The 119,684-nt window shown below is 39.8% G+C and overlaps 1 protein-coding gene and 61 non-coding genes across 63 annotated transcripts; all 62 read left to right on the top strand.

The window, feature by feature from the left end:
• The first annotated feature begins 21,227 nt into the window (after window positions 1-21,227).
• On the top strand, window positions 21,228-21,299 carry trnag-ucc (transfer RNA glycine (anticodon UCC)). Its single transcript has one exon. It is a non-coding gene; the product is annotated as a tRNA-Gly (tRNA).
• Window positions 21,300-24,439: 3,140 nt separating this feature from the next.
• On the top strand, window positions 24,440-24,511 carry trnag-ucc (transfer RNA glycine (anticodon UCC)). The gene has a single exon. It is a non-coding gene; the product is annotated as a tRNA-Gly (tRNA).
• Window positions 24,512-30,197: 5,686 nt separating this feature from the next.
• On the top strand, window positions 30,198-30,269 carry trnag-ucc (transfer RNA glycine (anticodon UCC)). The gene has a single exon. It is a non-coding gene; the product is annotated as a tRNA-Gly (tRNA).
• Window positions 30,270-32,390: 2,121 nt separating this feature from the next.
• Window positions 32,391-32,462, top strand: trnae-uuc (transfer RNA glutamic acid (anticodon UUC)). Its single transcript has one exon. It is a non-coding gene; the product is annotated as a tRNA-Glu (tRNA).
• A 692-nt stretch (window positions 32,463-33,154) lies between these two features.
• On the top strand, window positions 33,155-33,226 carry trnaq-uug (transfer RNA glutamine (anticodon UUG)). Its single transcript has one exon. It is a non-coding gene; the product is annotated as a tRNA-Gln (tRNA).
• Window positions 33,227-43,501: 10,275 nt separating this feature from the next.
• On the top strand, window positions 43,502-43,573 carry trnag-ucc (transfer RNA glycine (anticodon UCC)). Its single transcript has one exon. It is a non-coding gene; the product is annotated as a tRNA-Gly (tRNA).
• Window positions 43,574-44,579: 1,006 nt separating this feature from the next.
• trnag-ucc (transfer RNA glycine (anticodon UCC)) lies at window positions 44,580-44,651 on the top strand. The gene has a single exon. It is a non-coding gene; the product is annotated as a tRNA-Gly (tRNA).
• A 1,005-nt stretch (window positions 44,652-45,656) lies between these two features.
• Window positions 45,657-45,728, top strand: trnag-ucc (transfer RNA glycine (anticodon UCC)). The gene has a single exon. It is a non-coding gene; the product is annotated as a tRNA-Gly (tRNA).
• Window positions 45,729-46,092: 364 nt separating this feature from the next.
• Window positions 46,093-46,164, top strand: trnag-ucc (transfer RNA glycine (anticodon UCC)). Its single transcript has one exon. It is a non-coding gene; the product is annotated as a tRNA-Gly (tRNA).
• Window positions 46,165-46,523: 359 nt separating this feature from the next.
• On the top strand, window positions 46,524-46,595 carry trnag-ucc (transfer RNA glycine (anticodon UCC)). Its single transcript has one exon. It is a non-coding gene; the product is annotated as a tRNA-Gly (tRNA).
• A 436-nt stretch (window positions 46,596-47,031) lies between these two features.
• On the top strand, window positions 47,032-51,106 carry LOC133552830 (uncharacterized protein K02A2.6-like). 2 transcript variants are annotated; one of them, XM_061900342.1, is made up of 2 exons: window positions 47,032-47,155; window positions 49,668-51,106. In XM_061900342.1, exon 2 carries the CDS (start codon window positions 49,799-49,801, stop codon window positions 50,993-50,995), a length of 1,197 nt encoding a protein of 398 aa, XP_061756326.1. In that variant the 5' UTR covers window positions 47,032-47,155; window positions 49,668-49,798; the 3' UTR covers window positions 50,996-51,106. The 2 variants fall into 2 exon arrangements, with proteins under 2 accessions (XP_061756326.1, XP_061756325.1); XM_061900341.1 differs by lacking the exon at window positions 47,032-47,155 and adding an exon at window positions 49,026-49,285.
• A 1,024-nt stretch (window positions 51,107-52,130) lies between these two features.
• trnag-ucc (transfer RNA glycine (anticodon UCC)) lies at window positions 52,131-52,202 on the top strand. Its single transcript has one exon. It is a non-coding gene; the product is annotated as a tRNA-Gly (tRNA).
• A 362-nt stretch (window positions 52,203-52,564) lies between these two features.
• Window positions 52,565-52,636, top strand: trnag-ucc (transfer RNA glycine (anticodon UCC)). The gene has a single exon. It is a non-coding gene; the product is annotated as a tRNA-Gly (tRNA).
• Window positions 52,637-53,429: 793 nt separating this feature from the next.
• Window positions 53,430-53,501, top strand: trnag-ucc (transfer RNA glycine (anticodon UCC)). The gene has a single exon. It is a non-coding gene; the product is annotated as a tRNA-Gly (tRNA).
• Window positions 53,502-53,860: 359 nt separating this feature from the next.
• trnag-ucc (transfer RNA glycine (anticodon UCC)) lies at window positions 53,861-53,932 on the top strand. Its single transcript has one exon. It is a non-coding gene; the product is annotated as a tRNA-Gly (tRNA).
• Window positions 53,933-54,938: 1,006 nt separating this feature from the next.
• On the top strand, window positions 54,939-55,010 carry trnag-ucc (transfer RNA glycine (anticodon UCC)). Its single transcript has one exon. It is a non-coding gene; the product is annotated as a tRNA-Gly (tRNA).
• Window positions 55,011-56,221: 1,211 nt separating this feature from the next.
• On the top strand, window positions 56,222-56,293 carry trnag-ucc (transfer RNA glycine (anticodon UCC)). The gene has a single exon. It is a non-coding gene; the product is annotated as a tRNA-Gly (tRNA).
• Window positions 56,294-56,657: 364 nt separating this feature from the next.
• On the top strand, window positions 56,658-56,729 carry trnag-ucc (transfer RNA glycine (anticodon UCC)). The gene has a single exon. It is a non-coding gene; the product is annotated as a tRNA-Gly (tRNA).
• Window positions 56,730-57,088: 359 nt separating this feature from the next.
• trnag-ucc (transfer RNA glycine (anticodon UCC)) lies at window positions 57,089-57,160 on the top strand. The gene has a single exon. It is a non-coding gene; the product is annotated as a tRNA-Gly (tRNA).
• A 360-nt stretch (window positions 57,161-57,520) lies between these two features.
• trnag-ucc (transfer RNA glycine (anticodon UCC)) lies at window positions 57,521-57,592 on the top strand. The gene has a single exon. It is a non-coding gene; the product is annotated as a tRNA-Gly (tRNA).
• Window positions 57,593-58,386: 794 nt separating this feature from the next.
• Window positions 58,387-58,458, top strand: trnag-ucc (transfer RNA glycine (anticodon UCC)). The gene has a single exon. It is a non-coding gene; the product is annotated as a tRNA-Gly (tRNA).
• A 1,006-nt stretch (window positions 58,459-59,464) lies between these two features.
• Window positions 59,465-59,536, top strand: trnag-ucc (transfer RNA glycine (anticodon UCC)). Its single transcript has one exon. It is a non-coding gene; the product is annotated as a tRNA-Gly (tRNA).
• Window positions 59,537-59,898: 362 nt separating this feature from the next.
• Window positions 59,899-59,970, top strand: trnag-ucc (transfer RNA glycine (anticodon UCC)). Its single transcript has one exon. It is a non-coding gene; the product is annotated as a tRNA-Gly (tRNA).
• A 789-nt stretch (window positions 59,971-60,759) lies between these two features.
• Window positions 60,760-60,831, top strand: trnag-ucc (transfer RNA glycine (anticodon UCC)). Its single transcript has one exon. It is a non-coding gene; the product is annotated as a tRNA-Gly (tRNA).
• A 795-nt stretch (window positions 60,832-61,626) lies between these two features.
• Window positions 61,627-61,698, top strand: trnag-ucc (transfer RNA glycine (anticodon UCC)). The gene has a single exon. It is a non-coding gene; the product is annotated as a tRNA-Gly (tRNA).
• Window positions 61,699-62,704: 1,006 nt separating this feature from the next.
• On the top strand, window positions 62,705-62,776 carry trnag-ucc (transfer RNA glycine (anticodon UCC)). Its single transcript has one exon. It is a non-coding gene; the product is annotated as a tRNA-Gly (tRNA).
• Window positions 62,777-63,735: 959 nt separating this feature from the next.
• trnag-ucc (transfer RNA glycine (anticodon UCC)) lies at window positions 63,736-63,807 on the top strand. Its single transcript has one exon. It is a non-coding gene; the product is annotated as a tRNA-Gly (tRNA).
• Window positions 63,808-64,167: 360 nt separating this feature from the next.
• trnag-ucc (transfer RNA glycine (anticodon UCC)) lies at window positions 64,168-64,239 on the top strand. Its single transcript has one exon. It is a non-coding gene; the product is annotated as a tRNA-Gly (tRNA).
• A 359-nt stretch (window positions 64,240-64,598) lies between these two features.
• On the top strand, window positions 64,599-64,670 carry trnag-ucc (transfer RNA glycine (anticodon UCC)). Its single transcript has one exon. It is a non-coding gene; the product is annotated as a tRNA-Gly (tRNA).
• A 1,006-nt stretch (window positions 64,671-65,676) lies between these two features.
• On the top strand, window positions 65,677-65,748 carry trnag-ucc (transfer RNA glycine (anticodon UCC)). The gene has a single exon. It is a non-coding gene; the product is annotated as a tRNA-Gly (tRNA).
• Window positions 65,749-66,110: 362 nt separating this feature from the next.
• Window positions 66,111-66,182, top strand: trnag-ucc (transfer RNA glycine (anticodon UCC)). The gene has a single exon. It is a non-coding gene; the product is annotated as a tRNA-Gly (tRNA).
• Window positions 66,183-66,971: 789 nt separating this feature from the next.
• Window positions 66,972-67,043, top strand: trnag-ucc (transfer RNA glycine (anticodon UCC)). Its single transcript has one exon. It is a non-coding gene; the product is annotated as a tRNA-Gly (tRNA).
• A 364-nt stretch (window positions 67,044-67,407) lies between these two features.
• On the top strand, window positions 67,408-67,479 carry trnag-ucc (transfer RNA glycine (anticodon UCC)). The gene has a single exon. It is a non-coding gene; the product is annotated as a tRNA-Gly (tRNA).
• A 359-nt stretch (window positions 67,480-67,838) lies between these two features.
• trnag-ucc (transfer RNA glycine (anticodon UCC)) lies at window positions 67,839-67,910 on the top strand. The gene has a single exon. It is a non-coding gene; the product is annotated as a tRNA-Gly (tRNA).
• Window positions 67,911-68,269: 359 nt separating this feature from the next.
• Window positions 68,270-68,341, top strand: trnag-ucc (transfer RNA glycine (anticodon UCC)). The gene has a single exon. It is a non-coding gene; the product is annotated as a tRNA-Gly (tRNA).
• A 792-nt stretch (window positions 68,342-69,133) lies between these two features.
• Window positions 69,134-69,205, top strand: trnag-ucc (transfer RNA glycine (anticodon UCC)). The gene has a single exon. It is a non-coding gene; the product is annotated as a tRNA-Gly (tRNA).
• Window positions 69,206-70,211: 1,006 nt separating this feature from the next.
• Window positions 70,212-70,283, top strand: trnag-ucc (transfer RNA glycine (anticodon UCC)). The gene has a single exon. It is a non-coding gene; the product is annotated as a tRNA-Gly (tRNA).
• A 362-nt stretch (window positions 70,284-70,645) lies between these two features.
• trnag-ucc (transfer RNA glycine (anticodon UCC)) lies at window positions 70,646-70,717 on the top strand. The gene has a single exon. It is a non-coding gene; the product is annotated as a tRNA-Gly (tRNA).
• Window positions 70,718-71,506: 789 nt separating this feature from the next.
• trnag-ucc (transfer RNA glycine (anticodon UCC)) lies at window positions 71,507-71,578 on the top strand. Its single transcript has one exon. It is a non-coding gene; the product is annotated as a tRNA-Gly (tRNA).
• A 364-nt stretch (window positions 71,579-71,942) lies between these two features.
• Window positions 71,943-72,014, top strand: trnag-ucc (transfer RNA glycine (anticodon UCC)). Its single transcript has one exon. It is a non-coding gene; the product is annotated as a tRNA-Gly (tRNA).
• A 359-nt stretch (window positions 72,015-72,373) lies between these two features.
• trnag-ucc (transfer RNA glycine (anticodon UCC)) lies at window positions 72,374-72,445 on the top strand. The gene has a single exon. It is a non-coding gene; the product is annotated as a tRNA-Gly (tRNA).
• Window positions 72,446-74,051: 1,606 nt separating this feature from the next.
• trnag-ucc (transfer RNA glycine (anticodon UCC)) lies at window positions 74,052-74,123 on the top strand. The gene has a single exon. It is a non-coding gene; the product is annotated as a tRNA-Gly (tRNA).
• A 360-nt stretch (window positions 74,124-74,483) lies between these two features.
• trnag-ucc (transfer RNA glycine (anticodon UCC)) lies at window positions 74,484-74,555 on the top strand. Its single transcript has one exon. It is a non-coding gene; the product is annotated as a tRNA-Gly (tRNA).
• A 1,005-nt stretch (window positions 74,556-75,560) lies between these two features.
• trnag-ucc (transfer RNA glycine (anticodon UCC)) lies at window positions 75,561-75,632 on the top strand. Its single transcript has one exon. It is a non-coding gene; the product is annotated as a tRNA-Gly (tRNA).
• A 2,092-nt stretch (window positions 75,633-77,724) lies between these two features.
• trnag-ucc (transfer RNA glycine (anticodon UCC)) lies at window positions 77,725-77,796 on the top strand. The gene has a single exon. It is a non-coding gene; the product is annotated as a tRNA-Gly (tRNA).
• A 1,006-nt stretch (window positions 77,797-78,802) lies between these two features.
• Window positions 78,803-78,874, top strand: trnag-ucc (transfer RNA glycine (anticodon UCC)). The gene has a single exon. It is a non-coding gene; the product is annotated as a tRNA-Gly (tRNA).
• Window positions 78,875-79,236: 362 nt separating this feature from the next.
• trnag-ucc (transfer RNA glycine (anticodon UCC)) lies at window positions 79,237-79,308 on the top strand. Its single transcript has one exon. It is a non-coding gene; the product is annotated as a tRNA-Gly (tRNA).
• Window positions 79,309-80,097: 789 nt separating this feature from the next.
• trnag-ucc (transfer RNA glycine (anticodon UCC)) lies at window positions 80,098-80,169 on the top strand. Its single transcript has one exon. It is a non-coding gene; the product is annotated as a tRNA-Gly (tRNA).
• A 364-nt stretch (window positions 80,170-80,533) lies between these two features.
• trnag-ucc (transfer RNA glycine (anticodon UCC)) lies at window positions 80,534-80,605 on the top strand. The gene has a single exon. It is a non-coding gene; the product is annotated as a tRNA-Gly (tRNA).
• Window positions 80,606-80,964: 359 nt separating this feature from the next.
• Window positions 80,965-81,036, top strand: trnag-ucc (transfer RNA glycine (anticodon UCC)). The gene has a single exon. It is a non-coding gene; the product is annotated as a tRNA-Gly (tRNA).
• A 1,870-nt stretch (window positions 81,037-82,906) lies between these two features.
• On the top strand, window positions 82,907-82,978 carry trnag-ucc (transfer RNA glycine (anticodon UCC)). Its single transcript has one exon. It is a non-coding gene; the product is annotated as a tRNA-Gly (tRNA).
• A 957-nt stretch (window positions 82,979-83,935) lies between these two features.
• On the top strand, window positions 83,936-84,007 carry trnag-ucc (transfer RNA glycine (anticodon UCC)). The gene has a single exon. It is a non-coding gene; the product is annotated as a tRNA-Gly (tRNA).
• Window positions 84,008-84,367: 360 nt separating this feature from the next.
• Window positions 84,368-84,439, top strand: trnag-ucc (transfer RNA glycine (anticodon UCC)). The gene has a single exon. It is a non-coding gene; the product is annotated as a tRNA-Gly (tRNA).
• A 1,659-nt stretch (window positions 84,440-86,098) lies between these two features.
• On the top strand, window positions 86,099-86,170 carry trnag-ucc (transfer RNA glycine (anticodon UCC)). Its single transcript has one exon. It is a non-coding gene; the product is annotated as a tRNA-Gly (tRNA).
• Window positions 86,171-87,176: 1,006 nt separating this feature from the next.
• Window positions 87,177-87,248, top strand: trnag-ucc (transfer RNA glycine (anticodon UCC)). The gene has a single exon. It is a non-coding gene; the product is annotated as a tRNA-Gly (tRNA).
• A 963-nt stretch (window positions 87,249-88,211) lies between these two features.
• trnag-ucc (transfer RNA glycine (anticodon UCC)) lies at window positions 88,212-88,283 on the top strand. The gene has a single exon. It is a non-coding gene; the product is annotated as a tRNA-Gly (tRNA).
• Window positions 88,284-89,288: 1,005 nt separating this feature from the next.
• trnag-ucc (transfer RNA glycine (anticodon UCC)) lies at window positions 89,289-89,360 on the top strand. The gene has a single exon. It is a non-coding gene; the product is annotated as a tRNA-Gly (tRNA).
• A 1,488-nt stretch (window positions 89,361-90,848) lies between these two features.
• trnag-ucc (transfer RNA glycine (anticodon UCC)) lies at window positions 90,849-90,920 on the top strand. The gene has a single exon. It is a non-coding gene; the product is annotated as a tRNA-Gly (tRNA).
• A 3,662-nt stretch (window positions 90,921-94,582) lies between these two features.
• trnag-ucc (transfer RNA glycine (anticodon UCC)) lies at window positions 94,583-94,654 on the top strand. The gene has a single exon. It is a non-coding gene; the product is annotated as a tRNA-Gly (tRNA).
• Window positions 94,655-98,723: 4,069 nt separating this feature from the next.
• On the top strand, window positions 98,724-98,795 carry trnag-ucc (transfer RNA glycine (anticodon UCC)). The gene has a single exon. It is a non-coding gene; the product is annotated as a tRNA-Gly (tRNA).
• Window positions 98,796-108,980: 10,185 nt separating this feature from the next.
• trnae-uuc (transfer RNA glutamic acid (anticodon UUC)) lies at window positions 108,981-109,057 on the top strand. Its single transcript has one exon. It is a non-coding gene; the product is annotated as a tRNA-Glu (tRNA).
• An 8,580-nt stretch (window positions 109,058-117,637) lies between these two features.
• On the top strand, window positions 117,638-117,709 carry trnag-ucc (transfer RNA glycine (anticodon UCC)). Its single transcript has one exon. It is a non-coding gene; the product is annotated as a tRNA-Gly (tRNA).
• The last annotated feature ends 1,975 nt before the right edge of the window (window positions 117,710-119,684 follow it).

The raw sequence follows: 119,684 nt of genomic DNA, 5'->3' as shown, positions 1-119,684 counted from the left end.
TGAGAGGAGGACAGACAGCGGAGAGGGAGCACGTGCGAGCGAGAGACTGGGAAAGAAAGAACGTAAATAAAGAGACTGTTGAGCTTTGAAAGTGACGGGTCATCCATTGCAACAAGCCACAGAGAACCCAAACACCAGACACCAGTCACAGCTGGTGCCCAACTGGCCAGTGGCTAAAAACAAAAAGATGTCTGAACAGAACCCCCTGACGGCGCTGGGACAAGTCCTGGTGGACATGGCAGCGGCAAGCCAACATCTGCAAGTTGCGCAGCAGAGCCAGATCTTGCAGGCGATGGTCGGTCGGGTGGGAGCGGAACCACTGCCAATACTAACAGCCTCCATGCAGTGCATGGCGGAGGCCGAAGACCGCCAGACGTTCCTCGATATTTTCGAGGCCACGACAGCGGCATGCGGATGGCCTGACGTTGCTGGCAGGGGAGGCCCAGCAGGCAGCACTTAGCCTACCGGCGGCCTGCCGGGTGCACTTCCCGGACCTGAGGAGGGCGGTACTGAGGTCCTCCGCTGGTTCCGGGCGCTGCGGCTGGGGCCAGGGGACCGCCCATTTTTAATCGGGCAGCAGCTCCTAGACGCAGCGACCCGATGACTGCAACCGAGGGAGAGCGACAACCCCGTGGTCGAGCTAGTCCTGCTGGAGCAGTTTTTGGAGGCCATCCCAGCGTGAATATCGGCGTGGATCAGGTCCCACAGCCCACGCAACCTGACAGCGGCGCACCGGGAGGCGTGGCGAGAAGAGGAGAAACCAAGGATGGCTGAGCACGCTTAAGCAGCCCCGTGCATACCGTATGCGCAGCAGGAGCAGGCGGCGCCACCAGTTCCACGACACCGCCCAACGGACTTGCCCTCTGTCCTCGCCCAGGTCCCGAAGCTTCCCGTGACAGCGCTGCGCAGGCCACGCATCCAGCGGCAGAAGGTTTCACCAACGGGGGAGGCCTGAGGCTCTAATATCTCCTCTGCTCTTCCTGTCTACCAGGGTCCGGCCGCTGCTGAGATGGGGCTTCCCCCGCAGACCGCACTTCGAGCACCAGGGCAAGTGTGCTGGAGGTGCAGACAGCCCGGTCACGTGTGGCGGGAGTGCCCGCTGATGGAGGTGGGACAGGTGATGCGGGTTGTCGGCCCTCCAGCGCCCTCCCCTGATCCGGGAGAGACGTACTGCGTCCCGGTAAGGGCACAATTGAGTACACACATACAATGGTAGATTCGGGATGTGGGCAGTCTATGATCCACCAAAACCTGGTTCGACCCAGGGCTTTGTGGCAGACAGCAGGGGTGAAAAATCAAATGTGTTCATGCACGAGTACCCTGTGGTGCCAGTGGAAATTTTGTATAATGGGCAAAAGCATAGTGTCAAGGTTGCTGTAAGTGCGCACCTTACGCACCCCATAATTCTGGGTACAAATTGGCTGGGGTTTAACCATTTTAGTGACACAATGTGTAGGGGTGAGTTCACGGCCCGTAGGAAAGGGGAATATCCGAACGGTTCTCAGCGGCGACGCGGGTTCATTCGACACTGCCGAAGGGGAACCGGCGGGGGCTTCGCTTGATGGTCAGCTGGTGCGCCCGGGAAAAGCGCGGGTATTTCCAAATTTTTCAATCATCAGGGATAGATTATACCGAGTGAGCCGTGACACTCAGAAAGGAGAGGACATCACCCAGTTGTTGGTGCCGAAATGCCGACCGACCCGTGCTATACATCAGCCGGAAGCTCTCGGACCGGTAGGCGAGGTACAGCACGGTAAAGAGGGAGTGCCTCGCCATCCGGTGGGTGGTCGGGGCCTCCGGTACTACCTGCTGGGGCGCTCTTTCAACCTCTGCTCTTACCACAGTCAGGCAATTTAGCTGCCAGTTTTTAATACCGTAAAAACTAATACACGTGTCTTTCCATTTACAGTAATACACCGTTAAAAACAAGATTTTACAGTAAAAATATGGCAGCTCAGTCAACAGAATTTTAACACAAAAAAATTGTAGCTTTTTTCTATTTACAGTAATAAGCTGTAAGGAACACTGTAAAATGTATTGTCATTTTCTATAATTTGATGGGTAGTTTGCTGCAAACATACTTAAATATCTGTCAAGCAGATATTTAAGTATGTATTTTTATGTAGACAAAAAATGTTTGGTAAGTGTGATAATAAATAGAGATGTCCGAAAATGGCTTTTTTGCGGATATCCGATATTCCGATTTCCAACTCTTAATTACCGATTCCGATGTCAACCGATACCGATATATACACTTGTGGAATTAACACATTGTTATGCTTAATTTTTTTGTGATTCCCGCTGGACCTATTAAACAATGTAACAGGGTTTTCCAAAATAAATCATCTCAAGTTATGTAAAAAAATGCCAACATGGCACTGCCATATTTATTATTGCGGTCACAAAGTGCATTTGTTTTTTTAACATGCCTCAAAACAGCAGCTTGGAATTTGGGACATGCTCTCCCTGAGAGAGCATGAGGAGGTTGAGGTGGGCAGGGTAGCAAGGGGTGTATATTGTAGCGTCCCGAGAGAGTTAGTGCTGCAAAGGGTTCTGGGTATTTGTTCTGTTGTGTTTATGTTGTGTTACAGTGTGGATGTTCTCCCGAAATGTGTTTGTCATTTTTTTTGGTGTGGGTTCACAGTGTGGCGCATATTTGTAACAGTGTTAAAGTTGTTTATACAGCCACCCTTAGTGTGACTTGTATGGCTGTTGACCAAGTATGCTTGCATTCACTTATGTGTGTGAAGAGCCGTAGATATTATGTGTTTGGGCCGGCACACAAAAGCAGTGCCTTTAAGGTTTATTGTCACTCTGTACTTCTCCCTACGTCCGTGTACCACTCGCTATAGCGGCGTTTTAAAAAGTCATGTATTTTACTTTTTGAAACCAATATCGATGATTTCCGATATTACATTTTAAATCATTTATCGGCTAATAATATCAGCAGTCCGATATCATTGGATGTCTTCAATAATATACTGTAATATTTGTTGCAATATTGGATAATATTGAAGTTTAAAAGGGATGCAATTCAAGCAGTACATATATTTTTTCTGTCAAAATGAAAACAATCAATTAAATTTAGTGAGACAATATGAAGTACTTTATTGACACATAATTTCCAGGTGTTTGCGGGCTAAATAAAATGATGTCGCTTGCTAGAACATTTTTTTAACTCAAGTACCCCCTAATCCAGGGGTCGGCAACCCGCAACTCTGGAGCCGCATGTGGCTCTTTAGCGCCGCCCTAGTGGCTCTTGGGAGCTTTTTCAAAATATATGAAAAATGGAAAAAGATGAGGGGAAACAAAACGTATTTTTCGTTTTAATTTGGTTTCTGTAGGAGGACAAACATGACACAAACCTCCCTAATTGTTATAAAGCACACTGTTTGTATTAAACATGCTTCACTGATTCAAGTATTTGGCGATCACCGTTTTGCCCTACTAATTTTGGCGGTCTTTGAACTCACCGTGGTTTGTTTACATGTACAACTTTCTCCGACTTTCTATGACGTGTTTTATTTTAAGCCACTTCTTTTTCTGTCTCATTTAGTCAACCAAACTTTTAATGTTGTGTGTGAATGCACAAAGGTGAGTTTTGTTGATGTTTTTGACTTGTGTGCAATGCTAATCGGGCATATTTGGTCACTGCATGACTGCAAGCTAATCGATGCTAACATGCTATTTAGGCTAGCTGTATGTACATATTGCATCATTATGCCTCATTTGTAGCTATATTTGAGATCATTCAGTTTCCTTTAAGTCCTCTTAATTCAATTTATATCTCATGACACACTATCTGTATGTAATATGGCTTTTAATTTTTTGCGCCTCCAGACAGATTTGTTTTTGTATTTTATGTCCAATATGGCTCTTTCAACATTTTGGGTTGCCGACCCCTGCCCTAATCAGAGCAAAGCATTTTTGGTTGTAAAAAAAGAGATACAAAAAAGTAAAATACAGCACTATATCATCAGTTTCTGATTTATTAAATTGTATAACAGTGCAAAATATTGCTCATTTGTAGTGATTTTTCTTGACATAGTTGAAAAAAAGATATAAAAATAACTAAAAAATTTGTTGAAAAATAAACAAGTGATTCAATTATAAATAAAGATTTCTACACATAGAAGTAATCATCAACTTAAAGTGCCCTCTTTGGGGATTGTAATAGAGATCCATCTGGATTCATCAACTTAATTCTAAACATTTCTTCACACACACACAAAAAATAACCTGTCCATAAAAAATCTAGCTGTCAACACTGAATATTACATTGTTGTATTTATTTTTCACAGTTTATGAACTTGCATTCATATTTTGTTGAAGTATTGTTCAATAAATATGTTTATAAAGGATTTTTGAATTGCTGCTATTTTTTTGAATATTTGAAAAAAATCTCACGTACCCCCAGTGGTACTCTAACCCCCATTTTAAAACCACTGCTCTAAAACATGTCATTGCGTCCGCTTTTGAATCACACAACCAGCGTGCCGGCTCAATAATATGTTGTATGAGGCGTATGCAGATCCACATAAGAGACTACAAGACATACTTAGTCAACAGCCATACAGGTCACACTGAGGGTGGCCGTATAAACAACTTTAACACTGTTAAAAATACGCGCCACACCGTGAACCCACACCAAACAAGAATGACATCCGCACCCTAACACAACTTAAACACAACAGAACAAATACCAAGAACCCCTTGCAGCCCTAACTCTCCTGGGATACAATATACACCACCTCAACCGACGCAAGTAGGGGGGTTAGGGTTTATTTTGCAATAAACCTTATTTTCTTGCACCTCTGCATTTCAGCACTCGCCTCTGGGGACAGTGGCGCCTTTTCGGTTTCTTTTCAGCTTTCCTCTCGCGTCTCCGTCTCACTCTTGCTCGGGTTCTCTCTCAATCATCAACTTTTCCAACTCCAACAACTCCACCTACTCCCACCAAGCAAGCCTTTCTCGACTGCTGCCCTTTTTATAGCGTGACAATTGGTTAGACGATCGGCACACCCCGCCTCGCTGCAGCCCCGCAGGCCACGCCTCCTCACAAATACTGTTTCACTATTGTTGCAAGTTAGTGCTGTGCATGCACCGGGGAAAAGGTGTGGGTTATTATGGGTTATACTTGTGTAGTGCTTTTCTACCTTCAAGGCACTCAAAGCGCTTTGACACTATTTCCACATTCACCCATTCACACACTGATGGCGGGAGCTGCCATGCATGGCGCTAACCATGACCGATCAGGAGCAAGGGTGAAGTGTCTTGCTCAAAGACACAACTAGTATTTCACGCTTTAGGCATAGCGCTTTTCTACCTTCACGGTATTCAAAGCGCTTTGACACTACATCCACATTTACCCGTTCACAAACACATTCACACACTGATGGAGGGAGCTGCCATGCAAGGCGCTAACCAGCACCCATCAGGAGCAAGGGTGAAATGTCTTGCTCAGGACACAACGGACGTGACGAGGTTGCGCATGGCCACTCTCTCACTGCGCCACCGCAAGTCACTGACTCGTAACTATGCAGTAAAAACAATTTGGGAAAAAACAAGCTCAAAATGTGCGTCACAGGATTTAATATAAGGACAATTACATAAATAAATGTACTCGCAAAAAAGGACCTATCGTGCACAATCCCAGAATGCAGTCTCTCCCCACAAATGCTGTTATTTGTATGAATCATCCGTCAAACCAGGCAGTCTTTGATCTGTACATTGTTTTAGGGCTGGGCAATATATCAAAATTCTCGTTATATCGCGGGTTTTTCTCTGTGCGATATACAAAATGACTATATCGTGATATTCAAGTATACGTTCCCACGCAGTTGCTTTTAGCTGCGTGCATTATTACACTACTGGCGCTTCCCACTCTTTCTTGTCTCTCCTACTCGCAGAGACTTAAAACAAGCGCACCTTCTTACATACGTCACGCGTGCAACATCACACGCCCTCCCCGAGCAGAGAGGTAGCAACATGGGTAACATTAGCAGTGGTGCTAACGGTGCGTTGCGAGTGGTAATACGAGAGCGAGAAGGTGCGAATCTGGTAACAAATGGAGGAATAATTAATTACTAAGAAAAACAGCACGGGGTGCATCGTCTGGCGGTGGTTTGGCTTCAAGCGGGAGGATGTTGAACAATTAGCGTTGCTACAAAAAGTAGCAGCACAGCTAATATAGCATCGTATGAAAAGTTACCTACTAGAGAATGAAGAGTGCTTGAAACTGCATGTCAACATCTCCGTTCGGTGCCACACACAAAATGCCGAAGCAAAAATTTCCAGACCAACACCGTATGAAAAAAAATCAACAACAGAAGGAGATAACGTCCGCAGGAACCTACTACAAAACGAAGGACATACACTGTTTGATGTCCTATTATGCAGCTCATTTTTATTTGACAGTTTTTGAAATATCTTGTGTGACATCATGCACAAAAGTGCACCGTGAACGGCTTCCTGACCATTGAGGAATGACATTTCTGTGCAGGTTTGACTCGCTTTTATTTTTCAATAACAGCTTTGCCTTTTGCTCGGATCGCTTTTCAGCTGCTCCGATCCTGCTCGCTCCTCTCTCGCCTTCAGTCGGCTGCGTCCTCGTCGCTCTCGTCGGCTCGCTCTCAGTTGTTGTCGCTCTTCAGGTCTTTCTCCTGGTTCTCCTACTTCTGCCCTGATTGTTCCTCCTTCTCCCCTTTTATGAGAGCAGGTGTGTAATATACGCACCTGACTCGGATTGCCGCAGCGTCACTCCAAGCGTGCCCCGGCTCTCCGCTGCGCCTCCTGGCCGCCATCTTTGGTAGGACCGCTGTATGTCCTATCCTGCTGTCGGCTCGTCGGCTCCGTCTCTCCACATGCACATTATCTGTTTTAAACTATTGTAGTGGCGTTCTGTACAAAAAGTGCACTTTAATTTAGTGTTGTTTTGATATGTCATCTTAGTGACATCATGCACAAAAGTGCACTAATAGCTTGTTTTAAAATGTCTCTGACAATCTTGCACTTTCACTTTTGGAAATGACATGAATGTTTGTGCCACTGCTTAATAACTGTTTAATAAATACAGTTTTGCTTAATTGACTTAGTTGTGATTTCCCTCTCTGCATGAAAGTTTAAAATGAGCATATATTAATTCAGTATGAACAAGGATGTTTTAGTGTAGACACATAGAATCATCATACTGCTGTGATTATATGCATCAAGTGTTCATTCAAGGCTAAGGCAAAATATCGGGATATATATGGTGTATCGTGACATGGCCTAAAAACATTGAGATATTAATAAAAGGCCATATCGCCCAGCCCTACATTGATTGAATGAAAATGTTTCCTATTTAATATATAGCAACGTGCAGCTGATACCTCCAACTAAATTAGAAAAACTGTTTGCAAAATGCTGCGATGAGGTGGCGACTTGTCCAGGGTGTACCCCGCCCTCCACCCGAATGCAGCTTGAAGCACTTGGTAGAGAGTATGCACCAACTGTGCTCAAGACGCCAAAAATACATAGTTCAAGAAGTGTTTTTCATATACAAAAAACAAAACCGGTGAAGTTGGCACGCTGTGTAAATCGTAAATAAAAAAACAGAATACAATGATTTGCAAATATTTTTCAACCTATGTTCAATTGAATGGACTGCAAACACAAGATAATTAACATTTGAACTAGAAAACTTTGTTATTTTTTGCAATAATAGCTCATTTGGAATTTGATGCCTGTAACATGTTTCGAAAAGGCTGGCACAAGTGGCAAAAAATACTGAGAAAGTTGAGGAACGCTCATCAAACACTTATTTGGAACATCCCACAGGTGAACGGTCTAATTGGTAACAGGTGGGTGCCATGATTGGATACAAAAGCAGCTACCATGAAATGCTCAGTCATTGCGATTGCTAGGAATTTAGGGATTTCACTATCTACAGTCCGTGATATCATCACAAGGTTCAGAGAATCTGGAGAACACACTGCACGTAAGCGGCATGCCCATGACCTTTGGTCCCTCAGGCGGTACTGCATCAAAAAGCAGCATCAGTGTGTAAAGGATATCACCACTTGGGCTCAGGAACACTTCACAAAACCACTGTCAGTAATTACAGTTGGTCGTTACATCTGTAAGTGCAAGTTAAAACTCTACTATGCAAAGCGAAACCCATGTATCAACAACACCCAGAAATGCCGCCGGCTTCGCTGGGCCAGAGCTCATCTAAGATGGACTGATGCAAAGTGGAAAGGTATTCTGTGGTCTGATGAGTCCACATTTCAAATTGTTTTAGGAACTATGGATGTCGTGTCCTTCGGACCAAAGAAGAAAAGGCTGTATAAAATTATAAGACGATACTCCTGCCTGTGTGCAATGTGTTGAACTAGCAGCACACATCTACATTGTAAATCTGTGACTTTTTGAATTGCAGTCTCGTAAACCAAAATATTTTTAACACACAATTCTGTGCACAAGGCTGTGTGAAATGCATCATAAAAGACATCTTTTTATATTGGAATGTAATACAATATATTTCCTAGATAAGAAAACAAACATTTAAAATAAACCGTCAACAGACATTAAAACACATTCATTGAATTTGCTTTATTCCAGCAGCTAGAATTTACAAAAGGAAATTGCTTAATAGACGATACGTCTATTTTTTTCCAAACTTGTTGTACACACAAACGATGGAGAATTCTCCCGTCAATCTCCGGTCTTTTCTCTTGGCCAGTTTGCGCGTGCTTTCAGACATGCTAAATAATAAATAGTGTAGAAATAGTGTTCGCAAAACGGTAATCAATGTTGATAAATCCCATTACGCGTGCTGTATAATATATTTGCATCTTCTCCTCCCGGTATTGCGAGCGTTTTGACAATCAGCATATATTCTGCATATTAATGAAGACAAGGACTTGAAATGGATTTGTGATAAAATTTGCATTCATGAACATCCGGAATTATGAGCAACAAATCTGTTTTATTTTTTAACACATTGTGTTACGTGTACAGGAGGAAAGAGACGGCACAGACAGGAGGGACGTGGTATAAGCTCTATTTATTTATATATGAATAATAAATGAAGCGTGTGTACTAATCCAAAATGTGTGTGAGGTGTGCGACTATGTGTGTGAATTACCTGGAGAGTGTTACCGGGAGTGTTGAGCGAGAGGTGCGGAAGTCCAAGGGGGCAAGACAAGCTCGGAGAGCCGTGAGACGGACTTGCGGTGGAGGGGAGGAGAGAGGCGAGAAAGTCCTGTCCAAGGTTCTCATAGTCATCATAGTCACCGATGTCCCACTGGGTGTGAGTTCTCTTCGCCCTTATGTGGGCCTACCGAGGATGTCGTAGTGGATTGTGTTGTGGTTTGTGCAGCCCTTTGAGACACTAGTGATTTAGGGCTATATAAGTAAACATTGATTGATTGATTGATAGGTCAGTCAAACTTTATTAATAGATTACAAACCAGCGTTCTGACAACTCCGTTCACTCCCAAAATGAATAAACAGCTGTTTTATTATTTCCCCCGATTCAATAAACACGTAAAAAACAGTCTGATACTGTTACGGTAAATCAAACGTTATTGCAATAGCAATATAGTAACACTCGAAGTAGTGCAAAGCAATAATATATAAATAACTCAACGTAGCTCAAACGATAATGTCACACAACACAACACATTACACAAAATAAACATGTAAAGCTCACTTTATTAAATTCTTATTCGTCAGTGTTCGAATCAAACAGTTGGGCGAGTACGGCATCCAACATGCAAGGCTCCGTCTCGTTCGAAGTCGTCATTGAACGAGTCAGTGTCGCTGCTGTTAATGTTAAATTCTCTCGCTGCTGCTCTATTCCCGTCTTCTACGGTCTAACTGATTGCAGAGTTTAAACTCTGCGTCGTAAGTGTGTCTTTTAATAGGAGCCATTTTGGGGTCTTTACATAAACACACAAAAACGGCATGCACTCCGCGCTTCTTCTTCTACCAAGGAAAAGGAAGTTGGCGGCTGCTTACCGTAGTTGCGAGATCTCCATACATCCTTCCATCCATTGTCTACCGCAGGGGTCACCAACCTTTTTGAAACCAAGAGCTACTTCTTGGGTACTGATTAAAGCGAAGGGCTACCAGTTGGATACACACTTAAATAAATTGCCAGAAATAGCCAATTTGCTCAATTTATCTTTAACTCTATGTTATTATTAATAATGAATGATATTTATCTTTGTGGAAACACTGATCATCTTAATGATTTCTCACAATAAATATATATTTTTGATGACATGTTTTAAATAGGTTGAAATCCAATCTGCACTTTGTTAGAATATATAACAAATTGGACCAAGCTATATTTTTTAACAAAGACAAATCATTATTTCTTCTAGATTTTGCAGAATTTTTTTTAAAAAAGAAATTCAAAAGATTTAAATTTGATTTTACAGATTTTCTAGATTTGCCAGAATATTTTTGGGGAATTTTAATCATAATTAGTTTGAAGAAATATTTCACATATATTCTTTGTCGAAAAAACCGAAGCTAAAATGAAGAATTAAATTTAAATTTATTTATTATTCTATACAAAAAAAAAATTTAAATTTACTTGAACATTGATTTAAATTGCCAGGAAAGAGGAGGACGGAGTTTAAAAGTTAAAAAGGTATACGTGTTTAAAAATCCTAAAATCATTTTTAAGGTTGTATTTTTCCTCTAAAATTGTCTTTCTGAAAGTTATAAGAAGAAAAGTAAAAAAATAAATGAATTTATTTAAACAATTGAAGACCAAGTCTTTAAAATATTTTCTTGGATTTTAAAATTCTATTTGAGTTTTGTCTCTCTTAGAATTAAAAATGTCGAGCAAAGCGATACCAGCTTGCTAGTAAATAAATAAAATTTAAAAAAATAGAGGCAGCTCACTGGTAAGTGCTGCTATTTGAGCTATTTTTAGAACAGGCCAGCGGGCGACTCATCTGGTCCTTACGGGCGACCTGGCGGGCACCATGTTGGTGACCCCTGGTCTACTGCTTATTGTGGCTCAATATTGGTCCATATATAAGGCGCACCGGATTATAAGGCGCACTGTCAGCTTTTGAGAAAATTTTAAGTTTTTAGGTGCGCCTTATAGTGCGGAAAATACGGTACCATTCGCTTCAACTTTAAAGTAACAAAATTCCATGAAAAAAAATTAACAAAAAAAACCCATTGTTTTTTTCTTTTGCTTTTTTTTTTACAAAAATAAGGCAGTGCGCCTTATAAGCCTACGGTCGGGAAAATACGGTACTTATTTTTCCTACTGAAAATGTCACATGTGGGTCAGTATTGTACATTGTGACCCAATACTTTCTGCTGACATCAACTCAACAGTCAATGAGCACGTGTGTGTGGGTTTAAGATGAACTTTCTAAAACATTCTAGAACAGGGGTCAGCAACCTTTTTGAAACCAAGAGCTACTTCTTGGGTACTGATTAATGCGGAGGGCTACCAGTTTGATACACACTTAAATAAATTGCCAGAAATAGCCAATTTTGCTCAATTTACCATTGCTAAATAAATCTATGTATATATATAAAAAATGGGTATTTCTGTCTGTCATTCCGTCGTACATTTTTTTTTCCCTTTTATGGAAGGTTTTTTGTAGAGAATAAATGATGAAAAAAACACTTAATTGAACGAATTAAAAGAGGAGAAAACATGATAAAAAATGAAAATAACATTTTTAAACATAGTTTATCTCCAATTTCAACTCTTTAAAATTAAAAATTCAACTTGAAAAAAGAAGAGAAAAACTAGCTAATTCGAATCTTTTTGAAAAAAATTCCAACATTTTTTTCATGGAACATCATTAGTAATTTTTCCTGATTAAGATTAATTTTAAAATTTTGATGACATGTTTTAAATAGGTTAAAATCCAATCTGCACTTTGTTATAAAATATAACAAATTGGATCAAGCTTTATTTCTAACAAAGACAAATCATTATTTATTCTAGATTTTCCAAAACAAAAATTTAAAAGAAATTCAAAAGACTTTGAAATAAGATTTACATTTGATTCTAAAGATTTTCTAGATTTGCCAGAATATTTTTTTTGAATGTTAAATCATAATAAGTTTGAAGAAATATTTCACAAATATTCTTCGTCGAAAAAATTTAGAATTAAAGTAAAGTTTATTTATTATTCTTCACAATAATACAAAAAAAATTACTTGAACATTGATTTAAATTGTCAGGAAAGGAGAGGAAGGAATTTAAAAGGTAAAAAGGTATATGTGTTTAAAAGTCCTAAAATCATTTTTAAGGTTGTATTTTTCTCTAAAATTGTCTTTCTGAAAGTTATAAGAAGCAAAGTAAAAAAATGAATGAATTTATTTAAACAATTGAAGACCAAGTCTTTAAAATATTTTCTTGGATTTTCAAATTCCATTTGAGTTTCGTCTCTCTTAGAATTAAAAATGTCGAGCAAAGCGAGACCAGCTTTCTAGTAAATAATAATAAAAAAAAAATAGAGGCAGCTCACTGGTAAGTGCTGCTATTTGAGCTATTTTTAGAGCAGTCCAGCGCGTTGGTGACCCCTGCTCTAGAACCATTACAAATACAGCATCCTCCTCCTCCTGTGGGAGAAACGGTGTACATTTCACATGCTGCCTTTAGTGGGCTAATTTGAACTTCCTGAAAAAAGAAGAGTGTTTGTCTGCACACTACACAGCCATCACTATGTTGATTCTTTCACTGCCACCACCCCCTCAAACCCTCACAGCCCACATCATCAATCCATGCACCCCACCCACGTCTCCTTCTTTTTTCTCACCCAACCTCAGTCAAAGCTTCAGGGGGTCACTGAGTGCAAGAATGCCAGGTGTGTGTGCATGAACATGTGTGTGTGTGTCTATGTGTGTGTGTGTGTGTGTTCTGGCAATGCTGACTTAATGGGGACATCGCTTTGATTACACAGTCACCTTTAGGAGACTTCAGACAATATGGGGACCATACTTGCCAACCCTATCGATTTTCCCAGGAGTCTCCCGAATTTCAGTGCTCCTCACGGGGCCTCCAATCTCCCAAATTTCTCCTGATTTCAACCCGGGCAACATCATCTGGGGCGTACCTTAAAGGCCTACTGAAATGAGATTTTCTTATTTAAACGGGGATAGCAGGTCCATTCTATGTGTCATACTTGATCATTTCGCGATATCGCCATATTTTTGCTGAAAGGATTTAGTAGAGAACATCCACGATAAAGTTTGCAACATTTGGTGGCTAATAAAAACGCCTTGCCTTTACCGCAGGGGTCACCAACGCGGTGCCCGCGGGCACCAGGTAGCCCGTAAGGACCAGATGAGTCGCCCGCTGGCCTGTTCTAAAAATAGCTCAAATAGCAGCATTTACCAGTGAGCTGCCTCTATTTTTTAAATTGTATTTATTTACTAGCAAGCTGGTCTCGCTTTGCTCGACATTTTTAATTCTAAGAGAGACAAAACTCAAATAGAATTTGAAAATCCAAGAAAATATTTTAAGGACTTGGTCTTCACTTGTTTAAATAAATTCATTATTTTTTTTACTTTGCTTCTTATAACTTTGAGAAGACAATTTTAAAGAAAAAAATACAACCTTACAAATTATTTTAGGATTTTTTTTTAACACATATACCTTTTTACCTTTTAAATTCCTTCCTCTTCTTTCCTGACAATTTAAATCAATGTTTAAGTATATATATTTGTTTTATTGTAAATAATAATAAATACATTTTAATTTAATTCTTCATTTTAGCTTCTGTTTTTTGGACAAAGAATATTTGTGAAATATTTCTTCAAACTTATTATGATTAAAATAAAAATAAAAATATTTTGGCAAATCTAGAAAATCTGTAGAATGAAATTTAAATCTTATTTCAAAGTCTTTAAAAAAAAAAAATTAAATTTTTGTTCTGGAAAATCTAGAAGAAATAATGATTTGTCTTTGTTAGAAATATAGCTTGGTCCAATTTGTTATTTATTCTAACAAAGTGCAGATTGGGTTTTAACCTATCTAAAACATGTCATCAAAAATATATATTTATTGTGAGAAATCATTAAGATGATCAGTGTATCCACAAAGATAAATATCATTAATTATTAATAATAACATAGAGTTAAAGGTAAATTGAGCAATTTGGCTATTTCTGGCAATTTATTTAAGTGTGTATCAAACTGGTAGCCCTTCGCATTAATCAGTACCCAAGAAGTAGCTCTTGGTTTCAAAAAGGTTGGTGACCCCTGCTTTACCGGAAGTCGCAGACGATGACGTCGCCGGTGTGAGGGCTCCTCACATCCTCACATTGTTTTTAATGGGAGCTTCCAACAAAAAGAGCTATTCGGACCGAGAAAACGACAATTTCCCCATTAATTTGAGCGAGGATGAAAGATTTGTGGCTGAGGATATTGATAGCGAGGACTAGAAAAAATAAATAAATAAATAAAGTAAAAAAAAAAAAAGGTGATTGCATTGTGAGCGATTCAGAGGTTTTTAGACACATTTACTAGGATAATTCTGGGAAATCCCTTATCTTTCTATTGTGTTGCTAGTGTTTTAGTGAGTTAAATAGTACCTGATAGTCGGAGGGGTGTGTCCACGGGTGTCTTGACGCCAGTCTCTGAGGGAATTAGTCACAGCAGCAGCAGCACGACAGAAGTTCCGCTGATCTCCGGTAAGAGGCGACTTTTTACCACAATTTTCTCACCGAAACCTGCCGGTTGACAAGTGGTCGGGAACCATGTTTGCTTGACCGCTCTGATCCATAGTAATACTTCACCTCCGGGAATTTAAAAAAAGGAATCACCATGTGTTTGTGTGGCTAAAGGCTAAAGCTTCCCAACTCCATCTTTCTACTTTGACTTCTCCATTATTAATTGAACAAATTGCAAAAGATTCAGCAACACAGATGTCCAGAATACCGTGTAATTGCGCGATGAAAAGAGACGACTTTTATCCGCTAGTGGTGCTGCGCTAATATGTCCCCTCCAACTCGAGACTTCACGCGCATGCGTCATCACTCCGCGTCGTTTTCAACAAGAAACTCTGCGGGAAATTTAAAATTATAATTTAGTAAACTAAACCGGACGTATTGGCATGTGTTGCAATGTTAATATTTCATCATTTATATATAAACTGTCAGACTGCGTGGTCGGTAGTAGTGGGTTTCAGTAGGCCTTTAAAGGCACTGCCTTTGGCGTCCAATTGTCTTTCATACGAACATCGTGCCGGCACTGACACATAAATTAAGCGGCTTATACACACACATGAGTGACTGCAAGGCCTACTTGATCAAAAGCCACACAGGTCACACTGAGGGTGGCCGTATGAACAACTTTAACACTGTTACCAATATGCGCCACATTGTGAACCCACACCAAACAAGAATGACAAACACATTTCGGGAGAACATCCACACCGTAACACAACAGAACAAATACCCAGAACCCCTTGCAGTACTAAATCTTCCAGGACGCTACTATATACACCCCACCGCTACCACCAATATGTGTGAAGTATGCAAAATGTTTCAAATTTGGTCCCCATGATACATAATAACTCTTTTTCCCCAGGGCCCCCAGTAAGAATGATCAGCACATTACTTCATCAATCCAGAGACGTGTATGAACTAACTGGGCAGTGGCCATTTTATCTCATTTTGTTTATGCCTCCTCAAACTGTAGAAGGGGTGGCCCCCACAAGTCATGATCAAAAACTTGGTCCCCCTTCCAAGTGATAACCAGAATGTTTGTGTGTGTGTGTGTGTGTGTGCGTGTGCGTGTGTAGACAGTCCACACTCCCATAATTGAATTCTCCTCATGCATTCAGCACATGGAGAGCAAGATGCTGCCTATGAAAGAATAAGTACTGAGACAAAGAGGTCAGAACTACGGACCTCCAGGCCTGATTTTGAACCATCACCATGAGATACGCTAAGGCAGGGGTCTCAAACTAAATTTACCTGGGGGCCACTGGATGCAGAAACTGGGCCGCAAGAAGAGATTTCTTAAAAAATCGAACATGCAACTAACCCCTACAATAGAGGGCGGGGTTGGGGAGCGCAAGGGTTTTTATATAAGAGCCCAGAAGAGTTAGGGCTGCAAGGGATTCTGGGTATTTGTTCTGTTGTGCTTATGTTGTGTTACGGTGTGGAGTTTCTCCTGAAATGTGTTTGTCATTCTTGTTGGGTGTGTGTTCAAATTGTGGCGCATATTTGTAACAGTGTTAAAGTTGTTTATACGGCCACCTCAGTGTGACCTGTGTGGCTGTTAATCAACTATGTCTTGCAGTCACTTACTGCGTCTGCGGAAGCCAAATACAACATGTGACTGGGATGGTACAGGTTGTAGAGGACACTAAAGACAGTGCCTCTACGGTGCCCCCTTAATATTGTTGTCTGGGTGAAATTCGGGTGAATGTTTACCCCAAGAGGGGCACTGAAAATTGGGAAGTTCCCGGAGAAATCAAGGGTATACAAGTATGACGCTGAGAAGCGTCACTCATGTAAAACTCGCGGGCCGCACCAACATTAAATTACATATTAAGGTGCGGGCCGCCAAAATAGCGTCTCGCGGGCCACTTGTTTGAGACCCCTGCGCTAAGGCCTTCTGCAAGAATGGTAAATGGGTTACACTTGTAAAGCGGTTTTCTACCTTCAAGTTACTTAAAGCACTATTTCCACATTCACCCATTCACACACTAATGGCGGGAGCTGCTATGCAAGGTCCTAAACACCATCAGGAGCAAGGGTGAAGTGTCTTGCTCGAGGACACAACGGACGTGAGTATGGACCATGCCAAATTTGAATGCCTTCAATAATCTGGAAGGTGAGCAAGCCAAATATCACAATTTGACACTTCTCTAATTGCACAATTTGCATAAATTTGGGTACAGTAAAAGAACAAAATGCCACCAAAATCCAGGATTTCTAAATTGATATGTAAAAAACTGAAAACTGCTGGACGGTAATCCTCCAAGAGAGACTATTTTCAAATAATTAAATACAAATAGTTTTTAATACAGAATAAATAACTATGTAAATATATATTATATTACATGTTATATTATATTATTTGAAGGAAAGTGCAAGGATGCAGAAAATTGCAACTTTGCATAAATTTGGGAACAGTAAAAGAGCAAAATGCCCCCAAAATCCTGGATTTCTCAATTGACGCACCTCAATGGAGTTTAAACTTCAGCAGGCTGACTCCTGAGCTGTGTGGCAAGGAATGAGAACCATGACAGACTATAAAGGCAGCCCCCCCATGGTAAATGCTGATGTCTCCCTGGCAAATGAGCTAAATACCTTTTATGCATGGTTTGAGGCTGCAGATTCAAACGGCAGCCTTAATGGCATCTTAAAAGAGGGTATGGCCACTGCCAATGGTGACTCTGCATTCAGAATAACAGAACATGACATGAGGAGAACCTTTAAGAGGGTGAATACCAGGAAAGCCACAGGGCCAGTCGGCATCCCCGGTTGTGTCCTAAAAGTCCGTGCTGACCAATTGGCACCGGTACTCACAGACATATTCAATCTGTCCCTTGAGCAGTCCGTCATCCCCACCTGTCTGAAAAAATCCACCATTGTCCCTGTTCCAAAGAAATCTGCCCCAGCCTGCCTCAACGACTACCGCCCCGTAGCCCTCACCCCCATAGCCATGAAGTGCTTTGAGAAGCTAATCAAAGACCACATATGCTTCTCCCTTCCCCCCACTATAGACCCCCTGCAATTTGCATACCGCCCAAACAGGTCTACTGACGATGCAATAGCACACGTATTGCATACCGCCACGACACACCTGGACAAAAGGCAGGGGAACTATGTGAGAATGCTGTTCATAGACTACAGTTCAGCATTCAACGCCATAGTCCCATCCGAACTTGTCATCAAGCTCAAGGACCTGGGTTTGAATTCAACCCTCTGTCAGTGGGTCCTGGACTTCCTGACAGGCAGACCACAAGTGGTGAGAGCAGGGAACTGCACCTCATCACCCATTATCCTCAATACCGTTGCCCCTGAGGGCTGTGTTCTGAGCCCCCTCCTCTATTCACTCTACACACATAACTGTGTGGCTAAAAACACCACCAACTCCATTGTGAAATTTGCTAACGACAAAGCTGTGGTGGGCCCGATCTCCAGAAACGATGAGACGGCCTACCTGAGTGAAGTGAAGAACCTGTGGTGTCAGGAGAACCACCTCGCCCTGAACGTCAGCAAGACCAAGGAGATCATTTTGGATTTTAGGGAGAAGGGAGGCAAGGAACTACAGTCCCCTTAGCATAGAAGGGACGCCGGTCGAGAGAGTGACCAACTTCAAATACCTTGGAGTGACAATAACAGAAGACCTGTCCTGGACTCTACACACAGACAAAGTGGTGAAAAAGGCACGACAGCGTCTGTATTTCCTCAGGAGACTGAGGAAGTTTAAGCTCAACCACAAGATCCTCAGAAACTTCTACTCAGGCACAACAGAGAGTGTTATGACTGGAAACATCTCCTCCTGGTATGGACATAGCACCGCACACGACCGCAACAGATCAGCCGAGCGCACCATCGGAGGTGTGCTCCCAACCATCTGCAACATCTACACCAGGCGGTGTAGATCCAAGGCCAAGAGGATTGTGAGGGACTCTAGCCAAGCAAGCAACTGCCTCTTCTCACTGCTGCAGTCAGGCAAGCACTACCGGAGTCTCAAGGCCAACACTGAGAGACTCAGGAGGAGCTTCTATCCCCAAGCCATCAGATTCCTCAACTGCACCCCTGATTAACACTCATCACAATTGCAAAAAAAACCGCACGCACAAGATCACTTTATTTACCACTGTAATTACCGGACTACAATAATCTTCATTCAATGACTGTAAATAATGTAAAAACAATGTAAAACAAGAGTATAAAGAAGTCATACTGTTCCGTTACTTTTGTTCATACTACTGTCACTACTAGAGATGCGCGGTTTGCGGGCTCATCCGCGGATAAACCGCGGGTCGGGCGGGTGACATGACGAAAACATTTATTTTAAATAGATTCGGGCGGGTGGCGGTTGAACTATTTGTAAATATTTGTTATACATGGTTCAGCGATCGGTAACCTTTATCGGTCAAAAAACCATTTTGGACCCGTGTCATAAAGCGAAGAAAACAATAAGAGACGTGAACATTCTCAAGAATTTCTTCGGGCAGTCACCCAGTTAATAAGTACTAGGGCGTGCAATGAAACCTTTGCCTTTGGCGTCTTTTACAACATGTACAACCTACTTGCCAGTCCAGCAATATGTTGTGAGTAGCCTCCGCAAACACCCGCACACGACTGCAAGGCATACTGGGAGATACAAAGTTGCGATATAAACAATTTTAACACTCTTACTAATATGTGCCACGCTGTGAAGCCACACCACACAAGAATGACAAACACATTTCGGGAGAACATCCTCACAGTAACACAACATAAACGCAACACAACAAATACCCAGAATCCTTTGCATCCATGACACTTCCTGACTATATTATACACCCTGCTTGAAGCAAACCCCGCCACCCGTGCGTCGGTAAGGTGGGCGGGGTTGGAGGCGCGGGGGTGTAAATTATATTCAGGAAGTGTCATGGATGCAAAGGATTCTGGGTATTAGTTGTGTTGCGTTTATGTTGTGTTACTGGGAGGATCTTCTCCCGAAATGTGTTTGTCATTCTTGTTGTGTGTGGCTTCACAGCGTGGCGCATATTAGTAAGAATGTTAAAATTGTTTATATCACAACCATCAGTTTACTCTGTATCACCCAGTATGCCTTTCAATCTTGTACGTGTGTATGAAAAAGCTGCATACAACATGTTGCTGGACTGGCAAACGGTTCGTAAAAGACGTCAAAGGCAATGGCTTCACTGCACGCCCTTATTCTCGTTACCTGAATGAGCACCATCGGATATTCGCGAGAACGTTAGCGGCTACTATTGCCTTCTTTACTTTGTGACACGGTTCAAACTAGCTCTTTGAGTGGTAAAGGTCGCCGACTCCAGATACATTATAACGGGCGGTTGCGGTTCTGATAAAATGTTGGTCTCGGGTAAATGGCAGGTGGATGACGACTTTAGTGATGTGGTTGCGGATGATATAATTGCCTATCCGCACATCTCTAGTCACTACTCAATTGCCAAAGAACTGTCGAAACCTTCATATTTGTTCCTTCCTATACTGTATATACTGTTACACTATTTGATATTGCACTGGTACTGTATTTGACTACTGTACCTCGACTTGTACTGATACTTCTACCATAACTTCTGTGACTATGATTGTGCAACTTAACTGTCTATTAATTAATGTACGTCAGAGTTATTCAATTGTTGTATTTCTTTGTATTTAGTGTATTAGATTCTGCAACTAGTGTTTGGAACCAACTGTACGCTATATCTGAAGAGCATGGAACAAAGCATTTCACTGTGGTGTAGCCTGCTTGTGACAAATAAAACTTGAACCGTGAACCTTTAATTCTTTTTCAGCAAAAAAATCCAGAAATAGCAGCCAATTTCCAATGGTTTATTTAAAATTTTTGAATTTTGAGGCAAACTTTATCCAAAGACTAAGCATTTGTGGTATCATGGCTAGCATAGCTGCCTTCCAAGCATTCGACTTGGGTTCGATTTCCAGCCAATGCATGGCTTGAAATATTTTTTTGGCACCGTCCAGTCATTTGAAAGTTTTTTTTTTTTTTGTAAATAGAATAGAATAGAACAGATGCCAGCCAATATCCAATGGTTTATTTAAGATTTTGGAATTTCAAAGCAAAAGTCAAGCATTGACCAAGCATTGGTGGTATAGTGGTTAGCATAGCTGCCTTCCAAGCAATTGACCTGAGTTAGATTCACAGCCAATGCATGGCTTTTAATGTTTTGGTAATGTCCAGTCAATTTCAAGCTGTAATTTAATTATCATTCAGCAAAAACTCCTGAGATAGCAGCCAACTTCCAATGGTGTGTTTAAGATTTTAGAATTTCAAGGAGAACATTATCCAAGGACTAAGCATCTGTGGTGTCATGGCTAGCATAGCTGCCTTCCAAGAGGTAGACTAGGTTTTGATTCCCAACCAATGCATGGCTTGAGTTAATTTGGCAACGTCCAGTCAGTTGAAATTTGTTATTGAACTATAAATCAGCAAAAAAAAAAACAGAGATAGCAGCCAATTGCCAATGGTGTATTTAAAATTTTTGAATTTCTAATCAAAATGCATCCAAAGACTAAGCATTGGTGGTATAGTGGTTAGCATAGCCATCTTCCAAGCAGTTGACCTGGGTTCGATCCCCAGCCAATGCATGGCTTGTGATGTTTTGGTAATGTCCAGTCAGCTTAAAGTTGTTATTTAATTATTATTCAGCAATAACTCCAGAGATAGCGGCCAATTTCCAGTGGTTTGTTTAAGATTTCAGAATTTTAAGGCAAACATTATCCAAGGACTAAGCATTTGTGGTGTCATGGCTAACATAACTGCCTTCTAAGAGGTAGACTAGGTTTTGATTCCCAACCAATGCATGGCTTGAGTTGATTTGGTAACGTCCAGACGGTTGAAATTTGTTATTGAACTATTAATCAGCAGCAAAAAAAAAACAGACATAGCAGCCAATTTACAATGGTTTATATAATATTTTTGAATTTCTAGGCAAACACCACCCAATGTCTAAGCATTGGTAGAATGGCAGTTAACATAGCTACCTTCCAAGCTGTAGACTTAGGTTTGATTCCCAGCCAATGCATGGTTTGTGATAGTTTGGCAACGTCCAGTCAGTTTCAAGTTGTTATTTAACTATTATTCACCAAAAAATCCAGAAATAGCAGGCAATTTCCAATGGTTTGTTTAAGAGTTTAAAAATTTCAAGGCAAACACTATCCAAGGACTAAGCATTTGTGGTATCATGGCTAGCATAGCTACCTTCCAACAGATAGACTAGGTTTTGATTCCCAGCCAATGCATGGGTTATTTTGGCACCGTCCAGTCATTTGAAAGTTGTTTTTTTTAGAATACAATAGAATAGAACAGAAAGTACTTTATTGATCCCTGGGGGGAATTCAGTATAACCATTAATCGGCAAAAAACCCCACGGATGCCAGCCAATTTCCAATGATTTATTTAAGACTATAGAATTTCAAAGCAAAAGTCCAGCAGTGATTAAGGATTGGTGGTGTAGTGGTTTGCATAGCTACTTTCCAAGTAGTTGACATGGATTCGAATCCTACCCATGGCATAGCTTTTGATCTTTTGGTAATATCCAGTCAGTTTAAAGCTGTTATTTAATTATTATTCAGCAAAAACTCCTGAGATAGCAGCCGATTTCCGATGGTCTGTTTAAGATTTTAGAATTTCAAGGCAAACATTATCCAAGGACTAAGCATCTGTTGTGTCATTCCAAGTGGTAGACTAAGTTTTGATTCCCAACCAATGCATGGCTTGAGTTATTGAACTATCCATCCATTTTCTGACGCTTATTCCCTTTGGGGTCGCAGGGGGCGCTGGTGCCTATCTCAACTACAATCGGGCGGAAGGCAGTTTTACACCCTGGACAAGTCCCCACCTCATCGCAGGGCCAACACAGATAGAAAGACAACATTCACACACTGAGGCCAATTTAGTGTTGCCAATCAACTTATCTCCAGGTGCATGTCTTTGGAAGTGGGAGGAAAACGGAGTACCCGGAGGGAAATCCCACACATGCAAACTCCACACAGAAAGATCCCGACCACTCAGGACCTTCGTATTGTGAGGCGGACGCACTAACCCCTCTTCCACCGTGAAGCTCGTTATTGAACTATTAATCAGAAAAAAAAAACAGAGATAGCAGCCAATTGCCAATGGTTTACTTAAGATTTTAGAATTCCAAAGCAAAAGTATAGCAATGGTCAACCATTGGTGGTATAGTGGTTAGCATAGCTGCCTTCCAAGCAGTTGACCTGTGTTCGATTCCCAGCCAATGTATAGCTTTTGATGTTTTGGTAATGTCCAGTAAGTTTAAAGTTGTTATTTAATTATGATTCAGCAAAAACTCCAGAGATAGCAGCCTATTTCCAATGGTTTGTTTAAGACTTTCGAATTTCAAGGCAAACATTATCCAAGAACTAAGCCTCTGTGGTGTCATGGTTAGCATAGCTGCCTTCCAAGCGGTAGACTAGGTTTTGATTCCCAACCAATGCATGGCTTGAGTTAATTTGGCAACGTCCAGTCAGTTGAAAGTTGTTATTGAACTATTAATCAGCAAAAAAAAACAGAGATAGCAGCCAATTGCCAATGGTTTGTTTAGATTTTAGAATTTCAAGGTAAACATTATCCAAGGACTAAGCATCTGTGGTGTCATGGCTAACATAGCTGCCTTCCAAGTGGTAGACTAGGTTTTGATTCCCAACCAATGCATGGCTTGAGTTAATTTGGCAACGTCCAGTCAGTTGAAAGTTGTTATTGAACTATTAATCAGCAAAAAAACAACAAAGATAGCAGCCAATTCCCAACGGTTTATTTTTTTTTATTTTTGAGTTTCAAAGCAAAATGTACATAATGACTAAGCATTGGTGTTATAGTGGTTAGTATAGCTGACTTCCAAGCAGTTGACCTGAGTTCAATTCCCAGCCAGTGCATGACTTGCGGTAGTTTGGTAATGTCCAGTCAGTTTAAAATATTTTTCACCAAAAACCTGGATAAAGCAGCAAAATTCCAATGGTTAATTGAAGATTTTAGAATTTCACGGCAAACATTAACAAAGGCCTAAGCGTTGGTGGTATAGTGGTTAGCATAGCTACCTTCCAAGCAAATGACGTGGGTTTTATCCCCCAGCCAATGCTTGGCTTGTGATGTTTTGGTAATGTCCAGTCAGTTTAAAGTTGTTATTTAATTATTATTCAGCAAAAACTCCAGAGATAGCAGCCAATTTCCAATGGTTTGTTTGAGATTTTAGAATTTTAAGGTAAACATTATCCAAGGACTAAGAACTGGTGGTATCGTGTTTAGCATATGAGCCTTCCAAATAGTTGACCTGTGTTTGATTTATGCATGGCCTAAGTTATTTTGGCAACCTCCAGTCAGTTTCAAGTTGTTATTTAACTATTATTCACCAAACAATCCAGAAATAGCAGGCAATTTCTAATGGTTTGTTTAAGATTTTAGAATTTCTAGGCAAACATTATCCAAGAACTAAGCATTTGTGGTATCATGGCTGGCATATCTACCTTCCAACAGGTGGACTAGGTTTTGATTCCCAGCCAATGCATGGCTTGAGTTATTTTGGCACCGTCCAGTCATTTGAAAGTTGTTTTTTTAGAATAGAATAGAATAGAACGGAAAGTACTTTATTGATCCCTGGGGGAAATTCAGCATAACCATTAATCGGCAAAAAACGCCACGGATGCCACCCACTTTCCAATGGCTTATTTAAGATTTTAGAATTTCAAGGCATAAGCCCATCAATGACCAAGCATTGGTGGTATAGTGGTTAGCATAGCTGCCTTCCAAGCAGTTGACCTGGGTTCGATTCCCAGCCATTGCATAGCTTTTGATGTTTTGGTAATGTTGTTATTTAATTATTATTCAGCAAAAACTCCACAAATATCAGCCATTTACTTTTGATTTGTTTAGATTTTAGAATTTCAAGGCAAACATTATCAAAGGACTAAGCATCTGTGGTGTCATGGCTTGCATAGCTGCCTTCCAAGAGGTAGACTAGGTTTTGATTCCCAACCAATGCATGGTTTGAGTCAATTTGGCAACATCCAGTCAGTTTAAAGTTGTTATTTAATTATTATTCAGCAAAAACCCCAGAGAGAGCAGCCAATTTCCAATAGTTTGTTTATGATTTTAGAATTTTAAGGCAAACATTATCCAAGGACTAAGCACTTGTGATATCGTGTTTAGCATATGAGCCTTCCAAATAGTTGACCTGTGTTTGATTTACGGCCAACGCATGGCCTAAGTTATTTTGGCAATGTCCAGTCAGTTTCAAGTTGTTATTTAACTATTATTCAGCAAAAAATCCAGAAATAGCAGGCAATTTCCAATGGTTTATATAAAATTTAAGATTTTCGAGGCAAAAAATAACCAAGGACTATCGTGGTTGTTCAGTGGTTAGCATAGCTGCCTTTCAAGCAGTTGACTTGAGTTTGATTTCCAGCCAATGCATGGCTTGGGCTATTTTGGCAACGTCCAGTCCATTGAATGTTGGTTTTTAAATATTGATCAGCAAATAACCCAGAGATAGCAGATACATTTCCAATGGTATATTAAAGATTTTAGAATCTCAAAGCAAAAATTATGCAAGGCCTAAGCACTGGTGGTTAGCATAGCTGCCTTCCAAGCAGTTGACCTGCATTTGATTCACAGCCAATGCATGGCTTGTGGTGTTCTGGCAATGTCCAGTCAGTTTAAAGTTGTTGTTTAAATATTAATCAGCAAAAAACCCAGAGATAGCAGCCAATTTCCAATGGTTTAATTTAAGATTTTTGAATTTCAAGGAAATAATTATCCAAGGACTAAACATCTGTGGTGTCATGGCTAGCATAGCTACCTTCCAAGAGGTAGACTAAGTTTTGATTCCCAACCAATGCATGGCTTGAGTTAATTTTGTAACGTCCAGTCAGTTTTAAAGTTGTTATTGAACTATTAATCAGCAAAAAAACAGAGATAGCACTGAATTGCCAATGGTTTATTTAAGATTTTTGAATTACTAAGTTCCTCTCTGAGCTGTCACCTTACCGTGGTAGAGGAGCTTGCGTGTCCCAATGATCCTAGGAGCTATGTTGTCCGGGGGCTTTAAGCCCCCTGGTAGGGTCTCCCAAAGCAAATTGGTCCTAGATAAGGGACCAGACAAAGAGAAGCTTGAAGACCTCTATGATGAACACGAACAAAGGACTCAGATTTCCCTCGCCCTGACGCGGGTCATCGGGGCCCCCCTCTGGAGCCAGGCCCGGAGGTGGGGCACGATGGCGAGGGCCTGTCCCCATGGTGCCCACAGGGCACAGCCCGAAGATGCAACGTGGGTCCCCCCTCCAATGGGCTCACCACTCATAGGAGGGGCCATAGAGGTCGGGTGCAATGTGAGCTGGGCGGCAGCCGAAGGCAGGGCACTTGGCGGTCCGATCCTCGGCTACAGAAGCTAGCTCTTGGGACGTGGAACGTCACCTCACTGGGGGGAAAGGAGCCTGAGGTAGTGCGCGAAGTAGAGAAATTCTGGCTGGATGTAGTCAGACTCACTTTGACGCACAGCAAGGGCTCTGGAACCACTTCTCTCGAGAGGAAATGGACTCTCTTCCACTCTGGCGTTGCCGGCAGTGAGAGGCAACGGGCTGGAGTGGCAATTCTTGTTGACCCTCGGCTCAAAGCCTGCACGCTGAAGTTCAACCCGTTGGACGAGAGGGTAGCTTCCCTCCGCCTTTGGGTGGGGTGACAGGTCCTGACTGTTGTTTGCACTTATGCACCAAACAACAGATCAGAGTACCCACCCTTTTTGGATTCACTCAAAGGAGTACTCGAGAGTGCTCCCCCGGGTGATTCCCTTGTCCTACTGGGGGACTACAATGCTCATGTTTGCAACGACTGTGAAACCTGAAGAGGCGTGATTGGGAAGAATGGCCGCCTGGATCTGAACCCGAGTGGTGTATGGTTTTTGGAATTTTGTGCTCGTCACATATTGTCAATAATAAACACCATGTTCAAACATAAGGGTGTCCATATGTGCACTTGGCACCAGGACACCCTAGGCCGCAGTTTCATGATCGACTTTGTAGTTGTGTCATCGGATTTGCGGTCTCATGTGTTGGACACTCGGGTGAAGAGAGGGGCGGAGCTTTCTACTGATCACCACCTAGTGGTGAGTTGGCTGCGATGGTGGGAGAGGATGCCAGACAGACCTGGCAGGCCCAAACGCATTGGGAAGGTTTGCTGGGAACGCCTGGCAGAGTCTCTTGTCAGAGAGAGTTTCAATTCCCACCTCCGGAAGAACTTTGAACATGTCACGAGGGAGGTGCTGGACATTGAGTCCAAGTGGACCATGTTCAATACCTCTATTGTCGAAGCGGCCGATTGGAGCTGTGGCCGCAAGGTGGTTGGTGCCTAACGTGGCGGTAATCCTGGAACCCGCTGGTGTCCACCAGTGGCGAGGGATGCCGTCAAGCTGAAGAAAGAGTCCTATCGGGCTCTTTTGGCTCATAGGACTCTGGAGGCAGCAGGCAGGTACCGACAGGCCTAGCGATGTGCGGCTTTAGCGGTCGCGGAGGCAAAAACTCGGACAAGGGAGGAGTTCGGGGAAGCCATGGAAAACCACTTCCGGACAGCTTCGAAGCGATTCTGGACCGCCTCAGGAAAGAAAAGCAGTGCAATGTCAACACTGTGTATGATGGGGATGGTGTTTTGCTGACCTCGACAGTGGATGTTGTGGATCGGTGGAAGGAAGACTTCGAAGACGACCTAAATTCTACCAGCACGTCTTCCTATGAGGAAGCAGTGCCTGGGGAATCTGTGGTAAGCCCTCCTATTTTTGAGGCTGAGGTTGCCGAGGTAGTTAAAAAGCTCCTCGGTGGCCCGGAGTTCCTTTGGGCTCTGGATGCTGTGCGGCTGTCTTGGTTGACAAGACTCTGCAAAAATCCCGTGGACATCGGGGGCTGTACCTCTGGACTGGCACACCGGGGTGCTGGTTTCTTTCTTTAAAAAGGGGAACCGGAGGGTGTGTTCTACCTATCGTGGGATCACACTCCTCAGCCTTCCCGGTAAGGTCTAATCAGGTGTACTGGAGAGGAGTCTACGTCGGATAGTTGAACCTCGGATTCAGGAAGAACAGTGTGGATTTTGTCCTGGTCGTGAAACTGTGGAGCAGCGCTATACTATCGGCAAAGTCCTTGAGGGTGCATGGGAGTGTGCCCAACCAGTCTACATGTGCTTTGCGGACTTGGAGAAGGCATTTGACCGTGTACCCCGGGAAGTCCTGTGGGGAGTGCTCAGAGAGTATGGGGTAATGGACTCTCATATTGTGGCAGTCCCCTCCCTGTATAATCAGTGTCAGAGCTTGGTCCGCATTGTCGGCAGTAAGTCGGACACGTTTCCAGTGAGGGTTTGACTTCGCCAAGGCTGCCCTTTGGCACCGATTCTGTTCATAACTTTTATGGACAGAATTTCTTGGCGTAGTTAGGGCGTTGAGGGTATCTGGTTTGGTGGCTGCAGGATTAGGTCTCTGCTATTTGCAGATGATGTGGTCCTGATGGCTTCATCTGGCCAAGATTTTCAACTCTCACTGGATCGGTTTGTAGCCGAGTGCGAAGCGACAGGGATGAGAATCAGCACTTCAAAGTCTGAGTCCATGGTTCTCGCCTGGAAAAGGGTGGAGTGCCATATTCGGGTTGGGGAGGAGATCTTGCACCAAGTGGATTAGTTCAAGTACCTTGGAGTCTTGTTCACGAGTGAGGGAAGAGTGGCTTGTGAGATCGACAGGCAGATCGGTGTAGCGTCTTCAGTAATGCGGACGCTGTATCGATCCGTTTTGGTGAAGAAGGAGCTGAGCCGGAAGGCAAAGGTCTCAACTTACCGGTCGATCTACGTTCCCATCCTCACCTATGGTCATGAGTGAAAGGACAAGATCACGGGTACAAGCTGCCGAAATCAGTTTCCTCCATCGGGTGGCGGGGCTCTTCCTTAGAGACAGAGCTAGAAGCACTGCTCCTCCACATCGAGAGGATTGTTAGCAGAGCTGCTTTCCAAGAGGTAGACTTGGAAGGCAGCAATGCATGGCTTTTGGTAGTTTGGCAATGTCCAGTCAGTTTAAAGTTGTTATTTAAATATTGATCAGCAAAAAACCCAAATAAAGGATTAACATTCCAATGGTTTATTGAAGATTTCAGACTTTAAAGGCAAAAGCATTGGTGGAATAGTGTTCAGCATAGCTCCCTTTCGAGCAGTTGACCTGGATTCGATTCCCGGCCAAAACGTGGCTTGTGTTTTTCTGGCAAAGTCCAGTGAGTTTCAAGTTGTTTTTTAATTATTATTCAGCAAAAAAAATCCAGAAATAGCAGCCAATTTCCAATGGTTTATTTAACATTTTAGAATTTCGAGGCAAAAAACAAGTAAGGAGTATTCATTGGTGGGACAGTGGTTAGCATGACTCCCATCCAAACAGTTGACCTGAGTTTGATTCCCAGCCAATGCAAGGCTTGAGTTATATTGGCAACGTCCCATCCGTTGAAAGTTATTACGTAAATATTTTTCAGCAAATAAACAGAGATAGCAGTCATTTGCCAATGGTTTGTTTAAGATTTTAGAATTTCAAGGCAAACATTACCCAACGTCTAAGCATTGGTGTTATAGTGGTTCGCATAGCTGCCTTCCTAGCAGTTGACTTGGGTTTGATTTCCAGCCAATGCATGGGTTGTGGTAGTTTGGCAATGTCCAGTCAGTTTAAAATTGTTATTTAAATATTGATCAGAAAAAACCTGGATAAAGCAGCAAAATTCCAATGGTTTGTTGAAGATTTTAGAATATCAAGGCAAAAAGTAAGTAAGGTGTAAGCATTTGTGGTATAGTGGTTAGCATATCTACCTTTTAAGGATTTAACCTGGGTTTGAAGCTCAGCTTATACATGGCTTGTGATGTTTTGGTAACGTCCAGTCCGTTGAAAGTTGTTATTTAAATCTTTATCAGCAAAAAAACAGAGATAGCAGTCATTTGCCAAAGGTTTGGTTAAGATTTTAGAATTTCAAGGCAAACATTATCCAAAGCCTAAGCATTGGTGGTATAGTGGTTAGCGTAGCTACCTCTCGAGTATTTGACCTGGGTTTGATTCCTTGCCAATACATGGCTTGTGGAAGCTTGTTAAAGTCTTGTCAGTTTAAAGTTGTCATTTTAAAAAATCCAGATATGGCCACCCATTTCCAATAGGTCAATTTAACATTTTAGAATTTCAAGGCAAACATTAAGCAAGGCCTAAGCATTGGTGGTCTAATGGTTAGCATAGCTGCTTTCCATGCAATTGACCTGATTTCTATTACATGCCAATGCATAGCTTTTGATGTTTTGGTAATGTTCAGTCAGTTAAAGCCAGCCTATGCATGGGTTAGGCTAGTTTGGCAACATCCAGTCCATTGAATGTTCTTTTTTAAATATTGACCAGCAAAAAACCCAGACATAGCAATCAATTTCCAATGGTTTATTTATACGATTTTAGAATTTGAAGGTAAAAATTAAGCCAGGCCTAAGCATTGGTGTTATAGTGGTTAGCATAGCTGCCTTCCAAGCAGTTGACCTGGGTTCGATTCCCAGCCAATGCATGGCTTGTGATATTTTGGTAATGTCCAGTCAGTTTAAAGTTGTTATATAATTAATATTTAGCAAAATTCCAGAGATAGCAGCCAATTTCCAATGGTTTGTTTAAGATTTTAGAAATTTAAGGCAAACATTATCCAAGGACTAAGCACTGGTGGGATCGTGGTTAGCATATGAGCCTTCCAAATAGTTGACCTGTATTTGATTTACGCCCAATGCATTGCTTGAGTTATTTTGGCAACGTCCAGTCAGTTTAAAGTTGTTATTTAACTATTATTCACCAAAGAATCCAGAAATAGCAGGCGATTTCCAATGGTTTGTTTAAGATTTTAGAATTTCTAGGCAAACATTATCCAAGGACTAAGCATCTGTGGTATCATGGCTACCATAGCTACCTTCCAACAGGTAGACTAGGTTTTGATTCCCAGCCAATGCATGACTTGAGTTATTTTGGCACTGTCAAGTCATTTCAAAGTTGTTTTTTTTGGAATACAATAGAATAGAACAGAAAGTACTTTATTGATCCTTGGGGGAAATTCAGCATAACCATTAATCGGCAAAAAAACCCACGGATGCCAGAATCAGCTTTATTACGCAGGGTATCGAGATTGAGGCTATTGCATACAGTGCGATGTGTGCATGCAAGAAAACAATGTGTAAATATATAAAAATATAAGAAATATAGAAGTACAAAGAAAGGTGTGGAAGAGAAGAGTGTACACTCTGTACTCTCTGTACAAATGTGACTATACAGTGGGTGAAATGAATATCTACATGAAAAAACAGGGTGGTTGGTGGAATGGGTTATTGCACCGAAGAGAAGGCAGGTATGAGGGTCAATGGGGCAGTCCGTTCAGGGTGATTATGGCCCTGGGGAAGAAGCTGTTCTTTAGCCGGTTTGTCTTGGTTTTAATGCACCTGTAGCGCTTCCCAGAGGGTAGCAGAAGGAACAGGTCAGAGCCAGGGTGGATGCTGTCCTTGATGATGGCACTTGCTCTGTTGAGGCAGCGGGAGGTGTAGAAGTCCATCAGAGACAGGAGAGGGCGGCCGATGATCTTCTGGGCCGTCTTGACCACTCTTTGCAGCCTCTCCCTGTCTGCTGTAGTGCAGCTGCCGTACCATACTGTAATACAGTAGCTCAGCAGGCTCTCGATGGACGAGCGGTAGAAGGTCAGCAGCAGGTCAGGCTTCAGGTTGTACTTCCTGAGGACTCCCAGAGCAGCAGGTCAGGCTTCAGGTTGTACTTCCTGAGGACTCCCAGGAAGTGTAGCCGATGCTGATTCTTCTTGATGATTGATGTGGTGTTGACTGTCCAGGAAAAGTCGTTAGAGATGTGGACTCCAAGGTACCTGAAGGAGTGGACCCTCTCCACACGCTCGCCTTTGATGTAGAGGGGAACATGGTCGGTTCTGTTCCTCCTGAAGTCGACGATGATCTCTCTGGTCTTGCTGAATACCAGGCCGTCAGCTTCAGGACCTCCTCCCTGTAGGCAGCCTCGTCACCCCTGGAGATGAGCCCGACAACTGTGGTATCGTCAGCAAACTTGACGATAAGGTTGTCACTGTGGGCTGAACTGCAGTCATGGGTGTAGAGGCAGTAGAGGAGGGGGCTCAGCACACATTCCTGCGGGGAGCCGATGCTCAGCGTGCGAGTGGATGAGAGGTGGGGGAAAAGTCTCACATTCTGGGGTCGGTCCGTTAGGAAGTCCCTTATCCAGGCGCTTTTGAGAGGGGGGAGGCCAAGAGTGTCCAGTTTATTGCATAGTCTGTTCGGGAATTTTGTATTGAAGGCAGAACTATAATCCACAGAGAGCATACGGATTTAGCTCTGCTGCTGCTCCGTGTGGTTCAGATAGCAGACAATTGCCAATGGTTTATTTAAGATTTTTGAATTTCTAAGCAGAATTTATCCAATGACTAAGCATTGGTTTGTATAGTGGTTAGCATAGCTGCCTTCTAAGCAGTTGATCTGGGTTTGATTCTCAGCTTGTGGTAGTTTGGCTATGTCCAGTCAGTTTAAAGTTGATATATAAATATTGATCAGCAAAAAACCCGGATAAAGCAGCAACATTCAAATGGTTAATTGAAGATTTTATAATTTCACGGCAAACATTAACAAAGGCCTAAGCATTGGTGGTATAGTGGTTAGCATAGCTGCCTTTCAAGCAGTTGAACTGGGTTAGATTCCCAGCCAATGCATAGCATTCTTTCCTTTGGTAATGTCCAGTCAGTTTAAAGTTGTTATTTAATTATTATTCAGCAAAAATTCCAGCGATAGCAGCCCACTTCCAATGGTGTGTTTAAGATTTTAGAATTTCAAGGCAAACATTATCCAAGGACTAAGCATCTGTGGTGTCATGGCTAACATAGCTGCCTTCCAAGAGGTAGACTATGTTTTGAATCCCAACCAATGCATGGCTTGAGTTAATTTGGCAACATCCAGTCAGTTGAAAGTTGTTTTTGAACTATCCATCCATTTTCTGCCGCTCATTCCTTTTGGGGTCACAGGGGGCGCTGGTGCCTATCTCAGCTACAATCGGGCGGAAGGCAGTTTTACAACCTCCACCTCATCGCAGGACCAACACAGATAGACAGACAACATTCACACACTAGGGCCAATTTAGTGTTGCCAATCAACCGATCCCCAGGTGCATGTCTTTGGAAGTGGGAGGAAGCCGGAGTACCCGGAGGGAACCCACACATGCAAACTCCACACAGAAAGAACGAATACTCAGGACCGTTGTATTGTGAGCCAGACGCACTAAGCCCTCTTCCACCGAGAAGCCCGTTGTTGAACTATTAATCAGCAAAATTAAACAGAGATAGCAGCCAATTGCCAATGGTTTATTTAAGATTTTAGAATTTCAAAGCAAATGTCAGGAATTGACCATGCATTGGTGGTGTAGTGGTTAGCATAGCTGCCCTTGAAACAGTTGACCTGGGTTTGATTCCCAGCCAATGCATGGCTTGTGATGTTTCAGTAATGTCCAGTCAGTTTAAACTTGTGATTAAATTATTATTCAGCAAAAACTCCAGCGATAGCAGCCAATATCCAATGGTTTGTTTAAGATTTTAGAATTTTAAGGTAAAAATTATCAGAGGACTAAGAACTGGTGGTATCGTGTTTAGCATATGAGCCTTCCAAGCAGTTGACCTGTGTTCGATTTACGGCCAATGCATGGCTTGAGTTATTTTAGCAACGTCCAGTCAGTTTTAGTTATTTAAAGGCCTACTGAAATGAGATTTTTTTTATCCAAACGGGGATAGCAGGTCCATTCTATGTGTCATACTTGATCATTTCGCGACATTGCCATATTTTTGCTGAAAGGATTTAGTGGAGAATATAGACGATAAAGTTCGCAACTTTTGGCCGCTAATAAAAAAGCAGATGTTATTAGACAAATTTACTAGAATAATTCTGGAAAATCCCTTATCTGCTTATTGGGTTACTATTGTTTTAGTGGGATTATATGCTCATACCTGTACAACCTGAACGTCGGCCCCGCACCTTTCTTCAGCACAGTCGACGGGTGGTGGCGATGCCCATCTCTTCCCTTCGCAAGGGACCCTCTTGGAAACACGATCTTTCGAAATGATTGCTGCATAATACACTGTACTTTGTGTGTGTGGTCCAATCCAACCGTGTTCGCTTGACCGCTCTGTTCCATAGTAAAGCTTCACCATCATCTTTCGGGAATGTAAACAATGAAACACCGGCTGTGTTTGTGTTGCTAAAGGCGGCCGCAATACACCGCTTCCCACCTACAGCTTTCCTCTTTAACGTCTCCATTATTCATTGAAAAATTGCAAAAGATTTAAGCAACACAGACGTCGATAATGCTGTGGAATTATGCGATGAAAACAGACGACTTATAGCTGTGAACGATGCTGGAACAAGATGTTCTCTACAATGCGTGATGTCACATGCACGCAACGTTTTAGCATGATACTTCCGCGCAATATTTAAAATGACAATTTAGACTAAACCGGCCATATTGGCATGTGTTGCAATGTTAAGATTTCATCATTGATATATAAATTATCAGACTGCGTGGTCGGTAGGTCTTTAACTATAATTCACCAAAAAATCCAGAAATAGCAGCCAATTTCCAATGGTTTATTTAAAATTTTTGAATTTCGAGGCAAACATTATCCAAGGCCTAAGCATTTGTGGTATCATGGCTAGCATAGCTGCCTTCCAAGCATTTGACTTGGGTTCGATTTCCAGCCAATGCATGGTTTGGGCTATTTTGGCACCGTCCAGTCATTTTAAAGTTGTTTTTTTTAGAATAGAATAAAACAGAAAGTAGTTTATTGATCCCTGAGGGAAATTCAGCATAACCATTAGTTGGCAAAACACCCCACAGATAGCAGCCAATTTCCAATGGTTTATTTGAGATTTTAGAATTTAAAGCAAAAGTCAAGCATTGACAAAGTATTGGTGGTATAGTGGTTAGCATAACTGCCTTCCAAGCAGCAGACTTGGGTTCTCTTCCATGCCAATGCATAGCTTTTGATGTTTTGGTAATGCCCAATCAGTTTAAAGTTGTTATTTAATTATTATTCAGCAAAAACTCCAGAGATAGCAGCCAATTTCCAATGCTTTATTTAAGATTTTAGAATTTCAAAGCAAAAGTTAAACAATGACCAGGCATAGTGGTTAGCATAGCTGCCTTCCAAGCAATTGACCTGGGTTTGATTCCCAGCCAATGCAAAGCTTTTGATATTTTGGTAATGTCCAGTCAGTTTAAAGTTGTTATTTAATTATTATTCAGCAAAAACTCCAGAGATAGCAGCCAATTTCCAATGGTGTGTTTAAGATTTTAGAATTTCAAGGCAAACATTATCCAAGGACTAAGCATCTGTGGTGTCATGGCTAACATAGCTGCCTTCCAAGAGGTAGACTAGGTTTTGATTCCCAACCAATGCATGGCTTGAGTTAATTTGGCAAAGTCCATTCAGTTGAAAGTTGTTATTGAGCTTTGAATCAGCAAAAAAAAAAACAGAGATCAGAATCATAATCAGAATCAGCTTTGTTGTCATTACGCAGGGTATCAAGATTGAGGCCATTCCATACCGTGCGATGTGTGCATGCAAGAAAACAATGTGTAAATATATAAAAATACAACAAATATAGAAGTGCAAAGAAAGGTCTGGAAGAGAACAGTGTACACCCTATACACTCTGTACAAATGTGACTATACAGTGAGTGAAATTAATATATACATGAATATCCACATGAAAAAACAGGGTGGTTGGTGGAATGGGTTGTTGTACCGAAGAGAAGGCAGTTATGAGGGTCAATGGGGCAGTCCGTTCAGGGTGATTATGGCCCTGGGGAAGAAGCTGTTCTTTAGCCGGTTTGTCTTGGTTTTAATGCACCTGTAGCGCTTCCCAGAGGGTAGCAGGTGGAACAGGTCAGAGCCAGGGTGGGTGCTGTCCTTGATGATGGCACTTGCTCTGTTGAGGCAGCGGGAGGTGTAGAAGTCCATCAGAGAGGGGAGAGGGCGTCCGATGATCTTCTGAGCTGTCTTGGCCACTCTTTGCAGCCTCTCCCTGTCTGCTGTAGTGCAGCTGCCGTACCATACTCTAATACAGTAGGTCAGCAGGCTCTCGATGGACGAGCGGTAGAAGGTCAGCAGCAGGTCAGGCTTCAGGTTGTACTTCCTGAGGACTCTCAGGAAGTGTAGCCGCTGCTGAGACCTTCTTGATGATTGATGTGGTGTTGACTGTCCAGGAAAAGTCGTTAGAGATGTGGACTCCAAGGTACCTGAAGGAGTGGACCCTCTCCACACGCTCGCCGTTGATGTAGAGGGGGGCAGGGTCGGTGCTGCTCCTCCTGAAGTCAACGATGATCTCTCTGGTCTTGCTGGTGTTGAGAGCGAGGTTGTTCTTCGAAGACCAGGCCGTCAGCTTCAGGACCTCCTCCCTGTAGGCAGCCTCATTACCCCTGGAGATGAGCCCGACCACTGTGGTATCGTCAGCAAACTTGACGATAAGGTTGTCACTGTGGGCTGAACTGCAGTCATGGGTGTAGAGGCAGTAGAGGAGGGGGCTCAGCACACAGCCCTGCGGGGAGCCGATGCTCAGCGTGCGGGTGGATGAGAGGTGGGGGAAAAGTCTTACATTCTGTCGTCGGTCCGTTATGAAGTCCGTTATCCAGGTGCTTTTGAGAGGGGGGAGGCCAAGAGTGTCCAGTTTATTGCATAGTCTGTTCGGGAATTTTGTATTGAAGGCAGAACTATAATCCACAGAGAGCATCCGGATTTAGCTCTGCTGCTGCTCCAGGTGGTTCAGATAGCCAATTGCCAATGGTTTATTTAAGATTTTTGAATTTCTAGGCAAAATGTATCCAAAGACTAAGCATTGGTTTGTATAGTGGTTAGCATAGCTACCTTCTAAGCAGTTGATCTAGGTTTGGTTCTCAGCTTGTGGTAGTTTGGCTATGTCCAGTCAGTTTAAAGTTGTTATTTAAATATTGATCAGCAAAAAACTCGGATAAAGCAGCAACATTCAAATGGTTAATTAAAGATTTTAGAATTTCATGGCAAACATTAACAAAGGCCGAAGCATTGGTCGTATAGTGGTTAGCAGAGCTGCCTTCCATGCAGTTGACCTGGGTTTGATCTCCAGCCAATGCATAGTACTCTATCTTTTGGTAATGTCCAGTCAGTTTAAAGCTGTTATTGAATTATTATTCAGCAAAAACTCCAGCGATAGCAGCCCACTCCCAATGGTGTGTTTAAGATTTTAGAATTTCAAGGCAAACATTATCCAAGGACTAAGCATCTGTGGTGTCATGGCTAGCATAGCTGCCTTCCAAGAGGTAGACTAGGTTTTGATTCCCAACCAATGCATGGCTTGAGTTAATTTGGCAACATCCAGTCAGTTGAAAGTTGTTATTGAACTATCCATCCATTTTCTGCCGCTTATTCCCTTTGGGGTCGCGGGGGGCGCTGGTGCCCATCTCAGCTACAATCGGGCGGAAGGCGGTTTTACAACCTGGAAAAGTCTCCACCTCATCGCAGGGCCAACACAGATAGACAACATTCACACACTAGGGCCAATTTAGTGTTGCCAATCAACCGATCCCCAGGTGCATGTCTTTGGAAGTGGGAGGAAGCCGGGGTACCCGGAGGGAACCCACACATGCAAACTCCACACAGAAAGATCCCGAGCCCGGGATTGAACCCACAAATACTCAGTACCTTTGTATTGTGAGCCAGACGCACTAACCCCTCCTCCACCGTGAAGCCCGTTGTTGAACTATTAATCAGCAAAATAAAACAGAGATAGCAGCCAATTGCCAATGGTTAACTTAAGATTTTAAAATTTCAAAGCAAAAGTTCAGCAATGACCAAGCATTGGTGGAATAGTGGTTAGCATAGCTGCCTTCCAAACGGTTGACCTGCGCTCGATTCCCAGCCAATGCATGGCTTTTGATGTTTTGGTAATGTCTAGTCAGTTGAAAGTTGTTATTGAACTTTTAATCAGCAAAAAAACAGAGCTAGCAGCCAATTGCCAATGGTTTATTTAAGATTTTTGAATTTCTAAGCAAAATTTACATAATGACTAAGCATCGTTGGTATAGTGGTTAGCATAGCTCCCTTTTAAGCAGTTGACCTGGGTTGTATTCCCCAGCCAATACATGGCTTGTGATGTTTTGGTAATGTCCAGTCAGTTTAAAGTTGTTATTTAATTATTATTCAGCAAAAACTCCAGAGATTTCCTAGGGTTTGGTTAAGATTTTAGAATTTCAAGGCAAACATTATCCAAGGACTAAGCATCTGTGGTGTCATGGCTAGCATAGCTGCCTTCCAAAAGGTAGACTAGGTTTTGATTCCCAACCAATGCATGGCTTGAGTTAATTTAGCAACGTCCAGTCAGTTGAAAGTTGTTATCCATCCATCCCTTTTCTACCGCTTGTTCCCTTTCGGGGTCAAGGGAGGCGCTGGCGCCTATCTCAGGTACAATCGGGCGGAAGGCGGGGTACACCCTGGACAAGTCGCCACCTCAGCGCAGGGCTTGAAAGTTGTTATTGAACTATTAATTAGCAAAAAAATAGAGATAAATTTTTAGGCGATGAGGTGGCGACTTGTCCAGGGTGTACCCCACCTTCCGCCCGATTGTAGCTGAGATAGGCGTCAGCGCCCCCCGGGCGCCCAAAAGGGAATAAGCGGTAGGAAATGGATGGAGGGAATTTTTAGGCAAACACCACTGATTGACTAAGCTTTGGTGGTATAGTGGTTAGCATAGCTGCCTTCCAAGCAGTTGACCTCGGTTTAATTCCCAGCCAATGCATAGCTTTTGATCTTTTGGTAATGTCCAGTCAGTTTAAATATGTTATTTAATTATTATTCAGCAAAAACTCCAGAGATAGCAGCCAATTTCAAATAGTTTGTTTAAGATTTTAGAATTTGAAAGCAAACGTTATCCAAGGACTAAGTACTGGTGGTATCGTGTTTAGCATGTGTTTGATTTACGGCCAATGCATGGCTTGAGTTATTTTGGCAACGTCCAGTCAGTTTCAAGTTGTTATTTAAAGGGGAACATTATCACCAGACCTATGTAAGCGTCAATATATAACTTGATGATGCAGAAAAAAGACCATATTTTTTTAACCGATTTCCGAACTCTAAATGGGTGAATTTTGGCGAATTAAACGCCTTTCTTTTTATCGCTCATGTGGTGATGACGTCAGAACGTGACGTCGCCGAGGTAATACAGCCGCCATTTTCATTTTCAAAATATTGTAAACATTGGGTCTCAGCTCTGATATTTTCCGTTTTTTCGACTATTTTTTGGAACCTTGGAGACATCATGCCTCGCCGGTGTGTTGTCGGAGGGTGTAACAACACTAACAGGGAGGGATTCAAGTTGCACCACTGGCCCGAAGATGCGAAAGTGTCTGCCGCCAGACCCCTATTGAATGTGCCAAAGTGTCTACACATTTTACCGGCGATGACAGACATGGCACAGAGATGTATGGACAACCTGCAGAGGCATTTGCAACGATAAAGTCAACGAAATCACAAAGGTGAGTTTTGTTGATGTCGACTGCCAGCTAATCGATGCTAACATGCTACGCTAATCGATGCTAACATGCTATTTACCGGCGGTGCTAAAGCAGACATGGCACAGAGATGTATGGATAACCTGCAGATGCATTTGCAACTATATTAAGTTTCCTTCCACCCAATGCGAAAAAAACACTTACCAATCGAAGGATTTAAGTTGCTCCAGTGTCACGAGATGCGAAAGTCCTGATCGTTTGGTCTGCACATTTTACCAACGATGCTAATGCAGCTATTCGGCCATGCTATGGCTATGAATAGCGTCAATAGCTTCAGTTTCTTCTTCAATACTTTCATACTCCAACCATCCGTTTCAATACATGCGTAATCTGTTGAATTGCTTAAACCGCTGAAATCCGAGTCTGAATCCGAGCTAATCTCGCTATATCTTGCTGTGCTATTCGCCATTGTTTGTTTACATTGGCAGCACTGTATGACGTCACAGGGAAATGGATAGCGAAAATCAAGCATTTTAAAGCTTTTTTTAGGGATATTCCGAGATTGGTAAAATTTTGAAAAAAAAACTTCAAAAAATACAACAAGCCACTGGGAACTGATTTTTATTGTTTTTAACCCTTTTGAAATTGTGGTAATGTTCCCCTTTAAAGGCCTACTGAAATGAGATTTTATTATTTAAACGGGGATAGCACGTCCATTCTATGTGTCATACTTGATCATTTCGCGATATTGCCATATTTTTGCTGAAAGAATTTAGTAGAGAACATAGACGATAAAGTTCGGAACTTTTGGCCGCTAATACCTTGCCTGTAAAGGAAGTAGCAGACGATATGCGCGTGACGTCACGGGTTGTGGAGCTCCTCACATCTGAACATTGTTTACAATCATAGCCACCAGCGGCGAAAAACGATCCGGACCGAGAAAGCGGCGATTTCCCCATTAATTTGAGCGAGGATGAAAGATTTATGGATGAGGAAATTGAGAGTGAAGGACTAGAAGAAGAAAATAAAAAAAAGACTATATAGTGGGAACGATTCAGATGTTATTAGACAAATTTACTAGGATAATTCTGGAAAAAAATCCCATATCTGCTCATTGGGTTACTAGTGTTTTAGTGAGATTATATGCTCATACCTGTACAACCTGAAGGTCGGCCCCGCACCCTTCTTCAGCACAGTCGATGGGTGGTGGCGAGGCCCATCTCTTCCCTTCGTAAGGGACCCTCTTCGAAACACAATCTTTCGAAATGATCGCTGCCTAATAAAATGTACTTTGTGTGTGTGGTCCAATCCAACCGTGTTCGCTTGACCGCTCTGTTCCATAGTAAAGTTTCACCGTCATCATTCGGGAATGTAAACAATGAAACACCGGCTGTGTTTGTGTTGCTAAAGGCGGCCGCAATACACCGCATCCCACCTACAGCTTTCTTCTTCAACGTCTCCATTATTTATTGAACAAATTGCAAAAGATTCAGCAACACAGATGTCCATAATACTGTGGAATTATGCGATGAAAAGAGATGACTTACAGCTGTGAACGATGCTGGAACAAAATATTCTCTACAATGCGTGACGTTACACGCAGAAGTCATTATACCGCGACGTTTTAGCATGATGCTTCCGCGCGAAATTTAAAATTGCAATTTAGTAAACTATACCAGCCGTATTGGCATGTGTTGCAATGTTAATATTTCATCATTGATATATAAACTATCAGACTGCGTGGTGTGTAGTAGTGGGTTTCAGTAGGACTTTAACTATAATTCAGCAAAAAATCCAGACATAACAGCCAATTTCCAATTGTTTATTTAAGATTTTAGAATTTCAATGCAAATGTCAAGAATTGACCATGCATTTGTGTTATAGTGGTTAGCATAGCTGCCCTTGAAACAGTTGACCTGGGTTCGATTCCCAGCCAATGCATAGCTTTTGATCTTTCAGTAATGTCCAGTCAGTTTAAAGTTGTTATTTAATTATTATTCAGCAAAAACTCCAGAGATAGCAGCCAACTTCCAATGGTGTGTTTAAGATTTTAGAATTTCAAGGTAAACATTATCCAAGGACTAAGCATCTGTGGTGTCATGGCTAACATAGCTGCCTTCCAAGAGGTAGACTACGTTTTGATTCCCAACCAATGCATGGCTTGAGTTAATTTGGCAACGTCCAGTCAGTTGAAAATTGTTATTGAACTATTAATCAGCAAGAAAAAAACAGAGATCGCAGCCAATTGCCAATGGTTTATTTAAAATTTTTGAATTTCTAATCCATCTTTACCAATTGTCTAAGCATTGGTGGAATAGTGGCTAGCATAGCTGCCTGTCAAGCAGGTGACCTGGGTTCAATTCCCAGGCAATGTATTTCTTGTGTTATTTTTGCAACGTCCAGTCAGTTGAAAGTCGTTTTTTAACTAACAATTGGCAAAAAACTCAGAGATAGCAGCCAATTTCCAATGGTTTATTTAACATTTTGGAATTTCAAGGAAACATTTATTCATGGACTAAGTGTTGGTTGTATAGTGGTTGGCATAAATATTTTCAAAATAATTGACCTGCGTTCGATTGCTAGCCTATGCATGGCTTGGGCTTTTTTGGCAACGTCCAGTCCATTGAATGTTGTTATTTAAACATTGATCAGCAAAAACCCCAGAGATAGCAGCCAATTTCCAATGGTTTGTTTAGATTTTAGAATTTCAAGGTAAACATTATCCAAGGACTAAGCATCTGTGGTGTCATGGCGAGCATAGCTGCCTTCCAAGAGGTAGACTAGGTTTTGATTCCCAACCAATGCATGGCTTGAGTTGATTTGGCAACGTCCAGTCAGTTGAAAGTTGTTATTGAACTATTAATCAGCAAAAAAAACAGAGATCGCAGCCAATTGCCAATGGTTTATTTAAAATTTTTGAATTTCTAGGGAAACACCACCCAATGTCTAAGCATTGGTAGAATGGCAGTTAACATATCTGCCTTCCAATCTGTTGACCTGGGTTTGATTCCCAGCCACTGCATAGCTTTTGATGTTTTAATTATATTCCAGTCAGTTTAAAGTTGTTATTTAATTATTATTCAGCAAAAACTCCAGAGATAGCAGCCAACTTCCAATGGTGTGTTTAAGATTTTAGAATTTCAAGGTAAACATTATCCAAGGACTAAGCATCTGTGGTGTCATGGCTAACAAAGCTGCCTTCCAAGAGGTAGACTAGGTTTTGATTCCCAACCAATGCATGGCTTGAGTTAATTTGGCAACGTCCAGTCAGTTGAAAATTGTTATTGAACTATTAATCAGCAAAAAAAAATAGATATGGCAGCCAATTGCCAATGGTTTATTTAAAATTTTTGAATTTCTAATCCATCTTTACCAAATGACTAACCACTGCCTTTCAAGCAGGTGACCTGGGTTCAATTCCCAGCCAAGGTATATCTTGTGTTATTTTTGCAACGTCCAGTCAGTTGAAAGTCGTTTTTTAACTTACAATTGGCAAAAACCCCAGAGATAGCAGCCAATTTCCAATGGTTTGTTTAGATTTTAGAATTTCAAGGTAAACATTATCCAAGGACTAAGCATCTGTGGTGTCATGGCTAACATAGCTGCCTTCCAAGAGGAAGACTAGGTTTTGATTCCCAACCAATGCATGGCTTGAGTGAGTTTGGCAACGTCCAGTCAGTTGAAAATTGTTATTGAACTATTAATCAGCAAAAAAAAACAGAGATTGCAGCCAATTGCCAATGGTTTATTTAAAATTTTTGAATTTCTAATCCATCTTTACGAAATGACTGAGCATTGGTGGTATAGTGTTTAGCATCGCTGCCTTTCAAGCAGGTGACCTGGGTTCGATTCCCAGCCAATGTATATCTTGTGGTGTTTTTGCAATGTCCAGTCAGTTGAAAGTCGTTTTTTAACTAACAATTAGCAAAAAAACTCCAGAGATAGCAGCCGATTTCCAAGGGTTTATTTAAGATTTTAGAATTTCAAGGTAAACATCCAAGGACTAAGCATCTGTGGTGTCATGGCTAACATAGCTGCCTTCCAAGAGGTAGACTAGGTTTTGATTCCCAACCAATGCATTACTTGAGTTGATTTGGCAACGTCCAGTCAGTTGAAAGTTATTATTGAACTATTAATCAGCAAAAAAAATACAGCAATATCAGCCAATTGCCAATGGTGTATTTGAAATGTATGAGTTTCTAATCAAAATTTTCCCAATGACTAAGCATTGGTGGCATAGTGGTTAGCATAGCTGCTTTCCAAGCAGTTGACCTGGGTTCGATTCCCAGCCAATGCATAGCTTTTGATGTTTTAATAATGTCCAGTCAGTTTAAAGTTGTTATTTAATTATTATTCAGCAAAAACTCCAGAGATAGCAGCCAATTTCCAAGGGTTTGTTTAAGATTTTAGAATTTCAAGGTAAACATCCAAGGACTAAGCATATGTGGTGTCATGGCGAGCATAGCTGCCTTCCAAGAGGTAGACTAGGTTTTGATTTCCAACCAATGCATGGCTTGAGTTGATTTGGCAACGTCCAGTCAGTTGAAAGTTGTTATTGAACTATTAATCTGCAAAAAAAACCCAGCAATATCAGCCAATTGCCAATGGTTTATTTAAAATTTTTGAATTTCTAATCCATCTCTACCAAACGGCTAAGCATTGGTGGTATAGTGGTTAGCATAGCTGCCTTTCAGGCAGGTGACCTGGGTTCAATTCCCAGGCAATGTATTTCTTGTGTTATTTTTGCAACGTTCAGTCAGTTGAAAGTCGTTTTTCATCTAACAATTGGCAAAAAACTCAGAGATAGCAGCCAATTTCCAATGTTTTATTTAAGATTTTGGAATTTCAAGGAAACATTTATTCATGGACTAAGTGTTGGTGGTATAGTGGTTGGCAAAGCTATTTTCCAAATAATTGACCTGTGTTCGATTCCTAGCCTATGCATGGCTTGGGCTTTGTTGGCAACGTCCAGTCCATTGAATGTTGTTATTTAAACATTGATCAGCAAAAACCCCAGAGATAGCAGCCAATTTCCAATGGTTTGTTTAGATTTTAGAATTTCAAGGTAAACATTATCCAAGGACTAAGCATCTGTGGTGTCATGGCTAACATAGCTGCCTTCCAAGAGGTAGACTAGGTTTTGATTCCCAACCAATGCATGGCTTGAGTTGATTTGGCAACGTCCAGTCAGTTGAAAGTTGTTATTGAACTATTAATCAGCAAAAAAATCAGAGATCGCAGCTAATTGCCAATGGTTTATGTAAAATTTTTGAATTTCTAAACAAGTTTTACCCAACGACTAAGCATTGGTGGTATAGTGGTTAGCAAAGCTGCCTTCCAAGCAGTTGACCTGGGTTCGATTCCCAGCCAATGCATAGCTTTTGATGTTCGAATAATGTCCAGTCAGTTTAAAGTTGTTATTTAATTATTATTCAGCAAAAACTCCAGAGATAGCAGCCAACTTCCAATGGTGTGTTTAAGATTTTAGAATTTCAAGGTAAACATTATCCAAGGACTAAGCATCTGTGGTGTCATGGCTAACATAGCTGCCTTCCAAGAGGTAGACTAGGTTTTGATTCCCAACCAATGCATGGCTTGAGTTAATTTGGCAACGTCCAGTCAGTTGAAAATTGTTATTGAACTATTAATCAGCAAAAAAAACAGAGATTGCAGCTAATTGCCAATGGTTTATTTAACATTTTTGAATTTCTAATCCATCTTTACCAAATGACTAACCAATGGTGGTATAGTGGTTAGCATAGCTGCCTTTCAAGCAGGTGACCTGGGTTCAGTTCCCAGGCAATGTATTTCTTGTGTTATTTTTGCAACGTCCAGTCAGTTGAAAGTCGTTTTTAACTAACAATTGGCAAAAAACTCAGAGATAGCAGCCAATTTCCAATGGTTTATTTAACATTTTGGAATTTCAAGGAAACATTTATTCATGGACTAAGTGTTGGTGGTATAGTGGTTGGCATAGCTACTTTCCAAAAAATTGACCTGCGTTCGATTGCTAGCCTATGCATGGCTTGGGGTTTTTTGGCAACGTCCAGTCCATTGAATGTTGTTATTTAAACATTGATCAGAAAAAACCCCAGAGATAGCAGCCAATTTCCAATGGTTTGTCTAGATTTTAGAATTTCAAGGTAAACATTATCCAAGGACTAAGCATCTGTGGTGTCATGGCTAACATAGCTGCCTTCCAAGAGGTAGACTAGGTTTTGATTCCCAACCAATGCATGGCTTGAGTTAATTTGGCAACGTCCAGTCAGTTGAAAGTTGTTATTGAACTATTAATCAGCAAAAAAACAGAGATCGCAGCCAATTGCCAATGGTTTATGTAAAATTTTTGAATTTCTAATCAAAATTTGCCCAATGACTACGCATTGGTAGTATAGTGGTTAGCATAGCTGCCTTCCAAGCAGTTGACCTGGGTTTGATTCCCAGCCAATGCATAGCTTTTGATGTTTTAATAATATTCCAGTCAGTTTAAAGTTGTTATTTAATTATTATTCAGCAAAAACTCCAGAGATAGCAGCCAACTTCCAATGGTGTGTTTAAGATTTTAGAATTTCAAGGTAAACATTATCCAAGGACTAAGCATCTGTGGTGTCATGGCTAACATAGCTGCCTTCCAAGAGGTAGACTAGGTTTTGATTCCCAACCAATGCATGGCTTGAGTTGATTTGGCAACGTCCAGTCAGTTGAAAGTTATTATTGAACTATAAATCAGCAAAAAAAAAAACAGCAATATCAGCCAATTGCCAATGGTGTATTTAAAATTTTTGAATTTCTAATCAAAATTTACCCAATGACTAAGCATTGGTGGTATAGTGGTTAGCATAGCTGCCTTCCAAGCAGTTGACCTGGGTTCGATTCCCAGCCAATGCATAGCTTTTGATGTTTTAATAATGTCCAGTCAGTTTAAAGTTGTTATTTAATTATTATTCAGCAAAAACTCCAGAGATAGCAGCCAATTTCCAAGGGTTTGTTTAAAATTTTAGAATTTCAAGGTAAACATCCAAGGACTAAGCATCTGTGGTGTCATGGTGAGCATAGCTGCCTTCCAAGAGGTAGACTAGGTTTTGATTTCCAACCAATGCATGGCTTGAGTTGATTTGGCAACGTCCAGTCAGTTGAAAGTTGTTATTGAACTATTAATCTGCAAAAAAAACCCAGCAATATCAGCCAATTGCCAATGGTTTATTTAAAATTTTTGAATTTCTAATCAAAATTTAGTCAATGACTAAGCATTGGTGGTATAGTGGTTAGCATAGCTGCCTTCCAAGCAGTTGACCTGGGTTCGATTCCCAGCCAATGCATAGCTTTTGATGTTTTAATAATGTCCAGTCAGTTTAAAGTTGTTATTTAATTATTTTTCAGCAAAAACTCCAGAGATAGCAGCCAATTTCCAAGGGTTTGTTTAAGATTTTAGAATTTCAAGGTAAACATCCAAGGACTAAGCATCTGTGGTGTCATGGTGAGCATAGCTGCCTTCTGTTACAATGTATGGGTTTCACCCGGTGGGATTTGAGGGGTGCACCCGGATGTTTGCATTACTCTGAAGTTACCCGGTAAAATGACTGAACGGCAACTCTGTGTGTGCGTCTTCATTTAATAAGATATCTAACATTAAACATGGTGGCAGCGGTAAATCCGAACACAACAACGCTTACGAATGTCAGATGAAGAAGTTGAGGTGAAGGAGGAAGCCGAAGACACCATTTTACAACGGAAAAGAACGATGGATGCATTCGGTTTGAAACCTCCCGCCACATTGGATTGGAATTCTACTTGCCTGGCGAAAACATGGAAGACGTGGAAAGATGAGTTTTCACTGTATGTGGACATAACGTTAGCAGATTCTGACGACAAGACAAAGGTAAAAGTGTTCAAATACTTGATTGGAGAAACAGGCAGAGAATTGGGGAAAACATTGTGGACTACACTTAAACCAGAGGAGCAACTAGTGGAAACGCTAGACAAATTACTAACTCTGTTCGACAAACACTGCAATCCTAAACCAAACGAAACTGTTGAGAGATACAGATTTTTCTCCAGAAACCAGAATGTTAGCGAAACGATTGACAAGTACGTCACTGACCTACGAGTGCTCGCAGACACATGCAATTTCGGGACTGCAAAAGAATCCTTGATTAGGGATAGAATTGTATGCGGGATCCATGATTCGCATGTGAGAGAGCGTTTGCTGCGCGAGACAGATCTAACGTTGGAAAAAAGCATCCAAATATGCAGAGCAGCAGATCTCTCGAAGGAAAATGTGAAAACAATCGAGGGGCAAGTAGGTGAAGAGGTGCATGCAGTTAAAAGAGTGTCTGAAGCAAAGGGGGCAAGACCGAAAGAAATAAAGAACTGCAAGTACTGTGGAAAAAACCATGAGTGGAAAAAAGAGAGCTGCCCAGCTTATGGGAAAGTCTGCAGCAAATGTAACAAATACAATCACTTTGCGTCCAAATGCAAAACTTCAGATTCACAGATCAAACGAATACACAGTGTAGCAGAGACAGAGGATGAGTATCAGGAAATATTAAGCCTTCACTCAGACGGGCAGGAAAAAACACAGGAGAGACAACTGTTCGCGACAATGTTGCTGGGGGAGAGGCCAGTGAAATTTCAGCTAGACTGTGGAGCAAGCTGCAATATTATCCCAATACACCTACTGAACCCAGACACAAAACTGGAGCAGACACAGCAAGTCCTTGTCATGTACAACAAAAGCACTCTGAAGCCTTTGGGCAAATGCAGGATAAAAATAAGGAATCCGAGAAACAGGAAATTGTATAGGCTTGAATGCATGGTGATTGATGGCCAGTCATCTGTGCCATTACTTGGCAATAAAGCAGTACAGGGCATGGATCTAGTGAGAATTCAAAGAGAAAATATCATGGCCATTGATGAGATTGTCCAACACACAGGCAGTGAGGAAAATACTCCGGAGAAAGAACAGATCAGAGAACGATATCCACAGGTGTTTGAAGGAGATGGCTGCCTGTCAGGGACATATGATCTGGAAGTGGATCACAGCGTAACTCCAGTAAAGTTACCTAAGCGAAGAGTTCCGGTGGCACTGATGAATCCACTTAGAGAGGAACTGAGCAGTCTGGTGGAAAGAGGAATCATCACACCAGTCGAAAAGAGCACAGATTGGATCAGTAGCATGGTCGTGGTTAAGAAACCATCTGGAAAATTGAGAATCTGCATTGATCCTAAACCCCTAAACAAAGCCTTAAAGAGACAACATTTCCCACTGCCAACAATCGATGATGTCCTACCAGACCTAGCAAATGCAAGAATATTCACAGTGTGTGATGTAAAGAATGGATTCTGGCATGTGAAGTTGACAGAGCAGTCCAGCTACATGACAACATTTGCCACCCCTTTCGGAAGGTACAGATGGATGAGAATGCCGATGGGGATCAGCCCGGCTCCTGAGGTGTTTCAGCACAGGCTTACGCAGGCGCTTGATGGGTTACCAGGGGTGCGCATTATAGCTGACGATATCTTGATCATCGGTGAAGGAGAAAATCAGGAAATGGCAGTGAGAGATCATGACGAAAAACTGAAAAAACTCCTTGAGAGATGCGAAACATGCAACATTAAACTGAATTTTGACAAACTGAGGCTGAAGCAGAAGGAGGTGCCGTACATAGGTCACAGACTAACATCGGAGGGCTTGAAAATTGACCCTGAAAAGGTACGCGCAGTACATGAAATGCCTAGACCCGCCGACATCAAGGGCCTTCAGAGATTGCTTGGAATGGTTAACTACCTTGCAAAATTTTGCCCACACCTGTCAGATAGCTGTGAGGTCCTGAGGCAACTGACTCACAAGGATGTGATATGGGAGTGGACTGACATACAGGAAACTGCCTTTGTGAAAATTAAAGAAATGATAGCCTCAGCACCAGTACTGAAGTACTACAACCCAACGGAGGACCTCACTCTCCAATGTGATTCATCAGAAACCGGACTGGGTGCAGCGCTCTTGCAGGTAGGCCAGCCGATAGCATGTGCCAGCAGGGCACTCACCTCCACTGAGAGAGGATATGCACAAATAGAAAAAGAGTGCTTGGCTATATTATTTGGGATGGAAAAGTTTCACCAATACACGTATGGTAGAAAGGTGGTTGTGCACTCTGACCATAAACCTCTGGAAACAATCACAAAGAAACCACTGCTTAGCGCCCCAAAGCGTTTACAAAGAATGCTGTTGAGACTTCAAAAGTATGACATAGAAGTAGTGTTTGTTCCAGGCAGATTTATGCTGGTAGCTGATACACTGAGCAGAGCGTACCTGCCTGAATGTGCAACTGAGGGGTCAGTGGAAGCTGAAATTGAAACTGTGAACATGATTCATTATTTGCCCATTTCAGAGGAGAGACGGCAGAGAATCCAAACTGAGACAGAACGGGACCAGGCCCTTCAGGTGCTGAAACGAAGAATACTGCAGGGGTGGCCAGATGATAAAGGGCAGGTCGAGGATGAGGTGAGGCCGTATTTTGATATGCGGGATGAGCTAAGCGTACAGGACAATGTCATCTTTAGAGGACAGAGGGCAGTCATCCCGACGGCTCTAAGAAAAGAAATGAAGGAAAAGATCCATGCATCACATTTAGGGATAGAAAACTGCCTGAGGAGAGCGAGAGAATGTGTGTACTGGCCGGGTATGCATGAACAGCTAAAAACGTACATGGGAAACTGCCAAGTTTGCAGAGAAAAAGACACAAGGCAACAGAAAGAACCATTACAAAGCCATGACTTCCCACTAAGGCCATGGGCAAAAGTGGGCACAGATATATTCACCTTCAATAACAAAGAGTACTTAGTGACAGTGGACTATTTTTCCAATTTTTGGGAAGTTGATTATCTACCAGATACCAGGTCCACCACGGTTATCCATAAGCTGAAAGCACATTTCGCTCGCCATGGTGTGCCTGACGTGGTGTTCTCTGATAACGGCCCACAATATAGCTCACAGGAATTCAAAAGATTTAGCCAGGCCTGGGAATTCGAACACGTTACATCTTCACCTACCTATCCTCAAAGCAATGGAAAAGCAGAGTCTGCTGTCAAGACTGCTAAAAGGCTGATGGGGAAAGCCCTGCAGGCAAAGTCAGACCCCTACTTGGCCATACTTGCTCACAGAAACACCCCAGCACAAGGCTTTCAGGCCAGTCCAGCTCAGAGACTAATGAGCCGTCGGACAAAGACATTGTTACCAATGTGTGAGAATCTACTGAAACCTGCTGTAGTGGACACTGACTCAGCTGTGCGAGAAAACCAACTCAGGCAGGCTCGCTACTACAACAGAGGGGCAAAGCCCCTGAGACCACTTCAGAATGGAGAACGGGTGCGAGTGCAGTCACAGGTGGCCGGACACACATACTGGGCACCTGCATCAGTGGTGCGACAGGACCGGAATAGGTCCTATGCAGTAAAAATGGAGAATGGGACTGTGCTGAGACGCAACCGTAGACACCTGAGACCATCGCCAGGGGTGTCACCAACATCAGAGTCAACTGGCAGGAACCCGCCCACCCCAACTCCGGGTGGGGTCACACCACAACCATGCTCACCTGACTACGTCACACCACAATCCTGCTCACCAGCTGAGCCGGACCCTCAGACGACACAAGCTGGTGTCACCACCAGATTCGGCAGGGTTGTTAGGAGGCCTGCACACCTCCGGGACTTTGTTTAAGGAGCTAAATGTGTTTCACTGCCGTGTTTAGTTAAAGCACGGTTGTGCTGTTCTTCCCTCATAGGTCCTTTGTTTACAATTGGGTGGGACTGTTGTTGTTTTTTTTCTTCTCTGTTGTTTTTTTTGTTTTTTTGTTTTTTTTTTCAAAAAAGGGGAGACGTTACAATGTATGGGTTTCACCCGGTGGGATTTGAGGGGTGCACCCGGATGTTTGCATTACTCTGAAGTTACCCGGTAAAATGACTGAACGGCAACTCTGTGTGTGCGTCTTCATTTAATAAGATATCTAACATTAAAACACCTTCCAAGAGGTAGACTAGGTTTTGATTTCCAACCAATGCATGGCTTGAGTTGATTTGGCAACGTCCAGTCAGTTGAAAGTTGTTATTGAACTATTAATCTGCAAAAAAAACCCAGCAATATCAGCCAATTGCCAATGGTTTATTTAAAATTTTTGAATTTCTAATCCATCTTAACCAAATGGCTAAGCATTGGTGGTATAGTGGTTAGCATAGCTGCCTTTCAGGCAGGTGACCTGGGTTCAATTCCCAGGCAATGTATTTCTTGTGTTATTTTTGCAACGTTCAGTCAGTTGAAAGTCGTTTTTCATCTAACAATTGGCAAAAAACTCAAAGATAGCAGCCAATTTCCAATGTTTTATTTAAGATTTTGGAATTTCAAGGAAACATTTATTCATGGACTAAGTGTTGGTGGTATAGTGGTTGGCAAAGCTATTTTCCAAATAATTGACCTGCGTTCGATTCCTAGCCTATGCATGGCTTGGGCTTTGTTGGCAACGTCCAGTCCATTGAATGTTGTTATTTAAACATTGATCAGCAAAAACTCCAGAGATAGCGGCCAATTTCCAATGGTTTGTTTAGATTTTAGAATTTCAAGGTAAACATTATCCAAGGACTAAGCATCTGTGGTGTCATGGCTAACATAGCTGCCTTCCAAGAGGTAGACTAGGTTTTGATTCCCAACCAATGCATGGCTTGAGTTGATTTGGCAACGTCCAGTCAGTTGAAAGTTGTTATTGAACTATTAATCAGCAAAAAAATCAGAGATCGCAGCCAATTGCCAATGGTTTATGTAAAATTTTTGAATTTCTAATCAAGATGTACCCAATGACTAAGCATTGGTGGTATAGTGGTTAGCATAGCTGCCTTCCAAGCAGTTGACCTGGGTTCGATTCCCAGCCAATGCATAGCATTTGATGTTTTAATAATGTCCAGTCAGTTTAAAGTTGTTATTTAATTATTATTCAGCAAAAACTCCAGAGATAACAGCCAACTTCCAATGGTGTGTTTAAGATTTTAGAATTTCAAGGTAAACATTATCCAAGGACTAAGCATCTGTGGTGTCATGGCTAACATAGCTGCCTTCCAAGAGGTAGACTAGGTTTTGATTCCCAACCAATGCATGGCTTGAGTTAATTTGGCAACGTCCAGTCGGTTGAAAGTTGTTATTGAACTATTAATCTGCAAAAAAACCCCAGCAATATCAGCAAATTGCCAATGGTTTATTTAAAATTTTTGAATTTCTAATTAAAATTTACCCAACGTCTAAGCATTGGTGGTATAGTGGTTAGCATAGCTGCCTTCCAAGCAGTTGACCTGGGTTCGATTCCCAGCCAATGCATAGCTTTTGATGTTTTAATAATGTCCAGTCAGTTTAAAGTTGTTATTTAATTATTAATCAGCAAAAAAAACAGAGATTGCAGCCAATTGCCAATGGTTTATTTAAAATTTTTGAATTTCTAATCCATCTTTACCAAATGACTAAGCAATGGTGGTATAGTGGTTAGCATAGCTGCCTTTCAAGCAGGTGACCTGGGTTCAGTTCCCAGGCAATGTATTTCTTGTGTTATTTTTGCAACGTCCAGTCAGTTGAAAGTCGTTTTTAACTAACAATTGGCAAAAAACTCAGAGATAGCAGCCAATTTCCAATGGTTTATTTAACATTTTGGAATTTCAAGGAAACATTTATTCATGGACTAAGTGTTGGTGGTATAGTGGTTGGCATAGCTACTTTCCAAAAAATTGACCTGCGTTCGATTGCTAGCCTATGCATGGCTTGGTTTTTTTTGGCAACGTCCAGTCCATTGAATGTTGTTATTTAAACATTGATCAGAAAAAACCCCAGAGATAGCAGCCAATTTCCAATGGTTTGTCTAGATTTTAGAATTTCAAGGTAAACATTATCCAAGGACTAAGCATCTGTGGTGTCATGGCTAACATAGCTGCCTTCCAAGAGGTAGACTAGGTTTTGATTCCCAACCAATGCATGGCTTGAGTTGATTTGGCAACGTCCAGTCAGTTGAAAGTTGTTTTTGAACTATTAATCAGCAAAAAAAAAAACACCAATATCAGCCAATTGCCAATGGTGTATTTACAATTTTTGAATTTCTAATCAAAATTTACCCAATGACTAAGCATTGGTGGAATAGTGGTTAGCATAGCTGCCTTCCAAGCAGTTGACCTGGGTTCGATTCCCAGCCAATGCATAGCTTTTGATGTTTTAATAATGTCCAGTCAGTTTAAAGTTGTTATTTAATTATTATTCAGCAAAAACTCCAGAGATAGCAGCCAATTTCCAAGGGTTTGTTTAAAATTTTAGAATTTCAAGGTAAACATCCAAGGACTAAGCATCTGTGGTGTCATGGCGAGCATAGCTGCCTTCCAAGAGGTAGACTAGGTTTTGATTTTCAACCAATGCATGGCTTGAGTTGATTTGGCAACGTCCAGTCAGTTGAAAGTTGTTATTGAACTATTAATCTGCAAAAAAAACCCAGCAATATCAGCCAATTGCCAATGGTTTATTTAAAATTTTTGAATTTCTAATCAAAATTTAGTCAATGACTAGGCATTGGTGGTATAGTGGTTAGCATAGCTGCCTTCCAAGCAGTTGACCTGGGTTCGATTCCCAGCCAATGCATAGCTTTTGATGTTTTAATAATGTCCAGTCAGTTTAAAGTTGTTATTTAATTATTATTCAGCAAAAACTCCAGAGATAGCAGCCAATTTCCAAGGGTTTGTTTAAGATTTTAGAATTTCAAGGTAAACATCCAAGGACTAAGCATCTGTGGTGTCATGGTGAGCATAGCTGCCTTCCAAGAGGTAGACTAGGTTTTGATTTCCAACCAATGCATGGCTTGAGTTGATTTGGCAACATCCAGTCAGTTGAAAGTTGTTATTGAACTATTAATCTGCAAAAAAAAACCAGCAATATCAGCCAATTGCCAATGGTTTATTTAAAATTTTTGAATTTCTAATCCATCTTAACCAAATGGCTAAGCATTGGTGGTATAGTGGTTAGCATAGCTGCCTTTCAGGCAGGTGACCTGGGTTCAATTCCCAGGCAATGTATTTCTTGTGTTATTTTTGCAACGTTCAGTCAGTTGAAAGTCGTTTTTCATCTAACAATTGGCAAAAAACTCAGAGATAGCAGCCAATTTCCAATGTTTTATTTAAGATTTTGGAATTTCAAGGAAACATTTATTCATGGACTAAGTGTTGGTGGTATAGTGGTTGGCAAAGCTATTTTCCAAATAATTGACCTGCGTTCGATTCCTAGCCTATGCATGGCTTGGGCTTTGTTGGCAACGTCCAGTCCATTGAATGTTGTTATTTAAACATTGATCAGCAAAAACCCCAGAGATAGCAGCCAATTTCCAATGGTTTGTTTAGATTTTAGAATTTCAAGGTAAACATTATCCAAGGACTAAGCATCTGTGGTGTCATGGCTAACATAGCTGCCTTCCAAGAGGTAGACTAGGTTTTGATTCCCAACCAATGCATGGCTTGAGTTGATTTGGCAACGTCCAGTCAGTTGAAAGTTGTTATTGAACTATTAATCAGCAAAAAATTCAGAGATCGCAGCCAATTGCCAATGGTTTATGTAAAATTTTTGAATTTCTAATCAAGATGTACCCAATGACTAAGCATTGGTGGTATAGTGGTTAGCATAGCTGCCTTCCAAGCAGTTGACCTGGGTTCGATTCCCAGCCAATGCATAGCTTTTGATGTTTTAATAATGTCCAGTCAGTTTAAAGTTGTTATTTAATTATTATTCAGCAAAAACTCCAGAGATAACAGCCAACTTCCAATGGTGTGTTTAAGATTTTAAAATTTCAAGGTAAACATTATCCAAGGACTAAGCATCTGTGGTGTCATGGCTAACATAGCTGCCTTCCAAGAGGTAGACTAGGTTTTGATTCCCAACCAATGCATGGCTTGAGTTAATTTGGCAACGTCCAGTCGGTTGAAAGTTGTTATTGAACCATTAATCTGCAAAAAAAACCCAGCAATATCAGCCAATTGCCAATGGTTTATTTAAAATTTTTGAATTTCTAATCAAAATGTACCCAATGACTAAGCATTGGTGGTATAGTTGCCTTCCAAGCAGTTGACCTGGGTTCGATTCCCAGCCAATGCATAGCTTTTGATGTTTTAATAATGTCCAGTCAGTTTAAAGTTGTTATTTAATTATTAATCAGCAAAAAAAACAGAGATTGCAGCTAATTGCCAATGGTTTATTTAAAATGTTTGAATTTCTAATCCATCTTTACCAAATGACTAAGCAATGGTGGTATAGTGGTTAGCATAGCTGCCTTTCAAGCAGGTGACCTTGGTTCAGTTCCCAGGCAATGTATTTCTTGTGTTATTTTTGCAACGTCCAGTCAGTTGAAAGTCGTTTTTAACTAACAATTGGCAAAAAACTCAGAGATAGCAGCCAATTTCCAATGGTTTATTTAACATTTTGGAATTTCAAGGAAACATTTATTCATGGACTAAGTGTTGGTGGTATAGTGGTTGGCATAGCTACTTTCCAAAAAATTGACCTGCGTTCGATTGCTAGCCTATGCATGGCTTGGGGTTTTTTGGCAACGTCCAGTCCATTGAATGTTGTTATTTAAACATTGATCAGAAAAAACCCCAGAGATAGCAGCCAATTTCCAATGGTTTGTCTAGATTTTAGAATTTCAAGGTAAACATTATCCAAGGACTAAGCATCTGTGGTGTCATGGCTAACATAGCTGCCTTCCAAGAGGTAGACTAGGTTTTGATTCCCAACCAATGCATGGCTTGAGTTAATTTGGCAACGTCCAGTCAGTTGAAAGTTGTTATTGAACTATTAATCAGCAAAAAAACAGAGATCGCAGCCAATTGCCAATGGTTTATGTAAAATTTTTGAATTTCTAATCAAAATTTGCCCAATGACTACGCATTGGTAGTATAGTGGTTAGCATAGCTGCCTTCCAAGCAGTTGACCTGGGTTTGATTCCCAGCCAATGCATAGCTTTTGATGTTTTAATAATATTCCAGTCAGTTTAAAGTTGTTATTTAATTATTATTCAGCAAAAACTCCAGAGATAGCGGCCAACTTCCAATGGTGTGTTTAAGATTTTAGAATTTCAAGGTAAACATTATCCAAGGACTAAGCATCTGTGGTGTCATGGCTAACATAGCTGCCTTCCAAGAGGTAGACTAGGTTTTGATTCCCAACCAATGCATGGCTTGAGTTGATTTGGCAACGTCCAGTCAGTTGAAAGTTATTATTGAACTATAAATCAGCAAAAAAAAACCCAGCAATATCAGCCAATTGCCAATGGTGTATTTGAAATGTATGAGTTTCTGATCAAAATTTACCCAATGACTAAGCATTGGTGGTATAGTGGTTAGCATAGCTGCCTTCCAAGCAGTTGACCTGGGTTCGATTCCCAGCCAATGCATAGCTATTGATGTTTTAATAATGTCCAGTCAGTTTAAAGTTGTTATTTAATTATTATTCAGCAAAAACTCCAGAGATAGCAGCCAATTTCCAAGGGTTTGTTTAAAATTTTAGAATTTCAAGGTAAACATCCAAGGACTAAGCATCTGTGGTGTCATGGCGAGCATAGCTGCCTTCCAAGAGGTAGACTAGGTTTTGATTTTCAACCAATGCATGGCTTGAGTTGATTTGGCAACGTCCAGTCAGTTGAAAGTTGTTATTGAACTATTAATCTGCAAAAAAAACCCAGCAATATCAGCCAATTGCCAATGGTTTATTTAAAATTTTTGAATATCTAATCAAAATTTACCCAATGACTAAGCATTGGTGGTATAGTGGTTAGAATAGCTGCCTTCCAAGCAGTTGACCTGGGTTCCATTCCCAGCCAATGCATAGCTTTTGATGTTTTAATAATGTCCAGTCAGTTTAAAGTTGTTATTTAATTATTATTCAGCAATAAACTCCAGAGATAGCAGCCAATTTCCAAGGGTTTGTTTAAGATTTTAGAATTTCAAGGTAAACATCCAAGGACTAAGCATCTGTGGTGTCATGGTGAGCATAGCTGCCTTCCAAGAGGTAGACTAGGTTTTGATTCCCAACCAATGCATGGCTTGAGTTAATTTGGCAACGTCCAGTCGGTTGAAAGTTGTTATTGAACTATTAATCTGCAAAAAAACCCCAGCAATATCAGCCAATTGCCAATGGTTTATTTAAAATTTTTGAATTTCTAATCAAAATTTACCCAATGACTAAGCATTGGTGGTATAGTGGTTAGCATAGCTGCCTTCCAAGCAGTTGACCTGGGTTCGATTCCCAGCCAATGCACAGCTTTTGATGTTTTAATAATGTCCAGTCAGTTTAAAGTTGTTATTTAATTATTAATCAGCAAAAAAAACAGAGATTGCAGCTAATTGCCAATGGTTTATTTAAAATTTTTGAATTTCTAATCCATCTTTACCAAATGACTAAGCAATGGTGGTATAGTGGTTAGCATAGCTGCCTTTCAAGCAGGTGACCTGGGTTCAGTTCCCAGGCAATGTATTTCTTGTGTTATTTTTGCAACGTCCAGTCAGTTGAAAGTCGTTTTTAACTAACAATTGGCAAAAAACTCAGAGATAGCAGCCAATTTCCAATGGTTTATTTAACATTTTGGAATTTCAAGGAAACATTTATTCATGGACTAAGTGTTGGTGGTATAGTGGTTGGCATAGCTACTTTCCAAAAAAATTAACCTGCGTTCGATTGCTAGCCTATGCATGGCTTGGGGTTTTTTGGCAACGTCCAGTCCATTGAATGTTGTTATTTAAACATTGATCAGAAAAAACCCCAGGGATAGCAGCCAATTTCCAATGGTTTGTCTAGATTTTAGAATTTCAAGGTAAACATTATCCAAGGACTAAGCATCTGTGGTGTCATGGCTAACATAGCTGCCTTCCAAGAGGTAGACTAGGTTTTGATTCCCAACCAATGCATGGCTTGAGTTGATTTGGCAACGTCCAGTCAGTTGAAAGTTGTTATTGAACTATTAATCAGCAAAAAAAAAAACAGCAATATCAGCCAATTGCCAATGGTGTATTTAAAATTTTTGAATTTCTAATCAAAATTTACCCAATGACTAAGCATTGGTGGAATAGTGGTTAGCATAGCTGCCTTCCAAGCAGTTGACCTGGGTTCGATTCCCAGCCAATGCATAGCTTTTGATGTTTTAATAATGTCCAGTCAGTTTAAAGTTGTTATTTAATTATTATTCAGCAAAAACTCCAGAGATAGCAGCCAATTTCCAAGGGTTTGTTTAAGATTTTAGAATTTCAAGGTAAACATCCAAGGACTAAGCATCTGTGGTGTCATGGTGAGCATAGCTGCCTTCCAAGAGGTAGACTAGGTTTTGATTTCCAACCAATGCATGGCTTGAGTTGATTTGGCAACGTCCAGTCAGTTGAAAGTTGTTATTGAACTATTAATCTGCAAAAAAAAACCAGCAATATCAGCCAATTGCCAATGGTTTATTTAAAATTTTTGAATTTCTAATCCATCTTAACCAAATGGCTAAGCATTGGTGGTATAGTGGTTAGCATAGCTCCCTTTCAGGCAGGTGACCTGGGTTCAATTCCCAGGCAATGTATTTCTTGTGTTATTTTTGCAACGTTCAGTCAGTTGAAAGTCGTTTTTCATCTAACAATTGGCAAAAAACTCAGAGATAGCAGCCAATTTCCAATGTTTTATTTAAGATTTTGGAATTTCAGGGAAACATTTATTCATGGACTAAGTGTTGGTGGTATAGTGGTTGGCAAAGCTATTTTCCAAATAATTGACCTGCGTTCGATTCCTAGCCTATGCATGGCTTGGGCTTTGTTGGCAACGTCCAGTCCATTGAATGTTGTTATTTAAACATTGATCAGCAAAAACCCCAGAGATAGCAGCCAATTTCCAATGGTTTGTTTAGATTTTAGAATTTCAAGGTAAACATTATCCAAGGACTAAGCATCTGTGGTGTCATGGCTAACATAGCTGCCTTCCAAGAGGTAGACTAGGTTTTGATTCCCAACCAATGCATGGCTTGAGTTGATTTGGCAACGTCCAGTCAGTTGAAAGTTGTTATTGAACTATTAATCAGCAAAAAAGTCAGAGATCGCAGCCAATTGCCAATGGTTTATGTAAAATTTTTGAATTTCTAATCAAGATGTACCCAATGACTAAGCATTGGTGGTATAGTGGTTAGCATAGCTGCCTTCCAAGCAGTTGACCTGGGTTCGATTCCCAGCCAATGCATAGCTTTTGATGTTTTAATAATGTCCAGTCAGTTTAAAGTTGTTATTTAATTATTATTCAGCAAAAACTCCAGAGATAACAGCCAACTTCCAATGGTGTGTTTAAGATTTTAGAATTTCAAGGTAAACATTATCCAAGGACTAAGCATCTGTGGTGTCATGGCTAACATAGCTGCCTTCCAAGAGGTAGACTAGGTTTTGATTCCCAACCAATGCATGGCTTGAGTTAATTTGGCAACGTCCAGTCGGTTGAAAGTTGTTATTGAACTATTAATCTGCAAAAAAAACCCAGCAATATCAGCCAATTGCCAATGGTTTATTTAAAATTTTTGAATTTCTAATCAAAATTTACCCAATGACTAAGCATTGGTGGTATAGTGGTTAGCATAGCTGCCTTCCAAGCAGTTGACCTGGGTTCGATTCCCAGCCAATGCATAGCTTTTGATGTTTTAATAATGTCCAGTCAGTTTAAAGTTGTTATTTAATTATTAATCAGCAAAAAAAACAGAGATTGCAGCTAATTGCCAATGGTTTATTTAAAATTTTTGAATTTCTAATCCATCTTTACCAAATGACTAAGCAATGGTGGTATAGTGGTTAGCATAGCTGCCTTTCAAGCAGGTGACCTGGGTTCAGTTCCCAGGCAATGTATTTCTTGTGTTATTTTTGCAACGTCCAGTCAGTTGAAAGTCGTTTTTAACTAACAATTGGCAAAAAACTCAGAGATAGCAGCCAATTTCCAATGGTTTATTTAACATTTTGGAATTTCAAGGAAACATTTATTCATGGACTAAGTGTTGGTGGTATAGTGGTTGGCATAGCTACTTTCCAAAAAATTGACCTGCGTTCGATTGCTAGCCTATGCATGGCTTGGGGTTTTTTGGCAACGTCCAGTCCATTGAATGTTGTTATTTAAACATTGATCAGAAAAAACCCCAGAGATAGCAGCCAATTTCCAATGGTTTGTCTAGATTTTAGAATTTCAAGGTAAACATTATCCAAGGACTAAGCATCTGTGGTGTCATGGCTAACATAGCTGCCTTCCAAGAAGTAGACTAGGTTTTGATTCCCAACCAATGCATGGCTTGAGTTAATTTGGCAACGTCCAGTCAGTTGAAAGTTGTTATTGAACTATTAATCAGCAAAAAAACAGAGATCGCAGCCAATTGCCAATGGTTTATGTAAAATTTTTGAATTTCTAATCAAAATTTGCCCAATGACTACGCATTGGTAGTATAGTGGTTAGCATAGCTGCCTTCCAAGCAGTTGACCTGGGTTTGATTCCCAGCCAATGCATAGCTTTTGATGTTTTAATAATATTCCAGTCAGTTTAAAGTTGTTATTTAATTATTATTCAGCAAAAACTCCAGAGATAGCAGCCAACTTCCAATGGTGTGTTTAAGATTTTAAAATTTCAAGGTAAACATTATCCAAGGACTAAGCATCTGTGGTGTCATGGCTAACATAGCTGCCTTCCAAGAGGTAGACTAGGTTTTGATTCCCAACCAATGCATGGCTTGAGTTGATTTGGCAACGTCCAGTCAGTTGAAAGTTATTATTGAACTATAAATCAGCAAAAAAAAAAACAGCAATATCAGCCAATTGCCAATGGTGTATTTGAAATGTATGAGTTTCTGATCAAAATTTACCCAATGACTAAGCATTGGTGGTATAGTGGTTAGCATAGGTGCCTTCCAAGCAGTTGACCTGGGTTCGTTTCCTAGCCAATGCATAGCTATTGATGTTTTAATAATGTCCAGTCAGTTTAAAGTTGTTATTTAATTATTATTCAGCAAAAACTCCAGAGATAGCAGCCAATTTCCAAGGGTTTGTTTAAAATTTTAGAATTTCAAGGTAAACATCCAAGGACTAAGCTTCTGTGGTGTCATGGCGAGCATAGCTGCCTTCCAAGAGGTAGACTAGGTTTTGATTTTCAACCAATGCATGGCTTGAGTTGATTTGGCAACGTCCAGTCAGTTGAAAGTTGTTATTGAACTATTAATCTGCAAAAAAAAACCAGCAATATCAGCCAATTGCCAATGGTTTATTTAAAATTTTTGAATTTCTAATCAAAATTTACCCAATGACTAAGCATTGGTGGTATAGTGGTTAGAATAGCTGCCTTCCAAGCAGTTGACCTGGGTTCGATTCCCAGCCAATGCATAGCTTTTGATGTTTTAATAATGTCCAGTCAGTTTAAAGTTGTTATTTAATTATTATTCAGCAAAAACTCCAGAGATAGCAGCCAATTTCCAAGGGTTTGTTTAAGATTTTAGAATTTCAAGGTAAACATCCAAGGACTAAGCATCTGTGGTGTCATGGTGAGCATAGCTGCCTTCCAAGAGGTAGACTAGGTTTTGATTTCCAACCAATGCATGGCTTGAGTTGATTTGGCAACGTCCAGTCAGTTGAAAGTTGTTATTGAACTATTAATCTGCAAAAAAAACCCAGCAATATCAGCCAATTGCCAATGGTTTATTTAAAATTTTTGAATTTCTAATCCATCTTTACCAAATGGCTAAGCATTGGTGGTATAGTGGTTAGCATAGCTGCCTTTCAGGCAGGTGACCTCGGTTCAATTCCCAGGCAATGTATTTCTTGTGTTATTTTTGCAACGTTCAGTCAGTTGAAAGTCGTTTTTCATCTAACAATTGGCGAAAAACTCAGAGATAGCAGCCAATTTCCAATGTTTTATTTAAGATTTTGGAATTTCAAGGAAACATTTATTCATGGACTAAGTGTTGGTGGTATAGTGGTTGGCAAAGCTATTTTCCAAATAATTGACCTGCGTTCGATTCCTAGCCTATGCATGGCTTGGGCTTTGTTGGCAACGTCCAGTCCATTGAATGTTGTTATTTAAACATTGATCAGCAAAAACCCCAGAGATAGCAGCCAATTTCCAATGGTTTGTCTAGATTTTAGAATTTCAAGGTAAACATTATCCAAGGACTAAGCATCTGTGGTGTCATGGCTAACATAGCTGCCTTCCAAGAGGTAGACTAGGTTTTGATTCCCAACCAATGCATGGCTTGAGTTGATTTGGCAACGTCCAGTCAGTTGAAAGTTGTTATTGAACTATTAATCAGCAAAAAAATCAGAGATCGCAGCCAATTGCCAATGGTTTATGTAAAATTTTTGAATTTCTAATCAAGATGTACCCAATGACTAAGCATTGGTGGTATAGTGGTTAGCATAGCTGCCTTCCAAGCAGTTGACCTGGGTTCGATTCCCAGCCAATGCATAGCTTTTGATGTTTTAATAATGTCCAGTCAGTTTAAAGTTGTTATTTAATTATTATTCAGCAAAAACTCCAGAGATAGCAGCCAATTTCCAATGGTTTGTCTAGATTTTAGAATTTCAAGGTAAACATTATCCAAGGACTAAGCATCTGTGGTGTCATGGCTAACATAGCTGCCTTCCAAGAGGTAGACTAGGTTTTGATTCCCAACCAATGCATGGCTTGAGTTAATTTGGCAACGTCCAGTCAGTTGAAAATTGTTATTGAACTATTAATCAGCAAAAAAAACAGAGATTGCAGCTAATTGCCAATGGTTTATTTAAAATTTTTGAATTTCTAATACATCTTTATCAAATGACTAAGCAATGGTGGTATAGTGGTTAGCATAGCTGCCTTTCAAGCAGGTGACCTGGGTTCAGTTCCCAGCCAATGTATTTCTTGTGTTATTTTTTCAACGTCCAGTCAGTTGAAAGTCGTTTTTAACTAACAATTGGCAAAAAACTCAGAGATAGCAGCCAATTTCCAATGGTTTTTTTAACATTTTGGAATTTCAAGGAAACATTTATTCATGGACTAAGTGTTGGTTCGATTGCTAGCCTATGCATGGCTTGGGGTTTTTTGGCAACTTCCAGTCCATTGAATGTTGTTATTTAAACATTGATCAGCAAAAACCCCAGAGATAGCAGCCAATTTCCAATGGTTTGTCTAGATTTTAGAATTTCAAGGTAAACATTATCCAAGGACTAAGCATCTGTGGTGTCATGGCTAACATAGCTGCCTTCCAAGAGGTAGACTAGGTTTTGATTCCCAACCAATGCATGGCTTGAGTTAATTTGGCAACGTCCAGTCAGTTGAAAGTTGTTATTGAACTATTAATCAGCAAAAAAACAGAGATCGCAGCCAATTGCCAATGGTTTATGTAAAATTTTTGAATTTCTAATCAAAATTTGCCCAATGACTACGCATTGGTGGTATAGTGGTTAGCATAGCTGCCTTCCAAGCAGTTGACCTGGGTTTGATTCCCAGCCAATGCATAGCTTTTGATGTTTTAATAATATTCCAGTCAGTTTAAAGTTGTTATTTAATTATTATTCAGCAAAAACTCCAGAGATAGCAGCCAACTTCCAATGGTGTGTTTAAGATTTTAGAATTTCAAGGTAAACATCCAAGGACTAAGCATCTGTGCTGTCATGGCGAGCATAGCTGCCTTCCAAGAGGTAGACTAGGTTTTGATTTCCAACCAATGCATGGCTTGAGTTGATTTGGCAATGTCCAGTCAGTTGAAAGTTGTTATTGAACTATTAATCTGCAAAAAAAACCCAGCAAAATCAGCCAATTGCCAATGGTTTATTTAAAATTTTTGAATTTCTAATAAAAATTTACCCAATGACTAAGCATTGGTGGTATAGTGGTTAGCATAGCTGCCTTCCAAGCAGTTGACCTGGGTTCGATTCCCAGCCAATGCATAGCTTTTGATGTTTTAATAATGTCCAGTCAGTTTAAAGTTGTTATTTAATTATTATTCAGCAAAAACTCCAGAGATAGCAGCCAATTTCCAAGGGTTTGTTTAAGATTTTAGAATTTCAAGGTAAACATCCAAGGACTAAGCATCTGTGGTGTCATGGTGAGCATAGCTGCCTTCCAAGAGGTGGACTAGGTTTTGATTTCCAACCAATGCATGGCTTGAGTTGATTTGGCAACGTCCAGTCAGTTGAAAGTTGTTATTGAACTATTAATCAGCAAAAAAAAAACAGCAATATCAGCCAATTGCCAATGGTGTATTTGAAATGTATGAGTTTCTAATCAAAATTCACCCAATGACTAAGCATTGGTGGCATAGTGGTTAGCATAGCTGCCTTCCAAGCAGTTGACCTGGGTTCGATTCCCAGCCAATGCATAGCTTTTGATGTTTTAATAATGTCCAGTCAGTTTAAAGTTGTTATTTAATTATTATTCAGCAAAAACTCCAGAGATAGCAGCCAATTTCCAAGGGTTTGTTTAAAATTTTAGAATTTCAAGGTAAACATCCAAGGACTAAGCATCTGTGGTGTCATGGCGAGCATAGCTGCCTTCCAAGAGGTAGACTAGGTTTTGATTTCCAACCAATGCATGGCTTGAGTTGATTTGGCAACGTCCAGTCAGTTGAAAGTTGTTATTGAACTATTAATCTGCAAAAAAAACCCAGCAATAGCAGCCAATTGCCAATGGTTTATTTAACATTTTTGAATTTCTAATCCATCTTAACCAAATGGCTAAGCATTGGTGGAATAGTGGTTAGCATAGCTCCCTTTCAGGCAGGTGACCTGGGTTCAATTCCCAGGCAATGTATTTCTTGTGTTATTTTTGCAACGTTCAGTCAGTTGAAAGTCGTTTTTCATCTAACAATTGGCAAAAAACTCAGAGATAGCAGCCAATTTCCAATGTTTTATTTAAGATTTTGGAATTTCAAGGAAACATTTATTCATGGACTAAGTGTTGGTGGTATAGTGGTTGGCAAAGCTATTTTCCAAATAATTGACCTGCGTTCGATTCCTAGCCTATGCATGGCTTGGGCTTTGTTGGCAACGTCCAGTCCATTGAATGTTGTTATTTAAACATTGATCAGCAAAAACCCCAGAGATAGCAGCCAATTTCCAATGGTTTGTTTAGATTTTAGAATTTCAAGGTAAACATTATCCAAGGACTAAGCATCTGTGGTGTCATGGCTAACATAGCTGCCTTCCAAGAGGTAGACTAGGTTTTGATTCCCAACCAATGCATGGCTTGAGTTGATTTGGCAACGTCCAGTCAGTTGAAAGTTGTTATTGAACTATTAATCAGCAAAAAAATCAGAGATCGCAGCCAATTGCCAATGGTTTATGTAAAATTTTTGAATTTCTAATCAAGATGTACCCAATGACTAAGCATTGGTGGTATAGCGGTTAGCATAGCTGCCTTCCAAGCAGTTGACCTGGGTTCGATTCCCAGCCAATGCATAGCTTTTGATGTTTTAATAATGTCCAGTCAGTTTAAAGTTGTTATTTAATTATTATTCAGCAAAAACTCCAGAGATAACAGCCAACTTCCAATGGTGTGTTTAAGATTTTAAAATTTCAAGGTAAACATTATCCAAGGACTAAGCATCTGTGGTGTCATGGCTAACATAGCTGCCTTCCAAGAGGTAGACTAGGTTTTGATTCCCAACCAATGCATGGCTTGAGTTAATTTGGCAACGTCCAGTCGGTTGAAAGTTGTTATTGAACCATTAATCTGCAAAAAAAACCCAGCAATATCAGCCAATTGCCAATGGTTTATTTAAAATTTTTGAATTTCTAATCAAAATGTACCCAATGACTAAGCATTGGTGGTATAGTGGTTAGCATAGCTGCCTTCCAAGCAGTTGACCTGGGTTCGATTCCCAGCCAATGCATAGCTTTTGATGTTTTAATAATGTCCAGTCAGTTTAAAGTTGTTATTTAATTATTAATCAGCAAAAAAAACAGAGATTGCAGCTAATTGCCAATGGTTTATTTAAAATTTTTGAATTTCTAATCCATCTTTACCAAATGACTAAGCAATGGTGGTATAGTGGTTAGCATAGCTGCCTTTCAAGCAGGTGACCTTGGTTCAGTTCCCAGGCAATGTATTTCTTGTGTTATTTTTGCAACGTCCAGTCAGTTGAAAGTCGTTTTTAACTAACAATTGGCAAAAAACTCAGAGATAGCAGCCAATTTCCAATGGTTTATTTAACATTTTGGAATTTCAAGGAAACATTTATTCATGGACTAAGTGTTGGTGGTATAGTGGTTGGCATAGCTACTTTCCAAAAAATTGACCTGCGTTCGATTGCTAGCCTATGCATGGCTTGGGGTTTTTTGGCAACGTCCAGTCCATTGAATGTTGTTATTTAAACATTGATCAGAAAAAACCCCAGAGATAGCAGCCAATTTCCAATGGTTTGTCTAGATTTTAGAATTTCAAGGTAAACATTATCCAAGGACTAAGCATCTGTGGTGTCATGGCTAACATAGCTGCCTTCCAAGAGGTAGACTAGGTTTTGATTCCCAACCAATGCATGGCTTGAGTTAATTTGGCAACGTCCAGTCAGTTGAAAGTTGTTATTGAACTATTAATCAGCAAAAAAACAGAGATCGCAGCCAATTGCCAATGGTTTATGTAAAATTTTTGAATTTCTAATCAAAATTTGCCCAATGACTACGCATTGGTAGTATAGTGGTTAGCATAGCTGCCTTCCAAGCAGTTGACCTGGGTTTGATTCCCAGCCAATGCATAGCTTTTGATGTTTTAATAATATTCCAGTCAGTTTAAAGTTGTTATTTAATTATTATTCAGCAAAAACTCCAGAGATAGCGGCCAACTTCCAATGGTGTGTTTAAGATTTTAGAATTTCAAGGTAAACATTATCCAAGGACTAAGCATCTGTGGTGTCATGGCTAACATAGCTGCCTTCCAAGAGGTAGACTAGGTTTTGATTCCCAACCAATGCATGGCTTGAGTTGATTTGGCAACGTCCAGTCAGTTGAAAGTTATTATTGAACTATAAATCAGCAAAAAAAAACCCAGCAATATCAGCCAATTGCCAATGGTGTATTTGAAATGTATGAGTTTCTGATCAAAATTTACCCAATGACTAAGCATTGGTGGTATAGTGGTTAGCATAGCTGCCTTCCAAGCAGTTGACCTGGGTTCGATTCCCAGCCAATGCATAGCTATTGATGTTTTAATAATGTCCAGTCAGTTTAAAGTTGTTATTTAATTATTATTCAGCAAAAACTCCAGAGATAGCAGCCAATTTCCAAGGGTTTGTTTAAAATTTTAGAATTTCAAGGTAAACATCCAAGGACTAAGCATCTGTGGTGTCATGGCGAGCATAGCTGCCTTCCAAGAGGTAGACTAGGTTTTGATTTTCAACCAATGCATGGCTTGAGTTGATTTGGCAACGTCCAGTCAGTTGAAAGTTGTTATTGAACTATTAATCTGCAAAAAAAACCCAGCAATATCAGCCAATTGCCAATGGTTTATTTAAAATTTTTGAATATCTAATCAAAATTTACCCAATGACTAAGCATTGGTGGTATAGTGGTTAGAATAGCTGCCTTCCAAGCAGTTGACCTGGGTTCGATTCCCAGCCAATGCATAGCTTTTGATGTTTTAATAATGTCCAGTCAGTTTAAAGTTGTTATTTAATTATTATTCAGCAAAAACTCCAGAGATAGCAGCCAATTTCCAAGGGTTTGTTTAAGATTTTAGAATTTCAAGGTAAACATCCAAGGACTAAGCATCTGTGGTGTCATGGTGAGCATAGCTGCCTTCCAAGAGGTAGACTAGGTTTTGATTCCCAACCAATGCATGGCTTGAGTTAATTTGGCAACGTCCAGTCGGTTGAAAGTTGTTATTGAACTATTAATCTGCAAAAAAACCCCAGCAATATCAGCCAATTGCCAATGGTTTATTTAAAATTTTTGAATTTCTAATCAAAATTTACCCAATGACTAAGCATTGGTGGTATAGTGGTTAGCATAGCTGCCTTCCAAGCAGTTGACCTGGGTTCGATTCCCAGCCAATGCATAGCTTTTGATGTTTTAATAATGTCCTGTCAGTTTAAAGTTGTTATTTAATTATTAATCAGCAAAAAAAACAGAGATTGCAGCTAATTGCCAATGGTTTATTTAAAATTTTTGAATTTCTAATCCATCTTTACCAAATGACTAAGCAATGGTGGTATAGTGGTTAGCATAGCTGCCTTTCAAGCAGGTGACCTGGGTTCAGTTCCCAGGCAATGTATTTCTTGTGTTATTTTTGCAACGTCCAGTCAGTTGAAAGTCGTTTTTAACTAACAATTGGCAAAAAAATCAGAGATAGCAGCCAATTTCCAATGGTTTATTTAACATTTTGGAATTTCAAGGAAACATTTATTCATGGACTAAGTGTTGGTGGTATAGTGGTTGGCATAGCTACTTTCCAAAAAATTGACCTGCGTTCGATTGCTAGCCTATGCATGGCTTGGGGTTTTTTGGCAACGTCCAGTCCATTGAATGTTGTTATTTAAACATTGATCAGAAAAAACCCCAGGGATAGCAGCCAATTTCCAATGGTTTGTCTAGATTTTAGAATTTCAAGGTAAACATTATCCAAGGACTAAGCATCTGTGGTGTCATGGCTAACATAGCTGCCTTCCAAGAGGTAGACTAGGTTTTGATTCCCAACCAATGCATGGCTTGAGTTGATTTGGCAACGTCCATTCAGTTGAAAGTTGTTATTGAACTATTAATCTGCAAAAAAAACCCAGCAATATCAGCCAATTGCCAATGGTTTATTTAAAATTTTTGAATTTCTAATCAAAATTTAGTCAATGACTAAGCATTGGTGGTATAGTAGTTAGCATAGCTGCCTTCCAAGCAGTTGACCTGGGTTCGATTCCCAGCCAATGCATAGCTTTTGATGTTTTAATAATGTCCAGTCAGTTTAAAGTTGTTATTTAATTATTATTCAGCAAAAACTCCAGAGATAGCAGCCAATTTCCAAGGGTTTGTTTAAGATTTTAGAATTTCAAGGTAAACATCCAAGGACTAAGCATCTGTGGTGTCATGGTGAGCATAGCTGCCTTCCAAGAGGTAGACTAGGTTTTGATTTCCAACCAATGCATGGCTTGAGTTGATTTGGCAACGTCCAGTCAGTTGAAAGTTGTTATTGAACTATTAATCTGCAAAAAAAACCCAGCAATATCAGCCAATTGCCAATGGTTTATTTAAAATTTTTGAATTTCTAATCCATCTTAACCAAATGGCTAAGCATTGGTGGTATAGTGGTTAGCATAGCTCCCTTTCAGGCAGGTGACCTGGGTTCAATTCCCAGGCAATGTATTTCTTGTGTTATTTTTGCAACGTTCAGTCAGTTGAAAGTCGTTTTTCATCTAACAATTGGCAAAAAACTCAGAGATAGCAGCCAATTTCCAATGTTTTATTTAAGATTTTGGAATTTCAGGGAAACATTTATTCATGGACTAAGTGTTGGTGGTATAGTGGTTGGCAAAGCTATTTTCCAAATAATTGACCTGCGTTCGATTCCTAGCCTATGCATGGCTTGGGCTTTGTTGGCAACGTCCAGTCCATTGAATGTTGTTATTTAAACATTGATCAGCAAAAACCCCAGAGATAGCAGCCAATTTCCAATGGTTTGTTTAGATTTTAGAATTTCAAGGTAAACATTATCCAAGGACTAAGCATCTGTGGTGTCATGGCTAACATAGCTGCCTTCCAAGAGGTAGACTAGGTTTTGATTCCCAACCAATGCATGGCTTGAGTTGATTTGGCAACGTCCAGTCAGTTGAAAGTTGTTATTGAACTATTAATCAGCAAAAAAGTCAGAGATCGCAGCCAATTGCCAATGGTTTATGTAAAATTTTTGAATTTCTAATCAAGATGTACCCAATGACTAAGCATTGGTGGAATAGTGGTTAGCATAGCTGCCTTCCAAGCAGTTGACCTGGGTTCGATTCCCAGCCAATGCATAGCTTTTGATGTTTTAATAATGTCCAGTCAGTTTAAAGTTGTTATTTAATTATTATTCAGCAAAAACTCCAGAGATAACAGCCAACTTCCAATGGTGTGTTTAAGATTTTAGAATTTCAAGGTAAACATTATCCAAGGACTAAGCATCTGTGGTGTCATGGCTAACATAGCTGCCTTCCAAGAGGTAGACTAGGTTTTGATTCCCAACCAATGCATGGCTTGAGTTAATTTGGCAACGTCCAGTCGGTTGGAAGTTGTTATTGAACTATTAATCTGCAAAAAAAACCCAGCAATATCAGCCAATTGCCAATGGTTTATTTAAAATTTTTGAATTTCTAATCAAAATTTACCCAATGACTAAGCATTGGTGGTATAGTGGTTAGCATAGCTGCCTTCCAAGCAGTTGACCTGGGTTCGATTCCCAGCCAATGCATAGCTTTTGATGTTTTAATAATGTCCAGTCAGTTTAAAGTTGTTATTTAATTATTAATCAGCAAAAAAAACAGAGATTGCAGCTAATTGCCAATGGTTTATTTAAAATTTTTGAATTTCTAATCCATCTTTACCAAATGACTAAGCAATGGTGGTATAGTGGTTAGCATAGCTGCCTTTCAAGCAGGTGACCTGGGTTCAGTTCCCAGGCAATGTATTTCTTGTGTTATTTTTGCAACGTCCAGTCAGTTGAAAGTCGTTTTTAACTAACAATTGGCAAAAAACTCAGAGATAGCAGCCAATTTCCAATGGTTTATTTAACATTTTGGAATTTCAAGGAAACATTTATTCATGGACTAAGTGTTGGTGGTATAGTGGTTGGCATAGCTACTTTCCAAAAAATTGACCTGCGTTCGATTGCTAGCCTATGCATGGCTTGGGGTTTTTTGGCAACGTCCAGTCCATTGAATGTTGTTATTTAAACATTGATCAGAAAAAACCCCAGAGATAGCAGCCAATTTCCAATGGTTTGTCTAGATTTTAGAATTTCAAGGTAAACATTATCCAAGGACTAAGCATCTGTGGTGTCATGGCTAACATAGCTGCCTTCCAAGAAGTAGACTAGGTTTTGATTCCCAACCAATGCATGGCTTGAGTTAATTTGGCAACGTCCAGTCAGTTGAAAGTTGTTATTGAACTATTAATCAGCAAAAAAACAGAGATCGCAGCCAATTGCCAATGGTTTATGTAAAATTTTTGAATTTCTAATCAAAATTTGCCCAATGACTACGCATTGGTAGTATAGTGGTTAGCATAGCTGCCTTCCAAGCAGTTGACCTGGGTTTGATTCCCAGCCAATGCATAGCTTTTGATGTTTTAATAATATTCCAGTCAGTTTAAAGTTGTTATTTAATTATTATTCAGCAAAAACTCCAGAGATAGCAGCCAACTTCCAATGGTGTGTTTAAGATTTTAGAATTTCAAGGTAAACATTATCCAAGGACTAAGCATCTGTGGTGTCATGGCTAACATAGCTGCCTTCCAAGAGGTAGACTAGGTTTTGATTCCCAACCAATGCATGGCTTGAGTTGATTTGGCAACGTCCAGTCAGTTGAAAGTTATTATTGAACTATAAATCAGCAAAAAAAAAAACAGCAATATCAGCCAATTGCCAATGGTGTATTTGAAATGTATGAGTTTCTGATCAAAATTTACCCAATGACTAAGCATTGGTGGTATAGTGGTTAGCATAGCTGCCTTCCAAGCAGTTGATCTGGGTTCGTTTCCTAGCCAATGCATAGCTATTGATGTTTTAATAATGTCCAGTCAGTTTAAAGTTGTTATTTAATTATTATTCAGCAAAAACTCCAGAGATAGCAGCCAATTTCCAAGGGTTTGTTTAAAATTTTAGAATTTCAAGGTAAACATCCAAGGACTAAGCATCTGTGGTGTCATGGCGAGCATAGCTGCCTTCCAAGAGGTAGACTAGGTTTTGATTTTCAACCAATGCATGGCTTGAGTTGATTTGGCAACGTCCAGTCAGTTGAAAGTTGTTATTGAACTATTAATCTGCAAAAAAAACCCAGCAATATCAGCCAATTGCCAATGGTTTATTTAAAATTTTTGAATTTCTAATCAAAATTTACCCAATGACTAAGCATTGGTGGTATAGTGGTTAGAATAGCTGCCTTCCAAGCAGTTGACCTGGGTTCGATTCCCAGCCAATGCATAGCTTTTGATGTTTTAATAATGTCCAGTCAGTTTAAAGTTGTTATTTAATTATTATTCAGCAAAAACTCCAGAGATAGCAGCCAATTTCCAAGGGTTTGTTTAAGATTTTAGAATTTCAAGGTAAACATCCAAGGACTAAGCATCTGTGGTGTCATGGTGAGCATAGCTGCCTTCCAAGAGGTAGACTAGGTTTTGATTTCCAACCAATGCATGGCTTGAGTTGATTTGGCAACGTCCAGTCAGTTGAAAGTTGTTATTGAACTATTAATCTGCAAAAAAAACCCAGCAATATCAGCCAATTGCCAATGGTTTATTTAAAATTTTTGAATTTCTAATCCATCTTTACCAAATGGCTAAGCATTGGTGGTATAGTGGTTAGCATAGCTGCCTTTCAGGCAGGTGACCTGGGTTCAATTCCCAGGCAATGTATTTCTTGTGTTATTTTTGCAACGTTCAGTCAGTTGAAAGTCGTTTTTCATCTAACAATTGGCAAAAAACTCAGAGATAGCAGCCAATTTCCAATGTTTTATTTAAGATTTTGGAATTTCAAGGAAACATTTATTCATGGACTAAGTGTTGGTGGTATAGTGGTTGGCAAAGCTATTTTCCAAATAATTGACCTGCGTTCGATTCCTAGCCTATGCATGGCTTGGGCTTTGTTGGCAACGTCCAGTCCATTGAATGTTGTTATTTAAACATTGATCAGCAAAAACCCCAGAGATAGCAGCCAATTTCCAATGGTTTGTCTAGATTTTAGAATTTCAAGGTAAACATTATCCAAGGACTAAGCATCTGTGGTGTCATGGCTAACATAGCTGCCTTCCAAGAGGTAGACTAGGTTTTGATTCCCAACCAGTGCATGGCTTGAGTTAATTTGGCAACGTCCAGTCAGTTGAAAATTGTTATTGAACTATTAATCAGCAAAAAAAACAGAGATTGCAGCTAATTGCCAATGGTTTATTTAAAATTTTTGAATTTCTAATCCATCTTTATCAAATGACTAAGCAATGGTGGTATAGTGGTTAGCATAGCTGCCTTTCAAGCAGGTGACCTGGGTTCAGTTCCCAGCCAATGTATTTCTTGTGTTATTTTTTCAACGTCCAGTCAGTTGAAAGTCGTTTTTAACTAACAATTGGCAAAAAACTCAGAGATAGCAGCCAATTTCCAATGGTTTTTTTAACATTTTGGAATTTCAAGGAAACATTTATTCATGGACTAAGTGTTGGTTCGATTGCTAGCCTATGCATGGCTTGGGGTTTTTTGGCAACTTCCAGTCCATTGAATGTTGTTATTTAAACATTGATCAGCAAAAACCCCAGAGATAGCAGCCAATTTCCAATGGTTTGTCTAGATTTTAGAATTTCAAGGTAAACATTATCCAAGGACTAAGCATCTGTGGTGTCATGGCTAACATAGCTGCCTTCCAAGAGGTAGACTAGGTTTTGATTCCCAACCAATGCATGGCTTGAGTTAATTTGGCAACGTCCAGTCAGTTGAAAGTTGTTATTGAACTATTAATCAGCAAAAAAACAGAGATCGCAGCCAATTGCCAATGGTTGATGTAAAATTTTTGAATTTCTAATCAAAATTTGCCCAATGACTACGCATTGGTAGTATAGTGGTTAGCATAGCTGCCTTCCAAGCAGTTGACCTGGGTTTGATTCCCAGCCAATGCATAGCTTTTGATGTTTTAATAATATTCCAGTCAGTTTAAAGTTGTTATTTAATTATTATTCAGCAAAAACTCCAGAGATAGCAGCCAACTTCCAATGGTGTGTTTAAGATTTTAGAATTTCAAGGTAAACATCCAAGGACTAAGCATCTGTGCTGTCATGGCGAGCATAGCTGCCTTCCAAGAGGTAGACTAGGTTTTGATTTCCAACCAATGCATGGCTTGAGTTGATTTGGCAATGTCCAGTCAGTTGAAAGTTGTTATTGAACTATTAATCTGCAAAAAAAACCCAGCAAAATCAGCCAATTGCCAATGGTTTATTTAAAATTTTTGAATTTCTAATAAAAATTTACCCAATGACTAAGCATTGGTGGTATAGTGGTTAGCATAGCTGCCTTCCAAGCAGTTGACCTGGGTTCGATTCCCAGCCAATGCATAGCTTTTGATGTTTTAATAATGTCCAGTCAGTTTAAAGTTGTTATTTAATTATTAATCAGCAAAAACTCCAGAGATAGCAGCCAATTTCCAAGGGTTTGTTTAAGATTTTAGAATTTCAAGGTAAACATCCAAGGACTAAGCATCTGTGGTGTCATGGTGAGCATAGCTGCCTTCCAAGAGGTGGACTAGGTTTTGATTTCCAACCAATGCATGGCTTGAGTTGATTTGGCAACGTCCAGTCAGTTGAAAGTTGTTATTGAACTATTAATCTGCAAAAAAAACCCAGCAATATCAGCCAATTGCCAATGGTTTATTTAAAATTTTTGAATTTCTAATCCATCTTTACCAAATGGCTAAGCATTGGTGGTATAGTGGTTAGCATAGCTGCCTTTCAGGCAGGTGACCTGGGTTCAATTCCCAGGCAATGTATTTCTTGTGTTATTTTTGCAACGTCCAGTCAGTTGAAAGTCGTTTTTAACTAACAATTGGCAAAAAACTCAGAGATAGCAGCCAATTTCCAATGGTTTATTTAACATTTTGGAATTTCAAGGAAACATTTATTCATGGACTAAGTGTTAGTGGTATAGTGGTTGGCATAGCTATTTTCCAAAAAATTGACCTGCGTTCGATTGCTAGTCTATGCATGGCTTGGGGTTTTTTGGCAACGTCCAGTCCATTGAATGTTGTTATTTAAACATTGATCAGCAAAAACCCCAGAGATAGCAGCCAATTTCCAATGGTTTGTCTAGATTTTAGAATTTCAAGGTAAACATTATTCAAGGACTAAGCATCTGTGGTGTCATGGCTAACATAGCTGCCTTCCAAGAGGTAGACTAGGTTTTGATTCCCAACCAATGCATGGCTTGAGTTAATTTGGCAACGTCCAGTCGGTTGAAAGTTGTTATTGAACTATTAATCAGCAAAAAAAACAGAGATCGCAGCCAATTGCCAATGGTTTATGTAAAATTTTTGAATTTCTAATCAAAATTTGCCCAATGACTACGCATTGGTAGTATAGTGGTTAGCATAGCTGCCTTCCAAGCAGTTGACCTGGGTTTGGTTCCCAGCCAATGCTAAGCTTTTGATGTTTTAATAATATTCCAGTCAGTTTAAAGTTGTTATTTAATTATTATTCAGCAAAAAGGCCAGAGATAGCAGCCAATTTCCAATGGTGTGTTTAAGATTTTAGAATTTCAAGGCAAATATTATCCAAGGACTAAGCATCTGTGGTGTCATGGCTAGCATAGCTGCCTTCCAAGAGGTAGACTAGGTTTTGATTCCCAACCAATGCATGGCTTGAGTTAATTTGGCAACGTCCATTCAGTTGAAAGTTGTTATTGAACTATTAATCTGCAAAAAAAAAATAGCAATATCAGCCAATTGCCAATGGTTTATTTAAAATTTTTGAATTTCTAATCCATCTTTACCAAATGGCTAAGCATTGGTGGTATAGTGGTTAGCATAGCTGCCTTTCAGGCAGGTGACCTGGGTTCAATTCCCAGGCAATGTATTTCTTGTGTTATTTTTGCAACGTCCAGTCAGTTGAAAGTCGTTTTTTAACTAACAATTGGCAAAAAACTCAGAGATAGCAGCCAAATTCCAATGGTGTGTTTAAGATTTTAGAATTTCAAGGTAAACATTATCCAAGGACTAAGCATCTGTGGTGTCATGGCTAACATAGCTGCCTTCCAAGAGGTAGACTAGGTTTTGATTCACAACCAATGCATGGCTTGAGTTAATTTGGCAACGTCCAGTCAGTTGAAAATTGTTATTGAACTATTAATCAGCAAAAAAAAACAGATATCGCAGCCAATTGCCAATGGTTTATTTAAAATTTTTGAATTTCTAATCCATCTTTCTAAATGACTGAGCTTTGGTGGTATAGTGGTTAGCATCGTTTCCTTTCAAGCAGGTGACCTAGGTTCGATTCCCAGCTAAGGTATATCTTGTGTTATTTTTGCAACGTCCAGTCAGTTGAAAGTCGTTTTTTAACTTACAATTGGCAAAAACCCCAGAGATAGCAGCCAATTTCGAATGGTTTGTTTAGATTTTAGAATTTCAAGGTAAACATTATCCACGGACTAAGCATCTGTGGTGTCATGGCTAACATAGTTGCGTTCCAAGAGGTAGACTAGGTTTTGATTCCCAACCAATGCATGGCTTGAGTTAGTTTGGCAACATCCAGTCAGTTGAAAATTGTTATTGAACTATTAATCGGCAAAAAAAACAGAGATTGCAGCCAATTGCCAATGGTTTATTTTAAATTTTTGAATTTCTAATCCATCTTTACTAAATGACTGAGCTTTGGTGGAATAGTGGTTAGCATCGCTTCCTTTCAAGCAGGTGACCTGGGTTAGATTCCCAGCCAATGTATATCTTGTGTTGTTTTTGCAATGTCCAGTCAGTTGAAAGTCGTTTTTTAACTAACAATTAGCAAAAAAACTCCAGAGATAGCAGCCAATTGCCAATGGTTTATTTAAAATTTTTGAATTTCTAATCCATCTTTACCAAATGACTAAGCAATGGTGGTATAGTGGTTAGCATAGCTGCCTTTCAAGCAGGTGACCTGGGTTCAGTTCCCAGGCAATGTATTTCTTGTGTTATTTTTGCAACGTCCAGTCAGTTGAAAGTCGTTTTTAACTAACAATTGGCAAAAAACTCAGAGATAGCAGCCAATTTCCAATGGTTTATTTAACATTTTGGAATTTCAAGGAAACATTTATTCATGGACTAAGTGTTGGTGGTATAGTGGTTGGCATAGCTACTTTCCAAAAAATTGACCTGCGTTCGATTGCTAGCCTATGCATGGCTTGGGGTTTTTTGGCAACGTCCAGTCCATTGAATGTTGTTATTTAAACATTGATCAGAAAAAACCCCAGGGATAGCAGCCAATTTCCAATGGTTTGTCTAGATTTTAGAATTTCAAGGTAAACATTATCCAAGGACTAAGCATCTGTGGTGTCATGGCTAACATAGCTGCCTTCCAAGAGGTAGACTAGGTTTTGATTCCCAACCAATGCATGGCTTGAGTTGATTTGGCAACGTCCATTCAGTTGAAAGTTGTTATTGAACTATTAATCTGCAAAAAAAACCCAGCAATATCAGCCAATTGCCAATGGTTTATTTAAAATTTTTGAATTTCTAATCAAAATTTAGTCAATGACTAAGCATTGGTGGTATAGTGGTTAGCATAGCTGCCTTCCAAGCAGTTGACCTGGGTTCGATTCCCAGCCAATGCATAGCTTTTGATGTTTTAATAATGTCCAGTCAGTTTAAAGTTGTTATTTAATTATTATTCAGCAAAAACTCCAGAGATAGCAGCCAATTTCCAAGGGTTTGTTTAAGATTTTAGAATTTCAAGGTAAACATCCAAGGACTAAGCATCTGTGGTGTCATGGTGAGCATAGCTGCCTTCCAAGAGGTAGACTAGGTTTTGATTTCCAACCAATGCATGGCTTGAGTTGATTTGGCAACGTCCAGTCAGTTGAAAGTTGTTATTGAACTATTAATCTGCAAAAAAAACCCAGCAATATCAGCCAATTGCCAATGGTTTATTTAAAATTTTTGAATTTCTAATCCATCTTAACCAAATGGCTAAGCATTGGTGGTATAGTGGTTAGCATAGCTCCCTTTCAGGCAGGTGACCTGGGTTCAATTCCCAGGCAATGTATTTCTTGTGTTATTTTTGCAACGTTCAGTCAGTTGAAAGTCGTTTTTCATCTAACAATTGGCAAAAAACTCAGAGATAGCAGCCAATTTCCAATGTTTTATTTAAGATTTTGGAATTTCAGGGAAACATTTATTCATGGACTAAGTGTTGGTGGTATAGTGGTTGGCAAAGCTATTTTCCAAATAATTGACCTGCGTTCGATTCCTAGCCTATGCATGGCTTGGGCTTTGTTGGCAACGTCCAGTCCATTGAATGTTGTTATTTAAACATTGATCAGCAAAAACCCCAGAGATAGCAGCCAATTTCCAATGGTTTGTTTAGATTTTAGAATTTCAAGGTAAACATTATCCAAGGACTAAGCATCTGTGGTGTCATGGCTAACATAGCTGCCTTCCAAGAGGTAGACTAGGTTTTGATTCCCAACCAATGCATGGCTTGAGTTGATTTGGCAACGTCCAGTCAGTTGAAAGTTGTTATTGAACTATTAATCAGCAAAAAAGTCAGAGATCGCAGCCAATTGCCAATGGTTTATGTAAAATTTTTGAATTTCTAATCAAGATGTACCCAATGACTAAGCATTGGTGGTATAGTGGTTAGCATAGCTGCCTTCCAAGCAGTTGACCTGGGTTCGATTCCCAGCCAATGCATAGCTTTTGATGTTTTAATAATGTCCAGTCAGTTTAAAGTTGTTATTTAATTATTATTCAGCAAAAACTCCAGAGATAACAGCCAACTTCCAATGGTGTGTTTAAGATTTTAGAATTTCAAGGTAAACATTATCCAAGGACTAAGCATCTGTGGTGTCATGGCTAACATAGCTGCCTTCCAAGAGGTAGACTAGGTTTTGATTCCCAACCAATGCATGGCTTGAGTTAATTTGGCAACGTCCAGTCGGTTGGAAGTTGTTATTGAACTATTAATCTGCAAAAAAAACCCAGCAATATCAGCCAATTGCCAATGGTTTATTTAAAATTTTTGAATTTCTAATCAAAATTTACCCAATGACTAAGCATTGGTGGTATAGTGGTTAGCATAGCTGCCTTCCAAGCAGTTGACCTGGGTTCGATTCCCAGCCAATGCATAGCTTTTGATGTTTTAATAATGTCCAGTCAGTTTAAAGTTGTTATTTAATTATTAATCAGCAAAAAAAACAGAGATTGCAGCTAATTGCCAATGGTTTATTTAAAATTTTTGAATTTCTAATCCATCTTTACCAAATGACTAAGCAATGGTGGTATAGTGGTTAGCATAGCTGCCTTTCAAGCAGGTGACCTGGGTTCAGTTCCCAGGCAATGTATTTCTTGTGTTATTTTTGCAACGTCCAGTCAGTTGAAAGTCGTTTTTAACTAACAATTGGCAAAAAACTCAGAGATAGCAGCCAATTTCCAATGGTTTATTTAACATTTTGGAATTTCAAGGAAACATTTATTCATGGACTAAGTGTTGGTGGTATAGTGGTTGGCATAGCTACTTTCCAAAAAATTGACCTGCGTTCGATTGCTAGCCTATGCATGGCTTGGGGTTTTTTGGCAACGTCCAGTCCATTGAATGTTGTTATTTAAACATTGATCAGAAAAAACCCCAGAGATAGCAGCCAATTTCCAATGGTTTGTCTAGATTTTAGAATTTCAAGGTAAACATTATCCAAGGACTAAGCATCTGTGGTGTCATGGCTAACATAGCTGCCTTCCAAGAAGTAGACTAGGTTTTGATTCCCAACCAATGCATGGCTTGAGTTAATTTGGCAACGTCCAGTCAGTTGAAAGTTGTTATTGAACTATTAATCAGCAAAAAAACAGAGATCGCAGCCAATTGCCAATGGTTTATGTAAAATTTTTGAATTTCTAATCAAAATTTGCCCAATGACTACGCATTGGTAGTATAGTGGTTAGCATAGCTGCCTTCCAAGCAGTTGACCTGGGTTTGATTCCCAGCCAATGCATAGCTTTTGATGTTTTAATAATATTCCAGTCAGTTTAAAGTTGTTATTTAATTATTATTCAGCAAAAACTCCAGAGATAGCAGCCAACTTCCAATGGTGTGTTTAAGATTTTAGAATTTCAAGGTAAACATTATCCAAGGACTAAGCATCTGTGGTGTCATGGCTAACATAGCTGCCTTCCAAGAGGTAGACTAGGTTTTGATTCCCAACCAATGCATGGCTTGAGTTGATTTGGCAACGTCCAGTCAGTTGAAAGTTATTATTGAACTATAAATCAGCAAAAAAAAAAACAGCAATATCAGCCAATTGCCAATGGTGTATTTGAAATGTATGAGTTTCTGATCAAAATTTACCCAATGACTAAGCATTGGTGGTATAGTGGTTAGCATAGCTGCCTTCCAAGCAGTTGATCTGGGTTCGTTTCCTAGCCAATGCATAGCTATTGATGTTTTAATAATGTCCAGTCAGTTTAAAGTTGTTATTTAATTATTATTCAGCAAAAACTCCAGAGATAGCAGCCAATTTCCAAGGGTTTGTTTAAAATTTTAGAATTTCAAGGTAAACATCCAAGGACTAAGCATCTGTGGTGTCATGGCGAGCATAGCTGCCTTCCAAGAGGTAGACTAGGTTTTGATTTTCAACCAATGCATGGCTTGAGTTGATTTGGCAACGTCCAGTCAGTTGAAAGTTGTTATTGAACTATTAATCTGCAAAAAAAACCCAGCAATATCAGCCAATTGCCAATGGTTTATTTAAAATTTTTGAATTTCTAATCAAAATTTACCCAATGACTAAGCATTGGTGGTATAGTGGTTAGAATAGCTGCCTTCCAAGCAGTTGACCTGGGTTCGATTCCCAGCCAATGCATAGCTTTTGATGTTTTAATAATGTCCAGTCAGTTTAAAGTTGTTATTTAATTATTATTCAGCAAAAACTCCAGAGATAGCAGCCAATTTCCAAGGGTTTGTTTAAGATTTTAGAATTTCAAGGTAAACATCCAAGGACTAAGCATCTGTGGTGTCATGGTGAGCATAGCTGCCTTCCAAGAGGTAGACTAGGTTTTGATTTCCAACCAATGCATGGCTTGAGTTGATTTGGCAACGTCCAGTCAGTTGAAAGTTGTTATTGAACTATTAATCTGCAAAAAAAACCCAGCAATATCAGCCAATTGCCAATGGTTTATTTAAAATTTTTGAATTTCTAATCCATCTTTACCAAATGGCTAAGCATTGGTGGTATAGTGGTTAGCATAGCTGCCTTTCAGGCAGGTGACCTGGGTTCAATTCCCAGGCAATGTATTTCTTGTGTTATTTTTGCAACGTTCAGTCAGTTGAAAGTCGTTTTTCATCCAACAATTGGCAAAAAACTCAGAGATAGCAGCCAATTTCCAATGTTTTATTTAAGATTTTGGAATTTCAAGGAAACATTTATTCATGGACTAAGTGTTGGTGGTATAGTGGTTGGCAAAGCTATTTTCCAAATAATTGACCTGCGTTCGATTCCTAGCCTATGCATGGCTTGGGCTTTGTTGGCAACGTCCAGTCCATTGAATGTTGTTATTTAAACATTGATCAGCAAAAACCCCAGAGATAGCAGCCAATTTCCAATGGTTTGTCTAGATTTTAGAATTTCAAGGTAAACATTATCCAAGGACTAAGCATCTGTGGTGTCATGGCTAACATAGCTGCCTTCCAAGAGGTAGACTAGGTTTTGATTCACAACCAATGCATGGCTTGAGTTAATTTGGCAACGTCCAGTCAGTTGAAAATTGTTATTGAACTATTAATCAGCAAAAAAAAACAGATATCGCAGCCAATTGCCAATGGTTTATTTAAAATTTTTGAATTTCTAATCCATCTTTCTAAATGACTGAGCTTTGGTGGTATAGTGGTTAGCATCGTTTCCTTTCAAGCAGGTGACCTGGGTTCGATTCCCAGCTAAGGTATATCTTGTGTTATTTTTGCAACGTCCAGTCAGTTGAAAGTCGTTTTTTAACTTACAATTGGCAAAAACCCCAGAGATAGCAGCCAATTTCGAATGGTTTGTTTAGATTTTAGAATTTCAAGGTAAACATTATCCACGGACTAAGCATCTGTGGTGTCATGGCTAACATAGTTGCGTTCCAAGAGGTAGACTAGGTTTTGATTCCCAACCAATGCATGGCTTGAGTTAGTTTGGCAACATCCAGTCAGTTGAAAATTGTTATTGAACTATTAATCGGCAAAAAAAACAGAGATTGCAGCCAATTGCCAATGGTTTATTTAAAATTTTTGAATTTCTAATCCATCTTTACTAAATGACTGAGCTTTGGTGGAATAGTGGTTAGCATCGCTTCCTTTCAAGCAGGTGACCTGGGTTAGATTCCCAGCCAATGTATATCTTGTGTTGTTTTTGCAATGTCCAGTCAGTTGAAAGTCGTTTTTTAACTAACAATTAGCAAAAAAACTCCAGAGATAGCAGCCAATTTCCAAGGGTTTGTTTAAGATTTTAGAATTTCAAGGTAAACATCCAAGGACTAAGCATCTGTGGTGTCATGGCTAACATAGCTGCCTTCCAAGAGGTAGACTAGGTTTTGATTCCCAACCAATGCATTGCTTGAGTTGATTTGGCAACGACCAGTCAGTTGAAAGTTATTATTGAACTATTAATCAGCAAAAAAAAAACAGCAATATCAGCCAATTGCCAATGGTGTATTTGAAATGTATGAGTTTCTAATCAAAATTCACCCAATGACTAAGCATTGGTGGCATAGTGGTTAGCATAGCTGCCTTCCAAGCAGTTGACCTGGGTTCGATTCCCAGCCAATGCATAGCTTTTGATGTTTTAATAATGTCCAGTCAGTTTAAAGTTGTTATTTAATTATTATTCAGCAAAAACTCCAGAGATAGCAGCCAATTTCCAAGGGTTTGTTTAAAATTTTAGAATTTCAAGGTAAACATCCAAGGACTAAGCATCTGTGGTGTCATGGCGAGCATAGCTGCCTTCCAAGAGGTAGACTAGGTTTTGATTTCCAACCAATGCATGGCTTGAGTTGATTTGGCAACGTCCAGTCAGTTGAAAGTTGTTATTGAACTATTAATCAGCAAAAAAAACAGAGATTGCAGCTAATTGCCAATGGTTTATTTAAAATTTTTGAATTTCTAATCCATCTTTATCAAATGACTAAGCAATGGTGGTATAGTGGTTAGCATAGCTGCCTTTCAAGCAGGTGACCTGGGTTCAGTTCCCAGCCAATGTATTTCTTGTGTTATTTTTTCAACGTCCAGTCAGTTGAAAGTCGTTTTTAACTAACAATTGGCAAAAAACTCAGAGATAGCAGCCAATTTCCAATGGTTTTTTTAACATTTTGGAATTTCAAGGAAACATTTATTCATGGACTAAGTGTTGGTTCGATTGCTAGCCTATGCATGGCTTGGGGTTTTTTGGCAACTTCCAGTCCATTGAATGTTGTTATTTAAACATTGATCAGCAAAAACCCCAGAGATAGCAGCCAATTTCCAATGGTTTGTCTAGATTTTAGAATTTCAAGGTAAACATTATCCAAGGACTAAGCATCTGTGGTGTCATGGCTAACATAGCTGCCTTCCAAGAGGTAGACTAGGTTTTGATTCCCAACCAATGCATGGCTTGAGTTAATTTGGCAACGTCCAGTCAGTTGAAAGTTGTTATTGAACTATTAATCAGCAAAAAAACAGAGATCGCAGCCAATTGCCAATGGTTTATGTAAAATTTTTGAATTTCTAATCAAAATTTGCCCAATGACTACGCATTGGTAGTATAGTGGTTAGCATAGCTGCCTTCCAACCAGTTGACCTGGGTTTGATTCCCAGCCAATGCATAGCTTTTGAAGTTTTAATAATATTCCAGTCAGTTTAAAGTTGTTATTTAATTATTATTCAGCAAAAACTCCAGAGATAGCAGCCAACTTCCAATGGTGTGTTTAAGATTTTAGAATTTCAAGGTAAACATCCAAGGACTAAGCATCTGTGCTGTCATGGCGAGCATAGCTGCCTTCCAAGAGGTAGACTAGGTTTTGATTTCCAACCAATGCATGGCTTGAGTTGATTTGGCAATGTCCAGTCAGTTGAAAGTTGTTATTGAACTATTAATCTGCAAAAAAAACCCAGCAAAATCAGCCAATTGCCAATGGTTTATTTAAAATTTTTGAATTTCTTTTAAAAATTTACCCAATGACTAAGCATTGGTGGTATAGTGGTTAGCATAGCTGCCTTCCAAGCAGTTGACCTGGGTTCGATTCCCAGCCAATGCTAAGCTTTTGATGTTTTAATAATATTCCAGTCAGTTTAAAGTTGTTATTTAATTATTATTCAGCAAAAAGGCCAGAGATAGCAGCCAATTTCCAATGGTGTGTTTAAGATTTTAGAATTTCAAGGCAAATATTATCCAAGGACTAAGCATCTGTGGTGTCATGGCTAGCATAGCTGCCTTCCAAGAGGTAGACTAGGTTTTGATTCCCAACCAATGCATGGCTTGAGTTAATTTGGCAACGTCCATTCAGTTGTAAGTTGTTATTGAACTATTAATCTGCAAAAAAAAAATAGCAATATCAGCCAATTGCCAATGGTTTATTTAAAATTTTTGAATTTCTAATCCATCTTTACCAAATGGCTAAGCTTTGGTGGTATAGTGGTTAGCATAGCTGCCTTTCAGGCAGGTGACCTGGGTTCAATTCCCAGGGAATGTATTTCTTGTGTTATTTTTGCAACGTCCAGTCAGTTGAAAGTCGTTTTTTAACTAACAATTGGCAAAAAACTCAGAGATAGCAGCCAACTTCCAATGGTGTGTTTAAGATTTTAGAATTTCAAGGTAAACATTATCCAAGGACTAAGCATCTGTGGTGTCATGGCTAACATAGCTGCCTTCCAAGAGGTAGACTAGGTTTTGATTCCCAACCAATGCATGGCTTGAGTTAATTTGGCAACGTCCAGTCAGTTGAAAATTGTTATTGAACTATTAATCAGCAAAAAAAAACAGATATCGCAGCCAATTGCCAATGGTTTATTTAAAATTTTTGAATTTCTAATCCATCTTTCTAAATGACTGAGCTTTGGTGGTATAGTGGTTAGCATCGTTTCCTTTCAAGCAGGTGACCTGGGTTCGATTCCCAGCTAAGGTATATCTTGTGTTATTTTTGCAACGTCCAGTCAGTTGAAAGTCGTTTTTTAACTTACAATTGGCAAAAACCCCAGAGATAGCAGCCAATTTCGAATGGTTTGTTTAGATTTTAGAATTTCAAGGTAAACATTATCCACGGACTAAGCATCTGTGGTGTCATGGCTAACATAGTTGCGTTCCAAGAGGTAGACTAGGTTTTGATTCCCAACCAATGCATGGCTTGAGTTAGTTTGGCAACATCCAGTCAGTTGAAAATTGTTATTGAACTATTAATCGGCAAAAAAAACAGAGATTGCAGCCAATTGCCAATGGTTTATTTAAAATTTTTGAATTTCTAATCCATCTTTACTAAATGACTGAGCTTTGGTGGAATAGTGGTTAGCATCGCTTCCTTTCAAGCAGGTGACCTGGGTTAGATTCCCAGCCAATGTATATCTTGTGTTGTTTTTGCAATGTCCAGTCAGTTGAAAGTCGTTTTTTAACTAACAATTAGCAAAAAAACTCCAGAGATAGCAGCCAATTTCCAAGGGTTTGTTTAAGATTTTAGAATTTCAAGGTAAACATCCAAGGACTAAGCATCTGTGGTGTCATGGCTAACATAGCTGCCTTCCAAGAGGTAGACTAGGTTTTGATTCCCAACCAATGCATTGCTTGAGTTGATTTGGCAACGACCAGTCAGTTGAAAGTTATTATTGAACTATTAATCAGCAAAAAAAAAACAGCAATATCAGCCAATTGCCAATGGTGTATTTGAAATGTATGAGTTTCTAATCAAAATTCACCCAATGACTAAGCATTGGTGGCATAGTGGTTAGCATAGCTGCCTTCCAAGCAGTTGACCTGGGTTCGATTCCCAGCCAATGCATAGCTTTTGATGTTTTAATAATGTCCAGTCAGTTTAAAGTTGTTATTTAATTATTATTCAGCAAAAACTCCAGAGATAGCAGCCAATTTCCAAGGGTTTGTTTAAAATTTTAGAATTTCAAGGTAAACATCCAAGGACTAAGCATCTGTGGTGTCATGGCGAGCATAGCTGCCTTCCAAGAGGTAGACTAGGTTTTGATTTCCAACCAATGCATGGCTTGAGTTGATTTGGCAACGTCCAGTCAGTTGAAAGTTGTTATTGAACTATTAATCTGCAAAAAAAACCCAGCAATATCAGCCAATTGCCAATGGTTTATTTAACATTTTTGAATTTCTAATCCATCTTAACCAAATGGCTAAGCATTGGTGGTATAGTGGTTAGCATAGCTGCCTTTCAGGCAGGTGACCTGGGTTCAATTCCCAGGCAATGTATTTCTTGTGTTATTTTTGCAACGTTCAGTCAGTTGAAAGTCGTTTTTCATCTAACAATTGGCAAAAAACTCAGAGATAGCAGCCAATTTCCAATGTTTTATTTAAGATTTTGGAATTTCAAGGAAACATTTATTCATGGACTAAGTGTTGGTGGTATAGTGGTTGGCAAAGCTATTTTCCAAATAATTGACCTGCGTTCGATTGCTAGCCTATGCATGGCTTGGGGTTTTTTGGCAACTTCCAGTCCATTGAATGTTGTTATTTAAACATTGATCAGCAAAAACCCCAGAGATAGCAGCCAATTTCCAATGGTTTGTCTAGATTTTAGAATTTCAAGGTAAACATTATCCAAGGACTAAGCATCTGTGGTGTCATGGCTAACATAGCTGCCTTCCAAGAGGTAGACTAGGTTTTGATTCCCAACCAATGCATGGCTTTAGTTGATTTGGCAACGTCCAGTCAGTTGAAAGTTGTTATTGAACTATTAATCAGCAAAAAAATCAGAGATCGCAGCCAATTGCCAATGGTTTATGTAAAATTTTTGAATTTCTAATCAAGATGTACCCAATGACTAAGCATTGGTGGTATAGTGGTTAGCATAGATGCCTTCCAAGCAGTTGACCTGGGTTCGATTCCCAGCCAATGCATAGCTTTTGATGTTTTAATAATGTCCAGTCAGTTTAAAGTTGTTATTTAATTATTATTCAGCAAAAACTCCAGAGATAACAGCCAACTTCCAATGGTGTGTTTAAGATTTTAGAATTTCAAGGTAAACATTATCCAAGGACTAAGCATCTGTGGTGTCATGGCTAACATAGCTGCCTTCCAAGAGGTAGACTAGGTTTTGATTCCCAACCAATGCATGGCTTGAGTTAATTTGGCAACGTCCAGTCAGTTGAAAATTGTTATTGAACTATTAATCAGCAAAAAAAACAGAGATTGCAGCTAATTGCCAATGGTTTATTTAAAATTTTTGAAATTCTAATCCATCTTTACCAAATGAATAAGCGATGGTGGTATAGTGGTTAGCATAGCTGCCTTTCACGCAGGTGACCTGGGTTCAGTTCCCAGGCAATGTATTTCTTGTGTTATTTTTTCAACGTCCAGTCAGTTGAAAGTCGTTTTTAACTAACAATTGGCAAAAAACTCAGAGATAGCAGCCAATTTCCAATGGTTTATTTAACATTTTGGAATTTCAAGGAAACATTTATTCATGGACTAAGTGTTGCTTCGATTGCTAGCCTATGCATGGCTTGGGGTTTTTTGGCAACGTCCAGTCCATTGAATATTGTTATTTAAACATTGATCAGCAAAAACCCCAGAGATAGCAGCCAATTTCCAATGGTTTGTCTAGATTTTAGAATTTCAAGGTAAACATTATCCAAGGACTAAGCATCTGTGGTGTCATGGCTAACATAGCTGCCTTCCAAGAGGTAGACTAGGTTTTGATTCCCAACCAATGCATGGCTTGAGTTAATTTGGCAACGTCCAGTCAGTTGAAAGTTGTTATTGAACTATTAATCTGCAAAAAAAAAACAGCAATATCAGCCAATTGCCAATGGTTTATTTAAAATTTTTGAATTTCTAATCAAAATTTACCCAATGACTAAGCATTGGTGGTATAGTGGTTAGCATAGCTGCCTTCCAAGCAGTTGACCTGGGTTCGATTCCCAGCCAATGCATAGCTTTTGATGTTTTAATAATGTCCAGTCAGTTTAAAGTTGTTATTTAATTATTATTCAGCAAAAACTCCAGAGATAGCAGCCAATTTCCAAGGGTTTGTTTAAGATTTTAGAATTTCAAGGTAAACATCCAAGGACTAAGCATCCGTGGTGTCATGGTGAGCATAGCTGCCTTCCAAGAGGTGGACTAGGTTTTGATTTCCAACCAATGCATGGCTTGAGTTGATTTGGCAACGTCCAGTCAGTTGAAAGTTGTTATTGAACTATTAATCTGCAAAAAAAACCCAGCAATATCAGCCAATTGCCAATGGTTTATTTAAAATTTTTGAATTTCTAATCCATCTTTACCAAATGGCTAAGCATTGGTGGTATAGTGGTTAGCATAGCTGCCTTTCAGGCAGGTGACCTGGGTTCAATTCCCAGGCAATGTATTTCTTGTGTTATTTTTGCAACGTCCAGTCAGTTGAAAGTCGTTTTTAACTAACAATTGGCAAAAAACTCAGAGATAGCAGCCATTTTCCAATGTTTTATTTAAGATTTTGGAATTTCAAGGAAACATTTATTCATGGACTAAGTGTTAGTGGTATAGTGGTTGGCATAGCTATTTTCCAAAAAATTGACCTGCGTTCGATTGCTAGTCTATGCATGGCTTGGGGTTTTTTGGCAACGTCCAGTCCATTGAATGTTGTTATTTAAACATTGATCAGCAAAAACCCCAGAGATAGCAGCCAATTTCCAATGGTTTGTCTAGATTTTAGAATTTCAAGGTAAACATTATTCAAGGACTAAGCATCTGTGGTGTCATGGCTAACATAGCTGCCTTCCAAGAGGTAGACTAGGTTTTGATTCCCAACCAATGCATGGCTTGAGTTAATTTGGCAACGTCCAGTCGGTTGAAAGTTGTTATTGAACTATTAATCAGCAAAAAAAACAGAGATCGCAGCCAATTGCCAATGGTTTATGTAAAATTTTTGAATTTCTAATCAAAATTTGCCCAATGACTACGCATTGGTAGTATAGTGGTTAGCATAGCTGCCTTCCTAGCAGTTGACCTGGGTTTGATTCCCAGCCAATGCATAGCTTTTGATGTTTTAATAATATTCCAGTCAGTTTAAAGTTGTTATTTAATTATTATTCAGCAAAAAGGCCAGAGATAGCAGCCAATTTCCAATGGTGTGTTTAAGATTTTAGAATTTCAAGGTAAACATTATCCAAGGACTAAGCATCTGTGGTGTCATGGCTAGCATAGCTGCCTTCCAAGAGGTAGACTAGGTTTTGATTCCCAACCAATGCATGGCTTGAGTTAATTTGGCAACATCCAGTCAGTTGAAAGTTGTTATTGAACTATCCATCCATTTTCTGCCGCTTATTCCCTTTGGGGTCGCGGGGGGCGCTGGTGCCTATCTTAGCTACAATCGGGCGGAAGGCGGTTTTACAACCTGGAAAAGTCTCCACCTCATCGCAGGGCCAACACAGATAGACAACATTCACACAAGGGCCAATTTAGTGTTGCCAATCAACCTATCCCCAGGTGCATGTCTTTGGAAGTGGGACGAAGCCGGAGTACCCGGAGGGAACCCACACATGCAAACTCCACACAGAAAGATCCCGAGCCCGGGATTGAACCCACGAATACTCAGTACCTTTGTATTGTGAGCCAGACGCACTAACCCCTCCTCCACCGTGAAGCCCGTTGTTGAACTATTAATCAGCCAAATAAAACAGAGATAGCAGCCAATTGCCAATGGTTTACTTAAGATTTTAGAATTTCAAAGCAAAAGTTCAGCAATGACCAAGCATTGGTGGTATAGTGGTTAGCATAGCTGCCTTCCAAGCAGTTGACCTGGGCTCTATTTCCAGCCAATGCATAGCTTTTGATGTTTTGGTAATGTCCAGTCAGTTGAAAGTTGTTATTGAACTTTTAATCAGCAAAAAAACAGAGCTTAGATCCAATTGCCAATGGTTAATTTAAGATTTTTGAATTTCTAAGCAAAATTTACAGATTGACTAAGCATCGTTGGTATAGTGGTTAGCATAGCTCCCTTTTAAGCAGTTGACCTGGGTTTTATTCCCCAGCCAATACATGGCTTGTGATGTTTTGGTAATGTCCAGTCAGTTTAAAGTTGTTATTTAATTATTATTCAGCAAAAACTCCAGAGATAGGAGCCAATTTCCTAGGGTTTGGTTAAGATTTTAGAATTTCAAGGCAAACATTATCCAAGGACTAAGCATCTGTGGTGTCATGGCTAGCATAGCTGCCTTCCAAAAGGTAGACTAGGTTTTGATTCAATGCATGGCTCGAGTTAATTTAGCAACGTCCAGTCAGTTGAAAGTTGTTATTGAACTATTAATCAGCCAAAAAACAGAGATAGCAGCCAATTGCCAATGGTTTATTTAAGATTTTTGAATTTTTAGGCGATGAGATGGAGACTTGTCCAGGGTGTACCCCACCTCCCGCCCGATTGTAGCTGAGATAGGCGCCAGCGCCCCCCGGGAGCCCAAAAGGAAATAAGCGGTAGGAAATAGATGGATGGAATTTTTAGGCAAACACCACAGATCGACTAATCATTGGTGGTATAGTGGTTAGCATAGCTGCCTTCCAAGCAGTTGACCTGGGTTCGATGCCCAGCCAATGTATGGCTTGTGATGTTTTGGTAATGTCCAGTCAGTTTAAAGTTGTTATTTAATTATTATTCAGCAAAAACCCCAGATATAGCAGCCAATTTCAAATGGTTTGTTTAAGATTTTAGAATTTGAAAGCAAACGTTATCCAAGGACTAAGTACTGGTGGTATCGTGTTTAGCATATGAGCCTTCCAAGCAGTAGACCTGTGTTTGATTTACGGCCAATGCATGGCTTGAGTTATTTTGGCAACGTCCAGTCAGTTTCAAGTTGTTATTTAAAGGGGAACATTATCACCAGACCTATGTAAGCGTCAATATATAACTTGATGATGCAGAAAAAAGACCATATATTTTTTTAACCGATTTCCGAACTCTAAATGGGTGAATTTTGGCGAATTAAACGCCTTTCTTTTTATTGCTCATGTGGTGATGACGTCAGAACGTGACGTCGCCGAGGTAATACAGCCGCCATTTTCATTTTCAAAATATTGTAAACATTGGGTCTCAGCTCTGTTATTTTCCGTTTTTTCGACTATTTTTTGAAACCTTGGAGACATCATGCCTCGCCGGTGTGTTGTCGGAGGGTGTAACAACACTAACAGGGAGGGATTCAAGTTGCACCACTGGCCCGAAGATGCGAAAGTGTCTGCCGCCAGACCCCTATTGAATGTGCCAAAGTGTCTACACATTTTATCAACAATGACAGACATGGCACAGAGATGTATGGATAACCTGCAGATGCATTTGCAACGATAAAGTCAACGAAACCACAAAGGTGAGTTTTGTTGATGTTGACTGCCAGCTAATCGATGCTAACATGCTACGCTAATCGATGCTAACATGCTATATACCGGCTGTGCTAAAGCAGACATGGCACAGAGATGTATGGATAACCTGCAGATGCATTTGCAACTATATCAGGTTTCCTTCCACCTACATTTAATGCGAAAAAAACACTTACCAATCGACGGATTTAAGTTGCTCCAGTCTCACGAGATGCGAAAGTCCTGATCGTTTGGTCCGCACTTTTTATCGGCGATGCTAACGCAGCTATTCGGCCATGCTATGGCTATGTATAGCGTCAATAGCTTCAGTTTCTTCTTCAATACTTTTATACTCCAACCATCCGTTTCAATACATGCGTAATTTGTTGAATCGCTTAAGCCGCTGAAATCCGAGTCTGAATCCGAGCTAATGTCGCTATATCTTGCTGTGGTATTTGCCATTGTTTGTTTACATTGGCAGCACTGTATGACGTCACAGGGAAATGGATAGTCTCATCGCAAATAGCGAAAATCAATCCCTTAAAACTTTTTTTAGGGATATTCGGGGACCGGTAAAATTTTGAAAAAAATTTCAAAAAATTCAACAAGCCGCTGGGAAATGATTTTTATTGCAATGTTAATATTTCATCATTGATATATAAACTATCAGACTGCATGGTGGGTAGTAGTGGGTTTAGTAGGCCTTTAGAGTTGTTAATTAATTATCATTCAACAAAACCTCCAGAAATAGCAGTCAATTTCCAATGGTTTGTTTAAGATTTTAAAATTTTAAGGCAAACATGATCCAAGGACTGATCACTGGTGGTATCATGGCTAGCATCGATGCCTTCCAAGCAATTGACTTGAATTTGATTTCCAGCCAAAGCATAGCTTGGGCTATTTTCGCACCGTCCAGTCATTTGAAAGTTGTTTTTTTAGAATAGAATGGAACAGAACAGAAAGTACTTTATTGATCCCTGGGGGAAATTCAGCATACCCATTAATCGGCAAGAAAACACACAGATACCAACCAATTTCCTATGGTTTATTTAAGATTTTAGAATTTCAAAGCAAAAATTAGGCAAAGACCAAGTATTGGTGGTATAGTGGTTAGCATAGCTGCCTCCAGGCAGTTGACTTGGGTTTGAAGCCCAGCCAATGCATAGCTTTTGATCTTTCAATAATGTCCAGTCAGTTTAAAGTTGTTATTTAATTATTATTCAGCCAAAACTAGCAGCCAATTTCCAATGGTTTGGTTAAGATTTTAAAATTTCAAGGCAAACATTATCCAAGGACTAAGCATCTGTGGTGTCATGGCTAGCATAGCTGCATTCCAAGAGGTAGACTAAGTTTTGATTCCCAACCAATGCATGGCTTGAGTTAATTTGGCAACATCCAGTCAGTTGAAAGTTGTTATTTAACTATTAATCAGCAAAAGCAAAACCAAAGATAGCAGCCAATTCCCAAAGGTTTATTTTTTTAAATTTTGAATTTGAAAGCAAAATGTACCCAATGACTAAACATTTGTGTTATAGTGGTTAGCATAGCTGACTTCCAAGCAGTTACCCTGGGTTTGATTCCCAACCAATGCATGACTTTTGGTAGTTTGGCAATGTCCAGTCAGTTTAAAACATTTATCACCAAAAACGCGGATAAAGCAGCAAAATTCCAATGGTTAATTGAAGATTTTAGAATTTCACGGCAAACATTAATAAAGGCCTAAGCGTTGTTGGTAATGTGGCTGGCATATCTGCCTTTCAAGCAGTTGACCTGGGTTTTATTCCCCAGCCAAAGCATGGCTTGTGTTTTTTTTTGGTTATTTCCAGTCAGTTATTTAATTATTATTCAGCAAAAACTCCAGAGATAGCAGCCAACTTCCAATGGTTTGTTTAAGATTTTAGAATTTTAAGGCAAACATTATCCAAGGACTAAGCACTGGTGGTATCGTGTTTTGCATATGAGCCTTCCAAATAGTTGACCTGTGTTTGATTTATGGCCAATGCATAGCTTGAGTTATTTTGGCAACGTCCAGTCAGTTTCAAGTTGTATTTGAACTATTATTCACCAAAGAATCCAGAAATAGCAGGCAATTTTCAATGGTGTGTTTGAGATTTTAGAATTTCTAGACAAACATTATCCAAGGACTAAGCATTTGTGGTATCATGGCTACCATAGCTGCCTTCCAACAGATAGACTAGGTTTTGATTCCCAGCCAATGCATGGTTTGAGTTATTTTGGCACCGTCCAGTCATTTGAAAGTTATTTTTTTAGAATACAATAGAATAGAACAGAAAGTACTTTATTGATCGCTGGCGGGAATTCAGCATAACCATTAATCGGCAAAAAACCCAACGGATGCCAGCCAATTTCCAAAGGTTTATTTAAGATATTAGAATTTCAAAGTAAAAGTAAAATAATGACTAAGAATTGGTGGTATAGTGGTTAGCATAGCTACCTTCCAAACAGTTGACCTGGGTTAGAATTCCAGCTATTGCATAGCTTTTGATCTTTTGGTAATGTCCAGTCAGTTTAAAGTTGTTATTTAATTATTATTCAGCAAAAACTCCAGAAATAGCAGCCAATTTCCAATGGTTTGTTTAAGATTTTAGAATTTTAAGGCAAACATTATCCAAGGACTAAGCATTTGTGGTATCATGGCTAGCATAGCTACCTTCTAACAGGTAGACTAGGTTTTGATTCCCAGCCAATGCATAGCTTGAGCTATTTTAGCACCGTCCAGTCATTTGAAAGTTGTTTTTTGAGAATAAAATAGAACAGAAAGTACTCTATTGATCCCTGGGGGAAATTCAGCATAACCATTAATCGGCAAAAAAACCCACGGATGCCAGCCAATTTCCAATAGTTTATTTAAGATTTTAGAATTTCAAAGGAAAAGGTGAGCAATGACCAAGCATTTGTGGTATAGTGGTTAGCATAGCTGCCTTCCAAGCAGTTGACCTGGGTTCGATTCCCAGCCAATGCATGGCTTTTGATCTTTTTGTAATGTCCAGTCAGTTTAAAGTTGTTATTTAATTATTATTCAGCAGAAAAGCCAGTGATAGCAGCCAATTTTCAATGGTGTGTTTAAGGTTTTAGAATTTCAAGGCAAACATTATCCAAGGACTAAGCATCTGTGGTGTCATGGTTAGCATAGTTGCCTTCCCAAAGGTAGACTATGTTTTGATTCCCAACCAATGCATGGCTTGAGTTGATTTGGCAATGTCCAGTCAGTTGAAAGTTGTTATTGAACCATCAATCAGCAAAAAAAAAAACAGAGATAGCAGTCAAATAACAGAATCAGAATCAGAATCGGCTTTATTGTCATTACGCAGGGTATCGAGATTGAGGCCATTCCATACCGTGCGATGTGTGCATGCAAGAAAACAATGTGTAAATATATAAAAATATAAAAAATATAGAAGTGCAAAGAAAGGTGTGGAAGAGAACAGTGTACACTCTATACTCTCTGTACAAAGAGAAGGCAGTTATGAGGGTCAATGGGGCAGTCCGTTCAGGGTGATTATGGCCCTGGGGAAGAAGCTGTTCTTTAGCCGGTTCGTCTTGGTTTTAATGCACCTGTAGCGCTTCCCAGAGGGTAGCAGGTGGAACAGGTCAGAGCCAGGGTGGGTGCTGTCCTTGATGATGGCACTTGCTCTGTTGAGGCAGCGGGAGGTGTAGATGTTCATCAGAGAGGGGAGAGGGCGGCCGATGATCTTCTGAGTTGTCTTGACCTCTCTTTGCAGCCTCTCCCTGTCTGCTGTAGTGCAGCTGCCGTACCATACTGTAATACAGTAGGTCAGCAGGCTCTCGATGGACGAGCGGTAGAAGGTCAGCAGCAGGTCAGGCTTCAGGTTGTACTTCCTGAGGACTCTCAGGAAGTGTAGCCACTGCTGAACCTTCTTGATGATTGATGTGGTGTTGACTGTCCAGGAAAAGTTCTTTGAGATGTGGACTCCAAGGTACCTGAAGGCGTGCACCCTCTCCACACGCTCGCCGTTGATGTAGAGGGGGCCAGGGTCGGTTCTGCTCCTCCTGAAGTCGACGATGATCTCTCTGGTCTTGCTGGTGTTAAGAGCGAGGTTGTTCTTCGAAGACCAGGCCGTCAGCTTCAGGACCTCCTCCCTGTAGGCAGCCTCATTACCCCTGGAGATGAGCCCGACCACTGTGGTATCGTCAGCAAACTTGACGATAAGGTTGTCACTGTGGGCTGGACTGCAGTCATGGGTGTAGAGGCAGTAGAGGAGGGGGCTCAGCACACATCCCTGCGGGGAGCCGATGCTCGGCGTGCGGGTGGATGAGAGGTGGGGGAAAAGTCTCACATTCTGGGGCCGGTCCGTCAGGAAGTCCCTTATCCAGGCGTTTTTGAGAGGGGGGAGGCCAAGAGTGTCCAGTTTATTGCAGAGTCTGTTAGGGAATTTTGTATTGAAGGCAGAACTATAATCCACAGAGAGCATCCGGATTTAGCTCTGCTGCCGCTCCAGGTGGTTCAGATAGCAGACAATTGCCAATGGTTTATTTAAGATTTTTGAATTTCTAAGCAAAATTTATCCAATGACAAATCATTGGTGGTATAGTGGTTAGCATCGCTGTCTTCCGAGCAGTTGATCTGGGTTTGATTCTTAGCTTGTGGTAGTTTGGCTATGTCCAGTCAGTTTAAAGTTGTTATTTAAATATTGATCAGCAAAGAACCTGGATAAAGCAGCAAAATTCAAATGGTTAATTGAATATTTTAGAATTTCACGGCAAACATTAACAAAGGCCTAAGCGTTGGTGGTATAGTGGTTAGCATAGCTGCCTTCCAAGCATTTGACCTGGGTTTTATTCCCTAGCCAATGCATGGCTTGTGATGTTTTGGTAATGTCCAGTCAGTTTAAAGGCCTACTGAAATGAGATTTTCTTATTTAAATGGGGATAGCAGGTCCATTCTATGTGTCATACTTAATCATTTCGCGATATTGCCATATTATTTTTGCTGAAAGGATTTAGTAGAGAACATCCACGATAAAGTTTGCAACTTTCGGTGTTAAAAGAAAAGCCCTGCCTCTACCGGAAGTCGCAGACGATGATGTCACAAGTGTGGGGGCTCCTCACATATTCACATTATTTTCAATGGGAGCCTCCAACAAAAAGTGCTATCCGGACCGAGAAAACGACAATTTCCCCATTAATTTGAGCGAGGATGAAAGATTCGTGCTTGAGGATATTGATAGCGACGGACTAGAAAAAAAAAATGAAAAAAAAAAAAAACGTAAAAAAAAAAAACGCGATAGCATTGGGACCGATTCCGATGTTTTTAGACACATTTACTAGGATAATTCTGAGAAATGCCTTATCTTTCTATTGTGTTGCTAGTGTTTTAGTGAGTTTAATAGTACCTGATAGTCGGAAGGGTGTCTCCACGGGTGTCTTGACGCCAGTGTCTCAGGGGAGTCAACGGCAGATATGGACGGCACAAGCTCAACTTTTCTCCGGTAAGAACTGACTTTTTAACCTCAAATTTCTCACCGAAACCTGCTGGTTGACATGTGTTTGGGATCCATGTTGGCTTGACCACGCTCTGATCCATAGGAAAGTTTCCCCTCCAGGAATTTTAAACAAGGAATCACTATGTGTTTGTGTGGCTAAAGGCTAAAGCTTCCCAACTCCATCTTTCTACTGTGACTTCTCCATTATTAATTGAACAAATTGCAAAAGATTCAGCAACACAGATGTCCAAAATACTGTGTAATTATGCCGTTAAAGCAGACGACGTTTAGCTGTGTGTGTGTGCAGCGCTCATACTTCCTAAAAACCCGTGACGTCTTGCGTACACGTCATCATTACACAATGTTTTCAAGGTGAAACTCCTGGGAAATTTAAAATTGTAATTTAGTAAACTAAAAAGGCCGTATTGGCATGTGTTGCAATGTTAATATTTCATTATTGATATATAAACTATCAGACTGCGTGGCGGGCAGTAGTGGGTTTCAGTAGGCCTTTAAAGTTGTTATTTAATTATTATTCAGCAAAAACTCCAGAGATAGCAGCCAATTTCCAATGGTTTGTATAAGATTTTAGAATTTTAAGGCAAACATCATCCATTGACTAAACACCGGTTGGTATCGTGGCTAACATATCTCTCTTTCAAACAGTTGGCTTGGTTTCGATTTCCAGCCAATGCATGGCTTTGGCTATTTTGGCACCGTCCAGTCAATTGAAAGTTTTTTTTTTTTTAAGATAGAATAGAATAGTATAGAACAGAAAGTACTTTATTGATCCCTGGGGGAAATACAGCATAACCATTAATCGGCAAAAAAACACACAGATAGCAGCCAAATGCCAATGGTTTAATTAAGATTCTAGAATTTCAAAGCAAATGTCTGGTGTTGACCAAGCATTGGTGGTATAGTGGTTAGCATAGCTGCCTTCCAAGCCGATTCTCAGCCAATGTATTGCTTTTGATCTTTCAGTAACGTCCAGTCAGTTTAAAGTTGTTATTTAATTATTATTCAGCAAAAACTCCAGAGATTGAAGCCAATTTCCAATGGTTTGTTTAATTTGTCCAAATTTTAAGGCAAACATCATCCAAGGACTAAGCATCTGTGGTGTCATGGCGAGCATAGCTGCCTTCCAAGAGGTAGACTAGGTTTTGATTCCCAACCAATGCATGGCTTCAGTTAATTTGGCAACGCCCAGTCAGTTGAAAGTTGTTATTTAACTATGATTCAGTAAAAAATCCAGGAATAGGAATGGTTTGTTTAAGATTTTAGAATTTTAAGGCAAACATTATCCAAGGACTAAGCATTTGTGGTATCATGGCTAGCATAGCTACCTTCTAACAGCTAGACTATGTTTTGATTCCCAGCCAATGCATAGCTTGAGCTATTTTAGCACCGTCCAGTCATTTGAAAGTGATTTTTTTAAGAATAAAATAGAACAGAAAGTACTTTATTGATCCCTGGGGGAAATTCAGCATAACCATTAATCGGCAAAAACCACCACAGATGCCAGACAATTTCCAATGGTTTATTTGAGATTTTAGAATTTCAAATGAAAAGCCAAGCATGGACCAAGCATTGGTGGTATAGTGGTTAGCATAGCTGCCTTCCAAGCAGTTGACCTGCGTTCAAGTCCCAGCCAGTGCATAGCTTTTGATCTTTTGGTAATGTCCAGTCAGTTTAAAGTTGTTATTTAATTATTATTCCGCAAAAAATCCAGTGAAAGCAGCTAATTGGTTTGTTTTAGATTTTAGAATTTGAAAGCAAACGTTATCCAAGGACTAAGTACTGGTGGGATCGTGTTTAGGATGTGAGCCTTCCAAGCAGTAGACCTGTGTTTGATTTACGGCCAATGCATGGCTTGAGTTATTTTGGCAACGTCCAGTCAGTTTCAAGTTGTTATTTAAAGGGGAACATTATCACCAGACCTATGCAAGCGTCAATATATACCTTGATGATGCAGAAAAAAGACCATATATTTTTTTAACCGATTTCCGAACTCTAAATGCGTGAATTTTCCTTCCACCTACATTTGATGCGAAAAAAACACTTACCAATCAAAGGATTTAAGTTGCTCCAGTGTCACGAGATGCGAAAGTCCTGATCGTTTGGTCCGCACTTTTTACCGGCGATGCTAACGCAGCTATTCGGCCATGCTATGGCTATGAATAGCGTCAAAAAATTCGCTCAATAGCTTCAGTTTCTTCTTCAATACTTTCATACTCCAACCATCCAGAGATAGCAGCCAATTTCCAAGGGTTTGTTTAAGATTTTAGAATTTCAAGGTAAACATCCAAGGACTAAGCATCTGTGGTGTCATGGTGAGCATAGCTGCCTTCCAAGAGGTAGACTAGGTTTTGATTCCCAACCAATGCATGGCTTGAGTTAATTTGGCAACATCCAGTCAGTTAAAAGTTGTTATTGAACTATTAATCAGCAAAAAAAAAACAGCAATAGCAGCCAATTGCCAATGGTTTATTTAAAATGTATGAATTTCTAATCAAAATTAAACCACTGACTAAGCATTGTTGGTATAGTGGTTAGCATAGCTGCCTTCCAAGCAGTTGACGTGGGTTTGATTCCCAGCTAATGCATAGCGTTTGATGTTTTAATAATGTCCAGTCAGTTTAAAGTTTTTATTTAATTATCATTCAGCAAAAGCTCCAGAGATAGTAGCCAATTTCCAATGGTTTGTTTAGATTTTAGAATTTCAAGGCAAACATCCAAGGACTAAGCATCTGTGGTGTCATGGCTAACATAGCTGCCTTCCAAGAGGTAGACTAGGTTTTGATTCCCAACCAATGCATGGCCTGAGTTAATTTGGCAATGTCCAGTCAGTTGAAAGTTGTTATTGAACTATTAATCAGCAAAAAAAAAACAGAGATAGCAGTCAAATGACAATGTTTTTTTTTAAGATTTTAGAATTTCAAGTCAAAAATTTCTCAATCACTAAGCATTGGTGGTATAGTGTTTAGCATAGCTTCCTTCCAAGCAGTTGACCAGTGTTTGATACCCAGCAAATGTATGGCTTGTTGTAGTTTGGCAATGTCCAGTCAGTTTAAAGTTGTTATTTAAGTATTAAATCGTCAAAAAACCTGGATAAAGCAGCAAAATGCCAATGGTTTGTTGAAGACTTTAGAATTTCAAGGCAAAATTACCCAACGGCTAACCATTGGTGGTATAGTAGTTAGCATATCTGCCATCCAACAAGTAGACCTGGTTTTGATTCCCAGCCAATGTGTGGCTTGAGCTGCTGTGGCAACGTCCAGTCCGTTGAAAGTTCTTAATCAAATATTTTTCAGCAAAAAATCCAGAGATAGCAGCCAATTTCCAATGGGCTATTAGAGGTTTTAGAATTTCAAGGCAAAAGCTAAATTTCGGTCTAAGGTGGTATAGTAGTTAGCATAGCTGCCTTCCAATCAGTTGACCTGGGTTGGATTCCCAGCCAATGTATGTCTTGTGGTTGGTTGCCAATAACCATTACTTTTAAAGTTGTTATTTAAATATTGATCAGCAAAAAACCCAGAAATAGAAGCCAATTCCCAATAGGTTATTTTAGCATTTCAAGGCAAAAATAATCCAAGGACTAAGCATTGGTGGTATCGTGGTTAGCATATAAGCCATCCAAGCAGTTGACCTGTGTTCGATTTACGGCCAATGCATAGCTCGCGGTATTGTGGCAATGTCCAGTCAGTTTAAAGTTGTTATTCAACTATTAATCAGCAAAAAACCCGGAATTAGCAGCCAATTTCTAATGGTTTAATTAAGATTTCAGAATTTCAAGGCAAATTTAAACAAGGCCTACCCATTTATGGTATGGTGGTTGGCATAGCTGCCTTCCAAGCAGTAGACCTGGGTTAGATTCCCAGACAATGCATGCCTTGAGTTATTTTGGCAACGTCCAGTCTGTTTTCGCTAAGGTAAAACCCTTTTTATCTTTTAACCTTTTTGAACAAGTGGCGCATGCTTTTATTTCAAGTCGCCTGGACTACTACAATGCTCTTTATGCTGGCATCAGCCAAAAAGCTCTCTCCCGGTTGCAGTTAGTCCAGAACGCGGCAGCACGACTTCTAACCGGGGCCAGGAAACACCAGCATATAACCCCAATCCTTGAGGGTTTGCACTGGCTCCCTGTTCATTTTAGAATGGATTTTAAAACCTTGCTCTTTTTTTTTTAAAGCTGTACATGGACTGGCACTTCATTATACCTCGGACCTCATCCAAACTTACAATCCTGCGCGCGCTCTGAGGTCCGAGAGCTAGCTCCAGCTTATGGTGCCCAAGACTAGACTTAAAACCAGGGGAGACAGGGCCCTCTCTGTGGTCGGCCCTAAACTCTGGAACACTCTGCCCCTCCATAATCAAACTGCTCCCACAGTGGAGTGTTTTAAGTCTCGTCTTAAGACCCATTTTTGTTCTCTAGCTTTTCACACTACATGAGTTGTGTGGTCCTCTGTTGTCCTCTGTGTTTTAAAATTTGTATTTCTATTTACTGTTTTAATTGGTTTCACCCTTAAAATCGTTTTTAATCATATTTATTTTATATTGGTTTTATATGTATTTATTTGTATTTATTTCTGTTTTTTGTTTTTATTCAGTCATTGGTGGAGCTCAGGATAGTATTTGAATGTTTTTTTGAATATTGTTGTGCAGCACTTTGGAAACATGTTGTTGTTTGAAAGTGCTATATAAATAAAGTGGATTGGATTGGATTGTTGAAAGTTGTTATTTAACTATTAATCAGCAAAAAATCCAGAGATAGCACCCATTTCCCAATAAGTTATTTTAGATTTTAGAATTTCAAGGCAAAAAGGATCCAAGGGCAAAGCACTGGTGGTATCATGGTTAGCATAAACGCCTTCCAAGCAGTTGACTTTTGTTCGATTTACGGCCAATGCATGGCTTGTGATATTTTAGCAATGTCCAGTCAATTTAAAGTTGTTATTTAATTATTAATTAGCAAATAATCCAGAGATAGCAGCCAATTTCCAAAGGTTTATTTAAGACTTTTGAATTTCAAGGCAAAATGTATCAAAGGACTAAGCATTGGTGGAATCATGGCTAGCATAGATGCCTTCCAACAGGAGGCATCTAATTATTAATCAGCAAAAAAAAACAGAGATAGCAGCCAATTTCCAATGGTTTATTTAGAATTATTGAATTTCAAGGCAAAAAGTATCAAAAGCGTAAGCATTGGTGGTATAGTGGTTAGCATAGCTGCCTTCCAAGCAGCAGACTTGGGTTCGATTCCCAGCCAAATCATGGCTAGTGGTATTTTCGCAACATCCAGTCAGTTTAAAGTTGTTATTCAACTATTAATCAGCAAAAAACCCAGAGTTGGCAGTGAATTTACAATGGTTTCTTTTAGATTTTAGAATTTAAAGGCAAAAATTAACAATAGCCTAAGCATTGGTGTTATAAACTCAGGTTGCCTTCCAAGCAATTGACCATGGTTTGATTCCCAGCCACTGCATGGCTTGTGATGTTTCAGTAATGTCCAGTCATTTTAAAGTTGTTATTTAACTATTATTCAGCAAAAAACCCAGAGATAGCAGCCAATTTCCAATGGTTTGTTTAAGATTTTAGAATTTCAAGGCAAACATTATCAAAGGATTAAGTACTGGTGGTATCATGGCTAGCATAGCTGCCTTCCAAGAGGTAGACTAGGTTCTGATTCCCAGCCAATGCATGGCTTGAGTTATTTTGGCAACGTCCAGTCATTTGAAAACTGTTTTTTAGAATAGAATAGAATAGAATAGAATAGAATAGAAAGTACTTTATTGATCCCTGGGGGAAATTCAGCATATCCATTAATTGGCAAAAAACCCCACAGATAGCCGCCAAGTGGTTTATTTAAGATTTTAGAATTTCAAGGCAAAAGTTAAACACTGACTAAGCATTGGTGGTATAGTGGTTAGCATGGCTTCCTTCGAGGCAGTTGACCTGAGTTTAATTCCTAGCCAATGCATGGCTTTTGCTATTTAAGCAGAGTCCAGTCCGTTGAAAGTTGTTATTTAAATATTGATCAGCAAAAAAAACAAAAAACAACAGAGATAGCAGTCAATTTCCAATGGTTTATTTAAGATTTTAGAATTTCAAGGCAAACATTACCCAACGACAATGGCTTACATAGCTGCCTTCCAAGAGGTAGACCAGGTTTTGATTCTAAGCCAATGCATGGCTTGAGTTATTTTGGCAACATCCATCCAGTCAGTTGGCTTCCTTCGAGGCAGTTGACCTGAGTTTAATTCCTAGCCAATGCATGGCTTTTGCTATTTAAGCAGAGTCCAGTTCGTTGAAAGTTGTTATTTAAATATTGATCAGCAAAAAAAAAAAAAAAAACAGAGATAGGAGTCAAATGCCAATGGTTTATTTAAGATTTTAGAATTTCAAGACAAAAATTACTCAATGACTATGCATTGGTGGTTTAGTGGTTAGCATAGCTGCATTCCAAGCCATTGACCAGTGTTTGATACCCAGCCAATGCATGGGTTGTGGTAGTTTGGCAATGTCCAGTCAGTTTAAAGTTGTTATTTAAATATACCTTGGTGTTTTGTACCACTTCGTTATTTTCCTTTTTTGCTGCTTTTTTCCCTCTCTCACTCCCGTCCCTCCCCTTGGGGTCTAAGGCGTGTCACACAGATTTACTGTTGGAGTCTATTAGCTGGCGGATGCTGGTATGATGACGAGTGGCGTAGTGCGCATCATCTCTTGGAACGCCAAAAGCATGAACAACGCCGTCAAAATTGGTAAGGTCTTAACTCGGCTGCAGCATCTTAAAGGGGACATCATGTTTCTGCAAGAAACACACCTGAAGACATCAGAAATTTTTCATATTAAGAGGTCTTGGATGAGCCATTTATTCCATTACAAATTTTCTGCTAAGGTTCGGGGTTCAGCAATAATTATCCATAAGCGTAAGTTTGAGCCAGCAGAGGTTATAGAAGATAATGAGGGTCGCTATGTTGTGGTTTCGGGCACGTTACAGAACACATTTTAGTCTCTGTGTATGCACCTAACTGGGATGAGGACACTTTTTTCACAAGACTTTTTGCAAGGATCCCAACATAGATAGCCACCGCATAATCATAGGCAGGGATTTTAACTCAGTCCAGGATGCAATTCTTGACCGATCCTCCCATACCCGATATACGCTATCCAAAGCAGCAGAGACTGTGTCAACTTAGGCAAACCAAGAAGGACTTTCGGATCCCTGGAGATTCAGGAACCCGCATGGGAAGGCATTTTCATTCTTCTTGCATGTTCACCATTCGTTTTCCCGTATGGATTTCTTTTTAATAGATAACAATCTCGGTCGACATTAAATTTCTGCAAGGTGCAACCGGTCGCACAATCTGGAGGTTCAGCTCTCACTCGCTTTCAGATATTAAGTTCAAAGATTTTGTTGAAACAGAAATCTGGAGGTTCAGCTCTCACTTTCTTTCAGATATTAAGTTAAAAGATTTTGTTGAAACATAAATTTGTGCCTATATTGAGTTGAATGACACCACCGACATTGGGAATAGCACTTTGTGGGAAGCACTTAAAGGGGAACATTATCACAATTTCAAAAGGGTTAAAAACAATAAAAAACAGTTCCCAGTGGCTTGCTGCATTTTTTGAAGTTTTTTTCAAAATTTTACCGGTCTCGGAATATCCCTAAATAAAGCTTTAAAGTGCCTTATTTTCGTCTCTCTGCGAAGACACTGGCCATTTCCCTGTGACGTCACACAGTGCTGCCAATGTAAACAAACAATGGGAATACCACAGCAAGATATAGTGACATTAGCTCGGATTCAAACTCGGATTACAGCGATTTAAGCGATTCAACAGATTACGCATGTATTGAAACAGATGGTTGGAGTATGAAAATATTGAAGAAGAAACTGAAGCTATTGAGCGAATAGCTATTGACGCTATTCATAGCCATAGCATGGCCGAATAGCTGCGTTAGCATCCCCGGTAAAATGTGCGGACCAAACGATCAGGACTTTCGCATCTTTTGACACTGGAGCAACTTAAATCCGTCGATTGATAAGTGTTTTTTTCGCATTAAATGTAGGTGGAAGGCGACGTAATATGGTTGCAAATGCATCTACAGGTTATCCATACAGCTCTGTTCCATGTCTGCTTTAGCACCGCCGGTAAATAGCATGTTAGCATCGATTAGCGTAGCATGTTAGCATCGATTAGCTGGCAGTCAACATCAACAAAACTCACCTTTGTGATTTTGTTGACTATCGTTTAAATGCATTTGCAGGTTATCCATACATCTCTGTGCCATGTCTGCCTTAGCATCGCCGGTCAAATGTCGAGACACTCTGGTACATTCAATAGGGGTCTGGCGGCAGACACTTTCGCATCTTCGGGCCAGTGGTGCAACTTGAATCCCTCCCTGTTAGTGTTGTTACACCCTCCGACAACACACCGACGAGGCATGATGTCTCCAAGGTTCCAAAAAATAGTAAAAAAAACGGAAAATAACATAGCTGAGACCCGGTGTTTGTAATGTGTTGAAAATTAAAATGGTGGGTGTGTTACCTCGGCGACGTCACATTCTGACGTCATCGCCTCCAGCGCGATAGACAGAAAGGCGTTTAATTCACCAAAATTCACTCATTTAGAGTTCAGAAATAGGTTAAAAAAATAGATGGTCTTTATTCTGCACCATCAAGGTGTATATAGACGCTTACATAGGTCTGGTGATAATGTTCCCCTTTAAGGACAGGTGATATCCTACATTTCCAGGATGAGGAGGACTGAGAGGGCTAGGTTGACGGAAATTGCTAAAGAACTCCTTGACTTCGAGTGTATACGCTGTTTTTCCATCTCCAACCCTGTATAAGAAATGTTTTTTGTTACATTTGGAACATGACCTGCTTATGACGCACAAAGTAGAGAGACAACTGCGACAATCTAAACCAGGGGTCACCAACCTTTTTGAAACCAAGAGCTACTTCTTGGGTACTGAATAATGCAAAGGGCTACCAGTTTCATACACACTATAAAATAAATTGCCAGAAATAGCCAATTTGCTTAATTTACCTTCAATGAATAAATCTATATAAAAAAAAAAATGGTATTTCTGTCTGTCATTCCGTCGTACCTTTTTTTTTCCTTTTACGGAAGTTTTTTTGTAGAGAATAAATGATGACAAAAAAACTTAATTGAACGCTTTAAAAGAGCAGAAAACACAAAAAAAATGAAAATACAATTTTGAAACATTGTTTATCTTCAATTACGACTCTTTAAAATTCAACCGAAAAAATGAAGAGAAAGATTCGAATTTTTTTGAAAAAAATAAAAAAATAATTTATGGAACATCATTAGTAATTTTTCCTGATTAAAATTAATTTTAGAAATTTTATGACATGTTTTAAATAGGTTAAGAACCTATTTGCTTTTTGTTAGAATATATAACAAAATGGACCAAGCTATATTTCTAACAAAGACAAATCATTATTTCTTCCAGATTTTCCAGAACAAAAATTTTAAAAGAAATTCAAAAGACTTTGAAATAAGATTTAAATTTGTTTTTACAGATTTTCTATATTTGCCAAAATAAGTTTTTTGAATTTTAATCATAATAAGTTTGAAGAAATATTTCACAAATATTCTTTGTCGAAAAAACAGAAGCTAAAATGAAAAATTAAATTAAAATGTATTTATTATTCTTTACAATAATAAAAAAAAATATTTGAACATTGATTTGAATTGTCAGGAAAGAAGAAGAAGGAATTTAAAAGGTAAATGTGTTTAAAAATCCTAAAATCATTTTTAAGGTTGTATTTTTTTCTCTAAAATTGTCTTTCTGAAAGTTATAAGAAGCAAAGTAAAAAAAATAAATGAATTTATTTAGACAATGAAGGCCAAGTCTTTAAAATATTTTCTTGGATTTTCAAATTCTATTTGAGTTTTTTCTCTCTTAGAATCAAAAATGTGGAGCAAAGCGAGACCAGCTTGCTAGTAAATAAATACAATATAAAAAATAGAGGGAGCTCACTGGTAAGTGCTGCTATTTGAGTTATTTTTAGAACAGACCAGCGGGCTACTCATCTGGTCCTTATGGGCTACCTGGTGCCCGCGGGCGCCACGTTGGTGACCCCTGATCCAAACAATGCTTCTATGAACATGGAGACAAGACTGACCAAATTTTAGCTCAACGCATCGCAGTCGATTCCCAAAATTAGACTACCTGACGGTAGTTATACTTCCGATCCAGAGGACATTAATAGGTGTTTTTCTGAATTTTACACTAAATTATACTCTTCTGGGCAGCATGGTGGAAGAGGGGTTAGTGTGTCTGCCTCACATAACAAAGGTCCTGAGTAGTCCTGGGTTCAAACCCAAGCTCGGGATCTTTTTGTGTGGAGTTTGCATGTCCTCCCCGTGACTGCGTGGGTTCCCTTCGGGTACTCCGGCTTCCTCCCACCTCCAAAGACATGCACCTGGAGATAGGTTGATTGGCAACACTAAATTGGCCCTAGTGTGTGAATGTGAGTGTGAATGTTGTCTGTCTATCTGTGTTGGCCCTGCGATGACGTGGCGACTTGTCCAGAGTGTACACCGCCTTCTGAATGTAGCTGATATAGGCACCAGCGCCCCTCCCGCGACCCCAAGGGAATAAGCGGTAAGAAATGGATGGATATACACTTCCAAGTGCTCTCCTGTCTCCACGATTTTCCCCATTCCCATCGATTCATTTACATATCCTTGCATTGATGTAAACATTGCCAGGGAGCTGGGTCGACCAGTCTCTTCGTCAGAGATACAGGAGGCAATTCGAACTATGCAAAATGGAAAGTCGCCCAGCCCTGATGGCTTCACAGTTGAATTTTAAAAGGCTTATTCATTACTGTTATCCCCCATTTTAGCAAGAATCTTCAATCATTCCTTCAATGCCGGCTGTTTACCAAAGACTCTGTCAGAAACTTCCGTTTCATTACTTCTTAAGAAAGACAGGGATGCTACCTTTTGTGGTAACTACAGACCGATTTCACTTTTGAACGTGGACTGCAAGATTCTGGTGAAAGTTCTCTCTATATGTCTCCAAGCCTGGATGCCCTCAATAATTTCGGCTGATCAGACAGGTTTTAGGCCAGTAAGGCATCCATTCTTTGATATCAGAAGATTGTTGAATTTAGTTCTCTCTCCGCCATCTGATACTCTGTAGGTTGTGGTGGTGCTGGATTCGGAGAAGGCGTTCGATAGGGTGGATTTGTCAGGCTTGTCCCTGACGGTTTAGTTACGTTTTAGTTTTTCCCAGATTATCTTTATTTACTGTCAGCGCTTTTAATTTGGTGTTTCCTGCTTGTCTCCCTAGGCGCAGTTTCCCTTCATCTGCGGCTAATTGGCACCTGGCCACACCTAGTGTATATCAGCCAGCTGCGAGATAAACCTGCCTTGCCAGCTAGTCTGTGCTGGAGTATTGTCGATGTCGATGTCATCACAACCTGTCGGTATTATTTGTCCTTGTCGTGTGGTATTTTAGCAATGTCCAGTCAGTTGAAAGTTGTTATTTAACTATTAATCAGCCAAAAACCCAGAGATAGCAGCCTTTTTCCAGTGGTTTATCTAAGATTTTAGTATTTCAAGGAGAAACTGAACCAAGCACTAGGCATTGTTGGTATAGTGGTTAGCATAGCTACCTTCTAAGCGGTTGACCTGGTTTCGATTCCCAGCCAATGCATGACTTGTAATGTTTTGTCAATGTCCAGTCAGTTTAAACTTGTTATTTGAATATTGATCAGCAAAAAAACAAGATAAGGCTGCCAAATTTTAATGGTTTATTTAATATTTTAGAACGTAAAGGCAAAGATTGACAAAGGCCAAGCATTGGTGGTATAGTGGTTAGCATGGCTGCCTTTCAAGCAGTTGATCTGGGTTCGATTCCCAGCCAATAGATGGCATGTGTCATTTTGGTAAAGTCCAGTCAGTTTAAAGTTGTTATTTAACTATTATTCAGCAAAAAAAACAGAGATAGCAGCCAATTTTCAATGGTTTGTTTAAGATTTTAGAATTTCAAAGAAAACATTATCCAAGGACGAAGCATTTGTGGTATCATGGCTTGGATAGCTGCCTTCCAAGAGGTAGACCAGGTTTTGATTCCCAGCCAATGCATGGTTTGCAGAAATTTGGCAACGTCCAGTCATTTGAAAGTTGTTTTTTTAGAATAGAATAGAATAGAATAGGAAGTAGTTTATTGATCCCTGGGGGATGTACAGCATTAATCGGCAAAAAACCCACAGATACCAGCCAATTTCCAATGGTTTCTTTAAGATTTTAAAATTTCAAGGGAAAAGTCAACATAGGGCTAAGGATTGGTGGTATAGTGGTTGGCATAGCTGCCTTCCAAGGTTCGATTCACAGCCAATGCATAGCTTGTGATGTTTTGGTAATGTCCAGTCAGTTTAAAGTTGTTATTTAATTATTATTCAGCAAAAACTCCAGAGATAGCAGCCAATTTCCAATGGTATGTTTAAGATTTTAGAAACTCAAAGCAAACATTATCCAAGGACTAAGCCTTGGTGGTATCGTGTTTAGCATATAAGCTAATGCATGGCCTTAGCTATTTTGGCAACGTCCAGTCCGTTTAAAGTTGTTATTTAAATAGTGATCAGCAAAAAACCCAGAGATAGCAGCCAATTTCCAATGGTGTGAATAAGATTTTTGAATTTCAAGGCAAAAATTATCCAAGGACTAAGCATTTGTGGTATCATGGCGTGCATAGCTCCCTTCCAAGAGGTAGACTAGGTTTTGATTCCCAGCCAATGCATGGCTCGCGGTATTTTGGCAAAGTCCAGTCGGTTTAAATTTGTTATTCAATTATTAATCAGCAAAAAACCCAGAGTTAGCAGCCAATTTCCAATGGTTTATGTAAGATTTTAGAATTTCAAGGAAAAAGTTAATGATGCACTAAGCATTGGTAATATAGTGGTTAGCATAGCTGCTTTCCAAGATGTTGACCTGGGTTTTATTCCCAGCCAATTCATGGCATCCATTCTTTGATATCAGAAGATTGTTGAATATAGTTCTCTCTCCGCCATCTGATACTCTGTAGGTTGTGGTGGTGCTGGATGCGGAGAAGGCGTTCGATAGGGTGGAGTTGTCAGGCTTGTCCCAAAAACCCAGATATAGCAGCCAGTGGTTTATTTAAGATTTTAGAATTTCAAGGAGAATATAGTGGTATATTGGTTAGCATAGCTGCCTTCCAAGCAGTTGACCTGGGTTTGATTCCCAGCTAATGCATAGCTTGAGTTTTTTTGGCAACGTCCAGTCAGTTGAAAGTTGTTTTTTAACTATTAATCAGCAAAAAAAACCCCAGAGATAGCAGCCAATTTCAAATGGTTTATTTAAGAGTTTAGAACTTCAAGGCAAAGGTTAACAAAGGACTAGGCATAGGTGGTATAGTGGTTAACATAGCTGCCTTCCAAGCAATTGACCTGGGTTAAGTTCCCAGCCAATGCATGGCTTGGGATGTTTTGGTAATGTCCAGTCAGTTTAAAGTTGTTATTTAACTATTTCTCAGCAAAAAACCAGAGATAGCAGCCAATTTCCAATGGTTTGTTTAAAATTTTTAAATTTCAAGGCCCAACTTATCCAAGGACTAAGCATTTAAGGTATCATGGCGAGCATAGCTGCCTTCCAGAAGATAGACTAAGTTTTGATTCCCAGCCAATGCATGGCTTGAGTTATTTAGGCGACGTCCAGTCAGTTGAAAGTTGTTTTTTCACTATTAATCAGCAAAAAACCCAGAGAGAGCAGCCAATTCCCAATAGGTTATTTTAGATGTTATAAATTCAAGGTAAAAAGTAACTCAAGAACTAAGCATTGGTGGTATTGTGGTTAGCATATAAGCCTTCCAAGCAGTTCACCTGTGTTCGATTTATGGCCAAGGCATGGCTTTCGGTATTTTGGCAATGTCCAGGGGTTTAAAGTCGTTATTTAACTCTTAATCAGCAAAAAAAAAATACAGAAAATACATTTTAGAATTTTTTAAGGCAAAAAATTAACTAAAGGTATATTCATTGGTGGTACAGTGGCTAGAATAGCTGGCTTCTAAGCAGTTGACCTGGGTTTGATTCCTAGCCGTTGCGTAGCTTGTGATGTTTTGGTGAAGTCCAGTCAGTTTTAAAGTATTTTTTTAGTTATTAATCAGCAAAAAACCCAGAGATAGCAGCCAATGGTTTATTTTAAGATTTTAGAATTTCAAGGCAGACATTATCCAAGGACTAAGCATTTTTGGTATCATGGCTAGCATAGATGCCTTCAAAGAGGTAGACTAGGTTTTGAATCACAGCTAAGGCATGGCTTGAGTTATTTTAGACACGGCCAGTCAGTTGAAAGTAGTTCTTTAACTATTAATCTGAAAAAAACCCAGAGATAGCAACCAATTTGCAACGGTTTATTTAAGATTTTAGAATTTCAACGCAAATGTCAATTATGGACTAAGTTTTAGTGGTATAGTGGTTAGCATAGCTACCTTCCAAGCAATTGACCTGGATTTGATTCCCAACCAATGCATGGCTTGTGATGTTTAGGCAATGTCCAGTCCTTTCAAAGTACTTATTTAAATATTAATCAGCAAAAAACTGCAAGATGGCAGCCATTTTCCAAAGGTTTATTTAAGATTTAAGAATTTAAAAGCAAAGATTAACAATGGCCTACTGAAATGAGATTTTCTTATTCAAACGGGGATAGCAGGTCCATTCTATGTGTCATACTTGATCATTTCGTGATATTGCCATATTTTTGCTGAAAGAATTTAGTTGAGAACATCGACAATAAAGTTTGCAACTTTTGGTCGCAAATAAAAAAGCCCTGTCTTTACCGGAAGTAGCAGACGATGACATTACCGGTGTGAGGGCTCCTCACTTCCTCACATTGTTTATAATGGGAGCCTCCAGTAGCAATAGCTATTCGTACCGAGAAAGCGAAAATTTCCCCATTAATTTGAGTGAGGATGAAAGATTTGTGGATGAGGATATTGATAGTGAAGGACTAGAAAAAAAAATAAAGTAAAAAAAAAAAGGCGATTGCATTGGGAGCGATTCAGATGTTTTTAGACACATGTACTCGGATAATTCTGGGAAATCCCTGATCTTTCTATTGTGTTGCTAGTGTTTTAGTGAGATTAAATAGTACCTGATAGTCGGAGGGGTGTGTCCACGGGTGTGTTGACGCCAGTCTCTGAGAGAAGTCACGGCAGCTGCATGGACGGCGCAAGCTCCGCTGATCTCCGGTAAGAGGCGACTTTTTACCACAATTTTCTCACCGAAACCTGCCAGTTGACAAAGTGGTCGGGAACCATGTTCGCTTGACCGCTCTGATCCATAGTAAAACTTCACCTCCGGGAATTTTAAACAAGGAAACACCGTGTGTTTGTGTGGCTAAAGGCTAAAGCTTCCCACCTCCATCTTTCTACTTTGACTTCTCCATTATTAATTGAACAAATTGCAAAAGATTCAGAAACACAGATGTCCAAAATACTGTTTAATTGCGCGATGAAACGAGACGACTTTTAGCCGCAAATGGTGCTGAGCTAGTATGTCCCTTCAAACCAATAACGTCACAAACACACGTCATCATATGCGTCATCATTCCGCGACTTTTTCAACAAGAAACTCCGCAGGAAATTCAAAAGTGTAATTTAGTAAACTAAACCGGCCGTATTGGCATGTGTTGCAATGTTAATATTTCATCATTGATATATAAACTATCAGACTGCGTGGTCGGTAGTAGTGGGTTTCAGTAGGCCTTTAACAATATCCTAGGCATTGGTGATAGAGTGGTTAGCACAGCTGCCGTCCAAGCAGTTGAACTGGGTTTGAATCTCAGCCAATGTATGGCTTATGATTCTTTGGTAATGTCCAGTCAGTTTAAAGTTGTTAAACAACTATTATAAGCAGCAAAAAATCCAGAGATAGCAGCCAATTTCCAATGGTTTGTTCAAGATTTTAGAATTTCAAAGCAAACATTATCCAAGGACTAAGCATTTGTGGTATCATTGCTAGCATAGCTGCCTTCCAAGAGGTAGACTAGGTTTGGATTCCCAACCAATGCATGGCTTGAGTTATTTTGGCAACGTCCAGTCATTTCAAAGTTTTTTTTTTTAGAATAGAATAGAATAGAATAGAAAGTACTTTATTGATTCATGGGGGAATTTCAGCATAACCATTAATCGGCAAAAATACCCACAGATAGCAGCCAATTTCCAAAGGTTAATTTAAGATTTTAGAATTTCAAGGCAAAGGATAGGGAAGGATTAAGCATTGGTGGTATAGTGGTTAGCAGCGATGCCTTCCAAGCAGTAGACCTGGGTTAGATTCACAGCCAATGCATGGCTTGAGTAATTTTGACAACGTCCAGTCAGTTGAAAGTTGTTATTTAACTATCAATCAACAAAAACCCAGAGATAGTAGCCAATTCCCAATAGGTTATTTTAGATTTTAGAGTTTCAAGGCAAAAATGATTCAAGGACTAAGCATTGGTGGTATTGTGGTTAGCATATAAGCCTTCTATGCAGTTGACCTGTTTGATTTACGGCCAATGCATGGCTTGCGGTATTTTGGCAATATCCAGCGGTTTAAAGTTGTTATCTAACTATTAATCCACAAACAAATTCAGAAATAGCAGCCAATTTCCAATGGTTTATTTGAAATTTCAGAATTTTGAGTTAAAAAATATCCAAGAAGCATGGATTGGTGATAAAGTGGTTAGCATAGCTTCCTTCCATGCTGTTGACCTGGGTTTGATTCCCAGCTTTTACTTGGCTTGTGATGTTTTTGTAATTTCCAGTCAGTTTAAAGTTTTTATTTACTTATTATTCAGCTAAAAAAAACAGAGGTAGCAGATTTTAGATTTTCAAGGCAAACATTATCCAAGGACTAAGCATTTGTGGTATCATGGCTAGCATAGCTGCCTTCCAACAGGTAGACTAGGTTTTGAGTCCCAGCCAATGCATGGCTTGAGTTATTTTGGCAACTTCCAGTCATTTGAAAGTTGTTTGTTTTAGAATAGAATATAATAAAATAGAATAGAAAGTACTTTATTGATCCATGGAGAAATTCAGCATAACCATTAATCGGCAAATAAACCCCGAGATACCAACCAATTTCCAGTGGTTTATTTAAGACTTTAGGATTTCAAGGCTATCATAGCCTAATGACTAAGCATTGGTGGTATAGTGGTTAGCATAGCTGCCTTCCAAAGAGTTGACCTGGGTTGGATTCCCAGCCAATGCATGGCTTGTGCTGTTTTGGTAATGTCCAGTCAGTTTAAAGTTGCTATTTAACTATTAATCAGCAAAAAAACCCAGAGATAGCAGCCAATTTCCAATGGTTTAGTCAAGATTTTAGAATTTCAAAGCAAATATTCTCCAAGGACTAAGCATCTGTGGTATCATGGCCAGCATAGCTGCCTTCCAGGCGGTTGACCTGGGTTGGATTCCCAGCCAATGCTTGGCTTGTGCTGTTTTGGTAATGTCCCGTCAGTTGAAAGTTATTTAACTATTAATCAGCAAAAAACCCAGAGGTAGCAGCAAATTTCCAGTGGTTTATTCAAGATTTTAGAAATTCAAAGCATGCATTATCCAAGGACTAAGCATTGGTGGTATTGTGGTTAGCATATAAGCCTTCCAAGCAGTTGACCTGTGTTCGATTTACGGCCAATGCATCGCTTGCGGTATTTTAGAAATGTCCAATCAGTTTAAAGTTGGTATTTAACAATTAATCTGCAAAAAAATCCAGAAATAGCAGACAATTTCCAATGTTTTATATAACATTTTGGAATTTCGAGGCAAAAATTAACCAAAGACTATACATTCGTGGTATAGCGATTAGCATAACGACCTTGCAAGCATTCATCGTGGGTTTGATTCCCAGCCAATGCATGACTTGGACTGTTTTGGCCACGTCCAGTCCGATGAAAGTTAAGATTTTAGAATTTCAAGGCAAAAATTAAGCAAGGCCTAAGCTTGATTGATTGTGGGTACTCTGAACTGCTGTTTGGTGCGTAAGCACAAACAACAGTCAGGACCCGTCCCCCAACCCGAAGGCGGAGGGAGGCTACCCTTTCGTCCACTGGGTGGAACTCCAACGTGCAGGCTTTAAGCCGGGGGACAACCAGAATTGCCATCCCAGCCCGTCGCCTCTCACTGTCGGCAACGCCAGAGTGGAAGAGGGAGGGAGGGAGTTACCTGGAGGTGTTGTTTTAGAGCGGTTTTAAAGGATAGGGATGCACTTACTTTTACACCTGTTGGGAATGCATTCCACATTGATGTGGCACAGAAAAAAAATGAGTTAAGACCTTTGTTAGATCGGAATCTGGGTTGAACGTGGTTTGTGGAGCTCCTCCTGGTCTTAACTCCATTTCCTTAACCATTTACGTTAAGGAAATGGTTTGAGATGTACTTTGGTCTCAGGGAGGTGTAGCGGATTTTATAGAGTAGGCTCAGTGCAAGTTGTTTTACTCTGTCCTCCACCCTGAGCCAGCCCACTTTGGAGAAGTGGGTTGGAGTGAGGTGTGATCTGGGGTGGAGGTCTAAAAGTAACCGGACTAGCTTGTTCTGGGATGTTTGGAGTCTAGATTTGAGGGTTTTGGACGTGCTTGGGTACCAGGAGATGGTATAGCATTGGTGGTATAGCTGCCTTCCATGCAGTTGACCCGTATTTCAATTCCCGCCTGTTGCATGGCTAGTGGTGTTTTGGCAATTTCCAATCAGTTTAAAGTTGTTATTTAACTATTACTCAGCAAAAACAAAAAAAAGAGATAGCAGCCAATTTCCAATGGTTTATTGAAGATGTTTTAATTTCAAGGCAAACATTATCCAAGGACTAAGCATTTTGGTATAATGGTTAACATAGCTGCCTTCAAAGAAGTTGACTAGGTTTTGATTCCCAGCCAATGCATGGCTTAGGTTAATTTGGCAATATCATCCAGTCAGTTGAAAGTTATTATTGAACTATTAATCAGCAAAAAAAACAGAGATAGGAGTCAAATGCCAATGGTTTATTTAAGATTTTAGAATTTCAAGGCAAAAATTACTCAACTTTTAGCTCAACGGTCGATTCCCAAAATTAGACTACCCGATTGTAGTTATACTTCCGATCCAGTGGACATTAATAGGTGTTTTTCCGAATTTTACACTAAATTATACACTTCTGGGCAGCACAGTTGAGAGGGGTTAGTGCGTCTGCCTCACAATACAAAGGTCCTGAGTAGTCCTGGATTCAATCCCAGGCTCGGGATATTTTTGTGTGGAGTTTGCATGTCCTCCCCGTGACTGCGTGGGTTCCCTTTGGGTACTCCGGCTTCCTCCCACTTCCAAAGAGATGCACCTGGGGATAGGTTGATTGGCAACACTATATTGGCCCGAGTGTGTGAATGTGAGTGTGAATGTTGTCTGTCTATCTATGTTGGCCCTGTGATGAGTTGGCAACTTGTCCAGAGTGTACACCGCCTTCTGAATGTAGCTGATATAGGCACCAGCGCCCCCCGGGACCCCAAAGGGAATAAGCGGTAGGAAATCGATGGATAAATACTTTCGAGTGCTCTCTTGTCTCCGCGATTTTCTCAAACCTCCTCGATTCATTTACATATGCTTGCATTGATGTAAACATTGCCAGGGAGCTAGGTCGACCAGTCTCTTCGTCAGAGATACAGGAGGCAATTCGATCTATGCAAAATAAAGAGTCGCCCAGCCCTGATGGCTTCACAGTTGAATTTTAAAAGGCTTACTCATTACTGTTAGCCCCCATTTTATTAAGAATCTTCAATCATTCCTCCAATGCCAGCTGTTTACCAAAGACTCTGTCAGAAGCTTCAGTTTTATTACTTAAGAAAGACAGGGATGCTACCTCTTGTGGTAACTACGGACCGATTTCACTTCTGAACGTGGACTGCAAGATTCTGGTGAAAGTTCTCTCTATATGTCTCCAAGCCAGGATGCCCTCAATAATTTCAGCTGATCAGACAGGTTTCAGGCTGGGAAGCCATCCATTCTTTGAAGATTGTTGAATATAGTTCTCTCTCCGCCATCTGATACTCTGTAGGTTGTTGTGGTGCTGGATGCGGAGAAGGCGTTCGATAGGGTGGAGTTGTCATGCTTGTCCCTGACAGTTTAGTTACGTTTTAGTTTTCCCCAGTTTGTCTTTATATCCTGTCAGCGCTTTTATTTTGGTGTTTCCTGCTTGTCCTTCTAAGCGCCGTTACCCCTCAGCTGCGGCTGATTGGCACCTGCCCACACCTGGTGTCAATCAGTCAGCTGCGTGATAAACCTGACTTGCCATCTTGTCTGTACTGGAGAATTGTCGATGTCATCACGACCTGTCGGTACTATTTGTCCTTTTCGTGTGGTATTTTAGCAATGTCCAGTCAGTTGAAAGTTGTTATTTAACTATTAATCAGCCAAAAAGCCAGAGATAGCAGCCTTCTTCCAGTGGTTTATTTAAGATTTTAGAATTTCAAGGAGAAACTGAACGAAACAGTAGGCATTGGTGGTATAGTGGTTAGCATAGCTGCCTTCCAAGCAGTTGACCTGGGTTCGATTCCCAGCCAATGCATATTTTGAGTTGTTTTGGCAACGTCCAGTCAGTTGAAAGTTGTTTTTTAACTATTAATCGGCAAAAAAAACAGGGATAGCAGCCAATTTCTAATGGTTTATTTAAGATTTTAGAACTTCAAGGCAAAATTTAACCAAGGACTAAGCATTGGTGTTATAGTGGTTAGCATAGCTTCCTTCCAAGCAGTTGACCTGGGTTCGATTCCCAGCCAATGCATGACTTGTAATGTTTTGTCAATGTCCAGTCAGTTTAAAGTTGTTATTTGAATATTGATCAGCAAAAAACCCAGATAAAGCTGCCAAACTCTAATGGATAATTTAATATTTTAGAACATAAAGGCAAAGATTAACAAAGGCCTAAGCATTGGTGGTATAGTGGTTCACATGGCTGCCTTCCAAGCAGTTGACCTGGCTTCGATTCCCAGCCAACGCATGGCTTGAGTTATTTTTGAAAAGTCTAGTCAGTTGAAAGTTGTTTTTTAACCAATAATTGGGGAAAAACCCACAGATAGCAGCCAATTTCCAATGGTTTATTTAAGATTTTAGAATTTCAAGGCATAAATTAACCATGGACTAAGCGTTGGTGGGACAGTGGTTGGCATAGCTGCCTTCCAAGAAGTTGACTTGGGTTGGATTCCCAGTCAATGCATGGCTTGAGTTGTTTTGACAATGTCCAGTCAGTTGAAAATTGTTATTTAACTATTAATCAGCAAAAAAATCCAGAAATAGCAGCCAATTTCCAATGGTTTATTTAAGATTTTAGAATTTCTAGGGCAAACGACGATCGCAGATTAAGCATTGGTGGTTTAGTGGTTAGCATAGCTACCTTTCATGCAGTTGAACTGTATTCGATTCCCGTCCACTGTATGGCATGTGGGGTTTTGGCAATGTCCAGTCAGTTTATAGTTGTTTTTTAACTATTAATCAGCAAAAAACACAGAGATTGCAGCCAATTTCCAATGGCTTATTTAGGATTTTTGAATTTCAAGGCAAAAATTATCCATGGACTAAGCATCTGTGGTATCATGGCTTGGATAGCTGCCTTCAAAGAGGTAGACTAGGTTTTGATTCCCAGCCAATGCATGGCTTGCGGTATTGTGGCAACGTCCAGTCATTTGAAATTTGTTTTTTTTAGAATAAAATAGAATAGAATAGGAAGTACTTTATTGATCCCTGGGGGGAGTACAGCATTAATCGGCAAAAAAGCCACAGATACCACCCAATTTCCAATGGTTTATTTAAAATTTTTGAATTTCAAGGGAAAAGTGAAGCTAGGACTAACCATTGGTGGTATAATGGTTAGCATAGCTACCTTCCAAGCAGTTGACCTGGTTTCAATTGCCAGCCAATGCATGGCTTGACTTATTTGGGCGACGTCCAGTCAGTTGAAAGTTGTTATCTAACTATTGATCAGCAAAAAATCCAGAAATAGCAGCCAATTTCCAATGGTTTATTAAAATTTTAGAATTTTGAAGTAAAAATGTAATCAAGAACTATGCATTGGTGGTATAGTGGTTAGCATAGCTGCCTTCCAAGTAGTTGACCTGGGTTAAATTCCCAGCCAATATACTGTTTGAGTTTTTTTGGCACTGTCCAGTCAGTTTAAAGTTGTTATTTAAACATTGATCAGCAAAAAACCCAGAGATTGCAGCCAATTTCCAATGGTTTAATTAAGATTTTTGAATTTCAAGGCAAAAATTAACCAAGAACTAAGCATTTTGTGGTATAGTGATTACCATAGCTGTCGTCCAAGAGTTAGACCCAATTTTGATTCCCAGCCAAAGCATTGCTTGAGTTATTTTGGCAATGTCCAGTCAGTTGAAAGTTATTTAACTATTAATCAGCAAAAAAATGAAAGATAGCAAACAATTTCCAATGGTTTATTTAAGATTTTTGAATTTCAAGGCTAGAATAATCCAAGGACTAAGCATTTGTGGTATCATGGCTTGCATGGCTCCCTTCAAAGAGGAAGACTA

The sequence above is a fragment of the Nerophis ophidion genome, linkage group LG05 (genome assembly GCF_033978795.1).
Source record: "Nerophis ophidion isolate RoL-2023_Sa linkage group LG05, RoL_Noph_v1.0, whole genome shotgun sequence".
Classification (NCBI taxonomy): domain Eukaryota; kingdom Metazoa; phylum Chordata; class Actinopteri; order Syngnathiformes; family Syngnathidae; genus Nerophis; species Nerophis ophidion.
This window is presented reverse-complemented; position numbering and strand designations above follow the sequence as displayed.

Excerpts from the sequence above, each read along its gene's own strand:
- LOC133552830 (XM_061900342.1), top strand. The coding sequence starts at position 49,799 with ATGCGGGATGAGCTAAGCGTACAGGACAATGTCATCTTTAGAGGACAG.